We start from the raw sequence: 123594 nt of genomic DNA, 5'->3' as shown, positions 1-123594 counted from the left end.
GCATTGACCTATGAACCAAGAGGTCACGGTTAGATTCCCAGTCAGGGCACATTCTTGGGTTGTAGGCTAGATCCCCAGTGGGAGGTGTGCAGAAGGCAGCCTATCAGTGATGCTCTCTCATCGATTTTTCTATCTTCCCTCTCCTCTCTGAAATCAATCCTATATAATAAAAGGGTAATATGCAAATTGACCCAGAGGGATGTCCGAGTGCCAGCTTAGGCCCTATCCCCCCAGGGAGCGGGCCTAAGCCAGCAGGTGGACATCCTCCAAGGGGTCCCAGACTGCGAGAGAACACAGGCCGGGATGAGGGACCCCCCCCCACCCCGAGTGCACAAATTTTTGTGCACCGGGCCTCTATATATATAAAAGCCTAAGCGATCAACCCACTGGCCACTATGACACACACTGACCACCAGGGGGAAGATACTTAATTCAGGAGCTGCCCCCTGGTGGTCAGTGCACTCCCACAGTGGGAGTGCTGCTCAGCTGACCAACAGGCACCAGATGCCAGGCTCACTACCAAGCAGTGGCAGGGGCAGCAGGGCCAGGAGGAGCGGGAGCAGCGCCAGGCTGGGCTCGGACTCCTCCCTGGCTGCCTGCTGCTTTAGGTACTACTACATCCCTTGGGGGATGTCAGCTGGCCTATGGGGATCGGGTTGAAACCAGCAGTCCGACATCCCCCCAGAGGTCCAGGATTGTGAGAGGGCGCAGGCCAGGCTGAGGGCCTCTAGTGCAGCCATGGGCAAACTACGGCCCGCGGGCCGGATACGGCCCGTTTGAAATGAATAAAACTAAAAAAAAAAAAAAGACCGTACCCTTTTATGTAATGATGTTTACTTTGAATTTATGTTAGTTCACACAAACACTCCATCCATGCTTTTGTTCCGGCCCTCCGGTCCAGTTTAAGAACCCTTTGTGGCCCTCGAGTCAAAAAGTTTGCCCACCCCTGGCTCTAGTGTGTGTGTGCGTGTGCGTGTGTGTGTGAAGAGTAAAGGGGGAGGAGCACTTGTTCTCTCTATGGGGAGGCTTTAAAGGACATACCCTCTTAGCCCTCGGGCCCGTGAAGGCTTTTGCAACCCAGTTTTCAATGGTTCCTATTAGTTGGGTGTTGTCTCACTGGACTGGACAGAGCTGGTGTGAGTCCATCCTCCCAGATCAGCAAAACCTGGTTGAAAGAGGAAATAACGACTGGCTTAGGAGTCGGGACAAACTCTGCAACGTCTGGGTGACCCTGGGCAGGCTGCTAATCCAGATCTTTCTCTAGCACCTGGAAGTCGGTGGGGACGCCTGGTGCCTTGGCCAGTCCAGCTTCAGGTCAAGCTGCCAGCTCTCTCAGGCGGTGAGGGTAGTGGTACAGACCAGAATGGAAGCCCTGACCCTGACTGAAATACCCACCCTGACGGGTCCCCAGGGTGAAAGGGCTCCCGGTGGCATGCCCATCTTCAGTCTCAGGCGTCCTTCCCAATGACCCGCTGCCGCTCGCTGGTCCCGGGCCACCGGCGCCCCTGCGGATTTCCATTTCCCAGGTGCCAGGGCTCTTGTCACCGCGTGTCATTGCATTTGCTGCAGACCCCAGTGGCGCTCAGAGCAAGGTGCAGCAAGCTGCCGACCTCGGGCACTCGGAGCTCCAGGGTTACGGTAAGCCTGACCCTAGCATGCAGGACGGGTGGGGTGGGGGGTGTGCGTAGGCCTCCAGCCTTCTTCCCCATGTCATTAGCGCTTGGGCTTGGCGGTTGCTAATGCCCAGTGGAAAAGCAGGTTTGGATTCTTCGGGAAGGAGCAGGTGTGTGAGTGGGCCTCCCACCCAGGCTGCCTCCGCCTCCCTCCTGAGGCCGGGCCACTCCAGTCCTCCGGGGCCACCGAGCTTGAGCTCATGGACAGCTGGGAAGCCTCCCGGAGGACTGCCGTCTCGTGGCTATGGCTGTGGTAACGTTCTCTTAAAAAGTCGGTGTGGCCCGGCAGGTGTGGTTCAGTGGTGAGCGTCCACCCAGGAACCAGGAGGTTACCGTTGGATTCCCAGCTGGGGCACATGCTGGGTTGCAGGCTCGATCCCCAGAGGGGGGAGCGTGTAGGAGGCAGTCTATCGATGTTTCTCTCTCATCAATGTTTCTCTCCCTTTCCTGTCTCTCTAAACTCAAAACGTATTTTTAAAAAAATAAATAAAAAGAAAGCTGCTTACAAACCTTTAAAAAAAAAGTCTGTGTTACTAGATCCAATACTGTCATATTTGTGTTTTCTGTGACTGTGACTTCAGTGCTTGCGGGGTAGACCATCCTGTTGAGTCTGCTCTGCTAAGGGGAGGAGCACTTGCTGGGGCCGCTCAGGCCCCTGGGGCTGGCAGATGGGTTTCCCAGTCTGACCTGAGCAGCAGGAGTCAAGGGAGTAGAGTTGCATTTCTTTAATATGCGTTGAACACATAATGTGTTACGTGTTTTGGAGGGGGAGGCAAGATTTGAGAGCCTTCCTTGTGGGGTGTGATTAAAGCCACCCACGTCTGCATGTGAAATAGCCTAGGGACAGAGAACTGAGAGCCCTGCCCGCACAGGCATGGACCAGGCATGGGCGCAGGTGCCATGCCAGGAGAGGCAGCCTGGCAGCACTGTCGGGCGGAGGCAGAGTGGTTGAGAGGGTGGGTAGAGGGGAAGTTTGGCTGTGAAGGAGGAAAGGATGACAGCGGGCGGGGAGCGGGGGTGAGGGAGGGGATTCACTGTTAATGAAGGACAAGCAGATCAGGCTGGAGAGGGAAGCTTCCCCGGGGATGAGTTCCAGGAAGGGGAGGGAAGGATTTATTGAGTCTGGGGGAGGAAGTGTTAAGCAAAGTGCTGAGGTCCCAGAAAACGTCAGTGTGTTCATGGATTCCAAATAACCTCAGGACTGGCTGTGAAGACACGGGTGCACCAGGGGCTGCCGGCCGGCCGGTGCTGTTGTTCCGCCACCACCCAGACATTCCCAACACAAGGTTTTATGGAGTACATAACAGAAAAACAGGCGTGCAGGGGGAGTAGTGCTTGCATGAGGTCAAAACACCAGCTGTTTACAAGCCAGGCGCACATCTAGAAGTTTCTGTTTGACCTTAGACTGAGTTGCTGGCCAGGTTCCCAAGGTCTCACCGTCCCCTTACTGCTGGCTTTCCATATATTTCCCACGGGGGGGCGGGGGGGAGGTGGGGGGGGCGCGTTGGAGCCTTGGAAGGGGCCCATTTACCATATAGGAGGGATGGTCTTGCGAGTCCAGATCCAGCTTCCTCGGTACCTAGAGGAGGAGAGGTGGGGGCAGCCCCAGCAGGAGGGTGTCTGTCCTGCAGAGCAGGAGGAGGGCATTGGGAGTGAGGAGGAGAGGGGGGCCCTGACGCTTGAGCATGAAGGAGGCTTGAAATTGAGGAAGGGACAGCAAGCGGACTAGAAACCTAGTGTCATTCATGGCGGAGGTCTTTCCCGGGCACCGCCTTCTAGGCACCAGTGGGCGTCCGGCAGGAGCAGACGCAGGGCTGAGGATGAAGGGTCAGGTGGGCAGGAGAGCCCCGGAGTGCAGGCAGGTCAGGGAAGGGCCGGGAAATAGAGGTGCTGGAGGCCTGGAGGCGCTCCTGTGGGCGGTGAACATCGAGCAGGGAGAAGGCAAGCACGGGGAGGACAGGAGGCGGAGGCCAGAGGGTTGTACGGGCAGGCTTTGCAGTGATGAAGAGGTCCTGGGAAGGTCCGGGGAGAGAGAGTGTCCTGGTTCAGAGAGGCCAAGCCGTTGGACAGAACTGAGGGCACCCACGTTGACAGCAGACAGACAGCCTTCACCATGAGTCCTGGGAACCCAGGAACCATGCCCGCAGGCCAGAGACGCCCTACCCAGGAGCTGGGGAGCTGGGAGGTGAGTACTAGTAAAAGCTCTGCAACTCAGTGAATGATTGAGTCAGCCTGCCTGCGGCCACGCAGCTGGTGGTGAGTGTCAGACAGATGTCAGCCGCCATCAACCCCAGATCTGGCTCCTCACGGGTCATAGAGTCCAGGGTCACTGGGGCCAGCCCAAGTCATAGTCACGAGGCCTCACCTTTGCCAGGTAATTATCTTGGGTGACAAATAGCAATCACTGCCTTTCGCCCTCATTTCCAAACTCTGTCCAAAGGTTAATTGTGCAGGTAAGTGGGGTGCCCCACCCCCACTAGTCAAATAGCCAGGGAGCTTGAAAAGTGGGCCAGGGGCCACGCGTGGCCACCGAGGGCTCTTGTCTGTATCTGAAAATGTGAGTCAAACACGAGGATGCCTCGAGACATCGAGAGTTCAAGGTCTCCTCCAGCCTGGCCCGCCGCTGGCTGCCGCTGTTTCAACAGTGACCTTACACAGACATCATTAACGCTCAAAGGAGGGGCCCACTCTGACTAGGGGGTTCCTTGTGTTACCCCTAAAATATGGCTGTGGTCAACATCAGGTCTGTCTCAGGCCCGTTTTGGGAAGGGGTGTATTGACAGAAAGTTGGTGTACGTCTCAGAGGCACACCTGGGAAGCCAGCTACACTTCCCGCTATCAGTGTGTTGAAGTGCAGCCTTATTGGGGCTGGCGAGTCAATGCTGACGGGAAGGGCCTGGGAGCAAGCCAGCAGCTCTCTTCTCTCCCGGCCTGTGGCGCTTAGAAGAGACCCTTCCCAGGCTCACCCCCCTCTAAACCAAACAGAACAGTATTTACTTCCTCCTCTTGCCAGTCAAACCACATTTTTCCTCTTGGGGTAAGAAGGTGAGTGAAGGACTGAGCCTTGCCAGCCTCCAAGGGGGCAAGCTGACCCAGGAAAGGGCTCTGTCTGGGTCACGGCGGGCAGTGGGCGCCTGACCTGACCCCCCGGCCCAGGCTGCCCGGAGCTGGCGGCCCACGCTGCTGACACTGGCTCAGGCATGGCCTTGGATCTTTCTGCCCTTTCTTAACTGTGAGCATAGCCACAAACTGCCCTTCTCTGGCCTCCGTTTGCTCACCTGTGAAATGGGCTAATGCTAGCACTTAAGTTTGGAATTGTTGAGGATAGAGCGTTCCAGTGGCACCCAAGTCAGCGGTTAGTGTTGGCTGCATCAGTATGTGCTCCCTCCACGGGCTGTGCATGCACCCTGACTCTTACAGGCCTCTTCTCTCTGCCTCTGCCCTCTCAGCTGACACCTGCCCACTGGGCTGTAATCACAACCTCCTCCATCCCAACTTCCAAACGCCGGGCTGCTGGAGCTGGTCTCTACTGTTGACATGGACACAGAGTGGTTCCAGTTCTTCCTGCCTCCAGCTGGTGCCCCCTTGGCAGCCAAGTCACGCTCACTGCTCACCGGAGGACACTGCTCCATCCCTGTTCCCCTCCCTCCCAGGGGTCTTTCTGGATTCATCTGCTCCCTCGACACTCAAAAGGCACAGGGCTGCACCTGATTCCAACCCAGCCCTCCCCTCACAGACAGCAGAGACACAAATAGCAGGAAAGTGTGGTGAACGCTTGACCAGACGTCCTCATCCACCTCACTGAGGACTAAATAAGACAGCGAGTGCCGCGTGGACAGCAACTGGCGCACGGCCAGCGGTCAGTCCCTCTCAGCTGCTTTGATTTCCTGGAGTCTAATCGCAAAGGCTTCAGCACGGGCAGCGCCTCCCCAAACTCCTCCACCTTTTCCCCAGCTGGACCCAGCCATCCCAGAAGGCCAGAGGAGAGAGGGAAACGGACCCCCCCCCCAGCAAGGGACAGTGCCTGACCTGGGGTCACACAGCCAGCAGGAGACAGAGGTGGGTGGGACTTGAGCCCAGGCAGTCCTGGCAGCCTCAGCCCATGCGGGCAGTGGCAGGCAGTGCCCAGGCAGGGCTGCTGGTGCCTGAGTCAGTGCCTGGCAGCTACTGTTGACATGTGATAACGGGTGTTTGTTTAGCTGGGGCCACTCATCAAAGGGGTTAATGTTCAACTCCCTCCAGTCCCTGGGGCTGCAATGGGAGCTGAGTAGTCAGACTTCTCGGGCGGGAGTCCCACAGCCTATCCGCCCTGGACGCCCTGGACGATGACCTGAGGCCTCAGGCGAAGGCCCAGGTCTGTGGGGGGGTCTTTGGGAACACAGGGCCGCCGGCTGGACTCCTTGCTGGGAGGAGAAGCGTCAGGCTCCGAACAGTCACACAGCCTGTAGGGACCCACCACATTGGACTGGGCTGGGGGGCTGGAGACCCCTGGGAGGACCCAGTGGCTTGTGGCTCATAGCATGGAGATGGGGCTGGTCAGTGGCCCTGAGCTCACTTGGGTTTGGGAGTCTTTGCTCGTCTTTCTCTCAGCCTCACTCTTGATGGAGTGGCTCCTCTAACCCTTTAGCTGTCCACCCAGGTCCCTCCCAGATCCTCTCAGACCCTCCACCCCACTCTTCTCTCTGCTCAGCCCTCATCCCTCCAGCCTGTGGGGTCCTTCGGGCCGGATGGGTCTTGGCACAGAGAGGCCTGGGCAAGCCGCAGGCTGATGGGGAAGGGGGTTCCTTCCTGGAGGAAATGACCCCGGGCACTCAGCCTCCCTCCTCACCGGCCAGCTGGGCAGGGTGCAGGTCACCCCAAAAAGCCACAGCCTCCGGTTGTCTCCAGCCATGGGAGCCCCAGGCCAGTCTCTGCTCCTCGCTCCCAGGGAGGCCGGGAGGCTGGGAGCCATTGCAGGGCAACGAGGCTGTGCCCAACCTGTGCTGGGGCCAGGCCACCCTGCCCCAAGGAGAAAGGGCCTAGAACAGGGCAGAGCTGCTGACTCCGTGTTGGGCTGGAGACAGAGCCCGAGGTGTGGGATGGGGCGGGAGGGCTGAGGGCCCAGGGGGACATGGGGTGGGGGGCAGCAGCCTCTCTCCCACCTGCCACAGCTGCAGCCTTCATGTCAGGTGAGCACTGGCCGGCCCTCTGGCCCACCTCTGGGCACAGAAGCTGCCGCTCCCTGGGGGTTCCCACGCAGCCCCGAGGGCCCCATGAGCACTGAGCTCAAAAACTGGGCCTCATCCAGCCTCAAAGAACCTTCCAGATCCATCTCTGTACAGCCAGGGAGTCAGAGAGGGAAGCAGAGGCGCAGGTGTGAGGGGCAGAGCAGGCACGAGAAGGACGGGAGAAGGACCTCCCGTCTCGCTCCAGGCTGGCTGCTGTCCTTGAGGGCGAGTAGGGGAGGGGTGTTCTGAAGAGCAAGCAAATCTGGAGGCACGAGAGAGAACAGGGCACCCTCGGCACCACAAGGAGGGGGTAAAGTTGAGGGATGCCCAGTGGAGATGAGAAGCGGGGGGCAGCTCTGGCCCCACCGCCAACCTGCCTACGCAAGTGGTGCTTGAGCCCAGCGCCACCCAATGGAAACGTAAGCTGCCCCCTCCGAGCCCCAGTGCCCCGTGGACAGGGCGCACCCTGAGGGTGCAGTGGCAGCCAGGCTGGCCTCCGGCCCTGGGTGGGAGAATCCACGCACTGGGCTGACCTGTGGGTGAGCCAGGGTATGACTGCCCTCCCCCTGTGCCAGGCTATATTCAGGGCACTGGGTCAGACAAACAGGCTGCAGCCAGGGTGGCAATGTGTGGTTGCCACATGGCTTCCAAAGGCCTCGGTGTCAGCCGGGTTGAGAGTGGCCTGTGAAGATGGCTGAGTTTGGACTTCGACCATCGGGAGCTTCAGAGAACTGGACCCGTCCCTTCCCCAGCGTTAGCCCAGCTCCTGCTGCCAGCACCTTGTCACTGCACCCAGTTACTCACTCACTCACTCATCTCAGCTTCTTCCCTGGGCTGAGAACTGAGGGCTCAGATAGGGTCCTTGACCTGACAACACCTCATTTTACAACTAAAGCAGCCCTGCTGTGACAGCATATCGATGACAATTCAAAAAGGAAATAGAGGGGTGTGACATTTGGCTCCTGAGCCTCAGTCTCTTCGCCCGTGAAATGGGTGTTCATGGAGCTTTGGTGAGGATTAAACACGATGTCTGCTTCAATGGCTCAGCATTGCGCCTGGCACTTGATGCGCTTTTGATAAGCCCCAGACCTCGGCTGTTGGTGGAAGCCCCTGAGACGGTGGCCCCCGAGACAGAGGTTGGCCTGGGCGCGGTATTTGTGTGAAGGGGAGACTGGATACTCTCCTTCCCCAAGAGAATATCCCTTCCTCCAACGCGTGTCCCTCCAGCATGTCCCTGCTGCCACCTCTGAAGTCCATCTGTGGCCAAGGAGGTGAAGAAAGGACAGCCACTGTCAGCAGAGCGGGAGCCAGGGGCAGGCGTGGGCCGCGGTTCCCTTGTCGTGGTCACTCGCTGGGTCCACCTCCAGGAGGAGGCCACTTCTCTGTTCCCAGTGCATGTGGCTCAGGGCGGACCAGCCTCCCCAGTCACCCCAGCCTGACTGTAGGGCTGGCCAATCAGAGGGCAGGTCCCCGGGCACCGCGCTGGTCCAGGGATGGGCATACGGTCAAGCTGTGCCAAGGAAATGCAACTTTAGGGCCTGAGGCCAAGGACGCTCTCTCCATCGGGGTTGACAAAAGCCTGGAGCTGTCATCCACCTCCTTGCCAACCCAGGGCGAGGCCACCCAGGGAGGAGGTTAGGTTGGACCAGCGTTTACAACCCAGGTGCCTTAGCCCGCAGCCCAGATACATCCTTCAGGCCTTTAACACCGGCTACTGCTGGGGTTCGGAGGCAGGTCAGGCCAGAGGCCAGTCTGCTCACTGAGTTGCTGTGTGACCCACACCCAGGGATTGCCCCGCTCCAAGCTTCTGTCCACAGCAGGCTCTGAGCCCTGCCTTGTGAAGTGCGCAGGGCTGGCAAGGCCCTGCTCAGTCCACGGGGCCACAGGCCTGGGCCTCGGCAGGAAGCCCCAGGAGAGAGCGGAGGCAGGCGGGCGGCCATCCCTGCCTTCACGCAGCCGCCTTTCCCGGACCCTGACTCACTCAGGCTTGCTGGGTGCGGTGAGGCTGGCGGCAGAGCCGGAGAGACGAGGAGCCGGAGGTCTCGTGCTCCTGGGTTTGAATCCACACCTCGCCATCGCCTGGCTGTGTGATTTGAGGCAAATGAAGGCTTTGAGCCTCCCTTTTCTCATCTGCTAAATGGCAATAATAATAACAACTGTCACCTCCATGTTGGTGGGGGCTTCAAAGTTCTGGGTGTCATCGTGGTTTCTCCCCGTAGCCCCGAGAGGTAGGCCTCACCTCTGCGTGTTCCAAATGAAGAAACTGAAAGAAAATGACATTGAGCCCTGGCTGGGCGGCTCAGTCGGTGAGTGTCGTCCTGATACGCCAAGGTCGCGGGTTCGATCCCTGGTCAGGGCACACACAGGAATCAACCAATGAGTGCGTAAATAACAGGATGACAAATTGATGCTTCTCTCTCTCTCTCTCTCTCTCTCTCTCTCTCTCTCTCTCTCAAAATCAATCAATAAAATTAATATTAAAAAAAAAGAAAAGGGCAGTAAAAACCATAGACCCACAGAACCGACAGAGCTGGGTCTTGAATCCCTGTTTTTCTGTAAGAAAGTCAGCTTCCCCAGTGACTTACCAGGCCCTGTTCAGGCAAAGTTCAGCCAGGAAAAACAGGGTTTCCAGCAGAGGGACAGAGCCCAGGCGCGGACAGGCTTGCAAAACCATTGGAGGAGCTGGGGGAGCGAAAGGCAGGCAGCCCCCGCCGGGGATTGGAAATCGGAAAGCACAGGAATTGCAGAATTGTGTTCCTGGTACTCACGATGGGCATCTGTGTGTGTCCCATGGGGGGCGTTGTGAAGAAGGGTGTTGCTGGGTATCGTTCACGCGTGCCTGTTGCAGGTTCCTAAGAGAGGCGAGTTCACAACCCACTGTTTCCCCACACTTTGTTATGAAACATTTCAGACCTACAGGAAACCGGGAAGAATTGTTCAGCGAATCCCATGTCTGCTCTGCCTGGTGCCCCACTCTGCCTTGGGGCTCTCTTTCCACCTGCCCATCCTACTCTCTCCTTTTCTTTTTTTCTTTTTATTAATCCTCATTGCTTTTTAGAAAGAGTAGAGGGAATGAAGGAGAGAGAGAGAGAGAGAGAGAGAGAAACATCGATGTGAGAGAGACGCATCAATTGGTTGCCTCCCCAACTTGCTCGGAACAGGGCTGGGGATTGAACCTGCAACTCAGGGACAGTACGTTCTCTTGACCAAGTATCAAACCGGAAACCCTTCAGTGCACAGGCCGACGCTGTAACCGCTAAGCATACTGGCCAGGGCACTCTATCTACTTTTGTTGATGCAACAATATAATCTTTTTAAAGAGAATTTTTAGAAGAGTTTATTTGAGCCAAACGGAAGACACATGCCAGGGAGCAACATCCCAAATGCTCCCAACAATTTAATTTTCAGCGGGGGTGGGGAAAGCAAGATACAAAATTATCCAAAGCCATTGACCCAGAGTCTGGGAGGAAGTGTAGCAAACATCCTGTGTCCACATGATCTCTGCCTGATAGGATGTCCCAACTTTTCTGGTCAACATTTTTGATGAAGGGGAAAAAAAAAATCTGTTTTAAGTTAAAAGGAGCTTTGTCTTTTTTAGGATTGGAATGTCTCTCTTTGGGGGAGAGGTGAATGGAGAGGGGGTTGCCCCCACTTCAACGAAGAAGGAGCCCGAGAGAAGCTGTGGAGGGACCGGACCTTCCGAGAAGGCTCCAGAATGTTGCAACATTTCGGCTTGTTCAGCCCCAACGGAGATTTAGAAGAGGATGCTTCCCCAGCCTGAAGTACCTGGTGGCGCCTGCATTCCAGGGAGCGCTCGCCAGGAAGCAAGCCAACCCCGGTGTCCGGCTCGCTCGCGGGGCTCGAGAACACGCTTGAAGCTGCTTGACTCAGTGCCAGTACCGTCATGTGGTCCCGTCTGAGTTGCCCAAACTAAGAACAGCTCAGCTGAAAATAACACTGAGCTAGCTCCCCCATGGCCCATCCTAGCCCCGTGACTATGGCGGTGGCATCTCAGAGATGGGCCGGCCGGAGACCTGCAGGCAGGAGGAGGAGGTGGAGCGGGGGTCGTCTGCACTGCAGTCCCCTGTGGAAAGTGGCCGAGCAGGCGATGAGCGTGCCCGTGACTCTGGCCTCCCTCACCTTTGCCGTTGGATTGGTATCAGCTCAGAAGATGGGCAACACTGACGGGGAGATAAAGATCTGGAGAGAAAAGCACTCCTCAGGAAGAACATCAGCTTCTCCCTCATCCCCCAGGACAGGCCTCCAGGGAAACGCTTCGCTCTCTCCAAAGCCGAAGCACTGGGGCTGGTTACCCAAAACTGGCACCTACGACGGCGAGTGACGCCACCGGCATGGGAAACTGGGAGCTTTATCCGATCGAGGAACAGCCAGGACAACACCAGAGGTCAAAGGAGCCGCTCAGCTGAAACGAATACAGGGTAATATTGAATGTAAACTGTAGCGGAAAAAAAACAAGGAACAGCTCAACAACAGGAAGATCAGGAACAAAAGAAGGAAGAGGATGATGGGCAAACATTGCACCAAGCTCGGGAGTGGGATGACGCATCCAAGGGCTGACAACTGAGAGAACCTGGGTGAGCCTTCCCACAGCAAGACAGGCCTGCGGGAGGCGGGGCGGGGGGGGGGGGCGGCGGGGGGGGGGGCGCACATTTTCCCACCCCTGGGCTCCTGCCTCCATTCTGGACCACGAAGGCAAAGGTGCTTAATCATGCTTTGTGTTCAATAAAGTGTCAAGCAATTAAGTATTTCTTTGTGTCCTAGATGACGAGCCAGCGACCTTGTTTTGGCGTTATCGTCCCTATCAGAGGGTAACCAATTTCTTAAGTGAAAGACAAGAGGACTGAGAAATGGCTCTGTATAGGCAATGGCGGTATGAATTCTCCTTAAAAACTGACGAAACGCCCTGGCCAGTGTGGGTCAGTGGTGGGAGCGTGGGTCCGTGCACCGAAGGGTCTTCAGTTTGGCTCCCCCTCAGGCGCAAGTATCTGTGTTGCAGGTTCCATCCCTGCCCCTGTCGGGCTCTCGGGAGGCAGCCAATCAATGTGTCTCTCTCACATTGATGTTTCCCTCCCTCTCTCCCGGCTTTCCTGAAAAATCAATGGAAAAAATATCCCCGGGTGAGGGTATATTTCATGAGCCTGTGCAGGAAAAACAAAGAAAAGAAAGAAAGAAAAGAAAGGAGAGGGGAGGGGAGGAGAGGAAGGGAGAGGAGAGGAGAGGAGAGGAGAGGAGAGGAGAGGAAAGGAAAGGAAAGGAAAGGAAAGGAAAGGAAAGGGAAACAAAGAAAGAATTTATTTGAGCCAAATTTTTGAGGACATGCCCAAAGCAAAATCTCAACAGACTGAGAAAATGCTCTGGAGAATGGCAGTCTTGCAGCTCATTTTATTTTATTTTATTTTATTATTATTTTTAAAAAATATTTTTATTGATTTCAGAGAGGAAGGGAGAGGGAAAGAGAGAGAAACATCCATGATGAGAGAGAATCATTGATCGGCTGCCTCCTGCACGCCCCCTACTGGGGATTGAGCCCGCAACCCAGGCATGTGCCCTTGTCTGGAATCGAACCCGGGAACCTTCAGTTCACAGGCTGATGCCCTATCCATTGAGCCAAACCGGTCAGGGCAATTGCAGCTCATTTCATCCAAGGAGAAAACATGAGGAGGGTCGCCCGAAACCCACTTGTGGTAGATTGACGGGCAGGAGAAAGCAAAGAGGGGACATGCCTGCAATTAGATAAAAGATAAAGGGAGAGAGACATACTTCTTCGCCATCGGGGAGTGCGAGATGGCTAACATTTCACATCCACAGCGTGTGGAGACGGCTGTGGGCACAGAGTTCGTGGTCTGTGCTCCGTGGCCTGTGCTCGGGCGCAGGAGGTGGCGCCCTGAGGCATCTGGAGAAGAAAACGCTGACAAGTCGGAGGTGTGTTGTCCCCAGGCCTGAGAACAGAGGACGGGGCTCACAGCAGAGCTCGAGCTTCACATGACGACCTGCCGCGACCCGCCCAGTTCGGAATGTGTGGTCAGACCCTCCTGTGGGGTTGCGTTCGGTCAGTGAGCTTGTCGGTCCTGCCACGCGGCCCCCTGAGCTTGTGGGGTCTACCGTGTTGCCCCCTCCCATTCACAGGCTTATATACCTGCAAGCATTGCCGCACAACTAAAAAGATCAAGTCCTCAGGTCCTCGTGTTTCTGCCCACTCTGATTTTTGTAGCTTGACTGTCGTTACTCCATTTCGTTTCTTCACACTTTCCTCAAATCTTTTAATAAAGCCTGTTAGAGCTACAAATGTACTCAGTTGAAATCTGTGGTTTTTTTAAATTTTATTTTATTTTTTAACATTTAAGGAACCATATTTTTTTCTTTAAATATATTTTTTTCATTGATTTCAGAGAGGAAGGAAGAGAGATAGAAACATTAATGATGAGAGAGAATCATTGATTGGCTGCCTCCTGCACGCCCATACTGGGGTGGGGGGAAGAGGATCGAGCCGGCAACCCGGCATGTTCCCTTGGCTGGAATCGAACCTGGGATCCTTCAGTCCGAAGGCCAACGCTCTATCCACTGATCCAAACCGGATAGGACTGAGTTCTGGTTTTTAACAAATATTAACAACCATCTGAAGGAATAGAGGCACAGAGAGGACAATCAATCGCCTCTCTGGCGCTAAACAGGGAATGAGTAGTGGACCTGGGATTGGAACTCCGGCCGCAGGGTGCCATGACCTCAGTCCACTCACGCATTCAAACATCCACTGCCCAGCCACGATGGGCAGGACCTGGAGGCGGAAGAGAGACGGGGTAAGTAGATGCAGGCAGCCAGGACAGCAGAGGCTGGGGGCTCGCAGCCTTTGGGGGAGGGCTGGGCAGGTGCTGGCCTCGTGGGAGGCCTGGCTTCCGGGAGAATGTGCCGACCAGCTTGGCTAGCGGCTCACAGCTCCGGGCAGTTCCTTGTTTGCCCCACTGTGGATAGAAGCTCTAATTGCAGATCCGGTAAAGCTGTTGGCTGCTCCCAACAGAACATTTGGGGGTGACTCCCAGCAGGTCCCCAGCAGTGGGTGGGGGTTTGGGGCAGACTTGTAGGTTAGGGAGGCCCCGCAGTTGACTGGAATCTCCCCACAGGTCCTGGTGCGGAGGGAGGTCTGGGGCCCCCGGCCCCCTCCTGGAGCAGGCCCTGCTCACATCCCCTGATCTCCTGACTCCCCCACCTGCGGCGGCCCTTGTGCCCACTCCAGCTCTCACAGTCAGGGAGAGGCACAGGAATCCTGTCGGGCCAGATTCCTTCTCCCTGGGACAGCGGACCTGGGGGAGAAAGTTGGCCACAGTCTCCCAGGATGTGGCAGATCTTCCAAAGTCGCCTCCCCTCTTCTCTTCCATTTCCCCTTCCCCCTCACTGCCTCCACATCCTCCCCTCTGCCTGGTTAGATGGCATTCTGAGAAGCTCTGGGCAGGCCATGGTCACAGAGGGTCACCAGTGCGGCCCCTCTGACCTGGGTGGCTTCGCCAGGCCCTGGTAGGGTAGGGAGCTAAAGGGGGTGGGGACAGGGCTGGGGCATCACTCTAGGGATGGACAAAGTGCCCCTGAGGAGTGAGTGAGAGAGACCCTCACAGGAGGTAGGGACCCTGGCTTGAAGGAATGGGGAGCAGGGAGGGCCCGGTGGCAGCCAGGCATCCTGGGTAAGCAGAACCCCCCGACTCCAGCCTGGGCCTCAGCTTACCCATCTGTAGGGGGTCCTCAGGTCCTGCTGTTCCTTCTGCACAGAAAGGTGAGCCTGCAGGACCCAGGGCTGCCTGAGGAGAGAGGAGCTCAGAGTGGGCAGAGCCTGAACCAAGGTTTCCGGACTCCCAGTCTCATCCCCAAGGCCTGAGTGACTTCCCTCATAACTGGGATCTTTGTTTATTTATTATTTTTAAATCCTCACAGGAGGATATGTTTTTATTAATCATGAGAGGAGAGAGAGAGAGAGAGAGATCAATTGGTTGCTTCCCTCATGCACCCTGCCCGGGGATCAGGCTTGCGACTCAGGTATGTGCCGTGACTGGGAATCAGACCCACAACCTTTTGGTGTAGAGAACAAAGCCACCCGCCAGGGCATAACGGAGATCTTTAGAGAGACACTGTCACAAAGGTGAGGCATGTAGGGCACAAACAACAGGTTCTCACCACGTTTGGAAAGTGAATTCGGAAGGTCTGCTTTCAAACAGGCTGGGGGCACAGGAAATGCACGCCTGGGGGCCCTGGGAGTCGCTTCTGGTAGATGGACAGCCATTGCCCAGGGACAACCACGGGGGACCCAGCAGGGCCGTATGTGGTGTCGTCTCTAAATAAGGGTAACCAGGCTGCCACAGAGATACATGATCAGGCTCAGAGATGCTCATGCCATACCCACCCCCCCACTGTTAGCTTGTGAACAGGAAGATTAGCTTGTTTGGGATCTTTTCATGTGTGTTAAAATCATCGGTTTGTTCAATTTAAGTGTTTCAAATCTGCCCCCGTTTGGATAATCCTGTTGAGGAATTTGTTCAGGAGCCTGCAAGAATAGGAAAGGGCCCAGGCCCCGACAGGCCTCTGGGAGGCCGGGGGATGAGCCGCTGCAATCCACCCTTCCTCACAGCAGGCGACACTTGCTCTCTTTCTGCCTCCGAGAAGTCAGTCAGCTAACAACCCACAGGGCACAGCGACCCTTGGAAGGGCCTTGCCGATGCCCAGCACTTTCCCCACTGGTTTCAGTGACCCCCCAACCACCCTGTGGTGTAGGAACAATGATCTCCGCTGGGCTAAGAGTCAGGCAACTTGTCCATGGTGTTGGGAGCATAAGTGAATCAGGAAGTTTTGCTAAAATTAAAAATGGCAACGGTTTATTCAAGGGTCTTAGCATTTGCAAATTGAAAACACAACTAAGTATTCAGAGTGTTCTGAAGAAGAAAGAAAAACTGAATTCCTATAGTAAAAATGAGAATGTCAACGTACGAAACGTTCAAATCCGTGGAGAATTTTTATGAGCTTATATTTATGAGTCAGACTGATGACAATTGCCGGGAAGCAAGATTTCAACGGATTGAGAAACTGCTCTGGAAAACAGCAGTTTTGCCAGCTATTTCATACATCAGAACCAAAAGTGAAGGTGCAAGGGGTTGCATGAAATTCCCTGGGGGTAGGTGAGGGAGGCGGGAGAAAGCAAAGCGGGGACATGTCGAGGACTGGATAAAAAGTAAAGGACGAGGCACATACGTCTTGTGCATTTGGGGATACAGGATAGTTAACAGTCAACAATTAACTCAGTGACAATGAGGGGATTTGTGATCTCCACTCTGGTGCTGTGGTTGTGCCCGGAGAAAAAGGAAATTGCCCTGACATTCCAAAGGTATGTTATCTGAGATGCAAAAAGACAATAGACAGGCTCAGTTAAGATAAAGGTTGACCTTTGTCAGGGAAGATACTGGCCAACGACAAGACTGCCTGCCAGGACCTGCTTAGTTAGAAAGTTTTCATTTCGGACCATCCAGTGTGGTCACTTTCGGCCTCTGAGCTTGAAGGCTGCCACGTGGGCCTCCCCTGAGCTTGTCGGGTTTAGTGTGTGGCCCCTTTCTCATCCACAAGCAGAATCAGTCCTGCATTCTTAACCTCTGGATTGGTTGGAGATGGTGATCCCCTAGATCCGTGGTCGGCAAACTGCGGCTGGCGAGCCACATGCGGCTCTTGGGCCCCTTGAGTGTGGCTCTTCCTAAGCCTTAGAAGGACCCGAATTAAGTTCATAACAATGTACCTATCTGTATAGTTTAAGTTTAAAAAATTTGGCTCTCAAAAGAAATTTCAGTCGTTGTACTGTTGATATTTGGCTCTGTTGACTAATGAGTTTGCCGACCACTGCCCTAGCTGACCAGGGGTCCAGCTACTAGATGCCAGGTGGTCTGGACACGTGAACATTCTTTCACAAGTTCTTCCCAGGGTTATCTCTAGGATTCATATACACATCTCTAGGCACTGATGCACAACGGAAAAATTCAAGTTCAATTTCCCAGGCCAGTTAAAGCAAGAATGGAATCATTTCCTCATATTTCAGTATACCTGATTTTAGTAATATAGTAATATAGTGACTCCATGTTAGTTCCTGAACGGTCACACAGGGGGTGGAGGCACAAGCTCCAAACACAGGTGTTTCCCCTTGATGCTATACTCAGGATCCCTGCAAGTGGGGTGGGGGTGGGGGGCAGGGGAAGGACCTGTCCCATCCACCTACCAGACGATATGTGGGCATTCACGTCACCTGCTTTCATGCTCTACCTGTGACCCCCTAGACAGCGAGCCACCAACTAAGATCACACTTGGGCTCAGAGACATCCAGAAAGCTGCTGGGCCTGCTCAGCCTCTAGCTAGATCTTGGGGTGGGGCCAAACCCGGGCTCGGTAAAGGGGCCCAGAACCCTGTTGCTCTGCTGGCAGGACTGTAACCCAATCCTTAGCATGTAGGATTTCAGCCCGTTGGCCTCTCTGTGCTCACATGAATATTTTAAGGCTCAGAACTGAAGTAGGGCACGGGCCCTGGGTGCAGCCTGGAAGGGATGGTGAGCACTTCCCTGCCAGGCTCTGCTTCTCCAGCTCCCTAGTGAACCTCCCTGGGGCCAAGCACCTAGTGCTTCCTGGGCCAAAGGTGCTTTTGGTGCAGAAGGAAGGACGAGGCTCCCTGCATCCAGAGGGAGGAGCCCTGGTGGGTCCCGGGTTCTGCCCTTACTAGCTGCCTGCTTTGGACAAATGGCTTCAGCCCTCTCGCCTGAGAGATGCATGCTGATTACACTTGGCTCACTGCCGGTCATGAACGTTCAAAGATGCTGGATATGGGTAAAGGGCTGGCACCGTGCTAGATAAGTGGTCCCTCCATTTGGGGGTTGGCAGATTCACAAAGCCCTTCTTCAGAACAGGCCTTGTGATTGGAGTTGGTGGCAGGGCTGGGGCCCATGGGTGGACCCCTCTCTACCCTGGTAGAGGCCCCTGGTCTGCCCTTTGGCCCTGAGGATACCCAAACCTGAGGCCCTCCTGAGGCCCATCACCCATACTCTGTGTCTGCTCTCAGAATTTAGCATCAATCAAAGAGCTTTTGGAAATTTTTTGTCCTAGAAGAAAAGCTTTGTTATGGAACACCCTCTCGCCCGCACCGGTACCTGCCATAACAAATTTCTCTCCGAGTCTTGTCCACTTCCTCCCAATGTCAACATTCTGCTGATCAGAATGTACCTTCCAGTTTGAGTTACTTTCTTACACAACACTGCCTTCCCAAGCTGAGTTGCTACAAGTGTGTGCATTATTCATTACCAAATGCCAGCCACTGGCAGATGCTGTGCCATGCAGCACACCACGTAACAGCAATACGGGGTGCTTCCTTCTTGCTGCGGGCACTGCACACATCCTCTCGTGCACCCCTCACTACAACCCTGTGCCCTGGGGATTGTAATTTTACAGTTCAGGAAACTGAGGCTCAGCCCAAAGTCATCCATTCGGCAAATACTTCCTGAGTGTCTACAAATATCAGGGCCTCCGGGGCACTGTGGTAGAGAACAAGATACATATGCAGAATCCCCAGTCTCCTGGAGGTTCCAGTCTCTGGGAAGGAGACAGACAATACACAATAAACAAAACGGCCAGCGCCTGCTCCAATCTAGGAGGAATGCACGAGGCCAGAATGGTGAGGGATTCGATCATCCGCACACCAGGTGGCTGAGCCTGGATGGCTCCAGCACCCAGTGACGGGAGTCAGCGGCTTTTAAAGGTCTTTTCCTGGGCAGAGACTTCTTTACGCATACCCGGAGGGGAGAAGATGGAATGTGGTCACATCAAGTGAAATGTGGTCTCAGCAAAGGGAATGTCCATTGTGAAATGACCGGAGAAGCCAGTTCCCGGGAGAGGGATATCGATACAATTGCTTGATCCAACCGAACAGTCACAAATTCCTAACTGGGCAGGTGGTGGCGGGTAGCCACATGCAGGCCTATAGCTTCCTTAGCAAAGGTTAATCTTTAAGTGAGCCCTATCCACTGTTCTCGTGCATCTAGGATAACACACCTTTGAACTGTCGGAGTAATTTTCTTTTCCAGATCCCGCAGGGCACCACCACCAACACTAGAGCACAGACTACCGGTTTCCTCATTCTTATCTTGCTGCCTGCATATTGTCTCTATGCTGTAAATGTTAAGTATCCTTTAACTATCAGTGTAAAAGGTGTGTCTCTCCACTTTGCCTTATATCCAATCCTAGAGATATCCTAGCTTTGCTTTCTCCCACCCCCTCAACCTACCACCAATGGATTTCTTGTGACCCTCAAGTTTTCTTGGATTCTAATGTATAAAAGGAGCTGCAAAACTGCCCTTCTCTGGAGCATTTTTTTCAATCCAGTTCATTGAGATCTTGTTTTGGGCATAACAAATTGGCTCAAATAAATTATTAGTTTTTAATTAGAGAGGACAAGAGCAAGAGAAACATCAATTTTGTTGTTCCTCTTATTTATGCATTCATTGGTTGATTCTTGCATGTGCCGGGCCGGTGATTGAACCTACAACCTTGGCTTAGGCAGGACCACGCTCTAACCAACTGACATACCCGGCCAGGGCAAAATTCTTAGTTTTCCATTGGTTTGGATGTTCTTTTGTGGACACAGTGCTGCCAAGTTCTATGGCTTGGCACTCGAGAAATATGCGGAAAATGAGTCCTTCCTACCAACTTCAGCCTGGCCACGCTGAGGTTCTGGCTGATACACCGACACGTGGGCTCCGTATTGAAGTTGCTTCCAGTTTCTCCAACTGGAGCTCACGTGGGATGGGCGGTTTTCTGCATGGGGCTTCTTGCTTCCGACGACTTATTTTCTTGGGAGAAAGTCTTGAGAATGGGGTTGCTAGCTTGAGTCCTATGCATATGTATCACTGCGGGTTTCTCCTTTTGGAAAAACAGTGCATGTCTGGCACTTTTCCTGAGACCTGTGTCCCAGGCCTGGCCCTCATTATACCTCCTCACAGATGGTGCAGCTGTGAACAGCAGGGACTCCTGACTGCCCGGCAGATTCCTCCTCAGCCTTTCAAACCCTGCTCAACCACCCGCCACGTCCACAGGCAGAATGACTCCTTTTTCATGTAAAACCTGTTATGTTAGCATTCCCAGATGCCCAGCTTCCTCAGGCTCAGTATTGGGGGTTTTGCCCCAGCACCATGGGTGGGCACTGACTATATAGAAGGAAGTTTTGTATCCCTATGGAGGCAAAGCACTTCGCACACACAGCCAGGACACCTGCCTCGCCCCTCCCTTAGCCTAGGACTTTGGCCAAGGCTCTCTCAGCCTCCGGCTCTCAGCATCTATCACATGGAATGGGAGCAATAGCAGATAAAACTTTCCCAACATCTTTAACGAGGTAACCTCTTACTCCCATAGGGAATTGCAGCCCATAAAGGCGCCGGGAGGTTCTAACAGCCCAACCAGCAGACACCAGATCAAGTTATTTCAAATGAGAGCGGTCCAACCCTTACTTCTGGTGTCCCTTCCTCCTGCCCAGATTTCTAGCATTCCTCTGGGATGACCAGGCCCGTGCCAGGGTACAATGGAAGGGCAGCAATGCAAGGCCCCACCTCCCTGCAGGCTGGTATTTTTAGACAAAGTCCTTGGCTACCTTATCTAAATGGCCAGACTGGAGACCTTGATTTCTCAGCTTTCCAAACATCCAACGGGGCTCCCACCGCACCTCCCTCCTAAACCGCTCCCCCCTACCCTCGCCCCCAGGCCCCCCCCCCCCCCTGCTCCTGGCTCCATATAGTGCAACCTCCAAGTCTACCTCCACAGCTGTCCAGTTAAAAGCCCCCCTTCATGATAATCCTTTCTTTCAGTAAGACCGTTTTTCTTGTACCAAGCGCAGCCAAGTAAACACTATTTAAAAAGAGATCTTTGCTGGAGCAGACTGGGAAATTCCTACAAAGCAGCCATTTCCTGTGCGTCAGGAGCTGCATTTCCCAAGCAGCCAGGGAAACATCTTGTCCCAGTTCATACCCCGTTAACACAGAATCCGTAATTTTTATATTTATCTGTACCCCAAAGAGGTAGTGAGGGCCGGATTGCGGCCGATGGGGGGCAGGGGCCCTCGTTCCCCACCGCGGGCAAAGGTGCGTTAGTCACGGTCACGCGGAGACCTTCTGCGCAGGGGTGGGCGGGGCGGCATCCACAAAGCCGGCAGCCCCGGTGGCACTCACCTTTGGCCAGAGTTCCGGGCAGCGGAGACGGCCCCGCTGCGGGATGCCACCCCGCCCGCGCCCGCCCGCCCAGAGCATCTCGGCCCCGGCGTCCTCAGCACCACGGATAGGGAAACTGAGGCTGCAGGAGGCCTCCCGAGGGCTGGGCCGGCTGTGCGGCCTGGAACCAGTCCCCTCGCCCCCCTCTCGGGCCTCGGTTTCCGATCTCGGGACAATCATTCCTCCGGCTCCGGCTCGGAAGGGGCGTGGCCGCGCCCCGAGAACAGTCGTCGGGAAATATTTTAAAAGAACACACCCGCGGAGCTGCAGACCTAGGTGCCTCGTGCCAAGGTCACGCGGAGACAGAAGCCAGCCTCCGGGCAGGAGCTTCCAGCCGGCCCCCGCCAGGCCCCGGCCTCTAATGTCCTGGGGGTCCGAGGGGGCCCCAGGAAAATTTCGGCCCCCAAATCCAAGCCCAGAGTCCGAACCCCAAGTTCAGGGGCCAGCCCCGCCTCCCACCCCGCCCCAGCCCTCCCTCCGGGTACCGAGCGCCTCGCTCGCCCCTCTCCATCCCCACGAACCCCGCCGCCGTCTCCACGCCCCGCCCCGCCCCTCGCGCCGGGCCCGCCCCCTGCGGTCGCAGCGCCCCGGGCGGGGCCGGGGCCGCAGCCAATGGGGAGGCGGCGTATCCAGGGCGTTGGCGGTTGTGACGCGCCGAGCCGACGGGCGGCGGCCAATCAGCGACGAGCTCGCGGGCGGGCCCTGACGCGGGCGGTGCTCCTCGTGCGGCGGCGGCGGTATAGGAGTGAGCGCCGCGGACAGCAGGGCCAGCCGAACGCAGCCGCCGCCGCCGCCGCCACACGCCTCCCGCAGTCTCCGCGCCGCCGCCGCCGCCGCCGCCTAGCGAACCCAGCCCGGCGCGCCCCCAACCGCCGCTGCCTCCTGGCCGGCCCGTCTGCGAGCGGGCGAGCGGCCGCGACGCCCGGCCGGACCCTGAACCTCGCCTTCTCGCGCGTCGGCCGCCCGCGCCTCCTCGGCTGCCTGCCTGGCATGAAGACCAAGTTCTGCAACGGGGGCGAGGCGGAGCCCTCGCCGCTCGGGCTGCTGCTGAGCTGTGGCAGCAGCAGCGCGACCCCGGCGCCCGGCGTGGGGCAGCAGCGCGACGCCGCCAGCGACCTCGAGTCCAAGCAGCTGGGCGGCCGGCAGCCCCCGCTGGCGCTGCCCCCGCCGCCGCCGCCGCCGCCGCCAGCCGACGAGCAGCCGGAGCCGCGGACGCGGCGCAGGGCCTATCTGTGGTGCAGGGAGTTCCTGCCCGGCGCCTGGCGGGGCCTTCGCGAGGACCAGTTTCACATCAGTGTCATCAGGTCGGTGGCGGGCGGGCGGGCGGGCGGGCGGGGGGGCCGTGGCCGCCGCTAGCCGGTCAGGTGACGCCGGGCGGGCGGGGGCGCGGGGCCGGCGAGAGCCACCTTTCTCGGACGCTTGTGAAGTCCAGGCCAAATCTCGCGAAACAGGCCCCGCGGCCGCCCAAGACCTTCCAAGAGGCAGGCTTTTGAAAAAAAATAAAATAAAGTATTTTTTCCTCCGGTTGCGTGGGAAAGCCGGTCTCTTCGGAGGAGAACAATACCGTTCGGTCACAGAGTAGTACATTTCGTTCAGAAGCTTAAAACGCGCCTAGAAAGTTCCTTTGCGGCTGAGGATCTTAAATGGAGGAGGGGTGTGATGGCTGGCTTTACAAAAATCACTCGGTAACTTCTTCCAGTGCCTGGCCAGGTCTACGGTTGGATTTTTTTTTTTTTTTTCTCTTCTTTGGAAGAGTCATCTGTGAGCGGTGAAGGGGTAACATATGCCCATTCCCCCCAACGCTGTTCAAACCCGGTAGGTGTGTTACTAAGCAGAGTTAGGAGGTGTGGCTCCAAAAATCACTGGGGGTAAAGTAGAAGGAATTCCCGCCTCCCCACCCCGTTATTTTAAGGTTAAACGTTTTAAAATTTAAGTTTAATCATAAACGTATGGGTGTGCATGTTCATCCATAAAGACCCCCTTGATTTTTGCCTCCACTCTGTTCCCATGGGGGCAACCATTTAACATTTCCGTGCGCATCCTTCCATTTAGACCTTTAAACTGAGGTCTTTTTTTTTTTTTTTTTTTCCTGCGAATTTTCTCTGACGTGGCTGATCAGGGTGAGGGCAGTATCTAGCAACTGGCTGGCTGCCACCCAGAATCCCCAAATCCAATTTTAGTCATTCGATGCCTTTTCTGTGCCCAGTCTTTCACCGGAGCTGCATATGCAGCAAACTTAACTGAGCTTCACTTCCTTTTTGTGCCTCTGGCCCCTCTCACAGAGATGCTTTTGAGTACTGAGTCAAAAGGCAGAGAAAAGAAAACCAAAAGGTGTTTAGATAATCCCCGAATTGTGTTTTTCATTTCACTTTCCACTTGTTCATTGCTGGTGTGTATGTAGGAAAGCGATTGCCTTTTGTATATTAAACCTTGTATCTTATAACCTTGCTATAGTTGCTTATCTGTTCCAGGAGGGTGGTTTTTTTTTTTTTCAGTCTAGTCCCTTGGATTGTCCAGCTCTGACTGCTGCCCATGTTCTCCTTCCTGGTTCCTCCACAGCTGGCAACACAGGACAGCCCCCCCCTCTTCCCCTAAGAAAGAATTATTGGGCCCCAATGTCAACAGCGCTGAGGTTGAACAACCTTGGAATAGAGGACTGAAGATTGAGCTTTCCTCTTTCATCCATCTGGCCATACTCTTAAAGATTAACCTTTGCTTTGTGGTTGGTGCTAATATGAGCAGCTGACATTATCTCATGTAATCTTCACATAAACCCCTATTAGATACATCATATTATGCTGAGAAAACAGGGTTAGAGTCACTGAGTAACTTGCCCAAAGCCAGCAAAGGCCTGTTTTTTCTTTTGTTTGTTTAATTTTTTAAAAATATATTTTTATTGATTTCAGAGAGGAAGGAAGAGGGACAGATAGAAACATCAGTGATGAAAGAGAATCATTGATCGCTGCCTCCTGCAAGCCTCCCACTGGGGATTGAGCCCACAACCTGGGCATGTGCCCTTGACCAGAATCGAACCTGGGACCTTTCAGTTTGCAGGCCAACAACACTCTATCCACTGAGCGGAAGTGGCCAGGGCATGTTTGTTTGTTTTTTAAATTATGTGTTTTTTTAAAAAATATACATTTTATTCCTTTTCTACAGAGAGGAAGGGAGAGGGATAGCGAGTTAGAAGCATAGATGAGAGAGGAACATCGATCAGCTGCCTCCTGCACACCCCCCACTGGGGATGTGCCCGCAACCAGGATACATGCCCCTGACCGGAATCAAACCTGGGACCCTTCAGTCTGCAGGCCGACGCTCTATCCATTAAGCCAAACTGGTTAGGGCTTAAATTATGTTTTTAATTGATTTCAGAGAGAGGGAGACAGAGATAGAAACATCAATGATGAGAGAGAATCACCCATCATCTGCCTTCTGCACATTCCCCCCCCCCCCCCCCCCCAGGGATGGAGCTGCAACCTGGGCATGTGCCCTGACTGGGAATTGAACCTTGACCTCCTGGTTCATAAGTCAACACTCAACCACTGAGCCACACCGGCCAGGCTCTTTAGTCATTTTGGCTTTTCGATGATGCTCTTGAAACTCCTGGGTCCAGGCCCTAAGCTCTAGTGAGACTTAGGATGTGTGCTGGACTTGATGCCTGTGACTTGCGGACAGTTTGCAGTGTTTTCAATGCCATTTTTGTTTTTCAGCAAAATACAGTTGGTTAGGTGCAAACCAGATAACTTAGCAGAAGAAAATCTTTGTGTTAAAGGTTTCTCTGGAGCAGGTGGTTTCTTGGGTTCATCATTGAGCATTGAGCTGCCTCACCTAGATATGAATTCTTTCCCAGATGATTGGAATATGTATAGATTTGTTTTTTAAAATATATTTTTATTGATTTCAGATGGAAGAGAGGGAGGGAGAGAGAAACATCAATGATGAGAGAATCATTGATTGGCTGCCTCCTGTAGGCCCCCTACTGGGGATCAAGCCTGCAATCCAGGCATGTGCCCTAACCGGAATCAAACCAGGAATTGAACTGTGACCTCTTGGTTCATAGGTCAGTGCTCAATCACTGAGCCACAGTGGTGAGGCAAAATATACCTAGATATTTTTTGATGGATGAATGGATAAGCAGAGGTGACATTTACATACAGTGGAATATTATTCAGCCTTAAAAGAGGATATTCTGATACCTGCTACAACAAACCTTAAGGACATTATGCTAAGTAAAATAAGCCAGACACAGAAGGACAAATATTGTATTGGCTTCTGTGAGGTCACCAGAGTAATCAGATAAATGGAAACAAAGTAGACTGTTGATTTCCAAGGGCTGGGGGAAGGGAGAAAAGGGAATTAGTCTTTAGTAGATACAGCCTTTTAGTTTTACAAGAAGAAAAAAAAGCATTATGGAGATGGATGGTGATGATAGTTGTACAAAAATGTGAATATATAACGGTACACTTAAACATGGTTAAGAGGGTAAATTGTATGTTACTTGTATACTTGGAAACATTTTTTGTGAGATTAAGTTGCAAACGTTAAAGCCTCTCCTAGATATAAATACATCCACGAGCTCCAAGACTCGCCCCTGTACATTGCCTGGTAACTGTAGTCCACGCTTGTTCTACAGCGGAGTTACCACCTGCTTCCTACTGCAGGCTGGGTGCTTGAAGCCCAGGATGTGACATTCACAAGTGCTGATGGGTGCAAGTGGGTTACATGATACAGCTGGAATACATCACGTCTACAAGAATATTCCTCTTTTTTCTTGGGACTGAACAGGTTAATAGCCTATACTATAATAGACTCTATAGGGACTTGTGAAGTGACCTTTGCTTCCTTTATATGTGCTATAGAACCAAAATGACATCTTGCCCCTATAGCATCGTGGCTGGTGAGGGTACGATGCGTTTCAGGGCTGTGCTGTGGTGGTCCATCCTGAGGAACTGAACATTAATTAGAAAGCAGGGAGGTGGCAGGACCGTATTTACAGTCACAGCCACCTTGCTTTGCTTCCTCACATTACACTTGGGTTTTTCTTATTATCTATCTGTTCAAGGGGGAGCACAGCTGCGCCTTTTGGTGAACTGATAGGCCACTGAAATGAAGGGTATTTCCTCAGTTGCCTCATAGGGGGAAATGTCTGTTTTACTTCTCCTTGAAAAATCTACAAATTGCCATTAAGTTTTGAAATCAGTTGTACTGTATGCTGATGTTATAGTAAACTGTTTGACTTGCAGTGACCTAGTAGCAAATTAAGAGGAACTTGATTAAACTTTAACCTTGCCTTATTTTGGGGTTTGCTGGGTTTGACCTGGGTGTCGGTAACATCAGTTTCCCCAGAGGCTTTTCTAAGATAGTCACTAAGATAGTGGGCTTGGGAAGGATTATGCCATAGACTCTGGATCAATGGGGCTAATGTAGAGAAAGACGAGTCGGGGAAGAAAAAAATAAAAGTTTGCTAAATCCAGAACTTTCGCTGAAGTAGGAGGATGGAAAAGTCACCAAGAAACAAATTTGTTTTTTTGTTTTTTTCAAATTTGATTTTCTTATAAATTGGTATGAATGAAAAACATTTTGGCTTTTTAAAGGGCTAGATCAGGAAATTCAGGGCAGATGAGGCCCAGACATAAACAGTACACAGAATGTCGCCTGTTATGTGACCAGAAGAAGGAATTTTGTAGGTAGGTTTCAATTCACTGGAGCGCAATTTACTGAAAATTTTCCTTATTTTTATTTCTTTTTTAAAATCCTCATCCCAGGACATGTTCATTGATATTTAGAGAGAGAGGAAGTGGGAGGGGAAGAGGGGAAGGAAGGAGATGGGGGAGGGAGGGGGGGGAGAAGAGAGAGAGAGACAGAGAACGGGGATTGAACCTGCAACCTTTTAGTGTACGGGACGATGCTCCAACTGAGCCACCCAGCCAGGGTGTAAGTTGATTCTTGATTAGCTGTATATAAAGAGAAATTGAAATGTTTATTTTTACATCTGATTAATAATCTATAAAAGAAGCTAGGTGGGGGTTGGTGAAGCACACTCAGCTAGGTCCAGAGGATGCTGGTTAGAATTGGCAGCAGTGACTCTGCTCTTCATTTTCCAACGTGTCACTTACACGTGTTGAATGTGACATGAATGTGTTATTTTCATTTTATTTGCTTCATGAGTATGTTGTGCCTCCTAAGTTTAATTATGATGTGTATATTTATTATAAAGCTGTCCCTGCCAGATGATAAAGTTTGTAGTTTCAATTCAAAGTTTCTAGTTTGAATTCATAATTCTTTGAAATCCTTCAGAGTTCCAGGGATAAAATAAAATATCAACTTGGCCTGATATTTTTTTTCCTTGTAATTGATTTTAGAGAGAGGAAGAGGGAGGGAGAGAGAGAAACATTGATTTGTTGTTGCATTTATTTATGCATTTATTGGTTGATTCCTGTATGTGTTCTGACCAGGGATTGAACCCACAACCTTGGATTGGGACAACACTCTAACCGACTGAGCTACCCCGCCAGGGCCTTGGGCAGATAATCTTGACAAATTGTGCCATATATTGGGCTGTTGGATTTTTGCTATCATTTCTGTTTGACTTGCAGTGACCTAGTAGCACATTAAGAGGAACTTGATTAAACTTTAACTCAATAAATAGTTATTGAGCATATTTTCCTAATGTATCTCCTTGTTCCTAGTCATTTTATTTGGCTCTTTGGTAACTGGCTTATTTCTGGATGGTTTTCACAGTTTGCATCATCCATAATGGTGACCTTTTATTTTGATTGTCATTAAAACATAATCAATGGTTTACTTCCTCCTACTAAGGCCTATTGAGCAACAGAGGCTACAGATAATATAAGAGATGAAGGATTTCCAGGTTGTGCGCCTGTTTCTGGCCAAGCTTGGCCTGCCTGCCTTCCTTCTTTAGGAGTATGGGGATAAACTTTGAATGGAGTTACACAACTTAGAACAGTAGTTCATCTGTTTGCTCTCCCTGTTGACTGAGCTTTCAAGAGGATGTGACAGGAAGGAGAACTAGGTCTTTTAACTAATGCTTGTCCTGTTGCTTGGGAGCCAGAAGCCCTTGTTGGCTGTGACTGGAGCAGCAGGGCAATTCTGATAGCTGTGCACATGAGGCCCTGCCCCCCAATTGAAAAGAAAGGTGAAGGGTCCTTGTATCCTCTGTCTCCGCACCTTCCATCTGCTTTTCCACTTGCTTGCTGGGTGGGGGATGGGGATACTAGAACCTTGAGTTCCCTTATCTTTCTGTTCCTCCTCAATTGGGGTAGACAACTAACTGGCCTTGGGGAAGATAGATCCTTAACTCTTGTGAAGGCACCCTGGTACTAGTGATTGCTTTCTCTTCAGCTACTGGAAAAAAAAAATCTTAAATATGACTTTTATTTACATCCGGACACATTGTTTCTGTGGAAGCACATTCAGGTTTTTTAGTAGCTTAAGAAAACTCATTACATAGAAAAAAGTCAATTTTCTTCTTTTTAAAAAACTTGATTGAAATATAATTCACATACCACAATTCACCCATTTAAAGTGTACGATTTAGTGGTTTTTAGAATACCCACATATATGCAACCATCACAGTCAGTTTTAGAACATTTTCATCATCTCAAAGAGAAACTCTGTTCCCTTTAGCCTCCGGCCTCCCTAGCCCTAAGCACTCACTAATCTGACTTCTGTCTTATTGACTTCCTAGTTTTGGACAGTTCTTATGAATGGAGTGCATGTGATTTTTTGTGACTTAAGCATTATGTTTTTAAGGATCATCCATGTTATAGCATATCAGTGATTCATTCCTTTTTTTACAACTGTGGTAAAATACACAAAATAAAATTTATTACAGTTTTAAGTGTGCAAGTCAGTGGCATTAAGTACACTCACATTGTTGTGTCACTGTGTCCACCATCCATCTCAAGAATGTTTCTGTCCTTCCAAACTGCTGAACCTCTGTGCCCATTAAGCATTAACTTTGCATTCCCCTTAATGGCCCCTATCCTTTGAAATTGATAGCTCAGAGTCTGTTTTTAGTTTCATGTGTGTTTCCTGAAATGTGGTATATACTTTTGATGTGCAGCTCTGCTGACACCTTGATTTTAGCCCCAGAAGACCTTTTTTCAGGCATTTGAACTCCAGAACTAAAAGATAGTAAATTTGCTGTTTTAAGCCACAAGTTTTCGGTCATATGTTACAGCAGCTGTAGGAAATGAAGACATTTGTTTTGTGCAGGTTTGTACAGACTAGTCTTAATGTAAGACTCTTGGTGTCCACTTGCACCTGTTACCATGCTTAACTTTGTTTCTTGGATCTTGTGGCATCAGAGTTAAAAGCAAGGACCCTGGTGCCATACACCTGTGTTTGAATCCTGTCTTAGTCACTTCCTTCCTTGCTGTGTTCCTCAATTTCCTTATCTCTAAAATGGGGTGATACCAGTGGCCACCTGTAGGATTGTTGGGAGGATGAAACAAGTTAATCCTTGTCAAATACTTCATGACTCTGAGCCCTTATAGTGACTAATGAAGTCCTCGTTTATAAAGGAGTGAATCTGAGGGTCGGAGGTTTACTAGTAGTGATGTGCCCAAGATTGCACAGCTAGTAAGTGGCAGAAGTGGGATTTGAATGCCAGGCTCCCTGGCTCTGAAGCCTGAGGTCTTTCTCTTAGCACGATGCCATCCACAGGAAGATGGGAGCTAAGACTAATTTCCCAATCATTAGAGAGCAGTATAAGCAGTTTTCAAACATAATGGAGGAATTTGGAGAAGAGAGACTTGGTGGGACAAGAGTGCTGCTGTTTGTTGTCATTTTGGGGAAATAGTTATTGAACATCCACAATTTGAAGGCCATTGGGCCTTAAGAATTGAAGGTAGACATTACCCTGGCCTTCAAGGAGCTAGCAGGGAAGATGACAAAAGCTGCTTGTGGAGGTTGAACTTTGAACTTGGTCTTAAATGGTAAGTAGTTTTTAGATAGCAAAGAAGGAGGAGTTTCCAGATTGGAAGAACTCAAGCGAGTGGATGTGGTGATAGGCTTTATCAGTTAGTACTTATAACAGAAAACTCCAGAGTAACAGTAGCTTAAACCACATAGAAATGTATTTTCCTCTGTTAGAGCTCCAGAAGTCACCAGGCCAAGCCAGTCTGGAAGCTCCACAGGCTAGACGGGGATGCAGGCTCCTTCCAGCTAACTGCTCTGCCATTCCTAGGATGTGGCCCTTATTCTCATAATCTAAGAAGCTGCGAAAGCTCTGGCCATATGTGCCAGTCAGGCTCTTGCAAAAAAACTGGAATAATACTAGGTACTTTGACATAGAGAACTTAACATAGGGAATTGGACAGGTGTGGAGGGAACCGAAAGGCAGAAGTGATTAAAATAATTAATTGTATGAAGCAGCCCTACCCCGGGCCTTGGAAAATCCAAAGGGAAGAGGTCAGAGTTATCAGAACCTGTAAGTTCTGAGGAGGGCCCCACAGAATTAGGATACAGCCTCTGAGGAGAGGGCACTGCTTGGCTATTGCTGGTATCTCAACTTGAGAAGTGTCCCTGTGGAGCCAGAGCCCAGATCTCTGAGCTGGTACCTCTGAGAGGGTGTTCTGGGGCTGGTGGTGGAACAGCTGCCATGGCTGGAACAGGAAGCAACACACCTTCTCCCTCTTGCCTTCCAGGCCCCTCCAGTGCCACAGGGCCCCACTGCCCATACCCAGTGGGGAGCATCTGATCACAGAGATCTGGAACTGGTATAGTCCCAATCCGGCATCATAGCAGAAAACAGATGGGTTTGGAGCTCAGAAACAATAGCTCAGCAATTGACACACCATCATTTTCTTGTTTATTAGGGTGGAAGGTGGGGAAGAGAGAAGGGCAAAGTGGGAACTTACCTTATGTTGATTTCCCAGAAGTCACACAAATACGGCTTTTTACGTTTTATTTGCCAACACTTGGTAGCATGGGCCCACTTAGCTGTAAAAGTATCTGCTAAGTATAGTTTTAATACAGGGCACTTTCCGTCTGAATAAACCTGGGTTCTAGCAAGGAAAGGGAGGTGAATATCTGCCACAGGAGCAGAACTGTCAGAGTTGTTAGACTGATGTCGATGTAGCAACATTAATAACCTCCAGGCAAAAAAAATTCCTGTTATCTTTCCTGCCTACACAAGTTGAAGTGTTCTCTCTTGCTTTGTATTTCTTTTATTTTTTATTGATTTCAGAGAGGAAGGGAGAAGGAGAGAGATATGGAAACATCATTGATGAGAGAGAATCATTGATTGGCTGCCTCCCGCACGCCTCGCACTGGGGATTGAGCCCCCAACCCGGGCATGTGCCCTTGACTGGAATCGAACCCGAGACCTTGTTTGCAGGCCACTGCTCTATTCACTGAGCCAAATCGGCTAGGACTGCTTTGTATTCCTTGACAGTGCTTGTCATCGTATGCTCACAAATCCCTACATAATTGGGCATGTGGTGATGTAGATTAGCTTTGTATTTTAGCCTTTTGGCATCATATTTTGACTAGGCTGGACTGTTCATGGATGGAACAAGGAATAGTGGCTCCCTGACTGGGGATGTTATTTTAGAAAGCTGTGGTTCGATTTGCTGGCAACTTTTGATCCAATATGGATGCATCTGACAGGCTCAGGATGTGCTGAAGCACATAGTTGCAAACACTGTCCCCCGATTTTGAACTCTGTCTTATAGTTTTATGTCTGCTTTCTTCATCAGAGTGGACATTTTTTGAGGGCAGGGACCAGATCCTATTTTGGTTTTCTATTACCCTAGCTTCTAGCAGAGTGCTGTGCTTATGTAATAACTAGAGCCTGGTGCACATATTTGTGCACTGGGGGGGGGGGTGTCCCTCAGCCTGGCTTGTGATCAAGGCCTATCAGGGGGCCGGCCAACCCGGGGGGAGGGAGGGGCTGTGGGAGTTTGGCTGTGGGAGTGCACTGACCACCAGGGGGCAGCTCCTGTGTTGAGTGTCATAGCAACTGGTTGACTGGTTGTTCTGGTTGTTTGGTCATGTAATGGTCACTTAGGCTTTTATATATATAGATTACTCAAGATTTATTGACTAATTAGGATTTAGTGGCTCTGAAGTTAGTAGAGGTGAGGTGCCTCTTGCCTGTAATTCCTGATTGTACATTATTTTTTATTCTGCAGTTTAACTCCAATCTCTGCATTAACTAGCCTTCTTCTATACCCAGTCATTTCTAACCCAGGCAGGTGATTTGTCCTCAAGGCTATTCCTTCCTGTTTGAATGACCTCTGTAACTTGTTTCTTGTCTTCACTAGTCAAAATGGATGGGTTAGGTAATGAGATCTTGCATTTCTTCTGAATGCTCCAAGAATCACTTAATGTTGCAGGTTTTTTGAAAAGGCTTGTTAGTCAAAATTGGTTGAGAGCCCTGACTGGTTTGGCTCAGTGGATGGAGCGTCAGCCTGCGGACTGAAGGATCCCGCGTTTGGTTCCCGTCAGGGGCATGTGCCTTGGTTGCGGGTGCATCCCCAGTGGGGGGTTTGCGGGGGACAGCTGGTCGATGTTTCTCTCTCATTGATGTTTCTGGCTCTCTGTCCTCTCCCTTCCTCTCTGTGAAAAATTAATGAAATATATTTTTTAAAAATTTGGTTGAGAAATTTTTACTGATATGGGCATGGAAGAGGTAGATCTTGGAATTGTACTTCAAATGGAAAGTTCTGGAGGAAATGGAATCTGCTATAATGGAGGTTTGGGATCATAAAAGAATGTAGGGTTGAAGGACTGCATCTGGGATTCCCCCATTGCCAGTGCTGGAGAGAGTACTCCTGGTCCTTGTCATTCTCCAGAGGCCAGTGCCATGTGTGCGGCACACGTGTGATTAAAAAAAACCTCTCCCCCAGTGCTAATCTAGAAGGACAGATTGGGGGATTTACCTGTTTTTTGTTGTTGTTTTTTGTTGTTGTTTTTTGTTGTTGTTTTTTGTTTTTGTTTTTCCAGAGAAGAAGGGAGAGAGAGAAAAATCAGTGATGAGAGAAAAATCATCAATGGACTACCCCTGTACTGGGAATCTAGCCCATAGCCCAGTCATGTGCTCTGACTGGGAATTGAACCATGACCTCCTGGTTCATAGGTCGACACTCAACCAGTGAGCCCCATTGGCTGGGAAGGGTTTGCCTATCCTATATAATAAAAGCCTAATTTTGTCCGTTCAACCAAAGTGTAATATGCTAATGATACGCTAAGGCCACTCAACCGCTTGCTATGACGTGCACTGACCACCAAGGGGCAGACGCTCTGACCGGAAGGTTAGCTTGCTGCTGGGGTCTGGCCAATTAGGACTGGGCAAGACGGGCCCTTCACGTCCTGGAGCCCTCTTGTGGTCCCTTGCCATCTGGCCAACCTCCCACGTCCCTCCCTGGCCCCCATTGTGTGGCTGTGGGGTCCCTCAGCCTGGCCTGTGCCCTGTTGCAATCTGGGACCTCTCGGGATGTCAGAGAGCCAGTTTCAGCCTGATCCCGCAGGCTGAGCCAAGGGACCCCACTGGTGCACAAATTCGTTTACCGGGCCTCTAGTTTTGAATCATGGAATTGATCTGAAAATTGTGGAGTTAATCATTTATGTTGCAAGTATTGTGAGAGAATGAATGAAGACTTAGAACAATGCTTGTGGGGTCCTCACTTCCCATCCATCATAGTTATCCAAGGAGAGTGACTTAGTTGACCTTCAGAATACAGGTATTTACCACCCTCTTATTTCTCACAGAGGTGGCCTCAGTAACATGCTGTTCCTGTGCTCCTTACCCGACACTGTGGCCACTGTTGGTGACGAGCCTCGGAAAGTGCTCCTACGGCTGTATGGTGCGATTTTAAAGATGGTGAGTTCCTGGGCTACTTAGGGATGGGAGGGACCTGTTAACAGTTTTAATTGTCTTTCCTAAACTACCTGGGAAGAGATTTTAAATGTTTTAGTGGTGTTACTAAAGCTATTTAAATATATTACTTTCATTTTAATTGGGCTGTACAACTTGGCTTTTGTTTCTATTCTAAGTGAATTCTTGTTTTTACTTATTATTTATTAGGAAACTAGTGCAAACATTCCTAGCTTTATGGCCACAGGAAGTATAATGTTGGTTACATCTTAAAGAGTGCCTGATGATGCTGCAGTTTTCAGCTCAGACTTAGGTTGTGACCTTCTGATGTGGAGAAGGTGTTTTTATAGCATGATCACAGGCCTTACAGGGGGGTCCCAGGGGCAGAGTTGACCTCAGGGAAGTAGAATTTATTAACTGGCTCCTTGGAGATTTCTTTAAAACTTTAAATTTGTTAGATTTACAATCTTTCCTAATTTTTATGTTACTTAAATAATTGAACCTAATTTTAATTAAAGTATCTTATTTGTTGAATTGTCTTAATCTATTATAGGATATCCCAAATGTCTGGGTTTGTAAAACTATTTTTAATACCGTGAGTTTACCATTTTACTGACCACATATACAAATGTTTGGTGGATATATTTCTGTGGTAGAATTTTGATACTCACTTAAATCCTCTTTGGAAGGGCCCATTTTTTATCTTTATAAAATGGAGAATAGTTTTCTGACTTAATTTTTAAAACACTAGTCTCAGCTCAATCTAAAAAGCAGGTTATGTCCATGTCTATGATAATTTGATTATGTTTAGAAATATTAATACTTAAGATTGGCACTCTATATGTTAATTCATTAAAAATTTGTCATAATTTGACTGAATCTTTTCACTGGATAATTTTTCCTTGACCCTGACAAGCTGTGAAAGTGGTTAGGATCTGAAAGAGTTGGAAACAAGTTAGTCTGCTGTGAGATTGTGTGCACTTTGCTGAGGAAATCTGAGGCCATTTACAGTTAGGTTTATACAGCTGCATTGCAGCTGACCTTGACCCTGACAATGCACAAGCAGAAAAGATGTTTGTGTTTGCCATGCAGTTTGTTTTTTTAATCTAATCAAGTTGCAGTTTCAAATCATAGTTTTTGAAATACCCAATTGATGTCCTTTCGGCCCTTTTAATAAAGTCAGTCCTTAGCCACTTTATTTGAGGACTTTTTCATTCTGTAACAAACCCCATATCTGTTTGTCTTTGTGTGCTTTGATTTAAGCAATAGTTTTAAAACACTTTAATAACCAGCTATTCGAATTGCATGTGATAGAAGACTATTGTTTAAATCTGATTTATGAGGCTTTCATCTATATTTATAATTTAAATAGGAATGTCTTAAATGTGTACTCCTAGACCGTGGCAGGCTAGCTCAGTTGGTTGGAGCATCATCCTGAAACAACAAGGTATGGGTTTGATCGCTGGTCAGGGCACATACAAGAAGCAACCAATGAATGCATAAGTAAGTGGAACAACAAAGTGCTGTTTTTCTCCCAAACCAATAAAAAGAATTATTAAATCCCTGACCGGTTTGGCTCAGTGGATAGAGCGTTGGCCTGCGGACTCACGGGTCCCGGGTTTGATTCTGGTCAGGGGCATGTACCTTGGTTGCGGGCACATCCCCAGTGGGAGATGTGCAGGAGGCAGCTGATCGATGTTTCTCTCTCATCGATGTTTCTGGCTCTCTATCCCTCTCCCTTCCTCTCTGTAAAAAATCAATTAAAAATATATTTTTTAAAAAAAGAATAATTAAAATAAATAAATATGCATTCCGCACTCCTCTAGATGCTAGCTAGACTAAGTGAGGTGGCAGGCCCTGTGCTCTGTCTAGAGCAGAGATGTGATGACGGAGGTGAGGCAGATGCTCTGGATCTGTGTTGTCCAGGATGCTGGTCACCAGCTGCATGTGGCTAATTTAATGCTTAAAATGTGGCAAGTACAGCCAAGAAATGAACTTTTAAATTGTATTTAATGTTAATTAACTTAAATGGAAGTAGTCACATGCAGCTGGTTGCTACTGCATCAGACAGCACAGCTCTAGAACAGGCTGCCTTACTGGGAGGTCGCTTAGTAAGAGCCAGCTACAACACAGCCTGTGACTTTCCCTAACAGAGATTCACTCTCCGTAGTTAGTATGTTGTCCTTTTAAATTTTTTAGCAGTCTAGAATTGTTATCTTATAGTAAGTACTTAAGTACAATAGAAATGTCTGGAAATAGAATTTGTTTTAACAGAATTCTATGTTCCTATTTGTTTTTAAGGGGAAAAATAGACTGTTGGGTAACTCTGAAAATAAATAGCAGAATAATTGAAGCCACTTAACATGGAATTAACTCTTACCAAACTAATAGAATGGAATATATTTTACATACAGTTCTAATTGGTAGGGGGATACTCTACATTTAGTTTCTTTTTTTTTATAATATATTTTTATTGATTTTTTACAGAGAGGAAGGGAGAGGGATAGAGAGTTAGAAACATCAATGAGAGAGAAACATCGATCAGCTGCCTCCTTCACACCCTCTACTGGGGATGTGCCCCCAACCAAGGTACATGCCCTTGACTGCATTCGAACCTGGGATCCTTCAGTCCACAGGCCGATGCTCTATCCACTGAGCCAAACCAGTTAGGGCTAGTTTCTTGATTATATTTTTATTAGACAAGTTTAGTTTCCATTTCTGAAACTACATCTACTGATGACAGCTGGAAACTATGGCTGGAGCATGTTGGATACAAAAGGAAACGAGTAGCTGACAGGGTGGGTAATAAGCCAGTGTTGACTGTCTCATGATTGACTTACTTACTAGACAATAAACACATTTTTCTTGCGGGGGGGTGGGGGGGGGGACTGTTTCTTTGCCTCATAGGTGGGAACCTATTTTCAGCATAATTACTCGATTGAGTCCTTAGTTCAAGTATCCTTTTTTTTTTTTTTTTAGAAATTGAAGTTTGAACCTAGAAAACTATGAAACCTACAGCTTCAAATTTAAATATTTTTGGTCCCCAGGTTCTTCAGGATTTATCAGGGGCACCTCTTGCCAGTTAGACTTTTAGACATTAAGACTACTTTTGACAACACTAGGAGGGGAAATGCAGGGACTCCCAGACAAGACCACGGTAAGAGAGGAAGAAAGGAGAGGTAGACAGGACCAGAAAGAGGTGGGCCAGGCAGCAGTTATCATGTGCTTTAAAAGCTGAGCTTTCACAACACTGTCAGGGTTTTTACCATGAAAGTAAATTCTTTTCCAAATATTTTCAACTCAGTTAAAAATTTTCTGATATCTTATCAACTCTTTGAATCTGGCCTATAAGGGAAGGAGAGATGTTTACAATCTACAATGACACTTTTGTTTCCAAAACAACAAAATTGCCAAAATTGCCAGTAATTTGTCAGGATTGGCATTAAGATATATAGCTGAAGGCAGAGTTAAATGTAGTACAGTGCAAATATTATACTTGCCTTTTTTACTTTATGTTAGATGAAAGCACACACATCTCTACACATGATTGTGCATTTATTGAAATATAATTGGTATAACCTAAATCGGCTATATAAATGCAGTTGTAGCATCCTTTTGAGGTGGGTTAAAATAAGCTCCTTCCTTTAAATATCTTAATTGATGACTACATAATATGTATTTTCTCATAATACTTTGCTGTTTTGCTTAATTATATGATAGACTAGTTTAGTTTAGTGTGTTCCTTTTCCCCCTTTCTTGTTTTAAGCTTTTGACATTTTTAATCTCTGTGAGAATAAAATATTAAATAGAAATAATTCTTTGATTTACATTTATAGTCATTTACAAATGACTTGGTTTGAAATAATGAGATATTTCTCAACTTTTTTGTTTTTCCTTACCTTGGTGTTGTGAGATGTCTAACTTCCTTTATTTCCATAGTGGCAGGGAAATGGCTCCTGTTTGGTGCAGTTCACTAAGGGTTAAGTAGCAGAAAGCCAAGGTAAAACCTTCCAATTGGTCTAAGGCCCAGTTTTTGTCCCTTAATTTTATATAAGATGAGCTATAAGCAGACTTCCTAATTGTGTCCTGGAGGCCTTATTTAGGATTTGTGTCCCTTAAAAGGGGCTTATTAAAAGTCCTGTGTTAGACAAGGGAAAGAATGTGTCCATTCGAGAATATAAATAAAAAAAACACAGCTTTGAAAAACAGCTGTACAATATAATTTGTAGGGAATTATTAAACAAAAATATTGGTGTAATCTTAAAATATAACACATGTCAATATAATTTAGTGTCTATTTCACAGACTAGCTCTAATTTTAATTTTAATGCGGAGGCGGTTATTTACATTTGCTATGTAGTCGATGAAAACTGAATTCAACTATAAAATTGCCCCTACCTTAAAGTAGGATGGTTTAATAGGAGTTTTTTGTTTTGTTTTGGGTTTAATAGGAGTTCTGAGAAGAAGTACTAGTTTAACTTTTGCCATTGTGGTAAGAAATGTCATTGCTAGAAAAGAGCTTGACATGATAAAATTAGCTATAAATGTAACTTGATTTTTTTCCTTTCTGATACTGGGAAGGAACATGAGCTCTGCAGCGTCCAGTAGCAGCCTTTTCAAAGAAGCAAGTTTGGCTGATTACAAATAACCAGTTTGCTTATTTATCATGACTTGTGGAAGACACAAATGTCAGTACGTATTGTTCATTCAGTGTAACCTGTGCCAGTTGGCGGAAGTCTCAGAGGATTGCTTTGTCCCTTCCTCTGTCAGAACAGTGACTGTGTTGAGCCAATCCCTCCTGTGCATGAATAGAGAGATTTGGCCTCACCGTTTTTGTACGGTCTCACAGGCATGGATGTTTATAATATACATCAAAGATCTCTCGAGTGTTGTCTGGGAAATGTTTTGTTTTTTTGAGTAATAGAAGGCTAATATTAGTGCTTGTTTGAGTACTAACCATAATACAATTAAAGGTATCAAGGCACAACGCAGATATGTGTTAGTGATTCAGAAGATTAAAATTTGGTACATGGTCTTTTTTGAATGCAGAAAACAAAATGTGCTCTTCCCGGTTTCCTCTTAACCCCAGTTTAATTAAAAATTAACTCACAATAAAATATAGAACAGCCCATAGATAGTTATTAGTAAACTATTGGCTCCTGAGAAATGGACATTTCTCTTTGCAACTAAGGTCACCTTTACTGTGCAGACAGTATGACTGAGGCCCCTTCATAAAGAGCCCCACTTTGTCCCAAGTGACTGAAAGTCATGTCCCTAGTAACTGAATACTCTGAATTCTATATATTTTTCTCATTATATTAGGTTATCATGAGTTTAAATTGTGTTATTTATTCTGCTTTAAAATAACAAATTCCACTGTACTTTGAGTATGCTGTAATTATATCTGTATCTAAGGTAGTCAGACTTCCCTCTCAGAAATCAAACTTTTCTACTTTTGTATTCCCATTTGGTCCACCTAGTATTTCTTTTAGCTACAACTCGACAAAGATAGTCACCAAATTACGATCTGTAGTCCTTCCATACCTGCTTTGGTGCCTTCTTTTGATAACTAAATAAACCACACACAACTGTGTCTAATTTTGACATATACAAAGTGTCTTTGTCTTGTTGGTCTTAAATTGTGTTTGAGATTTATAGCATGAAACCAATACAGATTTCTGGCCCCTGGAACGATGATGTGACCGCAGCCCACCCCTCTTGGGAAGGAATGTCTTTGTGTTGGGTGGCATGAGGGCATTGGGGGTAATGTACCACTTTAGCTGTATGTGCATGTGTTCTCTGCTGCAGGCTTGTCCATGCGATCGTGCCTGGAGCACTCTGGTTTCCAGGTGACAGACACGATTCACGGTATAGTATGAGTCCTCTGAAGTCGGAGCATTCTCTACAGCTTTAATTTCCTTCTTTTAGTTCTTGGTTTCAAGAAATGCTTTTTAAAAAGAAAGTTGTAATGCTTTTTTGTTAAGTAGCACCAGCTACAGTTTGTGCTGTGTTTAAAGAGGTTCAGTGATTAAGATGTCAGAATATTATATATTGAATATTCCACTTTTTGTTTTTTGAGGGGTTTTGCTTTGTTTTTGTCATAGGTGGATCAGATCCCCTTCTTCTGTTTCCTCAGTAGAAAATGACAGACATTCAGTTATTTTAGAAATTTATGGGCCTCAACCTGAGAAATCAATTGAAGTGTTAACCTTCTTCCTTCATATCACTTCCAGCATTGTATTGAGGTTTTGGTCAGAGTTGGAAACAAACTTTCTTCCTTGTCTGATCAGCTAGTATCCTTTTTCCTGCCTTTGGTGGGTCCCTGGTAGCTTTATCAAGCTCAGCAATGCTGATCCGGTGTGGAAGCATACACAGGCCTGAGGAGCCAGGGCACTCTCTCTCCCTGGAAACAGGTTGCTTCCAAGTCAATCCTTGGACTGTTTATGCCAAAGGTACTTTCACCTCCGATGCCTCAGGAGTCCTGGGGCAGCTGATTACCCTGGGTCAGACATACATTTTAGGAAGGTCCTGAAAGGAGCCTTCTTTACCAAGAGCTGCTCACCTGTCTTTATTGGCTTAGTCTGTAGAAGTTCTAGTCTCCTGTGATGTTCATCAAGTCACCCAATTTTACAAAATTCCAAAGAATGCTCCTTGGGATAATTGAAGATACTCTAGAGACTACCGCAAAATATTAGAACTTACTTGTCTGTCTAAATTCTCATAATTCATATGTGCTCATTAAATAGTCACATAGGCTCTATTTTAAATCATTGCATTGTCATCTAACATTTAAATATGTTCTGTAAAATATTTTCAGGAAAGCTGTAAGAAACCATAAAAGCAATAATTTACATCAAAAATATAATTACAGTGAAAAACTCCTAGAAATCCTGGAGAAGTAAGGTTAGGGTCCATGGTAACATTAAGAAAGCGTGCTGCAGAATTGTAATAGAAACAGCCACATGACTGCTGTACCTTCTGAGGAGTTAAGATTCTCAAGCTTTTTCCACCCCAGCTCAGCAGAGAGGAATCCAGTCCCATCATTAATAGGCATGGTGACAGGTGCCATCCCTGTGCTGAGAATCTGTTCTCTCCTGGAGAATTGAGTGTGGTCAGAAACCAGGGTGAATCTTAGAAGTCTTCAGAGCTGCAGGCTGCACAGTAAAGAAGCCCATGTCATTCCAGGTCCAGTGTTACTGAGCATTCAGAAGAGGACGAACAGCTGTTCCTGCCAGGGTGAATAGGAGAGACTGGGTGTGGGTCAGGACTCAGCTCTCAAGTGTAATCCCAGGTCAACGGGGAGAGAGAGGATTTTCCTGGACCACACCTTAGATGCCCTAGAGGTTGAGTCTAGCTAACATTTGGATTATTCTTTCTTATTCACTCATTTCTGGATTCCAAAGCACTTTTTAAAAAATATATTTTTATTGATTTCAGAGAGGAGAGGGGGAGAGAGAGAAACATCAGAGAGAATCATTGATCGGCTGCCTCCTGCAAGCCCCCCTACTGGGAATCGAGCCCACAACCTGGGCATGTGCCCTTGACTGAAATTAAACCTGGGACCTTTTAGTCCGCAGGCCGATGCTCTATCCACCACTGAGCCAAACCGGCTAGGGGTCCAAAGCATTTTTAAAGGCCCCAACCAACTACTTTATCATATTGCGACAGTCTTTGAAAGAGACAGTCCATTTAGTTATTTTTTGATGAGGAAGAGCCGTTGGGAAGAAGAGAATGTCCTCCAAGTTTCTATAAAACACTTTTATTTGTATCTAAAAAAATCTCTGTAGCCACCATTGTATTTAACATAGTGGCTACCTCCTTATGACATTATCTATAATTGATGATTTGATTTCTTAGGTAGCATTTTGGGTTTATTACACTATTGATGACATGTCCTTCTTTGTAGCTGACTCATCACTTCTCCCAGCCTGCCCCGCCAGCCGCTCAGCAGTATTGGATCTTTAAAGATATTTTGAAGATAAATGTTTCAGGTAGTACAAATGACATTTGGATAGCTGTATGCCACTTCATGCCACTGGGACTAATTTATTTATAGACACACATACACAAACTCTGGGGAAAAGCAAGTGCTGCTTGGTTTAGTCTCACAAATGTTGTGGATGTATTAAACTAGTCTAGTCATAAAGCTGATTCCCTCATCATTAGAGGAACCTTTTATTAAGAACTGGCCCCTGATAAGAGCTAGTCTTGCTCAATGGCTTAAACAAATTTAAAGAAATAAACTGATTAGATTGTAAAATATTAAGTAACTTAAAGTAGGACATTTTTGGACACTAAAATTATATATGACAATTCAATCAAGTGGTATTTTCTTATCCCAGCTCCTAAAGATGTTTTATTACCCATGGATTTTTATCTCCGCAAATCACTAAATAGAACATTTTGAAAACTAATAACCTGTAATATGAACATTTACTTTTTTCATGGTCGTCTTTAAAATTCAAAAGCCTTTTAAATGTGATTTTGTCAGAAAAAGCAACATTGGAAACCTTGAACCAAATATATTTATTATAAAAGTAACGTATACTTTTAAACACTTTTTGAGGTATGGAAGTATGTAAAGTAAAAAATGGAAGTCCTGCCCTAGCTGATTTGGCTCAGTGGATAGAGTATCAGCCTGTGGATTGAAGGGTCCTGGGTTCGATTTCTGGTCAAAGGCACATACCTCAGTTGCAGGTTTGATCCCCAGCCCTGCATGTGCGGGAGGCAATAATCAATGTGTCTACCTCATATTGATGTTTTTTTCTCTCTCTGTCTCTGCCCCTCACTTCCACTCTCTCTAAAAATCAATGGAAAAATACCCTCGAGTGAGGCTTAACAAAACAACCCCCTCCCCCCCCCAAAAGTGAAAGTCCTTTATCCTCTCATCTTAGAATTTAGACTTTTAGGAATTTGGGTTTTAAATTTAAATATTCTTGGCCAATCAAAATCTCTTTCAGCTTTTAAAATCTTCTGTAACATTAAAGCAAAATGTAAACCATACCTCTTTATTATTATTGCTACCATTTTAGTCTTTTATTTCCTACATCACAGTCTAATGAATACATGGATTATAATGAATAGATTCTCTGAAAACAAAAATAGGAAGAAAAGAATGAGGAAGATGGAAGGAAGCCAGTGGCAGTATATTTTTAATTATTGCTGGGTGTCTTCTTTTTTTGTAGTAACATCTTTATCCCATTTAAAGTGTACAATTCAGTGGTTTTTAGTATATTCATAGAATTAGGTGTCTATTTGATGCATTATGACTTCTTAAGTCTTAAAATTTCATTGTTTCTTTTATAAACTTTTTATTATGGAAAATTTCAGAAATAGCAAAAATAGACCAGAAGAATATAATGAAACCCAAGTGCCCAACATATATCTTTCCTTCTGACCAGTCTTCTTTCCTCTTTGCCCACATTCATTCTCCAGGGTTATTTTGAAGGAAATTCCAGACACCATACTATTTCTTCCATGAATGTTTCAGTCTGTATCTAAGGTGATTTTTAAAAAGATCAGAATAATGTTCACATTAAAAAAATCTTCGTAATTATTTGATATTAAATAACCAGTCAGTGTTCAAATTTTTAATAAATATAAAAATTTTCAGCTTTTTTTTTCATAGCTGTGAAAGCTAATTTTTATGAATGTGCAGATTGGCAAAAAATTTGAAGTCATGTTAAATTTTTTACAATATATTTGATATCTTCTTCAGATAAATTTATTCCTCGGAAGTAAAATCCTTCAGATTCCAAGATATATTTTACTTGCTGTCTTCTGGGACAGAAGTGTCTCTGACCTTTTGGCAGTGTGAATCTCTCTTCTTGGCTTAACTCAGGAGGAGGCCTCTTCTCTCACCTTTTCATGAATATCTTCTTGTTTTGAGGTTTCCTGGATTCATTCCCAGGTTTGAGGGAACCTGAGCATTCTGTACTGAGGAAACAGAACTGAAGGTTGACTATAGCAGAAGTCCATCTTACCTTCATGATGGTGCTCTTATGGCAGAAGTAATGCATGCATTTGGGGTGGACTGGGGTGGGCAGGGTGGGGAAGTTATTTTCACTTAATGGTTGCTAATATGTTCAAAAGTCATGGCCTTGGGAACTAAACTAATTCTAACTTTGGATGAAGTCACTTGCTTCTGAGAGCACCATTAGACAAGGAAAAGGGACTTCTGTTGACTTAATAACCTATTAACTGTATCTCTCTAAGAAGATACAGTTTGAGTAATAACAGCCTAGGAATAACCATAGTCATTTAGAACTCTGTACAGGTCAAATCCAGTTATAACAAATTTCAGTAAGATATCCAAGTTCCTTATTTGTCTTGAAGCTTTCCCTACAAAGTATCAGCTATATCAGATAATAGAACTTCTTTTATGCTTAACTTCCCTTGGGGAGAAAAAGCAAAAGAATATAATGTTTTGGGGACATTTCCGCCCCATTCAATGTTCCAATTAACACTGTAGCCAGTGTTCCCACTGCTGGAATCATGGATGTGAGTTTGCCATAACTGTCAGCTCATCGCCCTAGGTTGCACCTTGAGCTAGCCACCTTGAACTTCATGGTGCCAGAGTAAACTTCATTTATTCATGCCATCCAAAAAGTGTTTAAGCACCCAAGATTTACTTGGTGCTTTTGGGAAAGATGTAAATCAAAGATGGAGTCCATATTCATAAGTACCTTGTAGGCCGCTGGGGAGAGGAGACCAAGTCTAAGGTAACAGCATAATCATGAGAGTATTTTAGATTAAAGCTTTCATGATTACTAATTACTAATTACCTAATTACTCCCTCCTAAGATTTATCACATCGTACACCTAGCCATCAGCAGAGGTCTAAAAGTATTTCTGAAATAGTATTTTCATTGTAACGGGATTTAACCTGTACCACCTTTTCATCAGAGAGATGCAAATTACACAAAACGTTTTATATCCCATTTGTATTTTCTGTACTTTGTACAAATGTGCTTAACTGTATGGTAAATACACTATCGAGTATATGTAAGTGCAGGTCTTTGCCGATAGCTTCATGCACATGAATATTTATTTTGTTTAGTTTTATGTTCAGTAAGCTAGAACATATACTGTTTATACAAAACATGTTAAAACGTCTGTGGAATGTTGCTTCTGTGTATGATGGATGGGATTGTTGCTTTAAATCACTAGGTTTTTTGAATGGTGCTAGAGTAGCTGGTGTTGCTTAACGTGGCATTTTTTTCCTGTCCACACTTTCTACCCTTGGTACAGGTATTTTTGATAAAGCTGTGGAATGGAAAGGTATGTTTTTCATGGGGTGTTCAAGAATCTTTTACCTTAACTTTTTAAAGAGCTTCCTTTATGGGCTTCCTTCTGTGTCTGACATAAGCAGACTTTAGTTTAATTTTAACAATATATTTTTAGAGGCAATATTTGAGTATAGACTTTTGACGTGACACTTAAGTTTCTGACTTGCTTCCCCAGCCCTGGCTAGAAGATAGTAGGAAGGTTTTAAAGCACTTGGGGTGGGGGTTGCTTTGAGAAGAAGTGGTCCGGGCCATGAAGAAAGAATGTAGCCAGAGTGGAAGATGGTGGTTCATGATCTAGTTGTTGTTATTGCTAGAATCCTGGTTACCAGTCATTTGCAATTTCATTGCGGAAAGTGATGTGAAAATATCCCTTTAGATGTTAATATGTGAAATAAGTTTAGAGACTTTATTTGCACAAACCTCTTCTTGGTGGAGGACAAATTTATAATGAGAGGAACAAGCAGAGTTAGTCCGAAAGTACCAAGTTGGCAGGCTCATCTGCACAGTTTCTGTGCCAGGTCACCTGCCTGCACAGGGCTTTCTTCTGAACTGTGAGTTCTGTGCTGACCACACTTGCACAGGCATGTGTGTGCTCCCTGTTCTTGCCGAAAGAAGGCCTCTCTCCAGGTAAAGAGCCACCTGGCTACATAGGGCAGACTCAGCTGGACCATGTGTCTATGGAAGGCCTCGTTGGAAGAGCGCCCTCTGTTGCCTTTCCTCCAGCAATGAAATTGTGAAGTGGTAACCAGAGTGATTGAGAATCACAGCTGCTTGGTCTCAACGGCACATCCCTTTCCTGTAAAGAAATGAAGCGCTTCTTCGGGTGTTGGTACTAGTGCTGGACACTGGTGGTGCAGTTTAGACATCAGTGGACTGAGAAACACTCTTTAAAAATCTGTGATGTTTTGTTACCCATGGCTGTTCTGGTGGTTGCAAAGTTAGTGTCTGCTGATTGTTCCCCATCTCACCGGAAGTGTTTACTTTTTCTCATTCATAGAGGTCCTGTAATAAGGAGGGATCCGAACAAGCTCAGAATGAAAATGAATTTCAAGTAAGTAATGAAATCCATTCTGCATCTGTGTGAGGTGTAACCATGTTAGCCGACTGTGGCCACTCTGGTGGGGCAGTGTCTGAAGGACCCTAGTTGTCTGTCTGTCATAGAGGACGGGCTCTTGGTGTGTGGGAGCCACCTCAGTAAGCCTGAGAGGACAGTGGGTGTTTCCAGTTCCTCCTGAGGCAGTGCATGTTTGGTGTCTTTTGGGTGACCTGAAGAGCATTTTGGGGCCTAAGAGATGGTAGTTTGAGGTAACACTTGTGCATGATACTCTGGTGGAGGCCTCCTGGATTTCACTGCTGTGTCGCGTCATCACTGCCCAGTTGTGTTTCAGTGGCCTCTCTTCCCCGGGCAGGTAGGAGTGTTTTTACTTATGCAAGGTACCCAGGTAGAAAGGTGTCTCCCTCAATTACAAGATTTGAGTTAGAATGACCCCACGTTCTGAAATGTATAAATTCAAAAGAGCTTAAGGTCAAGAGCACTGATGTCATCCTGTCTTTCTCTGGGGCTCAGAAGTGGGGAGACTGGAGCAGTTACCTCCACACTCCAGGGAGGAAACAACTTTTGAGCATACTCTCCCAAGTTTGTATATAAGGAGTGTGTGTTCACATACAGCACACATGTATGTATGTATGTATGTATCTGTACACATATAAATACACGTTTTTCTAATTACTAAATTGTGTACTAGTTATTAAAATAAGACAGACATCAAAAAGAGGTGAGATAATAAAGGGATAAAAGTGCTGCTAGTCCTCGTGTTCTGGTGGGTTGGTTTACCTGCACCCTGCTTTGGAGACCCTGATCTCAGGATCTAGAACTGACTGGGAAGTCACCAGGTGGGAAGTGATCGACGTTCTGTTTTCACCCATTCTGAGCCCTTTATATGTAGACCTTAGTGCCTGCTGGTAGTTGAACATGTCGGAGCACTAGGACCTCCATGAAGCTAAGTCCAAAGTATATTTTCAGTTCTATTACTTTGACTTCTCAGCAGCATTTAACAGGGCCCTCACCTATTTTGAAATGTGTCCTTCCCTAAGGCAGCTGGGACACAAAGTAAAAATCTGTCTCTTCTACTTTTCCTTCTCTCCTTCCTTCTAGGCTCATGTCCTATTGCATTAACTGCCAGGACGCTCCACAGTTTGGTCCACAGCCTCTTCCCATGCTGCGCTCTCTTCTCAGGCCACCTGATCCAAACCTTGTCCTTGTATTTCTCGTACAGGCCAAGGGTTCACAGCTCCTATCCTCCACCCAGGCCCCTGCTAGGAATTCACACCGTCTGCTACCATTTTCTCCTTGGGTGGTCACTTGAGTAGCAAGCAGCAGGGTGCCTAGAGACCTTGTGGTTACAAAAAGACCACCTGTAGTCCATGCACTCATTGTAAGATTACTTGTGAGCCTTATGAACTACGCATTTGTCTTGTTTGTGACTGTTTTCTTTCATTTTCTTTCCAGATTCTTCCCTCCACACACCATTCCCCTGTCTCCCTACTGTGAATAAATACTGAGCTGTAACATCACATAAGAACAAAGATGTTTCTTGTTTACAGTGTTCAGAGCAATGCTACAGAGGTTGGAACATTCTTAAGTCTCGTTCCGTCTTCACCATTTCTGGCAATGGGTTGACTCAACTCTCGAGGGTTCTGGACCGTATGTGTTCTGTTGCAGTCAGCTCCCTGAAGCCTTTGCACTGAGTGGACACAATGTGCAAAAATAATTACTGAAATAATAGTGGGGTTTAAATCTATGAAATTTGAAACTTTAAACTGTAAGGGACATTTAGATTAGAAACGTGGGGTTTTTTTGTTGTTTGTTTCAGTTTTTTTATTGATTTTTTTACAGACAGGAAGGGAGAGGGATAGAGTGTTAGAAACATCGATCAGCTGCCTCCTGCACACCTCCCACTGGGGATGTGCCCGCAACCCAGGTACATGCCCTTGACCGGAATCGAACCCGGGACCCTTCAGTCCGCAGGCCTATGCTCTATCCACTAAGCCAAACTGGTTAGGTAGAAACGTGTTTTATTCAGTGTCAACCTTAATGACCTTTAACTTAGTTATTCTAAACAGAGGACACTTAAAAACAAATTTTAATTCCAACAAAATTCAGAGTCCCTAGACAGAAGAAATCTTAGTCGTAATCTTTGGAAATGACTGGGGAATGGGCTGAAGTTTTGGACTGGGAGCTGTATAGATGGCGAAGAGCCACTAATGGTAGGCCAGCTGGTCTGGATGCTGAGGTCAGCTTCCTTGTCCTGCACTCACTTTTTTTTTTATTAAATATATTTTGTTGATTTTTTTTATACAGAGTTAGAAACATTGATGAGAGAGAAACATCGATCAGCTGCCTCCTGCACACCCCGTAACCAAGGTATATGCCCTTGACCGGAATCGAACCTGGGACCCTTCAGTCCGCAAGGCCATCGCTCTATCCACTGAGCCAAACCGGTTAGGGTCTGCACTCACTTTTATTCCTTCCTGCATGGGTGGGGCGCTGGGCTGCTGCTCCCTGGGGGCAGTGGAGCCCAGGTTCAGGTGGAGAGCTTGAGAGATGCTCTATAGACCATGGTACACTCTCCTGTGGGTGTTTCTGGTGCTGTGCCCGTACACACAGGTTTGCTGTCCAGTCAGATGAGTGAGTGAAGGCATTTTGCCAGCTAAATAGAGATGTCAGGAATTTGTTGTCAGTCATTAAGAGTTTAATGATTGCAGTCAAATCCTGCTTTAAAATCCATTGACTTTTGATAGGTCAACCCTATGGACCTATTGTCATTGTCTTAGTAACAAATTCCCCGGGGGCATAAACAGCTGGACACTGATTTCTTGAAGTTTTGGAGGCTGGAGGTGGGAGGACAGGGTGCCTGCCTGCATGCCGGGTTCTGGTGAGAGCCCTCTTCCTGCCTTGCCAGATACCAGCTTCTCGCTGTGTCCTCACTTGGTGGAGGGAGAGAGAGTAGTGAGAGTTCTCTGGTGTCTCTTCTTATAAGAACACGGTCCCGCCCTAGCCGGTTTGGCTCAGTGGATAGAACGTTGGCCTGTGGACTGAAGGGTCCCAGGTTCAACTCCGGTCAAGGGCGTGTACCTTGGTTGCGGGCACATCCCCAGTAGGGAGTGTGCAGGAGGCAGCTGATCGATGTTTCTCTCTCATCAATGTTTCTAACTCTCTATCCCTCTCCCTTCCTCTCTGTAAAAAATCAATAAAATATATTTAAAAGAAAAAAATAAAAAAGAACACTGGTCCCATTAGGGCTCCACCCTCATGACCTCAGTTAAACCCAGTCACCTTCCAAAGGCCCCACCCAAATACCATTGGATTGGGGGTTGGTTATGGCTGCAATGTATGAATTTGGAGGAGGGTGTAGTTTGGTTTATAGCAGTCATTTATATAAAACCTCAAGTAGATGGCCCCACAAGGTGATGGTTAGACCATAGTTTAACCTTTTGTATTTTAATTATGATGTGTCTTGGTGTAGGCCTCTTTAGGTTTATCTTGTATAGGACTCTGTGCTTCCTGGACTTGTATGTCTGTTTCCTTCACCTGGTTAGGGAAGTTAACTAGTTCTTCAAATAGGTTTTCAAGTTCTTGCTCTTCTCCTTCTAGCACCTCCTTAATGCAAATTGGCAAATTGGCAAATTGTGGGGATTACACAAGGTGGTGGTGCCTGAACTAGAACTGTGGGGTATTACCAGCAAATCCACTTCCCCCACTAAATGTACAAGTGACTGAATTACTGTTTTCTTTATTTTGACACCATATCTTTGCAAGTACCATTTTTTTCTTTTTTGTTTCCTTCTACTAATTTTAGTTTGCATCATTGCCTATGTGTTTGTCTTCATTTTTGTAATGAGTGATTTAAAGAACTTTCTTTTAAAATCCTCACCCAAGGATATGTGTGTTTTTGTTTGTTTTATCTTACTGATCTTGGAGGGAGAAAATGAGAGAGAGACAGACAGACAGACTGACATTGGTGTGAGAGAGAAATGATGGAACCTGAAACAGGGGTATGTGCCCTGACCAGGAATCGGATTCATGACCCTTCAGTGTAAGGGACAACTCTACAACTAATTGAGCAACCTAGTCAGAGCTTGTTTTCTTCTTAAAGAAGACTCTGCCCTGGCCAGGTAGCTCAGTTGGTTAGATCATCATCCCAATATGCCAAGGTTGTAGGTTCAATCCCTAGTCAGGGCACATGTAAAAATCAATGAATGCATCAATAAGTGGAACAACAAATTGATGTTTCGATGTTTCTCTTTCTCTTCCTCCCTTCCTCTAAAATTAATAAATTAAGCCGAAACCGGTTTGGCTCAGTGGATAGGGCGTCGGCCTGCGGACTGAAGGGTCCCGGGTTCGATTCCGGTCAAGGGCATGTACCTGGGTTGTGGGCACATCCCCAGTGGGGGATGTGCAGGAGGCAGCTGATCGATGTTTCTCTCTCACCGATGTTTCTAACTCTCTATCTCTCTCCCTTCCTCTCTGTAAAAAATCAATAAAATATATTTTAAAAAATAAATAAATAAATAAATAAAAATTTAAAAAAAAATTTTTTTAAAAGAAGACCCTGTAACATTTCATGTAATACTGGTTTGGTGGTGATGAACTAACTCCTTTAGGTTTTTCTGTTCTGGGAAGCTCTTTATTTGTCCTACCATTCTAAATGATAGCTTTGCTGTGTAGAGTAATCTTGGTTGTAAGTCCTTTCCTTTCATAACATTGAGTCTTTCTTGCTAGTCCCTTCTGGCCTGCAAACTTTTTGATGTGAAATCAACTAACAGTCCTATGGGAGCTCCCTTATAGGTAACTAACTGCTTTTCTCTTGCTGCTTTTAAGATTCTTTCTCTGTCTTTAACCTTTTGTATTTTAATTATGATGTGTCTTGGTGTAGGCCTCTTTAGGTTTATCTTATATAGGACTCTGTGCTTCCTGGACTTGTATGTCTGTTTCCTTTACCAGGTTAGGGAAGTTAACCAGTTCTTCAAATAGGTTTTCAAGTTCTTGCTCTTCTCCTTCTAGCACCTCCATAATGCGAAGTTGGCAAATTTGAAGTTGTGCCAGGGCTCCTTTACACTATCCACATTTTTTTTTTTTTTTGGATTCTTTTTTCCCTTTGCTATTCTGATTGGGTGTTTTTTGCTTTTTTTATATTCCAAGTTGCTATTTTTATTCTTGGCTTCATTTATCCTACTGTTGATTCCCTGTAAATTATTCTTCATTTTAGTTAGTGTATCCTTCATTTCTGACTGGTTCTCTTTTATGGTTTCCATGTCCTTTTTTATGCTGTTGAAGTTCTCTCTAAGTTTGTTTACTTTTGCCTTAAGTCATTGAACATCCTTATAACCAGTGTTTTGAACTCTGTATTAGTATTGCTTGTCTGCGTTTTGTTTAGTTCTTTTTCTAGAGTTTTGGTCTGTCCTTTCACATGTTTCTTACTCTCCTCCCTGTGTTTGTTTCTATGTATTAGGTACAGCTGTTATGTCTCCCAGGCTTGGTAGAGTTGTCTTGTACTAGTATAGTAGGTGTCCTGTAGGGTCCAGTGGCACAGCCTCCCTGTTCACCCGACTTGGGTACTCTAGGTATGCTCTACCCACCCCTCTCCCACCCCGACCCCGTGTGGGATGTGTACACACACCCTCCTGTTGTAGTTGAGCCTTACTTGCTCTTGGCATATCAATGGGAGAGATTTACCCTGAGGCCAATTGGCTGCAAGGATAGGCTGTGACAGTTCAGCTGTGCAGGGCCCCCACAGAACAAGACTTACTTCAGCGGGGCTGTGGTACCCACTGAGCCTGTCCTTGTGTCTGTGGAGGTGGTTGGATGGTGCTTCAACATGGTCTGAAGCTGTCCACCTGGTGCGCCGGTCCTGGGGCATCCCAGAAGCACAGCAGCATGTTTTTTAATAAGGAGTGAAGTAGAACCCCTCCCCCCAAAGAATTTTCAGAGCACACCTGCTGGCGTCTCCTCAGACACACTGTTTGAAAAGCCTTAAGAGATTCGGGTGCACCACTGGTTAAGTTCCCATTCCTTCACCCCGACAGATGGAAACTCTTAGGCTATAATTTGCTGTCTGAGAGAAGAGAACTAAGGAATGAGTTTGAATTGAATCCATAACATGAATTTTGAAGGCAAAATGATTATAGATCCACATTCATTTTTAGGACAGAATCATATGAGCATCATAGATGTTTTGGCAAGAAAATGGAATATTAAATGACAGAGAAAATTGGGGTTAATAGCAGAAAATAGAAACCTTGAATGCTCCAGGTTCAGGTGCTCTTTGGGCCAGAAAACAGACCCCTGATCTGAATGAGCAATTAGGAAGCTCACTGTAACAGCCAGGTCAGCCAGCAGGCCTTTGGCCCCTGCACTTACATCTGGCACTGTCCACCCTCACCAGCATGGTGGTCCTGTGACCTTGGACAAGATGCCCAGGGTGGGACTCACACACGGGCTTTAAAATTAACAGGAGCAATAAAGGATTTACAGATATTGTTCCATTTTTGGAGTCAGCGACCTTAATTAAAGTTAATTTTAAGTCTCATCTGTATAGTGCTTTGGACATGGATCCTACAAATTTCTGGATGTTAACCTGTTTCTTCATATTTAAATATGGGTGATGATAATGCCTGATCTTAAGAGTTGGTGCGGGATCCGGTGACACTGCTCGTGGGAAAGCACTCTGATGCCTGGCCCAAGCCAGCCCTCGCTAATGTCTGCTGTGTTGGTATGTTTCAGGGCACTGAGGCCATGGTTCTGGAGAGCGTCATGTTTGCCATTCTTGCAGAGAGGTCGCTTGGGCCGAAGCTCTACGGCATCTTTCCGCAAGGCCGCCTGGAGCAGTTTATCCCGGTAAGATGTGTTTGCGACTGGTCTGAAATAGTAAATGTGACTTAAATTCTTTTTCTTTCTTTTTAAATTTTAATTTTTAAAATTGATTTTGAGAGAGAGAGAGAAACATTGATATGAGAGCAGAACGTCATTCGGCTGCCTCCTGCACACGCCTCCCAGGGATTGAGCCCATAAATAGGCATGTGCTCTGACTGGAATCAACCAGCAACCTTTCGGGACAAGGGACGACGCACCTTGAGCCACACCTGCCAGGGCTACCAGCACTTTTTAGCAGCTCAGAAAGCTGAGTGAGCTTCCTTAATTAGTCCACTGTGTCCTGCCACTAAAAGCTGAGTGCCCTGTTCCTACCACAGCATGGTCATTTGTGGAGAATTCAGAGTTGAAGAGAAACTGAGTTTGATGGGCCTCGGCCTGAATCATAGGGCACCTGCAGCTTGTTGAAACTGTCTGGTTAGGTGCCGGCTGGAGACTCGCCCGCATTGTCTGAGCTAGTTCAGAGCAGCTTTGTCAGGAACTTCACAGCATGTTGGCATTTCACAGACACTGGAGAACGAGGCACAGAGGTATAAGTAATGTGCCCTTGGCCGTGTAGTTTTGCAATGAGTGTATTTCTCTAGCTTGGGGACACTCACGCTTTATCCTGTGCTATCCCACTTTGGACTTTCTTCCTTTTCTTTTCAATATATTTTTACTGATTTCAGAGAGGAAGGGAGAGGGAGAGAGAAATAGAAACATCATTGATGAAAGAGAATCATTGATCAGCTGCTTCCTGCACACCCCGTAAGAGATTGAGCCCACAGCCCAGGCATGTTCCCTGACGGGGAATTGAATCTTGTTTCATAGGTTGACACTCAACCACTGAGTCATGCCAGCCGTGCCTCACTTTGGACTTTCAGAGAAATGTCTCTGGGTTTCTATAGGGGAGCAGTTCTTGTGGGAAAGATAGACAAGTCTTAGGTTACTGAGCTCCTGTGAGTAGCTGTGGAAAAACAGCCACACACGCTTGTCCTCAGGCTGTGGTTAGAAAGCTGGGGATAGGCCCACTTGCTGGGCGCATGTTTTCTTGAGAGCCTTCTCTGTACCAGTCTAAGCAGGTGCTGGGGACCCCACTGTGAATAGTGGGATGGGACTCAGCTGAGCTTACAGCACTGCTGAACACCACACCTCACCTGCATGTGTCAGAGTGGACTGTTCCAGCTGATGGAGCTGGAGGCGGGTCACCTGATAAACTGCTGAAAGCCTGGGTTTTTTTGCCTAGAGAAGGGAGTCAGCAGAGGGCAGTCACAAATTATGTGGGAGAATAAACTTTCAGTTTAAAAATTTCAAAACGAAATCGACCTTTGAAGGTGGCCTGCCCCTCATCAAGAAGTGCCCTGGCACCTGGCCCATGTCGCTCAGTGGTTGAGCGTTGACCTATGAACCAGGAGGTCACAATTCGATTCTAGGTCAGGGCACATGGCTGGGTTGCAGGCTGGATTCCAAGGAAGGGGCATGCAAGAGTCAGGTCGTCAATGATTCTCTCTCATCATTGATGCTTCTGTCTCCCTCTCCTTTCCTCTCTTTGAAATCAATACAAATATATTTAACAAAAAATAGAAAAGAAGAAGAAATGTCATGGCAATTGGTGGGTCACCATCTTTGGGCACAGTGCCCATTCTTAAGGGAGTTTTGTGTATTGGCTGAGACTGAGACACCCACAAAACCTGGCTTCTCATCCTTGGAGATTGTGGGAGCTCACACTTCCTAGGTTACCTGGATAAATGCCATTTTCTAACACCCTTTTTTGTTTCAGAGCCGGCGATTAGAGACTGAAGAGTTAAGTTTGCCAGATATTTCTGCAGAAGTAGCTGAGAAAATGGCCACATTTCATGGTATGAAGATGCCATTCAATAAGGAACCGAAATGGCTTTTTGGAACAATGGAAAAGTAAGTGGTCAGATCATTTTTCTCTAACTTTAGTTTTACATTGGCAGCTCCCGGTGGTACCAGAGGTGTGCAGCTGTTAGCTGGTGGTGCATGCCTCACGAGTAGATTTTTCTTCCATGTCAGAATCAGTTCCTGAACCAGGAAACGCCACTGAACAGTGGATGGGCAGGAAGTCTGCTTCCAGAGTGCCTGGACCCCATGCCCTTTCCTTTCCCCTGTCATGGAGATCCGGTGCCCCTGGCGTTGCTGGTTACATTGAACTGGAGCCCAAGGACAAGCGTGGTGGTTGAGCAATGTGTTTCTGATCTCTCTCTTTTTGCAAGGTATCTAAATCAAGTGCTGAGAATTAAATTTACCGAGGGAGCCAAGGTGAAGCAGCTCCACAGATTCCTCAGTTACAACCTGCCTTTGGAACTGGAGAACCTGAGGTCAGTATGTGCATCCATTTCCTGACCTAGGAAATGGCATCCAGAAATGTAAATTTTCTTAGTCACCAACACAGCTGTCAATAATCGCTAAGTAAGCATTGCCTCAGGTCCGGCATTTACATCTGTTTTGCAGGATGGCTTTAAACATTGGGTTTGTCACCTGGCATTAGTTTACAGGAGTGATGTCATTTCCTGGTGTTCACAAAAGGTTTCATGGTGGGAGTGCAATGCCACGGGGATGGTTGCTGGCTATGGCAGCAGTGCACCCAGGGTAGTAGTTTTTTTCTGAAACAAAACAACCAATCGTGGGGGCCGGCTGGGAGTGTCAGCCAATGAGGGGAACAGTGCACCCCAAGCTGTGGGGAAATACAGGAAGAAGCTTGACATCGCTGTCGAAGTAGATGCCACCATGGAGTCTTCAGAGGCCGGGGATGCAGACTCCTAGCACACATGCCCCAAGTGGGAGTATCTACACCTTTAATACTCAGTATTTGAGAGTCTGTTGAGCTGGGCCTTGTGATTGGTGCTGAGGAAACGGTAACCAAGACATTCTTCAAGACACTTCTGTTCTATCAAGAGAGACAGAATACAAGTAAATAAAGAAAATAATGTGAAGTTGTGATAAGTGTTCTCAAGGAAACCAGAGGCCAAAACAGACTGGCCTGAAGGGATGTGCTCTGGTCAGGGGTCAGTCGGGCTCAGAGGAGGGACTGCAGTAGGAGAGGAAAGTTGAGGTGAGGAGAGGAGAGAGAGGAGGGTGGGGAGAGGAGGGAAGGAGAGGGAGAGACTGAGCACAGGCTGTCCTGGGGCCTGGCCCACATAGGACAGAGTTTTCACAAGTGACAGACATTACCCAGAGGCCATGTTGTTTGAAGCACTAATACAATGCAGGGTTTGCTGAGACAGCAGGACTGTTTGCATTGGGCTTCTTAAAAGTTTGGTAAGTAATAGCAAAACCTTCCTTTTCCAGATCATTGCTTGAATCCACTCCATCTCCAGTTGTATTTTGTCATAATGACTGTCAAGAAGGTAAGACTTGCCCTCAGTGTGTGTGTGTGTGTGTGTGTGTACACACACTAAAAGATAGCCTCCAGGGTGTATAGCAAACGCCAGGTGTTCAGGCAGAGAGAGGATTTGAGGCACAGCCAGACTTGAAGTGTTGCATAACTATTAAAAAGAAAGAGGGAGCATTAGAGATCTTGCTTCTCAGCATGTCATGAATTTGGCTCAAATAAATTCATAAAAATTCTCAAAAAAAAAAAAAGAGGTTGAATTTTATACAAGCCAATAGAAAAATCTCCAGGATATAGTAAGAGAGAAAAGCAAGCCGAAGCCGGTTTGGCTCAGTGGATGGAGCGTCGGCCTGCGGACTGGGGGGTCCCGGGTTCGATTCCGGTCGGGGGCATGTGCCTGGGTTGCGGGCATATCCCCAGTGGGAGATGTGCAGGATGCAGCTGATCGATGTTTCTCTCTCATCGATGTTTCTGGCTCTCTATCTCTCTCCCTTCCTCTCTGTAAAAAATCAATAAAATATATTTTTTTTAAAAAAAGAGAGAAAAGCAAGTTTTAGAAAAACGTAGAGTATCATTTCATTTCTGAAAAAAATATATATATATTCAGAAAAAATCAGAATATTCACTTAAACTGGGAGCTGGGATAAAGGCCTTCAACTTCCTAAGTCTCAGTGTTTGATGCCTGTCGGTGGACCTGACTGTTAACCTAGATGAGCAGAACCAGGGCAGGTCCGCTGCTTCGGTCTGTCCTGGGCCAAGCCCATCAGAGCAGCACCTTGCAGCGTATCAAAGCCACCTCCTTGCGGAACATTAGTTCACACCTTGTAATGACTCTGGCTGTGGTGTGGCTTTGCCCTGTGGTCCACCTTTGGGCCCTTGGCCAGGCTGAGCAGTTTGTTTTAATTTTAAGAACAGCCTCTATTGAAGACAAGTCATCAGTAAGACCTTAATGTAAGCCAAAGTACCTTTTAGTAATTAGCTGATCGTTGCCAGCCAAGTCTGATCAAGCAACATGTAGACACATCAGCCAGTGTTGTGTGTGAGGGAGGTCAGCTGGCCTGTGATGGCAGCGTGTGAGAGGATGGCGTGCACGGTGTTCATTTACTTTGTTCTGCTTTGTGGGCATCTGCCTCTACTTCTCCATGGCCACTGGAAACAGGTGCTGCTGAAAAGTCTAGAAATTGTGCCACCTGCAGAATCCTTGCAGAGGGAGTGGCCAGTAGATGAGCCAGGCCCTCCTTGCCCACCGCCCATGGGTACTGAGATGCTGGGCATTGTGGAGAGTGTGGGGGTCTCAGAATGTAGGCCTGAGGGTCAGTGTGGTGGCCAACTCACTTCTGGCCCAGAATCTAGCCCTAAAGGAAATGTACGGATGTTGTCTGTGGTCTTGGTTAGAAAGCCTGGAGGGCCACATGGTGGGGCCAGGTGTGGTCCCTGGAGCCCTGTATGTCTGACCTCACCTCTGGTATTCCCATTGGGTGGGAGGGCACCGGAACACAGCTTCCCAGCGTCCCCATCTCAGGGCGGGGGGTTGTCGGGGTAGCTAGAGTTCCAGCGTGCCAAAAAGACATTTCCCTTTGTGCCCCATGTCCACAGAACCCAGGGAGAGCCCAGGGCCGCACTCCTGTGGCTACTGTGAACAGACAGGGACCCCGGCCTCCCCCCACAGGCCAGGCCTCCCAGGAGAGTGCTGCTCCAGGAGCCACCCAGGACTCGGCCACCTTCACTCCGTGTGTGGTTAGCATCCCTGAAAGGGTCAGAGACTCGCCCTGCTGTTCAGGACTTACACCTTCGAATGTGAAACCTGCCCAGAGTAAAAGTCATGTCATGCATACCTTTCTGCAGGTAACATCTTATTGCTGGAAGGGAGAGAGAATTTGGAAAACCAGAAACTGATGCTCATCGACTTTGAATACAGCAGTTATAATTACAGGTAAGTAACAGGGGGAGGAATGGGAGACGTCTATAATACTATCAATAAAATATATATATTTTTTTAAAGAAAGAAAATAATTACAGGTAATGTGTTGGTGTTTTACTTCCATACTCTTTTTTTTATATGTTTTTATTGATTTCCGAGAGGACAGGAGAGGGAAAGAAAGAGAGAAATATCAATAATGAGAGAGAATCATTGATCGGTTGCCTCCTGCACGCCCCCTACTGGGGATTGAGCCCACAACCCAGGCATGTGCCCTAGACTGGAATTGAACCCGGGACCCTTCAATCACCAGCCAGGGCATTTCCATACTATTTTATTTGAATATGTGTATGAAACACCTATAGGGGAAAATAGGTAACAATATTGTACGTTACAGAGTTTCTTCTGGAAGCAATGCTTTCTGTCCCCAGGCGGGATGGCCTCACCGCTGCTGTGCAGCCCGTCCTTAGGTCCTTAGCTCCTTAGCTCCTTAGCTCCTGTTGGGAGAGCAGGGCTGTGCGTGATCAGAATCCAGAGTCTGGTACTTCCTTTTGCTCAGAGATTATTTCCTCTCATAAGAGGGCTGATGGCAGGAAAATGCTCTCGAGCAATTGCTCCGAGCGGCAGGTCAGGAGGCGCTTTGTTGCTTCCTTGGTTCTGGTAGTGGCCCCGTTGGCTGTCCCTGACCCTGAAGCAGGTGCACTTCTGGGACCTCAGGAAGTCCAGTGCGTGGCCAGGAGGGATGCTCATGACTCAGCCTCTCTCTGTACATGGAGCTTGGTGTGGGCAGTTGCCTCATTCTCTGCATTTCTGATCTCTTTTTCAGGGGATTCGACATTGCGAACCATTTCTGTGAGTGGATGTATGATTATAACTATGAGAAGTACCCCTTTTTCAGAGCAAACTTGGGGAAGTTCCCCACCAGGAAGCAGCAGGTAAGGCTGGGGTGTGTACATTGGAGTCGGTGAATTACCCAGGGCAGCCTTATGCAGTTAGTGTTGCTTACATCACAACTTGGAAAGATACCTTTTTTAAACTGTAATACTTAGGCAAACCCTCTTGCTTTAAATGTTTCTTTTTTTCGCCAAAACCGGTTTGGCTCAGTGGATAGAGCGTCAGCCTGCGGACTGAAAGGTCCCAGGTTCGATTCCGGTCAAGGGCATGTACTTGGTTGCGGGCACATCCCCAGTAGGAGGTGTGCTGGAGGCAGCTGATCCTTGTTTCTCTATCACTGATGTTTCTAACTCTCTATCCCTCTCCCTTCCTCTGTAAAAAATCAATAAAATATATTTTTAAATGTTTCTTTTTTTCATTAAATGTAGACACAAACTTGACAGTTGCGTTCGGTGTGCCAGAGATACCGGTATTCAGTCAGAGAGGATCACAGCCCCCTTTGTAGTTCTTTTTAGTTTTTTCTAAAAAGTGCAGCCTCTCTTTTGCTTTCTGGCTGCCTTTTGGGGATCACTGATCTGTTTCCTGTTGTGCAGAGAGGGGTCGTCTCGGTGTCGTAGCTGCTGCCATGTTAACAGTTCTCTGTCCTGTTCTGAGTTACGGGAGTCCAGTGACTGGGGATTGCCTCCTGGGACCCTTCTCTCGCATTCCTCAGCCCAACACTGAAGCCTGGGTTGAGCATAAGCAGGCAGGGCTGGGGGCAGTACACCAAGCCCGCCTCGCCCAGCTTACACAGGTGGCAGCTCCACACCTGCCCTCCTGGAGCATCCTGCCTGCTCAGAAGCATTCACAGAGGTCAGGGGAGCGGACAGGGATGCAGTTGCTTCCGTAGCTCACTGAGCAGGTGTTTGTTAGGCACCCACCCCCCTAAGTTAGGCACAGTGATAGCCTTCAGTAGGTAGCGCAGACTCTATGGGCAGCCTTTCAACTTCAGGCCTGTTGATGAATATAGCTCCTGCCCAAAAGTCTGTTGCTGTCTTCTGGCCATAGGTATTATTTTTAAATACATTTTATTGATTTCAGAGAAGAAAGGAGAGGGAAGGAGAGATAGAAACATCAACGATGAGAGAGAATCATTGATTGGCTGCCTCTTGCAGGCCCCACACTGGGGATCAACCCATAACCTAGACATGTGCCTTGATGGAGAATTGAACTGCGACCTCCTGGTTCATAGGTCGATTCTCAACCACTGGGCCATGCCAGCTGGACTCTTCTGGTCATATTTGAAGGCTGACTGTGAAGAACTGGAGTATGCCTGAAGTGGCCAGATGGTTGGACCTCAGGGTCGTGCTGTGTGAGAAGGAAGGGTGGGAGAAAGCCTGGGGGAGAGAGCACACAGCATGGTCTCCAGCGCGCTCCTTCTTGCCAGTCAGGGCAGATCGTCAGTACAAAGGCAGTTCATTGCAGCGGGAGGCAGAGCTGTGTGACTGCCAGCCGGCACAGCATGGGAATTGAAGGCGGTCTATTCCTGTTTTCTGGGAGGTTTTGAAACCAACGTGTTGATCTTTATCTGGTTACCTCATAGATGCATCAAGGCTGTCTAATGCTTTTCTCTCTTTAATTCATTAGTGAGATGTTTTTAAACATTAAAACCTCCTGGAATTTCTGCAATAAATGGTGATGCTCTGGTGGGTCCAGTCAGGCAGTATCTTACTTTAGGAGTTCTGCATCTGTGCACATGGGTCTTGAATGTTCATTTTTTAAAGTATTACATATTTTGGAATCAATTATAGTAGTCTTTTAAAGTGAGCTGAGTCTCCCTTTTTATTTTCTGGAATAAGTTTGTTTACAGTGAAGATGACACCTGTTCTTTGGAAGTTTGGTAGACCTTGCTTGCAAAACAGTCTGGGCCTAGGACTTTTTGGAGGGAGGGTCATTAAGGTGTCAATCAATTCAACTCAAGTTTTCTGTCTTCATTTGCCAGTTTCAGCATTTAGTGTCTCCCAGAAATTAATCCTACTAGTGCAGTGGTTCAAGCATGGGTTTTAAAAACTAATTGTCCCGCATGCCCCCTACTGGAAATGAAACCACAACCTGGGCATGTGCCCTGACCAGAAATCAACCAGCAGCCTTTCAGTGCATGGGGGACACCCAACCAACTGAGCCACAGTGGCCAGGGCCTGGCACCTCATCTTTCCTGTGCCAGGTTTCCTTGAGAGTGTCAGGCCCCTCTGTGAGCCCCTGCCTGGGACAGTGCTGAACCTTGAGTGATCCTTTTTGGTGGTGGAATATAAAAGCTGATTTAGGGAAGGAAGGCGGAAGAGGCCATACAGGGAAAGGAGGTGGAGGAAGAAGTGTGGGCACTCCAACTAGGTAACCAGTGAATGAGGGAAGGATGACCGACCGGCCAGTTTCTTGTGCACAAAAGAAAGTGTCGCTGCTTTGCTGTGTTCTGTTGCTTTTTGATAGAGTATGAATAGTCAAGAACCAGGGAGCTCCTGGCCTGGCAGGTGTTATCAGTGGTTAGAGTGTTGCCCAGGCACTGAAGGGTCATGGGTTCAATTCTGTGGCCTCCAAGGGCATGTGTCTGGGTTGCAGGTTTGGTGAGAGGCAACCCATTAATGTGTCTCATCCATCCATCTCTCTCTCTCTCTCTCTCTCTCTCTCTCTCTCTCTCTCTCTCTTTCTCCTTCTTTCCCTCTCACCCTCCTCCTCCTTTCCACTCTCTCTAAAAGCAATGGAAAAATATCCTCAGGTAAGGATTTAAAAAAAAAAAAGAAAAAGGGCCGTAACCGGTGTGGCTCAGTGGATAGAGCGTCGGCCTGCGGACTGAAAGGTCCCAGGTTCGATTCCGGTCAAGGGCATGTACCTGGGTTGCGGGCACTTCCCCAGTAGGAGATGTGCAGGAGGCAGCTGGTCGATGTTTCTCTCTCATCGATGTTTCTCTCTCTCTATCTCTCTCCCTTCCTCTGTAAAAAATCAATAAAATATATTAAAAAAAATAAAGACAGTTTCTCCTTTAAAAAGAAAAGAAAAAGGACCAGGGAGCTCCTAGACTCTGATTGACAGGTGGGGTAAATGCGCAGCCTGCGACACCCGTAGGTAAGCTTAGATGTCACCCCGTGTGAGCGTGAGTGGGGGAATCACCACGGCCTCCTAGAGGGGCCTCACATGCCTGGTCCAGCCCCCGCTCTGGGAGCTTTGGGAACCTAGGCCTCGAGCCTGGCGTGCTTGTGGCTGTGCTTGGGGATAGGCCCACCTGCTGTACGATCAGGCAGTGGGAAGCACGAGTGTGGATTAGAATAAAACGATTCTAGCTAAATTACTGTCTCCAGAAGTAGCCTTCGGTTCCTGTGCCTGTCTCGCTGGCAGTACAACACGGAGCCATTAGACCCTGACTGTACCCGTGACTGCTGCCAGACAGGCGCCTCCAGTCCCCTGGCAGCAGGCAGTGTGGTGGGCATGCCAGGCTTCCGCAGGCTTCTCTGGCGCGACCTAGATGTGTGTGCCTCACCCAAGCCTTGGACAAGCGTCTGTTTTCAGCCTCACTGGTCCTTACTTTTTTTTTTTTTTAGCTCCATTTTATTTCCAGTTACTTGGCTGCATTCCCAAATGAAACTGAAAACCTCAGTAATGAAGAAAAGTTCATTATAGAAGAAGAAATGCTGGTTGAAGTCAATAGGTAAACTTTTTCCCTTGCTGATTTGTGAAGATAGCTTGCCTCTTTGTAGAATGTGGTTGGGATGCCTCCTGGCCATGGAGTACTTTAAGAGCCTTTGACGCACATCCCTAGGACTTGTACTTTGTCAGAAAGAGAACATTGGTACTTCTCTCGGCTGAGTTCAGGTGTCAGCAGGTGAGGGGAACAGGGTCTGCTCCCAGGAGGGCAGGACGTGCGTAAGACTCAGCCGGGCTAAGCTGCTGCCAGTCAGGCCGTGCACTCTCGCCTCTGAGGCTCATGGACTGGATGGTTCCATCTAATAATACATCTCCTAGGAAATGATTAAATCTGCGTGTATTAGTTCTGAGTCTTGCTTTTAACTGTTTTTCATCAGCTCTCAAAGCAAAGCTCAGAAACTTTCAAAGTAACTTTGCCCACTTTGTACTGTCCGCCCCACTTCACGGGTCACCTCTTTGTGGTTCAGGCATGTCCACACCCTTAACCGAGCACGCCACCCCCTGGGTGCCACCTGCAGCATAGGCTGCCCTTGCTGGTTCTTGACCAGGTGGAAATAGAAGAGAGTGAAGAGACCCACACAGAAGGGGTGGTACCAGGGGCGGCGAGTGGGGACTGCCCGGAGGACAGGGCTGGGTTTAGTGAGGGAGCCAGAGCACTGGTCCTGGGACTAGCACTTTTGTTCATTTGCACAAGGCCCAGAGGTATGAATGTGAGAATTTGGACTCCTGTAACAGGCATGGCGCAGCCTGGAGGGGCACTGCCTCAAACTCTCCTGTGCTTGGTTTTGCTTCCGTGAGGGAGGAGGGGGTGAGGGCATCGTCCTGCCTCCTGGGACAGGCCGTGAGCTCTCAAAGGCCCGCAGTTTCTCCTCTTGCTGGTGATGTGCAGATGCTGATGCTGTGTCCTCACACACGGCAGCACAGTGTCTTAAATGTCACCCAGGCTTCACCGGCATGGCCACCAAGGCCTCCAGGGGAGCCCTGTGAGTGCCGTTAACATGTGCCAGGGACAGGCAGTTGGCGTGTTCACACCTGTCAGAGGCTGTGGTGCTCCCTCTGGCCATGGGAGATAACCCCACTGAGTTTGCCCAGACGGTTCACGTCCAGATGAATGGACATGAGCTAGAGTGCCCATCTAGCAGAAAGACCTCCCTGGCCCTCTGACGGGTGCCACATATTTACTCACGTGTGTTTCCTGCTTCTGTAATGACAGGTTTGCCCTTGCCTCCCATTTCTTCTGGGCACTGTGGTCCATCGTGCAGGCCAAGATTTCATCCATCGAATTCGGCTACATGGTATGTCTGGGAGGTGCCTTTGCTCTTCTCCCGGGGAGAAAAAGCTACATTACTGTGAATGCCGGTGGAAGTGGTGGCACCCAGAGTCACCCGTTCCCTGTGAGTGCCTGGGCCAGGCACTGGCACCCGGACAGCAGGCTCAGCCGGAAGGTAGCAGAAAGGCTGTCACTGAAGCCCCTCTGATGGAGGCTCCGTGCCTATGGAGGCTGCCTCACTTCCGGGGCAGCAGGCCCTCCTTCCCTGCATCAGAAAAGTGCTGTATGGGCCTCTGGTTCTGACGGGAGCTGTAGAGATGCAGACGTGAGAGGTCTAGCCCCCAACCTTGGTCTCTCATGACACAGGGACAGAGTAGGAGTATGTCACCACTCCATCTGTCACCACTCCATTTTCTGGCCTCCAGCCTCACCTTAGGTGGGAGCTGTGCTGAGTTAGACATCCTACTCATAGGCAAGCTAGGCTATCATTTTATTCCAACCTTCAGAGCTGTCTCGGTCATAGACACTGTAGTTACCCTCCATGAGTGTGGGTGGGTGTCCTGGGGCGGGGCACACAGAAGTCTGGAGTGAGCACCTTGCTTTGGGACAGGTGGTATTTTCCTCCTTGATCCTCTATCGGGGTAATTTCTGCTTCAAGACAGAAGTTAGTGAATGCACAGGTGCTGAGGGGCAGAGGGTAGGGGATGCACAGGTGCTGAGGCCGAAGGGGAAGTTTAGATTTTTAAAGCAAATATGAGTCATGGTCAAATGACACAGACAAAGTAGACTTTATTTTGTGCTTGCGAGCACCTGGGAACTTTCTGCTTTAAAGGGGGAGCCTTTGTCCGTCAATGACTTCTTGAACACTTGGGGTAAATGAGTTGGGGAACCAGGAAAGGTCCTGTCTGGGTGTCAGGGCCAGGTGGGCCATGCAACCAAACTGGGTACCTTTAAGATGAAGGTGTGGGGTGAACACTGCCAGCAGCGTGAGAAGATGTCTCTAGAACAGGAGGGCTCCTGGGCAGGATCCCGGGTTGAGCTGTGTCCTCCTGTCTCCTAGGAGTATGCCCAAGCGAGGTTGGATGCCTATTTCCACCAGAAGAGGAAGCTGGGGGTGTGACCGTGGGAGGACTTCTTACCCTCCGTCCCTGGACTGCGTGGGGCGGCCGAGCCATGGAGCCCTCTGCTCCGACTGCTGTTCCTGCGGCAAGAAGCTGGGATGGCTCGCTGCCGCACACAGATGTGTATGATACGAAAGACTGTATTAAAATTGAGTAACATTTATTTCATATCTTGTTTACGATTTCACTAGGCCTCTGACAAGCTCGGGCAGCAGAAACACAGTTCAGTAGTGCAATAGTGCGATAGCTCAGATTCCTCTAGTCCAGAGAGGCCCCGCCTGCGCAGACATGCAGCCAGCCAGCATGCCACCACGGGCGCTTCTGGTCACTGTTGACTCTTTACAGGACTTTACCCTGCTGGTGAGCACTGTCCCGGCTCTCTGTAGGTAACGTGTGTAGACCCTGCTCACTCCTGAGGGTGACGAGGGACAGGCAGACCGTGACGCTGCTCGTGGCCTGCCAGTCGTCTCCAGAAGCTGTTCCTTCACCCTCTGGTCCAAAAGGCTGAAGCTCAAGGAAGCAGAATGCACACGGCGGGCGCCAGCTGCTGTCTCCATGCGATGAATGTAGCTCCTGGTACCTGTCGTGTGGTCAGTTGTACGGACAGATCTCTCCCTAAGTGGGTGTAGCCTCTGCCTCGCCCTCCTCACTGAATGTTGCTTTATTAACTCTGCCTCGAAGGGCCACGGCGGGCAAGGGCAGCGTGGGGATGTGCAGGGCCCTGCCTCCCAGCTGCCTCCCGCGGGGACCAGGGGCTTTGTCCCCTCCCTGCCGCCTTTTCTCCTCCACGACTGCAGCCTGGAGCTGACCGTTCTGTGACAGGGCTGTCTGCCCCAGGGCCCCTCAGGAGCAGAAACCCTGGCTGGGGCTCTCGGTGGCCAACCCTCACTGCTCTGACGCCCCAGTGTCCTTCCGGTGGGACCAGCAGCCTGTGTGTGACATGTGGGGCGTGGGTAGACTATAGCTGTGAAATTTGTATATGTTAAATATCCTTTGGGATACATTTTTTAAACCTGAACTCTTATTGAATTATTTCTGTGCATACAGTTCTGCTACCACAGAGATTGTACTATACAAACAATAAAAAAATAAAACCCCATCTTCAGCTGTCACCTTTGAGTCATGCGACGGCGGCCCAGTACGTGCACCGGCGTCTGCTCCTGGCGTGCAGGCTGCACGGGCAGAGGGGACACAGCAGCGCAGTCACTGGGAGGTTGGGCCAGGGCAGGGGGAGACTTCCCACTGTTCACCTTGTAGACATTTAAAACTTAACCAGGGAAATGTGTTTTGATGTTCAAGCAATAAGTGATACTGAGCTGCGTGAGAGCTCACTTAAAACCTAGGTTCCAACTCCTTCCTGGGCCCACAAGGCCAGGCGGTCACCTGGGCCGGCCTCGTCCCACTCCCCTCCAGCCTTCCTCCTCACCATGCCAGGCTTCTTGCCGCCTCTCCCGCTGCGATGCTAGGGGGCCAGGTTTTCAGATGATGGGCTTCTTCACATCAGCTCAAAACAGTCACCACGCGAAGAACGCAGTGCCATCCTGGAGACCACCCTCACTCGCATCCTCCCTGGCTCATCCCCCTTATTCACCACACGCGTCTTCCTGAAATTGACGTCTTCACTCAGGTGTCTCCTGCTTGAGACCGAGCAGGGATCAGGCCTGTCCCTGTGTCTCCTGATGACCTCCTTGCCCCAGGAGTGCCCAGTGCAGTCCTCTTCATATGCTGGTCCATGGCAACCAGGCTCCCAGCCATCCATGTCAGCCAGCGAGCGTCTCCCTAGGCCACACCTGCCTCCTCACAAAATACCACACACTAGCTCCGAGCATGTCAGGGTCCCTCTCACCACCCCCACCCTGCAGGTCTGCCCAGCTCTGCTCCCCAGGGAGGTGTAAGGCTTGGGGCCTGGGCTTACACTCACAGCCTGAGTCCCCCACACCAGCTTCCTCTGTTCCTCACCAGACATGGCCATCATCGTTTCTCAGCCACATCTGCCAGGCACGTGGGATTGCCACACAGCCCCTGAGGGACACTCCTGGACCCAAGGGACAGGCTCCTGGCAGCTGGCCGGATAAGAGGCACAGTGATGGGGCCAGGCCCCCGGGCTCGCTGCACCCAGGGCATCTAGCCTCAAAGCGGCCTTTGTTCCAGGCCGTCCAGCTGGAGAGAGAGGCCTCTGAGAAGCATTGGCTTGGCCTCCCAGTGGTGGGATCCAGGCCAGGAAGCTACAGGGGCCCCCGCCCCACCAGCTAAAGGACAGCCTCCAGGGAGCAGGTCTGGCTGCTGAGGAAGCTAGGCAAGGCAGAAGCTCCCGGGATGGGGAGACAGGGCCTAGAGTCTGGCTATGCCCCCTTACGCTTGGCGCTGTCCTGGCCAGCCTCTGCCCTTCCCTGCAGGATGGTGGTCTCTGGTGTACGACACCCCTGCTCGCCCTGTATGGAGTGCCCGGGTCCAGTCCCAACACGAGGGATGGGAACATTGGCCAATTCATGCCAGGCACCCTCTCCACACCCAACATTTCTCACAGCCAGTTTGTACACCCTCAAGGATGGGAAGCTCACTCCCCCGGCCCAGCATGGGAAGACACTCATTCTGAGCTAGAATGTGCAGGGAGCATCCCTCCTTGGTCCACCGAGTCTGGGCTTATTACAGATGGGCTCATGGGCCCTCTCCCCAACTTCTCAAGGCCCTTGGTCATGGGCCGGTGCCTCCCACCACCTCAGCTGCAAAGGAGGATGTAAGAGACAGGCGAAGAGGCTGCCATGGGGTCCACGAACCCAAGAGGCTCATGGCAGGACCAGCCCAAGCCCACAGCCCAGAGTCCTGCCGTTCTGGCGCGGCCCAGGCTCTGCCACACCAGCCTCCCCAGCCCCTACTTTGCAGACAGGACCCAGACACAGTCCTGAGACTTCCTCCTCTTTATTCCTTTCCTGCTTCACTCAGCAAGCTGGCGGGGGGGGGGGGGGGGGGGGGGGCGCTGGCATGGCCACAGGTGGGCGCTATTGGTCCTCCATGGAGAAGGTGAAGGGGTTCAGCTTGTAGCCAGTGCCCGAGTAGAACTTGTTCTGGAACTCCACCCTGGAGTGAGAAGGGAGAGCTGGTGAAGGGAAGGCCTTGCCCTTCCCCCGAGCCGCCCAGCAGTCGGGTGGGCCGCTCACCAGTGCAGCCTCAGGGCGTGCAGGAAGGCGGAGAGCCCCTCCATCACTAGCAGGATGGCCACGGTCAGCACAGCGAAGGCGGCAAAGACAGGGACCAGCACCAGGGCCACCACACCCATCTCTCGTCCCATGCCCAGGCCTATGCGCATCACCATGGCCCACAGGACCTCTGACAGCTCTGTGGGTGAAGAGGGGGCAGTGGAGACCGGGGGCCAGGGGTGCCCACCCCGCGTCCTCGGCAGCCTGAAGCCCACTTTACAGAGGGGACCCTGAGGCCCAGAGAAGTGACCCGCCCAGGCCACCCAGCCAGCAGCTGTGTGTGCAAGCTGGAGCCAGGACTTAACCGTGGCCGGGCCACCCGCCACACTGCTCACTCACGGGCATGGGCCAGGCTCAGGGCCCAGAGGCGCAGGTAGGAGGCCGTGTTGGAGATGCAGCCCAGGCAGAACTCGATGGTGTGGATGGCCTGGTGCATGAACACCTCAGAGAGCACAAACTGAGGGGGCGGGAGGGGGGGCAGTAAGGGGCGGGCCAGGCCAGCGGTTACCCCCCACTCAGGAAGGCACCACACCCACCTTGGCTTCCTCTTGGTCCCCTGGGTGCTCCGCCTTCTCCTCGTCAGAGCCCCTAGCGTTGGGCGAGTCCAGAAGCCCAGTCTTGACCTCATCCTTGGGACGGGGTGTAGGCAGCGTCAGCGGACCCACCCAGACAGGCCCACACTGCCCCTACTGCCTGCACACAGCCACTCAGAGGAGCAAGGTGGGTCTCGGGCTGGCAGCGGCCCCACCTCCCTACAGCACCCCCCTACCTGCAGTTGGCCAGCACGCCTCAAGCGACGGTGGTGATTCCAGCGAAGGAACAAGGGTGTGCCAAGCAGCAGGACGGGCACTGTGGCCAGGGCCAGGACCACCAATGCAGACTGCACTACCTCCTGCAGGGGAGGGGGCCAAGTCAGGCTGCCCCTGCAAGCCACACACCCAGGGAGCCTACAGTCTGCTCCTCCCCCGGGTCCCCTCCCTAAGCAGGGACATCACTGCGTAAGGAATCCTCGGCGAGAAGGGGACAGGCTTCCGGGACCCACTGTGTGCCACCTCGCTGGGAGCCTCCCACTGTCCCTGGACCTCCGCATCTCACAGCTCGGGCCAGCATCCCTGTTTCCCAGATGAGGACTGGACCATCCTGAGTGGCCCAGTGACGGGCCGCTGAGGGGTGTGAGCCCACTCGCCGCCCCAGCCCACCTGCCCGGGGAAGAGTGGCCGGTTGGTGGGGCTGCGAGAGAAGAGGAACATGTTGATGAAGTGGATGAGGATGCTGGGGGCGGAGGCGGCGCCGGCAGCCGAGACGCGCAGCCACTTGTAGATGACCATGAAGACCAGGTAGCCGAACAGGCCCAGCAGGAAGACCAGCTCCGGCAGGGTCTCCAGCACCAGCCGGTGCCACTGGCCAAAGTGTCTGGGGTGGGACAAGGGCCAAGTCACTGACCACCCTGGCCCCGCAGTCCCCACTTCCCCCACCAGAGACTCGGCCTCACATGTGGTTAAAGACTCCTAGGACCACCCCGAAGGCCATGTGGGTGACCCCCAGGATGACGGACATCTTCATCTTGAAGGAGTTGAGGAAGGTCAGGTGGTTGACAGCCAGGCTCCAGATCTGGGGTGGCAGGAGAGACAGGTGTCATCTCACCAGCCTGTTTGTCCCCTTTAGGGCCTCAGCACAATCTGTCATCTGCCCCCCAAGAGGCAGCAGGGCGCACTGGTTAAGGCACAGACACGGCCAGACAACCTGGGCCAACCCCAGCTCTTCCTAACGGGTGACCTTGGGTCCTCTCCTGGGCCTCAGCTGCCTCCTCTGTAAAATGGGAAGGACGCTAAGGGACGCCTCGTGGAGTTGTCACAGAAATGAAGCATGGTCATTGCACACACAGGGCTCAGAGCAGCGCCCGCCACAGTGACCCACGGCCGCCATCACTCTGACAGCCTCTCTGCTTCGTGGCTGCAGGAAGCGCCCGGCAAGGAGGCCCCTCGTCTGTGTGGGGCCCCGAGCATCCGGCACGAGAACTGGGCTGCCCTCCTGCTGGCCTGCAGCCAGGACTCACGGGGTCGATGCCGAAGGGGTAGGGTCCCAGGAAGACGCCGGTGATGTTGGGGTCCAGAGAGAGCAGGGGGTGGTTGGCCAGGAACTTGTCACTGTGGCAACAGCAGGCAGGGTGGTCAAGGCGGTGGGGATGGGGCAGGGCGGCGGGGACCCGGGGACAGTGGGGACGACGGCGGGCCTCACCTCCAGCCGGACTGGTTGGCCATGGCGGCCACGCTCCAGCCCGAAGGGAAGATGACGGTGGCGCGGCTGAAGCACTCGTTGTAGATGAAGCCGGTGTAGACAGAGAACAGGCCCATGAGCAGGAGCAGGTAGCGGCCACCAAAGAAGGTCTGCCAGATCTGGGGGGGCGGGGGAGGGCTGTGAGACAAGGCCCGGACCCCCCTCCCCCCGCCAGCCTTTCCCCCCACTCCCGCTGCCCTTACTTACCTCATTCTTTGCTGTCTTGATGGCCGGCCGGTCCTCAGCCAGCACCATGGCCAGGGCGAAGAGGAACATGAGCAGCCCGTGGCCCACGTCCCCAAACATGACGGCGAAGAGGAAGGGGAAGGTGATGATGGTGTAGGGCGCTGCAGGAGAGGAGCCATGCGCTCAGCGGACCCCACAGCCGAATGTGCATCTTGTACAAGATGCCATGGAGGCCTGGACCCAGACTCTGGGACAGCAGCTGATTCAAACTTCTTTAGCAACACAGGGCGGCCAAACAGGACACACCTGCAGGCTCGCTGTGGGCCCTGGCCTGCTGGTTTGCAACCCCTGACGATTGCACACCTTCCCAAAGCCGCTCTGATTCCCATTTTACAGGTGAGACAACTGAGGCTCAGAGAAGCTAGGACACTTACTGAGGTGAGCGACTCAGACCCCAAACCCAGGCCACTCGTGCTGCAGGGCCTCGGCTCCATGCCCAACCCCTCAACCCCGTGCTGGCTCCTTGGTGAGCTTCACCAGGGGATGCTGGGATAAACACACCCCCACACACCACCGTGCCCGTGTGACGGGGCATCACAGGGAGTGTGCCCCTCTCGTCTGCAGAGGGTGGGACAGGCCCAATGTGTACGCCACCCTCCCAAGCTTCCACCAAAGCGGTGGGGTGCCGTGGCTCTCACCGGGGTTGACCTCCTGGTAGCGGCCCACACCGTAGGCATCCACGATGGCCTGGAAGCTGGCCGTGAAGCGAGTGGTACGGATGAGTGTGGGGGGCATGTCCCGGCAGGGGATTCGGTGAACCACGGCACTCACACCCGCCTCGCTCTGGGCACCCGGCAGGCAGGCAGGCAAGCAGACAGACGGACAGATGAGACTGGGCCTTCAGGGACCCTTGACCCCCCCCCCCCCGCACCCCCGCCAGGCCCTGATGGAGACATGGAGCACCGAGGGTGCTGGCCGGGCGAGTGCTAGGGATCCTGGGGCAGCCCCTCCCTTCTCTGTGCAGGAAGCTGACCAGCCCCACCAGCCCCGATCCAGGACGGAGAGAGAGCCAGACACCAGCTGGGCCAGAGTCGTTTGGAAAACCGAAACCGGCTGTTGCTCATCTAGGTGGCCCGGGAGAGGGAGCCCCATTGCTACCTGTGAGCACTGACTAGGTACTAGGTCCGGGCAACCTGTGGTGTGTTCACTCCACAGCGACCCCTGGAGGCAGGGTCATTGCCACCTCCGGTCTGAGAGGTCACAGGGCCTGTGAGCCTGGATTTGAACCTGGTTTCTGATTTAACGCCCACCCCAGCCCAGCCGACAAGGTGCCATGGCCCAGCCCAAGGGCTCTGGGACGTCAGGGGGGTTGGGCCAGGGCCATCCAGGTGGACTCCTCGGGGAGGGGGAGCCCTGGCAAAGGCACAGCCTGGGAAGGGGAAGTGTGTTGTGAGGCAGACACAGGCGGCGGCCGGGAGCAGGGGAGGCGGGAGACCCCGCCAGGCTCACCGAGCTGTCATGCAGTGCCTGCTGCACGGCGGGCAGGTCGCGCGTGGCACACCAGGCCTCGGCGATGAGGCACTTGTAGGTGGCGCTCACGCTGCACTGGTTGAGGGCCAGGTACACAGCCTTCATCTTGCGGATCTGCACCTGCCAGGGCGGCAGCAGCCGCTGCACCCGGCCCAGCACCTGGTTCAGGAAGCGCTCTGTCTCCCCCAGGACCTGAGGCCAGAACGGGCAGTGAGGAGGAGCAGGGCAGGCCCCTGGGGGGTCGGCAGGGAGGGGGGGGCGGGGGGAGAGGGAGGGGATAGGGAGGGGGCACAGGGTGGGACCAGGCCCCGGGCGCCCACCTCCCGCAGCTCCTGGCTCTGCTGCTGGAGCTGCTGCAGGGCTCCCCGGCGGGCCTCCTCCTGCTCCTCGAACGGGAAGACGTGACAGTGGAAGCTGGCAGGGAGGACAGGTGACATGATTCTCGGCTGTGCAGGGGCTGGAGGCAGGGGGAGCTCACAGGGCAGTGCAGGGGCAGCAGGGGTCTGTCCCTGTGAGCACGGGCCAGGCACCGGCAGCCTGTGGTGTGTTCACTCTACAGTGCCCCCTGGAGGCAGGGCCATGGCACAAGGGCATCGGGTGGCCAGCCCCCGGGAGGGCTCACCAGTCAGTGATCTTCCGGATCTTCTGCCCGATCTGCTCGCCCCAGTAGGAGATGAGGAAGGTCATCCACGTGGCAGGCTCGCCCTGCGGGAGCGGGGCCCAGTTTACCCTGAAGTCCTGGCTCTGCCAAACACCTGGCCCCAGCCCTGTGTCCCCCCCTTGCTCACCGTCACCGGGTCCTCCAGCTGCTGCTCTGTCTCCCTGAAGCTGGCGATGAGGAAGCCACGGCAGGCCCTCCAGAGCAGGCGCTCCAGGGCGGCGGCCTTGTGGGGTTCCACGGCGCCTGCCACAAAGCTGCCGGCCAGGCAGGGCTGAGTGGAGCGGCTCCTACCTCCCCCTGCATCGCCCCGGCTAGGCCACCCTGAGGCCAGGCCCTGCCCATGGGGGCCAACCAGGCACACTGGCCCTGCCTCAGGGAGAAGGCAAGATCCCATCAGGCAAGGGCAGAACAGGAGAAATCCCCAGAGCAAGAAAAATCCCAGGCCTGAGGGAGGAGGGTGAGGGAGAGACCTGGACAAGGGGTCCTGGCCCAGCCCCATCTCTCAGGGCCTCCGTGGTGGCAGGAAAGAGCGTGAAGCTGCCCCTCACTTACTTGACCCTCAGGTCCTGGTGGGGCCCCTTGGGGGGCTGGAGCAGGGGGGTCCTTTCCGAGGATCCATCCGTGTGGGTGGCTGCCAACTAGGAGTGGAGAGGCACAGTGAGCCAGGGCCCAAGTGGGGCCCGGCACCCCTCCCCGCCCCGTGCACCTGCCCGAGCTGGAACTGACCGAGGGGCCCTGGCCCTGGCCCTGGCCCAGCACGGCCGCGTGGAGCTGCAGCTTGTGCAGCTGGACCCGCAGGGCCTGCTCGTTGCCCCGCACGTCCCGGAGCTCCTGTGCCAGGCGATCCGACTCCTCCTGGATGCGCAGCAGGTCGCGGGGTGGGGGCGCCGGCAACCCACCCTCTGGTGGGGGCAGGGCCAGCCCAGCCCGCCGCACCTCCTCCTGCAGGAAGGCTGGGTGCAGAGGGATGGGCGTCAGGAGAGACCGGCCACAGAGGAGCCCCACCGGCTAATGGCCTCTATTAGCCAAGGGCTGGTTAATGTCTAGGGCAGCGGTGGGCAAACTTTTTGACTCGAGGGCCACAATGGGTTCTTAAACTGGACCGGAGGGCCGGAACAAAAGCATGGATGGAGTGTTTGTGTGAACTAATATAAACTCAAAGTAAACATCATTACATAAAAGGGTACGGTCTTTTTTTTTTTTTTTTAGTTTTATTCATTTCAAACGGGCCAGATCCGGCCCGTGGGCCGTAGTTTGCCCACGGCTGGACTGATTCATTGAGTCCGAGACCCCCAGGAAAACCCCAGGGCACACCTCCATTGCCACAGGTCTGCTCCGCTCCCCCTAAGCTCGAGACTATGCCCAGCCAGGGTCTGGCTCCCACAGTGGCCTTCTAGGAAGACCGGCCCTGGCATTGCGGGGCCCGGGACATGAGCTTGCCTGGAGGCCGCACAGAACCGGCCTGGGTACTTCTAAGCTATCACCAAGCTGTCACACCAGTACAGTGTGCTCGGCCTCCCCCCACAGGCTCCTCCGGGGGGGAGGGAGGGGGCGGAGAGGCACCAGTGCCGAGGTCCCTCTTGCCCAGGACGAAGAAGGCGCTGCTCCTGGGGCACCTGAGCCCAGATCCTGGCCTCTGCCCACCCCAGTCCATTTACCTCAGAGAAAATTCTGCTCACGCTTAGAAACCACAGTGGCCCCAAAGGACAAATTCCTGGGCTCTCACACAGAATTCAAGGACGTTTCCCCTGGCCTCCGCCCTCTGCTCCCAAGAATGGGGGGTCCGCTCCCAAGATCTGTGGGGACCATTCCTCCAGTGCCGGCTGCCCTCTCCTGGCTCTGCAGGGCCCAGCCTGGACCTCCCTCTTCTCTTTCACCTGGGTGACCCCGACTCTCCCTTTCATACCAAGCTCCTCCTCCAGGAAGCCTGCCTGGGATGTGGGCCTGGGGCCAACTCACTGAAGGTCTTCTCCAGCTCCTCACAGCGCCGAACATCCACCACAAAGCGTCTCTGGAAGGCACTCACCGAGGCGTTAAGCTGTGGTTGTGATGTGGAGTCAGTTTTTCACGGGGGGTGGGGGGGGCAGGGAGAGCTCCACCCCCAGGCCCGGCTCTCCTCAGGCTGTAGCTGGAGCCTCCCCCCAGAAGATGCTATGCACACCGTGAACCTCCAGGTGCCCAGCTGGAGGCAGGCCAGACCCCACATGCCAAGGAGGGCACGGAAGAGCCAAGCAGGTCTGTCTGAACTCGGGCCAGGCCAGGGTGCCTCAGCTGGGAGCACAGCGTCTACGGCCGAGGCCGAGGGGTGCCAGCAGGGCTGTGCCATGCGGAGGGGAGGAGGTCCGCCAGCTGGGTCCTCCCCACACCCTCCAGCCCACTCACATCTCTGAACTCCACGAGGCCCAGTTCGCCCAGCTGGCTCACGCAGGTGTAGGCAGCAGCCGTGGGCAGGAAGAGCTGGGCCAGCGACACCTCCTCACTCCGGAACATGGAGCCCATGGTCCTGTGGGACGGGCAGGGGGTGGGGGGGCTCCGTCAGGGGCAGCCACAGGTCGGCATTCTGCATACCTCAGCTCACATAATCCTAGAAGGTCCTGTTACCACGCCCACCTGACAGATGGGGAAACTGAGGCCCAGGAAGGCTCGATGGGGTGCTGCGGTCACATAGGAAGCAGCCTGGCCCAGATGTAGTAACCCCACATCCTGACCCACAGCCCAACTTCAAGCCCTTTCCTAGCTTGGCTCTGCCTTATCCCAGACCCCTTCCCTCCACCCCTGATGGCTCCTGGTGACACTGGCCTCTGCTCCCACTGTCCCTCGTCTGTGACCTGCCCTCAGCCTGGACCCTACTCATCCTTGGGGTCCCAGGGCCACTGCTCTTGGGACCCAGGGCCACGGACCTCACGGGCCACTAGTCTTTGTCTTTCTACCCCGGGACAGGGAGCATCTATGACAGCCGACAGCCGCTGAGTTCGGGCCTGTCTCCACAGGCAGCTGGCGCCTCCCACCTCCCTGCGACGTCTGTGTGTCGAGGGCTGGGCATCGCCACTAGGTTCCCAGGGGCTCAGTGAGGGCAGAGGGCAGAGGGGGACACTCATGAACGGGGAACCTTCCCGAGGCCTGGGCTGCCTGGCAGCAGCCATTGTGGGTACGGGCGGGAGCAGCCTTCCAGGTGTTGAAACCCTTGAAAGTGAAACTGTGCAAACTTTAAAACGAGCCGGAAGGGTCTGGCGGGGCCTTGCTCAATCGTCCGCAGGGGGAGGGCCTTGGTGGCCTCCAATGGGCCTGCGGATGCGCCCGCCCACAAGCCAGGGCTCCATGGCCACTGCTCTGGGACCCAGGGCCAGCCACTTCCCCTCCTGGGGGACTCAGTTTGCTTAGCTCTCAAACTGGGGGAGACGGGGACAGACGCCGGTGAAGGCCCCGCTGACGGTGAAAGTTGGGTGCCAAAGTGCCTCGCCTGCTCATCTGGGCACTTCCTCCCTCAGGGCCTGGTTTACTTAAGTCTAAATACGGAATGCAACCCGTCCAGCCAGAGAGAGGGGAGAATGCCTGGAGGCAGCCGAAGGCGGCAGAAGCTCTGGGACCTGGGCAGGGAGGGGTGTGTAGAAGGGGCTGGATTCCACTCCCTGGGGGTCAGGACCATCGGAGGAGCCCTGCCCAAGCTGTGATTGGCTGTGTGGCCTTGAGGGAGTTTCTTATCCTCTCTGAGCCTCCACTTCCTCTTTGGGTAAATAGGACTTGGCCACCCCCCAGCAGAGACAGGACCTGGCTGGGGAGATGAGCCCCCACCCCAGGTAATCCCTTCACCCATTCTATCTCATTTAAACGGAACAGCACTTTTGAAGGAAGAGGGCCCTGTAGGAAGCCAGGCCTGGGGACCCATGGGACCAGGCAGCCCTGAGCATCTGCTGTGGCAAATACAGCCTGGTGGCCCTGACTCACGGGGGCCTCAGGCCTGGGCATTTCCCTGGGTGGGACCAGCTGTGGTGGGCATGGGTATGTAGAAACCTGGCTAGACCCTTCCCTGGCCCACAACCTACCCCTCTTCCTTGGCCCCTGCCGGAGCCAGGGGCCACCCCAGTCCGGTTTAAGGAGCAAATGAAGATGCCTCTGTCCTGTGACCTTCAGAGTCCAGGGCACTCCTCACTCTGCACTCCTCTCTTCCTGGTCCCCCGGGAGGCTGGAGGCTGAGGCCAGCTCCTCAGAAACCCGCCAGATCTCTCCTCTGAGCCCCTGGCACACGATGATGAGCTGGGCAGGAGAAGGTCAGCCCCCTCCTCCATTCCAGAATGCTGGGCTCTGGAGTCAGAATGACCCCACTTGCCTCTAGCTCTGTTTCTTCCTACTTGGGTGGGTCTCAGTTTCCTCGTCTGTAAAATGGGTCGCTCCCTCGGAGGAAGATGCAGCCGAGAAAAACTCTGCGTGCCACCAGGCCTGGCAGAGTTGGGCTCAGTCCTTAGCAGCTGTTAACACCCCATCCTCTTCCTCCTCCTCCTCCTCGTCGCCCCTGTGGCCCCCAGCAAGGCCTCACCCGGCGGAGCACGCACCCCCAGCACTCACCCCGGCTCTGCTCGGCGCACCAGCGCCGCTCTGGCTCTGATCCTTCTGTGTTCCCGGCTCTGCGATACCGGCCTCGGCGCCAACGCGACTCACTTTCCTGGGCGGGACGGAACCGAGGGGGGCGGGGCCAGTGAATTCCCGCCCCCTGTCCCCACCCCAGGCTCCGGGCTGGGGCGCGCTCGGCTCCGGTTTCTCGCCAGAGGCTGGAAAACAGTTGTCGGCGTGGGGCGTGGAGGCCCTGAGACCCGAGCGGAGACGCTGACCGCCGCCGACCAGGCCTGTCTACGCGGCCGGACGGGGGAGGTGCTGAGCCAGGCCCAGATTGGGGGCTAGAGAATGAGCTCCCCACCACCCAGAGGGCTCGCGGGGCCTATGGCTGGTGGGACCCCAACACCCTCAGGCCTGGGGTCCAAGATCCGCGGAGGGTCCAAGCCCAGCACACTCCCCTCCCTCTTAGTGAGGCCTCCGTTACGCCTGGTCCTTACCCCTTCCTGCCTGTGCCACGCAGAGAAGCGCCCTGTGCCCCAGGGCGGAGGGCTGCCCTCTGGGCCTCTCTCCTCCGTGAGGGCAGGACCCGGAGGGCCAGGCAAGGTTGTATCCCACTCGGCCCGCACCCAGCACGTGCTGGGCAGTGCTCCCTGGGCTGCTGGGGTGCCCCAGGGACCTGGCTGACTCAACTCCAGGGGGTTCATCGTGTCCCAGCACTGAACTGGGGCTCACAGCTACCCAGCTGCCTGCACTTTGGACAAACCAGGACCATATCCACTGGGGCCCAGGGGCCCTCAGCTATGGTGATCCTTGAAAGTCACACTGCGGGGTAGGAGTGAGCAAATGGAACCCCAGAACCAGGGCTGGAAACTGAGTCACGGCCAAGGTCAGCGCCCAAGGAAAGTGGGGGATGTTTGGAGCATCATAGGGTTGTTCCCAGAGGGAACCCTCAACACAACCAAACAGCCCCAGTGTGTGTGGGAGGGGTCTCAGGTCCACCCTGCCCGGTGCAGGGGAAACGGGAACTCTATCGAGTTACAAAAGGGCGTCAGAGCTGCAGTCCTGACCCAGGAAAATGTGTTACTAAGGGAAAGACCACAGTGACCCATTACTAAGAGTTTCTAGCTATCTGTGTGCCCACACAGGCTCCATGCCCATTCTCTAATGCTGGTTGCCTGGGGAAAGTGATTTGGGACTTTTAAGCCCCTTTTGCGATGGCCCCTTTGCAAGCGCTTTGCCACCAGGACCAGTGGGGTGGACTCCCAGGCACTTCCTGGGCTCCCTTTGGAGCCTACACTTACTTCTCATTCCTGTGCTGTTCCTTGGGCTGTGGGGGCCCAAAAGCCTTGGCCAGTGTTGGGGTCCAGCCTGGCCCAGGGGTCAGCAGTGATCTGGGAAAAGGGGATCCCTGGGCATGAGCTGGAGAAAGGCTGGGTTTCTTTGCTGCAGGCCTTCTCAGAGCCTTGGCTGTGTTAACATGCAGTGCTTGTCCGAGTGAAGGGGAGACTTGGTGACCGATGGAACCCCCTCCCACTTCTCTCCAAGAAGCATCTTGGGAAGTGAGTGTTTATAACCTGGAAGTGATGGACAAGGGGGACCGAGTCAGACCGAGTTAGTTTGTTCATTGGATATAGGCCGTGTGATTCTGAGCAATCACTGCGTCTCTCTGCGCCAGCTTCCCCACTAGGAACACAGAAATCCTTTCAGTGCTCAGCACCAACTCCTAGGGAGCTCATTCTGACTCTTCCACGGGCGCTGGGCTTGCTTCCCAGAGGGAACCACACCACAAGCTGGGGTTGTAAAGCAGGAAGTCCTGAGCAGAAGCCAAGCCAGCAGCCTGGTCTGGGGAACTTGGCAAGAAAAGGGGATGTGGCTGGAGTGAGGCAGGGCCGGCTCAAGGTCAGCAGAGCCTGTGTCACCATCCCATGACCATTACCCCCGAGCAGGCTTCACTCTGCCCAAAAAGAATGATCTGGCATTTCTGAGTTTCTGCCATTGACGTGCTTCTGCCCGAGACCTTGGGAGGCTCTATGTGCCAGGGCCTTAGTTGTGGGGAGCCCTCAGGAGAGGGCAGGCCCAGGACCTAGCCTGTGGACACCCAGGATCATGGAACTGGAGCTGACTGCGGCCTGCTGAGCCCTGGAGAAAGTGCCTGAAAAGATGTGTGGCCAACAGGACTGCTGTGGGCTGGAGCCCCAAGGAGGGCCTGACGGGTCCCAGAGTCCCCCAGGAAGGCTGGGCTGGCTCAGCGGGGCCCACCGGGGGGCCGGGAGAGTCCACAGGCTGCGGCCGTCCCGGCGTGGACAGCGGATACATGACAGAGGCGGTGGGGGTCAGAGCTTCTTTATTGGCAGCAGGGCCGGGGCAGCTGGGCGGCGTCACCGGTAGAGGTAGTCGGCCTGGATGTTGGCGGCGATCTCGGCCTCCCACTTGTCCCCGTTGTTCAGCAGCTTCTCCTTGTTGTACAGCAGCTCCTCGTGCGTCTCCGTGGAGAACTCAAAGTTGGGGCCCTGCGGGTGGGAGTGTAGGCGGCCATGTCGGGGCTCTCCAAGGAGCTTCTGCCCCAGCCTCCCCCACCCCAGGGCCCACTCACCTCGACAATGGCATCCACAGGGCAGGCCTCCTGGCAGAAGCCGCAGTAGATGCACTTGGTCATGTCGATGTCATAGCGAGTGGTCCGGCGGCTGCCATCGGCTCGCGGCTCAGCCTCGATGGTGATGGCCTGGGGAGTGGCTCAGGGTGCTGTCATCTGCCAGTCTCCCCCAGCTCCGAGCACAGGGTCCCCCCTCACTGCTCATTTCCACCCCCAAGTCTGCACAGGCCTGCCCCGTTCTGGACACTCATCCCCTGGGGGCCTATAGAGCATCACTGTCGGCCCAATTCCGCCCTGACTTCTCCCCCCACAGGCCGCCCGTCACATCACCTTCTCCTTAGCATTTCCCCTAGATGGCACTTCCCTTGTTTATTTGTTAACCTGAGGACATGAGTCCAGGAGGGGAGGGCTGTCACCTGCTGTTTCTGCAGCGCGGAGCCGCTCAGTTCTCCGGGTGTACGCTGAACAACCCTCCACTAACATCCAGCTTCCCCACTGATGGACCAGGGAACAGAGGCTCTTCCCTGAGCCACACAGCAAATGAGGGGCAGAGCCCAGACGCGAAGGCCAGTCCTTAACTCTCAGTTCCTGGGCACAGTCTGTGCCAGCTGGGGAAGTGGGTGGCCTGAGGCCCCCACAGCCAGGAGGCTCTTCAAAGCGTTGTGGCAAAAGCCCTCACATGCTCACCACGCACAGTGGGACCTGTGGCTGGTAGCCTCATCTCTCTGTGCCTTAGTTTCCTCGTCTATAAAAATGGGGATAGCCCCGGCCAGTGTGGCTCGGTTGGGCGTTATCCGTGCACCAAGAAGTCACTGGTTTGATTCCTGGTCAGGGCACATGCCTGGGTTACAGGCTCGATCCTCAGTAGGCAGTAGTAGGAGGCAGCCTGTTGATGTTTCTCTCTCTCCTCCTCTCTCTAAAAATCAATAAAAACACGTTTAAAAACAGGGATAATAACTCTACTTCCTAGAGTTGCTATAAAGATAAGAGCCTGGCACAGTGCCTGGCTCGCGGGCGGCTCGCTCCCTGGGGGCATCACTACTGTCATGTTTTGGTGGCTGGACTGAGCCATCAAGGCCACAGCCCGTGGCCCAGAGGGGGGGAGCGGCCCAGAAGACATGCCAGGACTCAGAAAGGAGCCGTCCTGGGTCATGGGCACGTGGTCCTGGAGCTGCCCTGCGAGGAGGTCGCTGTGCCTGCTGGGGCTCCTGCTGGGCATGCCATGGTCTGTCTGCCACGACTGGTCTGTTTCTACACTACCAGGCCCTGACTTTGGGCGGCTCACGAGGGAGCCTCCAATTGAACCGAAACGGGGGTTCAGGGGAGCAGTGACCAGGGACAGTGACAGCCTCGACTGTGGTTTGTGTGTCCTTGGGTCTGGTCCTGTGACAGGCACAGGCAGGGCTCCTGAAACTGCTGCTGTGCCTGGGGGAAATGGAGACCCTCGGGTGCCACCCTGTGGCTCACAGGCCTGGGAGTCACATCCCTGACCAGACCTCCCAGGGCAGCGCCTGGTGTCATGTGGTCTGCTCAGGGCTGGCAGCTTACCCCGCTGACTCAGTGCCTCCCTGGCTGAGCTGGCCCCAGAGACAAGGCCTCCTGGTTCCCATTCACAGTGGGAAGTGGCTCAGAGAGGGACAGGGAGTTTCCCGGCAGCGGCCAGAGTTCTCAGCTTCCCTCTCCCCAGAACAGGGGCCAGGTGGCGGTCAGTGGGGTCAGGGGCTCACCTGGGCCGGGCAGACGGCCTCGCACAGCTTGCAGGCGATGCAGCGCTCCTCCCCGGACGGGTAACGGCGCAGCGCGTGCTCCCCACGGAAGCGTGGGCTCAGCGGCCCCTTCTCAAAGGGGTAGTTGATGGTGGCTGGCTCCCGGAAAAGGTAGCTCAGGGTCATGCCCAGTCCTGTGGGTGGCATGGGCATGGTAGGTGAGGCCCTCGTCCCTGACCACTGGGTCCCACTCTAGCCCGTCTGGCCCTCCCCCAAGGGCCCACCTCGGATGAGTTCAGTCCACAGAAGGGTTTGAGCTGCCCGGTCAGTCACTGACTTCATGTCCATCGCGGGCTCTCGCAAGTTGACGTACTCTGCAGGGGAAACCGGCAGGAGGGCCTGTGGCAGTGGTTCTCACGGCCTCACCTCCCCCACCACCAATGCAGCTCAGGGAGGTGAGGCCCCACCCCTCTGGCAGGTACAACAGCTCCAGGCCCTTGTTCATTCACCAAACCCTCCCAAACCGGGTGTGTGGCCATCTGAGCCCAGGAGTGAGGGCGATGGGAAGGGGCTTAGGTGCTGGGGTCCCGATGAAGAGGCACAGGCACCCAGCCCTCCACAGGGGCGCTCTGAGATCACCCGGGAGCTGAGGGAAGGCCCCCACCCCCTGCCACGAGGCCGTTCCCATGGGTCCTACGCAATCTTGATCTCCTCCTCATTTTACAGAGTGGAAACGGAGGCTCAGAGAGGGGGGGACGCTGCAAAGCCAGGCCTCCTCCCCTGCCTGGCAGGACCACGGTCGGGAAGGCCTGTGGGACTCACTGTAGGTGGCGGCCACTGCGCTGCTGTGGAGGCTCCGGGCACTGGGATGCCCTGCAAGGAAAGGGGCTTTGCTGTGCGGCTGCGACCTCAGGCAGGACGCTGGGCTCCCCGCACCCGGGAAAGGCTCACCTGGTCCTACCTGCACGAACAGCCTGGGCCAGGGCCCGAAGCACCGAGGGTGTCATCAGGCAGTGCATCTGTGGGTGCGAAAAGGGAGGGAGGTGTGGTGCGTCCCAGACCTGGCCCCCCAGGAACTCAGGCTCTGCAGGAGACCTACCCTGGACCTCAGGGCCTCGGTGTCATCTTGTCTCCTACGGAGCCCCACTCCTGTCAGAGGCACAGGTGGCCTTCCTGTCCCCGGGTAGAGCACCTCTCAGCCCAACATGGCAGCTCAGCGTGAGAGAGAGCCCAAGTTCGATCTTCTCACCTGGGAAACCTTGCAAACCCATCTCTCCTCCCTCGCGCACCAGTGCTCCTGCTCATCCTCCCAACGCAGACGCAAACATGGCCAGTGGCCACCAGCCGGACGGCGAGGTCACCGCACCCTCAAGATGGAATTCCTTCCCCGGCGCCAAGGCCCTTCTGGAACTCTCTCAGGCGGTCCAGTGACCCTGGCCAGGTGGGGTCAGCTGGCCCGTTTCCTCATATGAGAAATGGGGGGGGGGGGATCGTAAGAACGGAGGGAGTTCCTACAAGCCAAGGGTCTAGCCCAGAGCAGGGCACTTAGCGGGAGCTCAAGCCTGCCCCTCCCGCGACCTGCGACTTGCAACGGGTCCATTTTTTTTGACACTGACTTCAGGGTAAGGCACCCGACCCATCTCCTCCGACCTTCCCTATGACCTCTGACCCCAAGGACGCCGGCGGCGCATGCGCCCCGAGGATGCCAACTTCCAGGTCCCTCTGCCTCACGATCAAGGGCACGGGGACGGCGGGTCTGTGCGGGCCGAGCTGAGGCCCAGGGACAGAGCCCGCAAGACCAACAGAGGCGCCACACTCGTTCCCGACGTCGCGCTGCCCAAGCCCGGCCTTAGCAGCGGAGCCCCAGACACCCACCTTGAAGCGCTGCCACTCCTTCCCCTACCGAGCGGCCTGCTCGCCGAGAGGCGGAGCCTACCTTCTGGATGCTGCCATTGGACCGGCTGGTTTCACCGTCTCCGCGCCGACTATCCATGCTGTGGTCTGATTGGCCAGCGGCGCAACCGAAGGAGGCGGGATGCAGAAATATCTTTCCTCTGATTGGCTATCGAGGAGCAGGCCCTTGAAGTTACGTTGAGCGCCGCCATGTTGTATCGGAGAGGCCAATAAGCGAGGACTCCCAGACACTGGGGGCGGGACATCCGGGGCGTGGTTTAGGGAGCGGCCCGGGGCTGGCCTCCGCGGCGGGGTGTGGGACGAAGGTGGTGAGGATCGCTGGTGGCGGTGGTTCCGTGCGGGACTTCACCCTGGCGGCGTTACTTCTTACAAAGCCCTGGGACGGTTATGGTCGCTTTACCAATGGGGGCTGAGGCACGGGCTTGTTAAGTTTGCCCACGCCCTAGACCTGCGCAGTGCGGCTCCCTGAACCGAGTCCTCTAATGACTCGGGAGCCCGGCCCCCCCGCCAGCCACCAAACCTGCGTTTCCTTCGGGGACGGGTGTGGCAGGCGACACCGGAGGCTGCGGAGGCGGCCCTGAGGCCTCCGGTGTCTGGGGCGGGGGGCTGGGGGGCTTTGGAGGAGGCGCTGTTGTAGCTGAATGCTGGGGGGAGCTGAGCCGGCCATCGGGGGCAGAGAGCGTCCCGGCGTGTGTCCTCCCGAAAGGACCGGACAGGCCACGGGTGCGGGCCCGGGGCCATGGCGGAGCTTCCAGCCAGGTTTGCGGGCTCCAGGCGCTCTGGGAAGAGCTGTGGGTGAGCTGGGGAGCGGCGGGGCCCGGGGGGAGGCTGGCTTAGGGGCGGCCCTGAGCGCAGTGGTTAATGTGTGGGTCCGGGCAGCTGTGTGGTGCCACAGAATCCTCGGGGCTCGCCGAGAGGTGGGGCTCGGGAGATGAAAGGGGGTGCCGAGCCGGAGGCCGGTGAGTTGGGCTTTGTGGCCGAGTGTGTGGGGGACCATTCCATGGCCTCCGGGCCCAGGAGGATGAGACAGGGAGTAAGATGAGCCGGGGTGGGACATGGTGCGGGTAAGGCGCCCCGGGCTGGCCACTGGGGGGACAGGAGTGTGTTCAGAGCTCCAAGAGCCCGAGCTGGAGGGAGAGGTGGGGAGCGAAGAGGGAGGCAGCTGCACCCCATCTGCACCAGGAGACAGGAGGTCTGGAGCTCGGGGTCAGCCGCTCGTGTTTATTAAGCTCCCAGATGTAATCTCACAGCATCTGAGATGCTGATCATTAGTCCTCTCCACTGTACAGAGGGGGAGCCGCTCGGGGCAGAGACGGCCGGGTCGCCACAGGTCCCCGACGGGGCCTGGACCAGATGTCGGCGCCCCTCCTGCTGCACCCTCCATGGGAAGGGTGTGGCTCACAGGTGCCCACGTCTGCCCTCTCCCGGACGCAGGTGGCCATCCTAGCTTGGGGGCAGCCGAGGAGGAGGCTGAGGGCCAGAAGATGGAAGGCCGAGGAGGAGGGCGAGCCCCGGGCTGGGCTGGGGCCCTGGCAGGTCTTTTCATCCTTGTGCCCTGGACCCGAGGTCACATCTCCACCCACAGGTGACAGGAGGACCCGGGCATTGCCAGGAGGGACTTGGAACCCCGGTGCCCACGGTGGGCTCAGAGCAGGGTGCAGCTGCAGCTCCGGGCCTCCATGGCCACCAGCAGCATCCTCAGGTTGCGCGGCGAGTAGGGTGGGTAGCGGACGGAGTAAATCTTCTCCATCCCAGGGCTGCGCAGCAGGCAGGCGCGGTGGTGGGAGAAGGTGTCGAAGGAGAACTTGCCGTGGTAGCTGCCCATGCCGCTGGCCCCTGCACAGGGGCACAGAACACGGCAGTCAGGCCCTCAGTGGCCAGCTGAGGCGACATAAGATAGGTGTGGGCTCTGCCAATCACGCAGTGCGACCTGGGTGGGCTACTCCCCCCCCCCAGCCTTGGTCTCCCCATCTGTAAAGTGGGCTGGCTCATCATGAGAGACTGGGTGTTTGACCTATGGCATGTTAGGACCTGGCAGAGCCCAGTGTGGCCGGGGCAGCAGGCAGGGGAGCTGGAGAGGAGGCCGGGGCAGGACCTCGGAAGCTGTCAGGCCCTCAGTGGCCAGCAGGGGCCTGGCTAGATCCCGAGGGGCTTGGGAGCTGTGGGAGGTTTTCACTGGGAGTAAGTGGTAGGATCAGATTCACTCCCAGACAGACCCCCACACACATGTCGATGCAGAGGCAGGTCTGGAAGGTTCTGGTGCCATCAGTCCAGTGAGGGAAGAATGCAGGGCGCTGCCAGCACCTACCCACTCCTCCGAAAGGCAGGCTGGCGAGGATCAGGTGCATGAAGCCGTCGTTCCCACAGAAGCCCCCGCTGCTGGTGCGGGCCAGCACCTGCTTGACCACCTGGGAACAAGCAGCAATAAGGCGGAGTGGCTGGGCAGCAGGAGGCCAGCCTGCTGCGCCCCCACCCCCGTCCCAGGGGCTCTGTCCAGCCCATTAGGGCCCCAGGAAGGGTCTGAGGCCACCACGTGAGCCGAAGGGGGTGGTGGGACCAGTGGAGGGCATTGTTTAGCAGCCTGCCACCAAACTCCCAACTCAGGGCATGTTTCCGAGCATCTGCTCTGGTGTGAAGGGTGTGGGGACACGCTCAGGCCCCAGGGGGAGGTGGGAACCCAGCGTTTGCCTGGGGACATGCAGAGTTCAGGGAGGTGCCCCAGGAGAGGGATGTGATGTGCCTGTGGTGTCTCAAGGGGGGCAGAAGTCTTTCAGGCAGAGATGAGAAAGGGGAGAAAGGTCCCCCCACAGGCGTGCTGGGCAGGGGGGAGGCTGAGGGACAGGAAGTGGGGGTTGGGGAGGCTGTGATGTGCGGCACAGGGAGGTCAGACACAATCACGTGATCAGATTGGTATTTTAGGAACATGAACTTGGCCTTTGCTTGACTTTAGGAAGCCCTTTCCTCTTCACTCTGTAGGCTTATTTGAAGAATAAGAGGGAACAGGTTAATAGTCCCTAATTGTCATGATGTTCCGTTCCAGTGTGTGACCCTCAGGTGACAGCTGGGTCAGGCTCGTCAGTGGTGGGCAGAGTGGACCCCCCATCAGTGGGCTCAGGTCAGTTGAGACCAGCAGTCACGACCCAGAGGGTGGAGCCGGGGGACGTCAGTGCTTCGAGAGGAGTAAGAGTAAGTCATCTGGGGGAGTCGAGTGCCTTAAGGGTCCCTGCATCCTGGGACCAGGGCTGGGGAGTCAGAAGCTTGAAAGCCTCTTGCCAGGGGACCCCCATTCCCAAAACCCCGTATGGCTCTTTCTTATGTGAACATAATCCCGATAAACCAGGGCTCCTGGAGGAGCCGCTGACTGTAGGGCTGGTGGGTAAATTAGGAGGTGAGTCGGAGGCGCCTTGTAGACCCGGAAAGGAAGGAGGTGGAGAAAAACAGGATGGGCGGGTCTCCAGGCCAGAGGAGCCTGGACAGCTACACACACCAAGCGCCCGGCTTGGATCCTGGGGCAGAAAGAAAAACTGGCGAATCTGAATCGTGTGGAGTCGAGTTAACGGTGACGCGCCAGTGTCCGCCCGTTAGTTTTGACCAGTATCCGGGCCCTTCACCGGGGAATAGGGCATGTGGTATATGGTCCCTGGGCCATCTTTGTAACTTTTCTGTAAGTCTAGTTATTCCAAAATAAAGAGCTTATTTTAAAAAGCATTGTCGAGTCTGCAAGGGGTCTCATGAGAGCTGGTTGAGGAGGGAGGTGTGCTCTGAACTGGGGGTGCTACCCTTGAGGCGCTGGGGCGGCCCCAGGGGCTTGAGCAAAGCTGTGGTGAGAGGTGAGGGGCCAGGAGTGGGCCAGGGCCCATCCTTGGCCTATGTGTTCGGGTCCTTCATCCTGCCCATGTGTGTGCCTTCCATGAGCTGGGCACTGAGAGGGACACCAGCCACCAGGCCGAGATGGAGGCAGGGCTGACCGAGGGGGGCCCAGGACGCTGTAGGGCGTGGCCTAGAAGCAGGGGAGGGATGTGGCTGCTCCTGAGGGAAAGGGCAGAGACAGAACCAAGATTGCCGCCAACCAGGAACTCCTGTGACTGCCAGAGGGGCCAGAACTCCAGCCTCCCTCCAGGTCCCTTGGTCCACTGTTGGCACCGGCCCCACCTGTCTAGCCCTGCCCGGCCCACCTGGCTGCTGTTGGAGAAGGCGTACAGGGCCAGGGGCTTCTCCCGGCGGTTGATGAAGTCGATGGCCTCGTCCAGGCTCCTCACGGTCACGATGGGCAGGATGGGCCCGAAGATCTCCTCCTGCATCACCGCCTCCGTCTCCTGCACGTCCACCAGCACCGTGGGGGCTGCCCGGGCACAGGGGACGGCTCAGCCCCGGGCGTGGGGCCTCGGGCAGAGCCCAGGGACCGGGCTCCAGGCTCGGGGATGTTCTAGGGAAGAGTCTCCCCACGGCCCTGAGAAGTGACCGGGAACCCCGGGCCCCAGCCTTGGTCTGACCGTCTCAGGGTGACCGGATCTCAGACCCCTGGAGCCCAAGGTCCCAGGTCCCAGCCTGTGGGAGCAGCAGCGCCACCGAGTCGTGGGGCCCAGAGGCCGGGGCTGCTTTGTGAGGACAGCCCAGCGGGTGCACAGGCCGGGAATCGAGGGCCCGCAGGACCTGGGGTCACGGCTGTGGAGCAGCAGATGCTGGGGCTGAAGCTGGGATCTGCGTGTTCGGGAGCCTGGACACTGGGCCCAGCTCCGAGAAGCAGGGTCACGGGGTCACAGGCTCGGACCATGGCGACCTGTGGCGTTAGTGTCTGGGAATCGTGGCAGCAGAGCCCTGGACCCGGCTGGGCTCCATCAGTGGGGCCCTGGGAACCTCGGGGCCCAGACTGGCCCAGCTGTGGCCTCCAGCGATGGAGGGCCTTAGCCGGGGTCCCGGGGCCGGCAGAGCGGGACTCACCGATGTAGCGGTCGCTCTCCTCACTCTGGCCCCCGATGGCCACGCGGCCACAGCCCAGCAGGCCCCGGAGCCGCTGGAAGTGCTTCTCACTGATGATGCGGCCCAGGTCTGGGGAGGCCCTGGGGTCCTCGCCATAGAAGCGGGTGATGGCACTCTGCAGGGCGGGCACCAGCCGCTCTTGCATTTCGGGGCTGCACAGGACGTAGTCGGGGGCCACGCAGGTCTGGCCAGCGTTGAAGTAGCGAAACAAGGCCACTCGGTTGGCCACGGTCTGGGCGTCACAGTTGTCATCCACGTAGCAGGGGTTCTTGCCCCCCAGCTCCAGCGTGACGGGCGTCAGGTGCTTGGCAGCTGCGGCCATGACAATCTTGCCCACTCGAGGGCTCCCTGTGCATGAAAAGAACCCCGAGTGACCTTCATTCACCTGGACCCGGTGGGATGGCCTCGGTTTGGGGACTGGGATCCCTAAAGGGGGGTTCACTTCCTGCCCTGTCTCCCTGGACAGGGGGTTGAGTCCAGGGGCTGCCAGGCCTCATTTGGCCTTCCCTTGCCAATCACTGCACAGCAGGACCTTCTGCATGCCCCCTCCCCCCTCCCTGCTTCTGATTCCTGATCCCCCTGCAGGTGTCTCTTTCACACACTGCCCTGCACTCCTCACCACTTCTCCATGCTCCTCTAGAACCCTCAACCCGCCTTAGCTGGTTTGGCCCAGTGGATAGAGCGTCGGCCTCTGGACTGAAGGGTCCTGGGTTCAATTCCAATCAGGGGCACATGCCCGGGTTGTGGGATGTGCAGGAGGCAGCCGATCAATGATTCTCATCATTGATGTTTCTATCTCTCCCTCTCCCCTCCTCTCTGAAATCAATAAAAGTATATATAAAACAACAACAACAACAAAACACCCCTCAGCCCTGGCCGGTTTGGCTCAGTGGATGGAGCGTCAGCCTGTGGACTCAAGGGTCCCAGGTTTGATTCCAGTCAAGGGCATGTACCTTGGTTTCGGGCACATCCCCAGTGGGGGGTATGCAGGAGGCAGCTGATAGACGTTTCTCTCTCATCGATGTTTCTAACACTCTATCCCTCTCCCTTCCTCTCCGTAAAAATCAATAAAAAACATTAAAAATAAACAAAAAAAAACCCTCAACCCTCGGTGACTCCTATCGGCCGAGGCCGAAGCCCAGCTGCAGTTGCGGACATTTGGGTCTCCTCTCTCTGAGTTGACCTGGCAGCCTTGCCGCCTTCAGCACCCACTCCTCCCTCCACTCCTGGCTTCTCCCGACCTCTCTGGGGTGATCTCCTGGGTCTCACAGTGTCCTCCTCCTCTCAGCCTCCCCTGACCTGATGCACGCCCACCCCAGCCTGGCCCAGGGCCCCTGCTGCCTTTCTGTGGGGCTGGCCCTGGCCCCACTGCCTAAACCTCAGCCACTGCTCTGCTCTTGGCTCCTGCTCCCTCCCCAGGCTTCTCCCTCAGCTCCTCTGTCTTTGCAAACATCTCCTTGTCTCTGAGGACTCCTGACCCCCCAACCTCCCCTTGTTGAATTCCACTAAGGCCTCCCCACCCGTGGCCTCGGGGTGTGTGTGTCCTCTAGACAGGCCGGTGACTTGGGGATGGTTCCAGTCTACACGTAGGAACACCCAAGGCCTGGCAGAGTGGGCTTGGCTGGTCTGTAGGCCTCTGTGCCGGCTGCCCTGGGGACCTGGCCTGGAGCCAGCCTCGGGCCTGCCTGCCTCTGTACCCTCCGTCCTGGGGGCCAACGCCCGAAGCCCATCGAGCTGTGTGGCATGATGGTGGAGGTTGGGTTGGCACCCTTCCGGCTGCCTCTTTCTATTCCTCCCACTCCCCAAAATCGGCAGGAACAGCTGAGGACCCTGGCCCCTCTGCTTCCATAGTCCAATCCTGGCCAGAGGGTGATGCAGGCTGGGCACCGAATCTAGAGGTCTGTGCCCATGGGTGGGGTCCCAGTCCTCCCAAGGGTCCCCGGGTCCAGGGCTGCTCCCAGCCTCCTCCAGGAGAGAGGAGCAAGCTTGTCCTGCAGGCCAAGGGCACCGCTGGGCACTTGACCCTCCGAGTTCTGGCTGTCCATCTGGCTTGGTACTTGTGGCCTCTCTCAGGGTTGGGGGCAAGACCCCTCAAGGTGGGGCTAGGTGCAGGCCCCCACCCTCCACCCTGCCCCCGCCGCCTGCAGCAGGCTCCTCACCCGTGAAGAAGATGTAGTCGAACTTGTGCTCCAGCAGCTGCCCTGTCTCCTCGGGCCCGCCCAGCACCACGGCAAAGCAGCTCTGCAAGAGGGACAGGCAGAAGGCTCCCCCTGGGCCCCAGCCCGGGGCTGCTCCCTCCGGGCCTGACCTGACCAGGACTGCCAAGGCTCTAGGTGGGCTTCACGGGGGTGAGGTGAGGTGGGGAGAGGGGCCTGGCAGGGCTGGTGGGAAGGCTGAGGCCACGGTTGGGGGCGTAGGGACCCCCAGGAGACAGGCTACTCGGAGCACCGCCGTGGTTGCCACCCCTCTGTGTCACTAGGAGGGAAACTCAGGCTGAGAGGGGTGGTGACTTGGCCATGGCCACTCGACCCACAGGCGGCAGGAGTGAGGTTGGAACTGGGTCCTGCCCAGCCGGTGGGGCCCGCCTGCTCTGCTCACCCGGTCCAGGTATCGGGGCAGCACCTCGGCCAGGGCCCTCTCGGTGTTCTTGCTGATCTCCGAGGGCTTCAGCACCACGCAGTTCCCTGCAGGGCAGGACAGGGCAGGGCCAGAGGTGGGCGAGGGGGAGCCATGCCAGGTCTCCATTCACTCCTCACACCTGCAGGACAGGCGTCGGCCTCCCTCTACCTTCAGGTGAAGAATCTGGCTCAGAGGGGTGACATGGCAGGCGCAAGGCCCGGCAGCCTGGGGATGGTGAGCCGCATGCCAGCCAGACTTTCTTAGCCACCTGGTGCCACTGCTCCTCCCTAGCTCTGTGGGCCCCGGGAGGCCATGAGGGAGGGGCTGGGTGGAAGGTGGAGGCTGGGCTCTCACCTGCAGCGAGGGCGCCCACCAGGGGCACCAGGGTCAGGTTCAGGGGGTAGTTCCAGGGGGCGATGATGAGCACCAGGCCGAAGGGCTCCTTCCGGATGAAGGCGGAGTCCAGCTGGGTGGCCTGTGCCGGGGCCAGCGTGGCGGTGAGGGGTGAAGGCCTGAGACTCCAGCCCCTCAGCACCACCCTCCTCCCCAGGGGCTGCCCAGAGAGAAGCCCCCCACCCAGAAGTCCCCCGTGCCTGCCCTACCCCTGGCCCGCTCACCAGGTTCTTGGGCACGGTCTCATCCTTCATCCAGGCCCGCAGGTTCCTGAGGGCCAAGTTAATCTCGCCCTGGCTGATGCTGATCTCAGACACCTCCGACTCAAAGGCTGACTGCGGGGGAGGGGCCGGGTCAGCCGGTGGCCAGAGCCCTGGAGAGGGCACAGCCTCCTCGAAGCAAAGCCTGCTATTGTTTACTCATCCACTCATTCTCTCCATGGTCAGCGAGTGCCTACAGTGTGCAGGGGCCATTCTTGAGCCAGGGATGCGGCCGTGGCCGAGACAGACAGAAAACCTGCCCCTGGAGCTGCCATCGCAGGACAGTCAGCAAGACAATGACAACACAGGCAACTACAGTATCAGGAGTTGGTGCAATGGAAAGATGAACAGGGTAAGGGGGATAGAGACTGCTGGTGTGTGTGTGTGTGTGTATGCACGAGTGTGAACAAGCATGCATGTGTGTGCAAGTGCATGCGTGAGTGATGTGTGTAAGAGCGAGTGTGTGAATGTGTGCATGTAGGTATGTGTTTGCTCTGTTTAATACAGATGGTTGGTGCCGGGCTCTGGGATGAGGTTACATTTGAGCAGTGAAGAAAGGGAGTCAGGGAGCCCATGAATATATGGAGGCAGAATATTCTAGGCCAGTGGTCGGCAAACTGAGGCTCGCGAGCCACATGCGGCTCTTTGGCCCCTTGAGTGTGGCTCTTCCACAAAATACCACATGTGGACGTGCATGAACAGTACGATTGAAACTTCGTGGCCCATGCGCAGAAGTCGGTATTTTGTGGAAGAGCCACACTCAAGGGGCCAAAGAGCCGCATGTGGCTCGCGAGCCGCAGTTTGCCGACCTCTGTTCTAGGCAGAGGTCACAGCACGTGCAAAGGCCCTGAGGTGGGGACAGACCTGCTATGTTCTTGATTGGCCAGGAGCAGAGTGGGTGAGGCGAGGGGGCCAAGCAGCCGGGTGAGGACTGTCAAGCAGAGTAGGGACAGGATCTAGCTTAAGTTTTAACAGGATGGTCTGTGTGTCCCACAGTGGCCTGCTGTGTGCATATCAGTCTGCAGGGGACACTGGGACAAGCATCCCGGGGTAAATGCCATCAGTTCCCACAACCTAGGGGCCAGGCATCACTGTCAGATTTCCAGGGCAAAAGGGAAGAGAGACATCTATAGGGACATTGCCCTGGCCTCGGTCTCCATGTGCCTGTCCAGCCCCTACCAGGGAGGAGAGACCCCGTCCACGGGCTGCAGGCTGCATGAGGCCCATTGTCAGGGACACCAGAGCCAGGCTGTCCTGATGCCTGAGACTTGGTCATCACAGCACAAGCTCCCCCCTGCTAGAAGGCAGGGCAATGGTCCAAGGGGTGCCAGGCTGGTGTGAGGATGAACTGAAGGCCAGAGATGGGGATGCCCTGCTCAGGGTCACTCAGCAAGCAGGTGGCAAGGCCAGGGCCAGGGCCGGAGCTGAGCCGGCTAGGGCTGTAATTCTTTATTGTTTAAAGTATTACATACGTCTCCTTTCCCCACCATTGACCTCTCCTGAGAGTAGGCTGTTTTGAGCCAGGGCTGTGTGTCCTCTCTGTGCCTCCTCTAGGGTGTCGCCACCCTGCCTGGAAGGCCCTTTGGGGTTAACTGAGAGGATTCATGCAGAATAGGGCAGGGCAGGTTTGGGGACAGAACTTGCCAGACGAGAGGGAGGGACCAGGTGAATTTTCTGGGCTGCTGCTCCCTTTGTGGGGCCGGGCTCCTGGGGCCTTGAGGAGCTGGGATGGGAGGCGGGAATGCAACCTGAGCCAGAGGGAGAAAGGGACCAGACAGACAGTCAGCTCAGGTCTCCGTGGAGGGGCAGCCGGGCCAGCAGGTGGGTGGAGGCAGGGGCTCAGTGGCGGTACCAGGGAACCGGACACGCCCAGGGAACCGGACACTCCCCACAGGGCGGCGAAGCACTCCCCACAGGGAGGAGCGTATGGACGGGAGCCCCGGCTTCATGAATGGGAAACAAATAATTCCAGAACGGGCGATGAGGGTGCTGGGGATCACCTGGCTACAGCACTGGTAAAGAGAAGGTTTGGCGACACCGAGAAAAGGAGCAGGTCTTAGCAGGAGCCCACATTCTCAGACAAGTCTTTGTGGCCAGTGTCTGCTGTCCCTGTGGGACGGGGACACCTCATCCATGACTCCAGGTGATCCGAGGCGCTAGTCCTGAAGCCTGTGACTGCTCCAGGGACAGGGCAGGCACCTGGCTGGGTGTCTGGGAAGAGGGCGAGTCCCAAGGAGGCTGCTGAGGGACCCCTGCCCTCCGGCATCTGGCATCCGTGCCTCTGTGTGGCCTGAGTGGAGCGGCTGTGCACTGGGCAAGTGGGGGAGGGAGGAAGGGCAGGGTATGGGCTGGTTGACCCTGAGGGTCTGAAGCAGGCCCAGAGCAGCAAGGGGTGGACCCCAGGGGTCAATGCAGAGTCCCGTGTGTGGCTCAGGAGGTCCCAGGCCCTTCCTTGGACATACTTGGGCTTAGGACTAAGACAAGCTCAGGACAAGCCAACGTGGGACTGTTGTTGTCCCCTGGGGACAGGAGGTGACCACCAGGGCGGGTGGGCAGCCAACAAGCACCAAGCACTGAGGTCCCCTCCCAGGTGTTAAGTATCCAAACACCACTTCACCTCGGCTAGTTGACAAGGAGCCTCAGGCCTGGCTCTGGGGGCTCCAGGTGGTGAGGGGCTGGTGGGACGAAAGGGGTGGGTCTGGACACCGTGGCCTTTGCAACATGCACAGGAGTCATTTTTCTAAAGGACCCGCTGGACAGCTGTCCCAGGGCAGCTAAGCAGTGGGCCTGTCAGCTGAGGAGGAGGGGGCTGCCTACAGGAAAGTGCATTTCTTGGAGTCCAGCCATGGCTGCTGCTGGCATTGGGAGGGGCCGCGCCCCCAGGCCTCCAGGGTTTGGACACGGTACCAAGTGAAGCTGAAGTCCTCCAGCCCATGAGGTCCTGCATGGTGTGGCCCGCGTCCCTGGACCCCATCTTTTGTGTATCTCTGCTGGCCTCCTTGCTGCTCCTCAAGCATAAACACACTGTGGACAAAAGGGGCCACATGCTGACCTGACAAGCTCAGGGGAGGCCTGCCTGGCGGTCTTGCAAACTCGGAGACCTAAAGTCACCACAAAGGATGGTCTGAAATTAAACCTTAAAAGCAGTTATGGTGGACAGTTACATCCTAGGCCGGTATCTTCACTGACAAGGTCAACCTTTATCTTAACTGAGCCTGTCTGTCTTTTTGCATCTATGATAACACACCCTTGAAATATCTGGGTAACTTGTAACTTCCCTTTTTCTGGACTTCCTGGGGCACAACCAAATGTGCTGGGCGCCAGGACAGATACCACAAATTCCTTTATTATCATGTTAATTGTTCCTGTACCCACCTAAGTATGCGTCCATCATTTTACTTTTTATCCAATCCCAGGGGTTTCCCCCCTCCCACTTTGCTTTATCCCACCTCCTTAATCTAACACCAATGAATTTCATGTAACCCACCTATGTCCCTCCTTTGATTGCAACGTATAAATACAAATGTAACCCCGCCATTCTCCAGAGCATTATCTCAATTCGTTGAGGTTCTGCTTCCTGGCATATGTGGACAGTTTGGCTCAAATAAACTCACAAAAATTCTTTACAGGTTTCACTGTGGTTTTTTTTTTTTATGTTAACAACACCAAGCACCTCTGGCCTTAGGGCCTTTGCACATGCTGTGCCTGCTGCCATTCTCCCCTATATCCCCATGGATCTTTCCCCCTCCTCCTTTTTGTCTCTGCTCAGATACCATCTTCTCAGAGAAATCGTTCCTGACTCCCAGTATAAAGCAGCGCCCTGATCCTGGCCCTCTCGCTCCCTTTCAGTGGTTCTCAGCCTTCTGGCCCTTTAAATACAGCTCCTCATGTTGTGACCCAACCATAAAATTATTTTCGTTGCTACTTCATAACTGTAATGTTGCTACTGTTATGAATCGTCATGTAAGTATCTGATATGCAGGATGGTCTTAGGCGACCCCTGTGAAAGGGTCATTCGACCGCCAAAGGGGTCGCGACCCACAGGTTGAGAACCGCCGCAGTAGATAGTCTCTCCATGCTGTCACCATACTATGTGATTATCTATTTGCTGTCATGTTTGGTCAGAAGGCCAGTTTGCTGGGCACAGGGACTTTGTTTTATTCTCTGTTGCATCTCTAGATCCCAGAATAGTACCTGGCACATAATAGGTGCTCAGTAAATAGTCAAGTGATGCTGGAAGCTAATTCCAGCCTGTCATAATAAATGCAAAAAGTTCCTCAAAAGGTTGATGCCCCCACGCCCCCAGGATAATACCCGGCAGAGTGAAAGATGATGTGAATGAATGGATGAATGGAGAGGACCAGGTTATGGCACAGGCAGAGGGTGGAGTTGGATGGGCTTTTAGTTCCACTCCATAGAGGGTGAAGCTGTCAACAGGCCCCTGGTCCCAGCGTCCCCTCCCCTGCCTGCCTCCCGCCTCCCCTCACCTTGCGCAGGTCCTGCGCCAGCGCCTCCTGCAGCAGCTGCTTGTTGTCCTGCAGGAAGCGGCCCAGGCCCTCGAGCTGCGCAGCCCGGAACTCCGCCGGCCGCGTCCGCCCCGAGCTGAAGGCCTCCCGCAGCCGCTGCAGCGTGTCCTCGAAGGGGTCCATCCTGTGAGGGCAACGGGGAGCATGGGCAGGGATCCCACCTTCTCAGGCGCCGGCTTCAACCCCTCCTGCACCCATGTGGGCTCACAGACACCCTCACTGGACTCAGGTGTAGCCCCAGAGGGCCAGGGCTGGCCATGTTCACACACACGCACACACACACACACACACAGCACATACACACACAGCACACACAGCACATACACACACACACAGCACACACAGCACGTACACACACACAGCACACACACACAGCACATGCACACACACAGCACACACACACACACAGCGCGCACGCACAGCGCGCACGCACAGCACGCACGCACAACACACACGCACACAGCACACACACACAGCACACACACACAGCACACAGAGCACACACACACACACAGCACACAGAGCACACACACACACACAGCACACACACAGCACACACACACACAGCACACACACAGCACACACACAGCACACACACAGCACACACACAGCACACACAGCACACACAGCACGTACACACACACAGCACACACACACAGCACACGCACACACACAGCACACACACACAGCACACACACACAGCGCGCACGCACAGCACGCACGCACAGCACACGCGCACACAGCACACACACACAGCACACAGAGCACACACACACAGCGCGCGCACACAGCGTGCACACACAGCGCACACACACAGCACACACACACACAGCACACACACAGCACACACACAGCACACACACACAGCACATGCACACACACACACAGCGCACACACACAGCACACACACACACAGCACACACCAAATGCACAGACAGCTCCCCTTGGTCAGTGGACCGGGGAGCCCTGGACCCTGAGGACTGGTGTGGGCTTGGGGACAGCTACTCCACAGCCCCTAAGGGTGGGCAGGCAGCCAGGGACCAAACAGAAATTAGCCCCAAGCCAGGACCCTACCCCTTTCCAGTGCCCCTCCTGGGGATGGGGCTGCCCTCACCCTGCCAAGCCTGGAGTGGCCAGGAGGAGTTTGATAAGGAGAGGGGCAGTCCACCAACCGCCACCACAGCCACACACGTGGGGACGTTCCAGACACAGAATGCTCTGTTCCCCACCCCCATCCCCAGCGGGGCGGCGGGGGGGGCATTGCCAAGGGTGACAGTGGCTCAGAGGGTGACAGAGAGCAGGGGCCTCCTCTCCCTGTTCCCGAAAAAGACAGGGAGAGAACAGCCTCCCAGAGGCTCTGCTGCCCACCCCAGTGGGGGCAGCCGCTGTGTCGGAGGAGCAGGGAACAGTGGGGACGAGGGGTTGAGGGGCAGTCATCAGCCAGGGCTGGCAGGTGGAGTAGAGACCCGACATTCCCCCGGGGCCCCACCTGTTTACTCGACAGAGGAGCGCTCTGCCGCATTCGTTCCGTGGCCTGGTGCCAAGGACCCGGGGGACCCTTTCCTCCTGCCCTTCTGACTTCCTCCTTTCAGGTCTCAGCTTGCCTGATGCCTCCTTCAGGCAGCCCACCCTGGTTACTCCCTCCCACACCTCACAAGGCCCCTTGGCTCTGCTCCCGCTGTACCGGGTCACATGTGTAATAAATACCCAGTTTCATCCTGTCCTCCCCCCTGGATCTCCCCCTCCTTCCCACCCCCTCCCCCCATTAGACTTAACTCATCGTTGGGGGTCCTAGCACCCACTCTCCTGCTCGTTAGGGGGCAGTGAGAGCACCCACCAGCTGGCACGGTGTTTATCAAGAGCGAGTCCAGTCTGAGCCCAGGGCCGTAGTCAGTGCCTCCACGGCTGCCGCTGTTGTGCAATGGCTGCTGTCACAGTGGGTTCAGCTTTCTAGAATCTCCATGGCCCGAGGGCAGAGCCTACTGCAGCCAACTGGATGGCAGCCCAATGGGTCTCTGTGCTGAGAGCCTGGCTGGAGCCCTCCCCGGCCCACTGGGTGTGACTGGGGCCAAGCTGACCCCACAGGCCCCTGGCTCTGGTTGGGGGAAACGGGGCAGTTACCTCGGGCACCATGGCCTTAGAGGGTGGCGGTGTGGCAGAAGTGGATGTGCTCAGAGCCCCTCTCGGCCCCAGGCTCCACCCTTTTTCTGGGACGAAGGCGCCCTGTCCCTGCGGAGACCCAGGTGCAAGAGCCTGCGGCCTCTGGATCCGCATCTGGGCTGGTGTCCCCGGCTCTGCCTCTTAGTGGCCTGACCTTGGGCAAGACACTCACCCTCTCTCTGCCTCAGTTTCCTTGTCACAAGGTGGGGATGAGAGAGCGCCGGCTGTCCTCCTGGGGATTAACGACCGACCGTTTTCCTGTGAGCAGGGAGCGCCCAGTGAAGCCACAATGCTCCTCCCGCCCCCTCGGTCCTGCTGTCACTCACAGACTTCTGATGGGGGCTGGGGCACAGCACCCCACCCTCTCCTGCCTCCCAGGGTTGTTTGCACTTTCGTTAGAGCCTTGGCCGAACCCACAAAAATGTAAGGCGCGGCACCAGGCACTGGGCACTGGAGTGGTGCACTTCAAGGTGAGGGCGGGAGCTCTGCGGGGGTGCGGTAGGTGGAGGGGGCAGTGGAAATCAGGATGGAACCTTCCAGCAGCCTCTCTTGGCAACACTGAGGCAAACTCACCCAATATTGCCCCCTGCTGGTTGGCCCCCAGGAGCTGCCCGCTGGGGAATGAGGAGCTGGGCACAGCCAGGCACGCATGGAAGCCAAGGCTGCCTTCCACCAGGGTCTGGGGGGACCCTGGGCCTGTGACCTAGCAAAGGACCCAGAAATGACAGGGTTCCCCAAGTCCACCGCCATCCTGGGCACATCTGAGCAGCCTAAGTTCATAAGGAAGTCAGATTCCACCCTGGCCGTTTGGCTCAATGGATAGAGTGTCGGCCTATGGACGGTCCAGGTTCGATTCCGGTCAAGGGCACATACCTCGGTTGCAGACTCAATCCCTGGCCCTGGTCCAGGCCTGTGCGGGAGGCAACCAATCAATGTGTCTCTCTCACATTGATGTTTCTGTCTGTCTCTCTCCCTCCTACTTTCTCTAAAAATCAAGGGAAAAATATCCTCAGGTGAGGATTAAAAAGTCAGGTGCCATCACCTGCGGCCCAGTGACTCACTTAACCAGGACAGCTGGGAGGGGTCCCCGTTGCTCCTCCCCATTGGAGGAGATGGAGATCAGGCACAGACAGCAAGGAGCCTGCCTGCGGCCCCATCCCCCACCGAGGCTGGGCGGGGAGCAGGGGAGCAGGGCAGCCTGACCCTGGGGAGATGGAGCACCTTGGCCGGCCTCAGCTGCAGACCCCGGGCCAGGTAGGCAGTGGCGTGTGGTACCCAGCTGGGTGGGGAGGTGTGTTGTCCGTATCCTGCTCCCTTGGCCGCTGGCCGCTCACTGTTCCTGCCGATCCCCTCTCTGCTTCCCCATCTTGCCTCACTCGAGGTCCCGGGGCTGGCAGGCCAGGGCTCCCGGGGGCACGGACCCTCACAGCAGGCTGCGGGGCACCCACTCAGCCGTTTCTGTCCTGGACCTGCTGCTTCTGGGTGTGTGTGTTGGGGGGGGGGGGGCAGGAGTTGCTAAATCGCTGGATGGTGATAAGGGACAGACCTGTTTCCCTGGCCTGGGACCTGGGAGGACGAAGCAGGTCCCCTTAAGGCCACAGGCCTGGGATTCCTCTGATAAGAATAACCAGGTACTCACCATGCCAAGCTCTGTGCCAGCCTGGGTGTGGCTAGAGCCCGGTGCCCCTCAAGAAAGCTGAGGCCCAGGAAAGTCACAGAGGCTCGAGGAGGGGGATGGATGGGGTGGGCACCCAGGTCTGCTGGCTCCAAGGCACCACCGCCAATCTCCTGCTAGGAGACGTCGGGTAGGTGGCACGGCCTTTCTGGGGCTCGCTTTCCCTGTCTGTGAAGTGGGGGTGGCACCTGCAGCTGCCCCGTGTGCTGCTGGGAGGTCCTGTGTGCCAGGCCGAGCCCTGAATGCCCAGTGACGATGTCTCTGAGAGGCTGTATTCAGACTGCGAAGGGCAGCTGCCCAGGGGCTGTGGGGAGGAGACGCTGGAGCGGGAGCCCGAGGAGAACTGAAGGCAGTGTGAGCGCCAGGGCGGCCAGGACTTCCACCTGAGACCCAGGGCGGGGCGGGGCGGGGAGGCAGCGCTGGGGAAGATGACCGAGGGAACCATGGTGGCTGGGGGCCCTCTCAGCTGCCAGAGGTGGCAGTCACCGACCAGCCTGGAAGCTCCTGATTCCAATCTGATCTTACCCTGGATTTCCACGGGCCCTGAAGCTCTGGGCAGCTGCCCCTCCCTTCCTTGAGGGCCATCGGGTGCTGGGACCAACCCCAGCCCTGCCCACGGAGAGGCTGCGCTGAGCTCCAAATGCATGCTTGACCGCGCCCCCCCTCCCCCGCCCAGGATGGGGTGCTCTCCCTCCTGGGAACGCCAGGTCCAGAGCTGGGTCCCTGGGCTCCCTTACAGGATGTGTAACCCCAGAGAGAGGAAGGGTGGTGGCCCAGCTCAGACAAAATGAGGGTGCTGTCGGCCTCAGGCTCCCCCCCACACTCGGATCTCTCCTCAGCCCTTTCCACTCCCCTTTAGATCTCAGCAAAGGGACGTCCCTCCCCACTTCCCCTTTCTCCCCAGGCTGGCCGAGGCCTTCTGAGGACAAAGCCGGTCTGTGCTTATGGCCGGGAGTGGCCTGCCTGCCTGGGCTGCCAGCACCGGGAGTCCTGAGCCAGCCCACCAGCCGGATCCCTGGCCCCGACTGCTCGCGGCTCTCTCTCGGCCTCCCCAGGACACGGTACCTGAGGCTCTGCCAAGCTGTCCTTCCTCCTGGCGTCCTGCTGTGTGGCCAGCCTGCCTTATGAAATGTCCAGGGCTGGGCCTGCCCTGGGGCGGGGCCGCCCTGGCCTGGAGCCTGGGCTGAGATTCGCGGCCACCTCCCTCCCTGAGCCCGAGAGTGTGACCCCTGCTGGACCCCGAGCTAGATCCGGGCCAGAACGGAGACTTCCTCCCCTAAATCCCCACAGAGACTCTTATCAACCCGCCAGGCGATGGTTCCAGACAGGCCCCTGCCCTTCCCCGGGTGGGCATGCACGGCTTCCCCTCACGTGTCTGGGGCGGTCCCACCCCGCGTCCCCATCCATCCTGGCCCGTCTTATGTAACTCCTTGGCGCCGTCCACGAATCCACATCCCCTTGCCACTGCCCAAGGCGCACTTCACCGGTAAGTCTCCTTAATGAACCCCTGAGGTAATGAGGGGGTTGCCAGCCTCCTGTGGTCTCTCAGCCCCAGGAGCTCTGAGCTGAGGGGCCACCCAAGGCCCGGTGGCAGGGACCCAGGCCCAGCTGGAGCAGGAAGGAGAGACCAGGCGGTGGCTGTGAGAATTATGCTGTGGGGTGGGGCCCAGTGGCTCGGAAGAGGAAGGAAAACCCTGCCCCCCCCCCCAGCTCACCCGAGTCTCAGTTCCAATCTGCAAAATGAGGAGGCAGATCCAGAGATGGCTGGCGTCCAGAAACACAATCTCAGGGCCACACCCTCTGTGTGTCTGTGTCAACACCATCAACACCTCGTCTAGCGCCCCTCACGGAGCCTGGCCCCGCAGCCGGGCATTTTACACGGAGGAAACGGGGTCCCAGAGCGGGGACAGGACTTGATCACAAAGGGTATGAGTGGCAGGGCCGGGACCCACTCGGGAAGCGTCCATTCCTAGGTGTCCCCTCCCACCCCGGGGAAGAGCGCGCCCTCTGCCCCCAGGGCAGCTGTGTGATGACAAGTGTCACCATGGTGGTTCCTGTGTTCCTGCTCCTCAGGTGCCTCAGCGCTGCCGGGCACCTATCCTCTGCCCTGCCCTGGCCTCCACCCCCTCACACCTGTGGGAGCCAACACAAAGCGGGTGATTCCCTGGCAGCTGCTGGTGTCAGACAGGCAGGGGTTAGGTAACAGGTGTGGAGGCAGGGACATCCTGTGCCATCGCCCTGTGTGTGCCAGCTACCCTGGACCTGCAGCCACTGTCCCCGCTGCCCTTTTGCCTTGGTGCCCTGGATCTGCCTCTGATCCTGGCCTGGGGCCTGTGGGCCGCCCCACCCCTGGGAAAAGCTCCTCATCACCCCCACCCTCCCTGCCTACCTGGGAGGGCAGGAGAGGTCTGGCCCACACCTGCTCTGGCGACCTCCGGAGTTGTCAGCCACTTGGGACAGGGGTCAGGGCCTGCAGAGGCCCCCGTCCTCTGTGAGTGATGGAGCCCCCAGCCGCTGCCTGTCACGTGGCTCAGCATGTGACAGCCCAGCCCTGCTGTCTGGAGCCGAGCCAGGCAGAGGCAGAGGCAGAGGCAGAGGCAGAGGCAGAGCTGGCTCTAGGTGGGGCTGGGCTAGGGCTGAGCCTGGCAGCCTTTGGCTAGGAATCAGGCTCAGAGAGGGACAGCCACTGGACTAAGGCCACACAGCAAATCAGGGACCCAGCTGGGGAAGTACTGGTGAGTAGGAGGGGTGTTGCAGGATCTCAAGGGGTCCCTCCCTAGCCAGGGATCTCCCCCTACAGGGGCTACTCCTGAACTTGTCATGAATTCAGGGACACCCTGGAAGGTCCCCAAAGAGGCCTGACCTCCTGGCACCGGGGTCCTGACTGGGGCTGGCAGTGAAGCCCCCAGTCTGAGGGGCACTGTTTCTTGGGGAGGAATAGGGGCCAGTCCTCTCTCTTCTCTCGGTTGGATGCCTCTGTTACAGATGCAACAACAGGCTCAGGGAGGAGCAGAGACCAGGCCAGGGCCATAGCGAGAGGGGCCGCCGGGGATTCTAGCCCAGCCAGGCCAGACTTGCCGACCCTTGTTCAGGAGCTGGGTGGGGAGGTCACCCCTACTGCTGGGAGCCCCTGAGCTGGACATCTGGGTGCCAGGCCCTGGGCAGGGTCCGTGGCACATCTCAGCTTAGGGACCGTCCCCCAGCCTGTGACGATCATCGTCCCCACGGCATTTCGTTTTAAAAAGTGGTGAGCCCTGACCGGTTTGGCTCAGTGGATAGAGCATTGGCCTGAGGACTGAAGGGTCCCAGGTTCGGTTCCGGTCAAAGGCATGTACCTTGGTTGTGGGGACATCCCCGGTAGGGGGTGTGCAGAAGGCAGCTGATCGATGTTTCTCTCTCATCGATGTTTCTGGCTCTCTATCCCTCTCCCTTCCTCTCTTTAAAAAAAAAAATCAATAAAATATATTTAAAAAGTGGTGATACCCACCTCAGTGCAGAGAAGTGGTGTTGGGCGAGCATGCAGTGGGCCCAGCAGACCACAGGAATGCACATGTAACAAGGTCCAATGCTCAGCCGTAGAGTAACCTCTTTTTCAGGCAGGGCCTGTGGGGCAGAGAGAGAAACCATGCAGCATCAGGGAAATCAGAGCATAAGAAGCAGCTGCTACCCGCTGAGCGCACTGAGCGTGTGCCGTCTTGCTGCTGGGGCGGGAATGGGAGACGTTTGGGACACGTCGGCGCTGGTGGGCCTTTCACGAGGCAAACCACCGCTCCCCTCCTACCTTTGCTTTCTGGTTGTTTCTTTTTTTTCTTTTTTTAAAATATATTTTATTGCCAAAACCGGTTTGGCTCAGTGGATAGAGCGTCGGCCTGCGGACTGAAGGGTCCCGGGTTCGATTCCGGACAAGGGCATGTACCTGGGTTGCGCACATATCCCCAGTAGGGGATGTGCAGGAGGCGGCTGATCGATGTTTCTCTCTCATCGATGTTTCTAACTCTCTATCTCTCTCCCTTCTTCTCTGTAAAAAATCAATAAAATATATTTAAAAAAAAATAAAATAAAATAAAATATATTTTATTGATTTTTTACAGAGAGGAAGGGAGAGAGATAGAGAGTTAGAAACATCGATGAGAGAGAAACATCGATCAGCTGCCTCCTGCACATCTCCCACTGGGGATGTGCCCGCAACCCAGGTACATGCCCCCGACCGGAATCAAACCCAGGACCTTTCAGTCCGCAGGCCGACGCTCTATCCACTGAGCCAAACCGGTTTCGGCTTCTGGTTGTTTCTTAAAACACCGATCCATCTCCTCTTGGGAGGAAGACACCAAACCTTCCTTCTGGTGGGAGCTACAAAACCAATGAACTCAACAAGCCCTGTCCCTTCTCCCCCTGAGCAGGCACGCCCCCCGGAGACCTTTACCCTTCCTTGTACAGCACTCAGCCACTCAGGGTGACCCACAATTGGCAGCTCGAAGCCCACCCACTGGGCCTGTGACTCCTCCCGCCCCGCCCCGCCCGGGGGTGTGCCCGACCCCGCCGTGCCCCCATGCCATGGCTCTCAGGCGCAACCTCTAGGGCAGCTCGGGGAGCTTGCTGGCCTCGTTCCAGCCGCCTGTCTCTCCCTCCCCCTCTAGGACTTCTGTGGGCTTGACCTCTTTCCGACGTGGTGACAACTAATAGTGTCCCCTGTCCGTCTCCCTCCACGAGAGCCACCCCCAGGTCTGCTCTGCCTCTAAGTGCTTCCCGTCCTCCGCCGCCTGCCTGTGCCCCTCCATCCTGGACAGCGTGCTTCTCCGCTTGCTCTGATGCTGCAGGTGCGGAAGAGTGTGGGGTGCGCCCAATACTTGAGGTGAAGGGGCTTCCCACACTCAAGCCCAGAGGAGACCAGGCTCCCAGCTGGGAGGATGCCCCGGGATCCTGCTTCATGGTGAGGGCCCTTCCCAGGCCTGTCCCTCCCTGGCTCGTCCTGGGTTCTCTGTTGGAGGAGGCAGAGACGTGGCTGCCAATCCAATGCACTTGGCTGAATCATTTCTTCCCTAGGGGCATCAGGCGGCGAAGTGGGCAGAGAGGGAAGGGTCCTTTACAGATCAGAGATGCTAGTCTGTACCCAGGCCCCAGGGCCCCTTTCCAATATGGGTTTAGAGGGGTGCCCTCCAGGGAGGAGCAAGGGGTCATTCTTCGTGTGTGTCTTCCTCACTCTCGTGCAGAGCCTATGGACCCGGCCTCCCAGCCTCTGCTCCATTAAGCCCACGCCCTGAGGACACACCACCCTCTCCCAGCCATCTTCCCTCCTGGATGCAACTCATGCGCCGGATGAATTCTACAGGACCGCATCCTCCAGGGCATCAAAGTCCGCTGCCCCCACATCAGCCCGTGGCCTCCTGTATCTCCTCACCCCTCCCCACCCGGCGCCACGGCCACGCCCTGGACTTTGTCATCACAGGTGTCCATTCTCTGACCATGCCGCCAGCCGCCTGGCCTCCCAGCACCCACTGCATCCCTGATCCCCGCCTCCTCCCTGCCCCGGACCTCGGGTCCTGCCCTCTCGCCCGCTCTTCCACGTGCCCCACCTCTAGGCGCCACTGGCATGAGTCCACCTGTGTTGCTTACCTATACCTGCACGTGGGCGTGGTCTGGGAAGGTTCCACCAGCTCTCAGCCTGAAGCCCCTGCAAACGCAGGCTCTCCACACCCCCAGCTCTCCGCCCTCCCAGCAAGGCTTCTGGGATAGGGACCTGCCAGCACTTCACTCGCCCATCCGTCCACCCACACTTACTGAGCACCTCCTAAGTGCCTGACACAAGCCTCTGCATGGGGGGCACAGGGTGAGCAGTCGCCTGGCGGACAGACAAACCACAGAAAAGCGGAAGAAAAGTCGTCTAAGCTCTTCTCCGAAATGGCTGGGCCAGTTTACAGCCCCAGGAGGTGCACAACAGTCCCCTTTCTTCTACCCCCAGGCCAGCCCTTGTTACCTCTTGTCTACTTGATGACGGCCATTCTGACAGGCGTGGGTCTATCTCACTGTGGTTTGATTTGCATTTCTCTGATGATTAGTGATGTTGAGGAGCACCTTTTCATTATCTGTTGGCCATTTGGATGTCTTCTTTGGAAAAAATGTCTGGTTAGTTCCTCTGCCCATTTTTTAATTGAATTGTTTGGGTGATTTTTTTTTTTTATTGAGTTGTTTGAGTTACTTATAAATTTTGGATATTAGCCTCTCATCTGACACATGGTTTGCAAATATTCTCTCCTACTCTGTGAGTTGCCTTTTTTATTTTATTTTTTAAGAGAGAGAGAGAGAGTGGAAGGGAGGAGGTGAGACAGAGAGAGAGAGAAACATGGATGTGAGAGACTTGATTGGTTTCCTCCAGGACACACAGGCCAGTACTGTGAGTGGAGCCCACAACCAAGGTTGCCACCGAGGTATGTGCCCTTGACCAGAATCGAACCCGCGACCCTTCCATCCACAGGCTGATGCTCTCTCCACTGAGCCAAGCCAGGTGGGCATCTTTGTATTTTTTAAAAATATTTTTTTGTTGATTTCAGAGAGGAAGGGAGAGGGAAAGATAGAGGCATCATTGATGAGAAAGAATCATTGATTGACTGCCTCCTGTACGCCCCCTACTGGGGGGTCAAGCCCAGAACCCAGGCATGTGCTCAGACCGGGAATGGAACCAAGATCTCCTGGTTCATAGGTTGACGCTGAACCACTGAGCCACACTGGCTGGGCTTGCCTTTGTGTTTCTATTGCTTCTTTTGCAGGGCAGAAGCTTTTACATTTGATGTGATTCCACTTGTTGGTTTTTTTTCTTCTGTTATTTGTGCTTTGGTGTCATATCAAAAATATCATTGCCAAGGCCAATGTGAAAAGGAATAAAGGAAATCTCATTTATTTTATTTTAAAATATATTTTATTGATTTTTTACAGAAAGGAAGGAAGAGGGAGAGAGAGTTAGAAACATCGATGAGAGAGAAGCATCGATCAGCTGCCTCCTGCACACCCCCAACTGGGGATGTGCCCAAGGTACATGCCCTTGACTGGAATCGAACCTGGGACCCTTCAGTCCGCAGGCTGACGCTCTATCCACTGAGCCAAACCGGTTAGGACTAAAGGAAACATTTAAAAGGGAGCTGGGTCCTGACTGGTTTGGCTCAGTGGATAGAGCGTCAGCCTGCGGACTGAAGGGTCCCAGGTTCGATTCCAGTCAAGGGCATGTACCTTGGTTGTGGGCACATCCCCAGTTGGGGGTGTGCAGGAGGCAGCTGATTGATGTGTCTACCTCTCTATCCCTCTCCCTTCCTCTCTGAAAAAATTTTAAAAAATAAAATAAAACAAAGAATTCTGCTCTATTTACAAAAAAATAAAAATAAAACGGAATTGGAAGCCCTGCTCTCATGCACTACCACTCACCACATCTTTCAGACTCCAACAGAAAGAAGCCTACCTTGCTACTCTAGTAGGAGGAGGGAAGGTTTTCTCCTTGCTTAGCAACAGACCTAGCCAATGAGAAACATCCATGAATCAGCCAATGGAAAGCTACTACACTTTAGAACTCCCAGTTTCTTCCAATGGACAGCCTATATAATAAAGAGGTAATATGCAAATTGACCCTCATGCCCTTGTGTTACAAGATGGCCACCCCTTGTCGTCACAAGATGGCCAGCAGGGGAGGGCAGTTGGGGGGGACCAGGCCTGCAGGGGAGGGCAATTGGGGGCGAATGGGTAGGCAGGAGAGCAGTTAGGTGTCAATCAGGCCAGCAGGGGAGCGGTTATGGGGTGATCAGGCTGGCAGGCAGAAGTGTTTAGGAGCCAGCAGTCCTGGATTGTGAGAGGGATGTCCTACTGCTGGTTTAGGCCCAATACCGCAGGGATTGGGGAAAAACCGACAGTCAGACATCCCCCGAGTGATCCCAGATTGGAGAGGACACAGGCTGGGCTGAGGGATAACCCACCCCAAGTGCACGAATTTCGTGCACTGGGCCTCTAGTCCTGTATAATAAAAGGCTAATATGCAAATAGACCGAACAGCAGAACAACCAGAACAACTGAACAATCGGTCACTATGATTGCACTGACCACCAGGGGGCGTGCGTGGAACATGGTGGGCGTCAGCTGCGGCAGGATGGTGGAGCAGGTAAGTGGGGGCACCAGACCAAGGTGGGGCGCCAGTTGCTGTCATCAGGGTGAGCCTCTGGTGGTAACTGAAAATTCTTTGCTCCTACGTGCCACGGCGCCACCTGGCGCTCACACCTGCTGCTGGCACCCAGCGCCGGCCCTGATCACTCAGCACTGTCAGTGGGTGTGAGCAGCAGCTGCCGGCCCCAATCGTCCCTCAGGGCTTCTCCACCTCCTCCTGCTCCTGAGAGGTGATTGGGGCAGCAGCCGCCACTCGCACCCACTGACGGTGCCAGCCCTGCTTGCACCTGCTACTGGCACCAACGCCAATCACTCCACATCATCAGCAGATGTGAGCGGGGCCAGCGCCATCAGCGTGTGGGAGCAGCAGTGGCGGGAACGGGGCTGCTGGCAGACAGGGGACCAGGGGCTGTTGCAGCAGGGGCTGAGACCCACCCCTGTGCCCACTGCAGCCTTGTGGCCCACAGTTCCTTCCAAGGTGCACAAATTCATGCACTGGGCCCCTACTTGTTTATAACAGCCCCTCCCAACTGACCCTTTTTCTCTACAAGTAACATTCCTCCTTTTTTCTCCAGACTTACCTACGGTTTGCCATGGCTAACATGTCCCGAACTGCAATTCCTCAGCCATTCCAAGTCCTCTGAATAAACCGTTACATATTTTGCTGGTAAAATAACTAGCTGTTTTATTTTTGAGATTGACACCAGTGTCAAAGAGCTTCTTCCCTACATTTTCTTCTAGGAATTTCGTGGTCTCGGGTCTTACATTTAAATCTACTCTATTTAGATTTAATTTTTGTAAGCGGTGTAAGACAGAGGTCCAATCTCATTTGCCTACGTGTGGTTATCCAGTTTTTCTAACACCATTTGTTGAAGAGACTACCCTGGGAAATGCATGGTTTAAAGATCTCCCCAAGTGTTTCTAACCAGGGAAACAGCCAGTGCGATGGAGGGTCCCCTCGGGTAAGGCTGCAGCCCTGGACCCAGTGGGGTGGATGTGGGGGCTCTGACCCCTCCTGCAGGGTGGTGATGGGGTCACCCCACTGTAGCCCAGCAGCCACCGCAATCACGGCCTCCGAGTGGCCCTGCCAGAGCTTCCACTTGCAGGTGCCCAAACGGAAGCTGGAGGTGCCCGGGGGGTGGCACAGGCTGCCCTGTCCTGTGGTAGGAGCCCTCTGGGGGGGGGGGGGGGCTGCGATGGGGGCTCTTTGCTGACCTGCAAACACACACTTTGGGGCCTGGAGGTGGGGCTAGGGATGACGTAGTAACATGGAGGGGAGCTTATCATGGGCCTCGCACTCTTCTAAAGCTTTGCTTTAACTCAATCCAGCAATAGCCCTAGGAAGTAGTGCCCAGCACCCCGTTTTACAGGTGAGGAAACTGAGGCACAGAGAAGTGGAGTTAATTCCCAAAGACACCAAGCCAGGAGGTGGCTGAGTGGGGATTTGAACCAGTATCTCACATGCTGAGACTGGGTCCTGGTCGCACATAGACACTCCCCTCTAACACACACACACACACACACACACACACACACACACACACACACACGCCTCCGCAGCTGTGCCGGGGCCACGCCTCCGCGGGTAGGAAGCGGGCGGGACGGGGGCAGGTCCCCGCCTCCGGGAGGAAGTGCCGGGCGCTGCTGGGACGCGGGGGCCGCCACCACCGGTCCTCGGGCGGGGACAGGCCATGGCCGAGCCGCCACTCTACCCGGTGGCGGGGGCCGCGGGGCCGCAGGGCGATGAGGACCGACTCGGGCTGCCCGACGGGTCCGGGGCCCCGGTGAGCGGGGACGGGACCGCGGCGGGGCGCGGGGCCCCGGGCGGGCCGGGTTCTCCGGGATGGGGCTGGGATGCAGCCCCGGGGCGGGCCGCGGTGGGGTGGGAGCCCGGGCGCCGTCCGTGCCAGCGCCGTGCCTGCCCCGCAGCTGGACGAGCTGGTGGGCGCGTACCCCAACTACAACGAGGAGGAGGAGGAGCGCCGCTACTACCGCCGCAAGCGCCTCGGGGTGCTCAAGAACGTGCTGGCGGCCAGCGCGGGCGGCATGCTCACCTACGCAGTCTACCTGGGTGTGTACCTGCCCTGCCCTGCCCCTGCCCTGCCCCTGCCCTGCCCCTGCCCTGCCCCTGCCCCGCCCCTGCCCCTGCCCCTGCCCCTGCCCCTGCCCTGCCCCTGCCGGCCGGGGACCGCCTCCGGGCACTGGCGCCGGACCCCAGGGCTCCGCGACCCCCACCTCCCTGCCCTCCCGCCCGGACCCGGTCTGGGAAAGAGAAACCTTAGGGGCTTCGGTCTCCCTTCCTCTTTTCACTTCCCAGTCCGCTGCCTCGCAGCTGCAGTGGCCTCCCCTCCCCACGTGGGGGCGGGGCGAGACGGGGCGGTGTCTCCGGGCCCCATGGAGCCTAGGGGAACATGGGGACAAGGAGGGGGATCCAAGAGACCTGGGAGCGGGGGTAAGGGGGTTGGGGGGGTGGGAATAAAGTCGCTGACGCTGCAGGGCTGGTAGGACGCGTGGCCCAGCCTGGCTCCCGCTCTGTCCTCCATCCAGGCCCCGCCGGGTCGCAGGATGAGGGGACCCTTTGGTGAAAGTGTTCCAGCCTCTGCTTGCTCGGCGCGGCTGCCCCCAGCCAGGCCGCCCCTGCAGCCCCCTGTCTCTAGGTCTCCTGCAGATGCAGCTGATCCTGCACTACGACGAGACCTACCGAGAGGTGAAGTATGGCAACATGGGGCTGCCCGACATCGACAGCAAGATGCTCATCGGCATCAACGTGACGCCCATCGCGGCCCTCCTCTACACACCTGTGCTCATCAGGTGCGCACTGCTGGCCCCAGAGGGCTGGGCTGTTACCCTGATCTTGCAGGGGCTGCCCTGGTGGACTTGGGAGTCAGGGAGTTGGGAGACTCCTTGCCTCCCTGGAGGGGCGGGAGAGAAGGGGTGAAGCCTGGATTTGGGGGAGGAAACAAGAGCTTTGCCCAGGACACACTGGGTTTCAAGCAACTGAAAGTCACTCAGCTCCTTCCCTCAGCTTGCCTGCGACCCATGTGGCATTGGCCGCATGCCCTTCCTCTGTGGCACCCACCCCTGGCCCAATCAGCTGTGGCTGGTGTGGAGGGACCTTTCTCACGGAAAGGGGGAAAGGGCGTGGCTGGGCAGGTGCCCCAGAAGGCCTGCTTTAGACTGAGCTTGGCGGCATCTGGCCCAGCCTCCGGCCACTACAAAAATCCCTCCACAAACACGTTACCCAACGGGCGGTAGGCCTGTGCTCAGACAGGCCAGAGATGTGGACAAATTAGATGGGTTTCAGTTCCCTTATCCTTAAAAAAGAATCTTTGTCACAATTGCACAAACAGCGTTAGAGTCATAATTGAAACCAGAAAAGGGAAAATCCACCCCCAAGCCCTCCAGGAAGCCGGCTGCCTTTGTTGTCCCCCTGTGTGGTGTGTGGATGGCATCCATGGCCTTGTCGCCAGAGCATCAGGGAGCCACGTTCACTTTCCTGCTTTTTTTCTTCTTCATTCCTCATTATTTTATTTTTAAATTTATCTTTATTGTTGAAAGTATTACAGACGTTCCTTCCTTTTTAAGTTGCTGTTTTTCCCCCATTGACTCCCTTCTCCCCATCCGCCCCTCCACGGCCTTCACCACACTGTGGTCTGTGTCCATGGGCTATGCATATAGGCATGTAAGTTCCCTGTTACTGTCCCTCCCCCACCCTCCACTCTGCTACCCCCACCCCACCTTCCCTCTGAAATTCATCAGCTTTGCTTTCTTTCTTTTCACTGCACACATCTTGGCCTGCCCCCTGCTTCCCAGGGGGCACTTTGCCATGATAGCATTGTCTGCAGAGTTGTGGACATCCAGCTTGGCTTAGAGTTGTACCTTGCAGCACCCTCTCCTTTAAAAAAAATAATATATATATATATATATATATATATATATATATATATATATATCGATGTTTCTAACTCTCTATCCCTCTCCTTTCCTCTCTGTAAAAAATCAATAAAATACATTTTTAAAAAAAGAAAAGAAACATTGATGAGAGAAACATCGATCAGCTGCCTCCTGCACACCCCCAATTGGTGATGTGCCCGCAACCAAGGTACATGCCCTTGTCTGGAATCTAACCTGGGACCCTTCAGTCTGCAGGCCAATGCTCTATCCACTAAGCCAAACCAGTTAGGGCTAATATATATATATTGATCTCAGAGTGGAAGGGAAAGGGAGAGAGAGATAGAAACATCAATGATGAGAATCATTGCTTGGCTGTTACTTGTATGCCCCCTACTGGGGACCAAGCCCATAACCCAGACATGTGCCCTGGCCAGGAATTGAACCATGACCTCCTGGATCATAGGTTGATGCTCAACCATTGAGCCACGCCGGTAGGGTACCCTCTCCTTTTTTGCACATTCACTTTGTGCTTTGTAGCTGTTTTCTGCATAAGATGAAAAAAGAAAGTTTCCAGGATAAATTCCCAGTAGGGCCCTTACTTAAGGTCACCAGCTTATGAAAGGCTATATGGCTCTGGAAACCCATCACTATTAAGAACAGCTGCCAGCTCATCTCATTTCCCATGTGCTGGGCGCTTTTATAAATGTTACCTCATTCCTTACCATTTGAGGTAGATGCTCTAAGCTTAGACACGGAGAAGCCAAGAGATTGGACAGCTTGCCCAAGTCCCACAGGCAGCCCGTGGCAGACGGAAGGTTTGCTCCTTGCCCAAACTACCAGGCTGATTTCCCACTGGCTGTGTGAACCAGGGCCCTGTACTAGAAGAGAAAGTAATTGTATCGGAAAAACAGGGTCTCTTCACTTTGAGCTGCCTGGAAACCAAAGGGAACTAGTGAGCACACACACTCAACAAACAAAGATCTCAGGGGCGGTTTTCAGCCTGGGCAGCCTCCATGCCCTGAATAGGCCCTTAGCTGTTGCTTGTCAAGCCCCTTCGAACCCGTGTGACATTGTCTCAGAGCCACTGAGGAGGAGCCTTCCTGATGACCGCACGGCCGGCCGGAGCAGCGGCCGGGAGGAAGGGATACGAAGGTGCTGGCCGGCACTGGAGCCTCCCCCTGTCTCTGCTCCTCCGTTTCCTTGAGCCAGGCTGGGTCCAGGCCCTTGGCCATGTGCCTGGGCCCTGCAGTCCCAGCACATGAGTGAGGAAAAGGGGGTTGGTGAGTCAGCCCAGGACTCACACGAGGGAGTCCTTGATTCCAAGGCCAGGGGTGTCTCCCCACCTCACACAGCCTCATGAACGGAGAGTTGTGGGCACTCCGGTATCGGCCCTGGCAGTCCCCATCAGCCCGTGATACCAGCATCTCTCTCAATGCCCGTAGGTTTTTTGGCACCAAGTGGATGATGTTCCTGGGCGTGGGCATCTATGCCCTCTTCGTCTCCACCAACTACTGGGAACGCTACTACACACTTGTGCCCTCCGCCGTGGCCCTGGGCATGGCCATCGTGCCTCTTTGGGCCTCCATGGGCAACTACATCACCAGGTGAGCCTGGTGGACAACAGGGTGGGAAGCTGGGGACCTGGCTGACCTCTGCTGCATTGCCAACCGTGGCCAGAGGACCTGGGATTGGCCCTTCCGCCCCCTGGGCCTCAGTTCCCCCATCCATAAGATGCGGGGGCTGGCCAGCCCACAGCTCTGGGTGCAGGAAGCAGAGGTGTCTGGCAGAGGTTGGGCTGGGGAAAGCCTTCTCCTTTGTGGTCCAGGATGGCCCAGAAGTACTACGAGTACTCCCACTACAAGGAGCGGGACGAGCAGGGCCCGCAGCAGCGCCCGCCGCGGGGCTCCCACGCGCCCTACCTCCTAGTCTTCCAAACCATCTTCTATAGCTTCTTCCATGTGAGTGCCACACACGGGGCCCTGGGGGGTATTCTAGCCCGAGAGCCCACACACTGGAACCCATTCCAGGCTTGTCAGCCTTCTAGTCCCCCTGCTTGCTTACCCCAAGTGATTAAAACCTCATTCCCTGGCTGTCCACAGTGTTGACCAGGGGGAAGGCCTCTGGCATTGGACTATCTCCCTCTACCCAGAGGTGGGAGGGCTCCTGTCCCCCCAAGACCCCTCCCAGATCATGCCTGTGCCTCCTGCCCACAGCTGAGCTTCGCCTGCGCCCAACTGCCCATGATCTACTTCCTGAATCACTACCTGTATGACCTGAACCACACTCTGAGCAATGTGCACAGCTGCGGTTAGTCCTCGTGGGGATGGGGCCCCCAAGCCCTGCTCACCTCCCCCATTGAGTTATCCTGCAGACACTGGGCCCTCCAGGGCAGAGGATGCTCTCTCTCACAGGGTTCAGGGCTGTAATTCCGGGGTCCAAGGCCCTGTTAAAATATGTATTTAATCTGACCCAGCAAGGGGGGAGTGGGTGGGGGAGGGGGATGTATCAGGGAAGGCTGCCTGGGGGAGGTGCCATCTGGGATCAAGCTGCCTATGGGATCTCTCTTGGGGTCAAGTCCTATCCTCAGAGCTCAATCAGTGCAAGGTGAATGTATAGATGTGGGGATGCACTGGCGCCGGACCCCCAACCCTAGCCTCTGTGCAATAGGATGGGAAGGGGGATGGGGTGGGAAGGGGAATGGAGGAAGGTGTTCCTTTCCTTGGAGTGTGTTCAGCCCTAGTGACCCTCACATCCAAACTGCCCTCCAAGGAACCCTGCCTTTGCATGCGTTGCCCTGGCCCGTCCCCTTTAACCCCCCGCTCCCGCCCACCCGCCCGTCCCCTTAGCTCCCCTCCCGCCCACCGGCCTGGCTGCATTTCTCTGTGATTGAGTTGAGAGGATACCCTACTTCCTGCCTCACAGTGCTCGCACCATCGCTTCGCAGGTACCAACAGCCAGGGCATCCTCAGCGGCTTCAACAAGACGGTCCTCAAGTCGCTGCCGCGGAGCCGAAACCTCATTGTGGTGGAGAGCGTGCTCATGGCCGTGGCCTTCGTGGCCATGCTGCTGGTGCGGCCCAGGACGGCGGGGGGGGGGGGGGGGGGGGGATGGGGCGGAGTCACTGACGTCTGGGCGCATAAGGGTGCCGTCTGGGCGGGGGCTGGCTCCTGGGCAGGCTGCGGCCTGGAGGCGTGGTCTGCGTGGGGAGCCAGGGCTGAGTCCGGGGGAGTCGCCTCGCTGAGCCTTGGGGCAGTCGGGCAGGAAGATGCCTGTGGACTGAGACTGGAGTTGGAGGGGTACAGACTTGGTCTGGGGTTGAGGTGGAGACTGGGTTGGAGGGGACTGGCCTGGGCTGGGCTGGGGGTGGAAGGTGTGGCTGCAACCCGGGGGCTGCACTGGGGGCAGAATTGAGGCGTTGGGGGCGTGGCTCGGTGTGAGCTGGGCGGGGACGCGACGGGAGGCCTGTGGGTGTGTCTAGGGGCGGGGCCTTGTGCTGAGGGGCGGGGCGTGTGTCTGGGGGCGGGGCCTTTCCTGGCTGCCCGCCCCCTCACGGCGCGGGTCGGGTCCGCAGGTGCTGGGCTTGTGCGGGGCCGCCTACCGGCCCACGGAGGAGATCGACCTGCGCAGCGTGGGCTGGGGCAACATCTTCCAGCTGCCCTTCAAGCACGTGCGCGACTTCCGCTTGCGCCACCTCGTGCCCTTCTTCATCTACAGCGGCTTCGAGGTGCTCTTTGCCTGCACGGGCCTCGCGCTGGTAGGTACAGCCCGCGTAGATGGCGGTGGAATACAGTCTGTGTGGTTCCGTTCGAACCTCGGATAAACAGCGACTAAGTTTTGAATATAGGTCTAAGTATGTACAAATATGTCCCAATATTCCCCTCCCTCTTCCCTTCCTTTACTTCCCCTCAATCTTGGACAAATTATTTTAACCTCTCTGCGCCTGTCTCCTCCTCTGAGAAGTAAGTCTAGTAATGACCTTCGCTCCTGCTCCCGGAGGGGTTACATGATTGCGATAGGATAACACCCATAAAGTGTTTGGTTCCTTGTGGGGTGCAGCCTTGGTGCCTGGGAACAATGCCCAAGCATTTTCTCTGCTCCCCGCCCCCCCACCTTCCTAAGAGCCTCGAGCCTTGGAGGGAGTTAGCCCCAGGGTGGCCCAGAGAGGGCAGGGTGGACACCTCATGTGGGGAGGGTGAGAGCCTTGACCAGTTGACCTCACACGTTCACCGCCCCCGCCCCTCCCTCCCCCCCAGGGCTATGGCGTGTGCTCCGTGGGGCTGGAACGCCTGGCCTACCTCCTCGTGGCTTATAGCCTGGGCGCCTCCGCCTCCTCACTCCTGGGCCTGCTGGGGCTGTGGCTGCCGCGCCAGGTGCCTCTGCTGTCTGGGGCCGGACTGCACCTGCTGCTCACCATCAGCCTCTTTTTCTGGGCCCCCAAACCTCGGGTCCTGCAACACATCTGGATCCTCTATGTGGCAGCCATCCTCTGGGGTGTGGGCAGTGGCCTCAACAAGACCGGGCTCTCCAGTGAGTATAGCCATGGGCACTGGGATGGCTGGGTAACCCCTGCGGCTACCTTGGGGCAGTTGGGGGTAGCACATACATCCCAGGGCCAGACATGGGGTCCCATAGACACACGGGAGGTCTGTCATGGGGTCCTGTATACATGGCAGAGGTAACGGTGAATCCCTGTGGCCATTACAGGGGTGGAAAGAAGTTCTGTGGACATCGTAGGGACGGGTGGGGAGAATTGTGGGCACCCCGGGGGCTGGTGTGGGCGTCCTATGCCATGGACATCCAGTGGCTACCCCAGGGTGGGCATGGGGCCCTGTGGACATGAGGGGTAGTGTGACATCTATGGCTACTTGGGGTAGGATGGGCTCTGTGGAAACCTCTGAAGGGCAGTGTGAAAAACATCGTGGGTACACTCAGCTTTCATACCAGGGACAGCGCCCATTGGTCAGCGTTTTCATGACACTGGGAGCAGGTTCCGTGTCTGTGCCCTAGGAGCAGGGGAAGTGTGGGCGGCCCTGCCACACCCCAGGTGTAGATGTAGGCATGGCCTTTACAGAGAGGACCTGGGAGCCCGATGGCGCCCAGTGCTGGTCTGCAGAGTCCAGGCCCCAAGTCTGGGCTGCAGGGGTCGAGGCACCGGGAAGCGGGGCCCTGTTTGCAGAAAGGAGGCAGTGGACAGAGTTCAGCTCTGTGATGATCTCTGCCCTCAGGTGGGCATATGCCATGACATGCAGTGGGCACACACAGCTCAGCCGCTGAGGCCCTCCACATTGGCATCTGTTCCAATGGGCCGTGCTGTTAACTGTTTTGAACGTTGCCCCTGGGGGTGTGGCATTGTGGAGGTCATGCGTTCTGCTCAGGTGACCCCAGCACTTACCATCAGAGAGAGAGAGAGAGAGAGAGAGGAGAGAGAGAGAGAGAGAGAGAGAGAGAGAGAGAGAGAGAGTGTGAGAGTGTCAGGGGGTGGAGCCCCACGCCCTGGACCACGCTCTCTTGGCTGTTTTGCTCAGGGGCAGCCAGCTTTGGGCAGCATCCAGCCTGGGTACCTTGGACCCATGTTATGGCTGGACTTGGGCCTGGTACCGACAGCTCTGCTTCCTGTCCCCTCTTTGTGGACCCTGGGACTCCACGTTCCTTCACAGCAGCCCCATGGGGTACAGTCACCCTGCAGGGCTTACAGTGGGGGTGTTCATGTCCAAGTGGCAGGTGAGAGTACGATTTGCCAGGTGCTGCGTGAGCTTCCTCACATCAAAGTCTCCCAGCATAAGTATAACATAGATGCCTGGTCTCATTTTCCAGATGGGAAAAGTGGCCCTGGAGAGCTGACTTCTCTAAGTCACCCATAGAGCCAGCGTCTGAATCCACATCTCTGTACAACTCTCTCACTTTACCGGCCTGAGCATAGAATCTGAGTCCCTGACTCCCTGTCCAGTTCTCCTGCCCACCCCGGGAGGATTCTTACGGAAATAGGTTCAAATCCCCCAGCTTCAGGTTTAATTTATAGAAAGCTGATTGCTGCAAGCAGGTTGCCTTCTCTGAGCCAGGGGTGAGGAGGAGAAGCAGTCCTGGCAGGCCTGGCTTTGAACGGCTGGGGTCTGAAAGGGGATGGGATGTGATTGCGCACAAACGTTTCCACTTTTCAAGTGCCGAGTGCCCCACCTGCATCCCATCTCATCTCCTTACGCGGCTCAGCTGCCCGGGAAGTGTAGTAACCAGCATATCCACTAGGGGGCAGGCCAGGACCGGTCTACAGCTTTCTAGGCTTTCCAGGCCTCGGGCTTGGACCCCGCACCGCCTAGGAGGGTCTCTGGTGGGTGACCAGGGCCCTGGGCCCTGGGTGACACTGCTCCCCTCCCTGCCCTGCCCTGTCGGCCACAGCACTGCTGGGCATCCTGTACGAGGACAAAGAGAGGCAGGACTTCATCTTCACCATCTACCACTGGTGGCAGGCAGTGGCCATCTTCGTTGTGTACCTGGGCTCCAGCCTGCCCATGAAGGTGAGGCTGAGTGGGCTGGGGGAGGGCCTCTGGGGCATTCGGCACCCACCATCCCCCAGCTCAGGCAACAGATCCCTTCCGAGTGCCCACCCTGGCCTCGTAGCCCCGGAAGGGCACCACTCACCAAGGGTTGGCCCCAAACCCAGCCTTCACGTGCTGCCTCACCTCCTGAGGGCCTCACTTTACCCCTGGCAGAGGGGTTCACAGTTTGCTCTTTGCCTGTGGGGCATCCCCGCTGCCTTGTGTGTCTCTGAGTAACCTGTTCACCAGGTGTCGGGCTCTGAGAGGGATGCTGAAGGTGCGTCTCCCTTTCTGGCCATGAGAACCCTGCTCCCACTCACCGGATGGGTCGGTTTAGCAGGTCCTTCCTGACCAGTATTTTTTTGTTTGTTTGTTTAATATTTTTATTGGTTTCAGAGAGGAAGGGAGAGGGAGAGAGAGATAGGAACATCCATGATGAGAGAGAATCATTGATTGGCGGCCTCCTGCACGCCGCACACTGGAGATGGAGCTGGCAACCGGGCATGTGCCCTTGACCGAAATTGAACCTGGGACCCTTCTGTCCGCAGGCTGAGGCTCTATCCATTGAGCCAAACCGGCTAGGGCCTGACCAGTATTTTAAAACATGAAACAGAATAGAAAGTGGCGGGGAGTATGTATGCAAGCCTGTAGGTACTGAGTTATGATGCAGAATTCTTTCTGACTGTGGCTTACAGTCAAAACCGTCTGACAAGCGTTACTTGTGGTCCCGGCGTGCAAGGGACAGAGTGACCTAAGCCCTGGCAAAGGGGGGCCAGGCCTGTAAAGAGCAGCTGGGATCTGAGTCCTGCTGGCAGGAGGGTGGGTGCTCAGGAAAGCGGTGGGCATGTGCCTATCCGGGCGGGCGAGGGACTGGGCAGGGAGGCGGGGCGCCGCCCGGGAGTCCCCAGCACCCCCCAGCACCCCTTCCCCTCCCCTGTGCGCCCAGGCTAAGCTGGCGGTGCTGCTGCTGACGCTGGTGGTGGCCACGCTCTCCTACTTGGCGATGGAGCAGAAGCTGCGGCGGGGCGTGGCCCCGCGCCAGCCCCGCATCCCGCGGCCCCAGCACAAGGTGCGCGGCTACCGCTACCTGGAGGAGGACAATTCCGATGAGAGCGACGCGGAGGGCGAGCGCGGCGGCGGCGGTGGCGGCGGCGGCGGCGGAGGCCGGGGGGACGGCGCGGAGGAGGAGCCGCTGCCCGCGGGGCCCGGCCCCGAACCAGCCGGCTTCTGCCGCCGGCCCTGCCCCTACGAACAGGCGCAGGGAGGCGACGGGCCAGAGGAGCAGTGAGGGGCACAGCCTCCCCCCGGCCTCGGTTGATCGCGTTTTTTTTGGGGGGGGGGAGGGGCTCTGATTCCTGCGCTATCTTCAGGAAGGACTCCAGCCCCCCTCCCAATGTTGGAAATACCCCCTCCCAGAACCGGGACCACTTGAGCTTGGGCTCGGCTCCTCAGCCTCCTCCTGGGTGGGGTGGGGCCAGCCGACCGCACCCCTTGAGGGGCCGCTCGCCATGACCCACTCCCCAGGCCGGCCGCCTCCCAGCACGTGCCCCAGCCCCAGCCCCAGAGCAGGGCCGGGGTCCCCTCGCCGCTCCCCTTCTCCCCTGTCCTACCCCAGTTCTCAGCTACAGGCCTGGGTGGAGCCTGTCTGCGCTTTGCTCATCCTATCCCCGTGGCCCACCAAGAGGCACGACTTTTTCTACAACATGAGCAATAAAGAGATTTTGTATTGTCCTGACCGGAAGTCTCAGGCCGTGGGGGAGTGTAGAGCTCCCAGGGTGTGAGTGGCTGACCCAGCTTCTGGGGCACTGTGGTCCGAGGGTTTGACTTCCCCCAGGTGGGGAAGGTCTCCTAGGCCCCGCCCACCAGGTTGGCCCCTCTAGGCCCCGCCCACCAGGTTGGCCCCTCCAGGCCCCGCCCACCAGGTTGGCCCCTCCAGGCCCCGCCCACCAGGTTGGCCCCTCCAGGCCCCCCCCCAGGTTGGCCCTCTAGGCCCCGCCCACCAGGTTGGCCCCTCTAGGCCCCGCCCACCAGGTTGGCCCCTCTAGGCCCCGCCCGCCAGGTTGGCCCCTCTAGGCCCCGCCCGCCAGGTTGACCCCTCCAGGCCCCGCCCACCAGGTTGGCCCCTCCAGGCCCCCCCCACCAGGTTGGCCCTCTAGGCCCCGCCCACCAGGTTGGCCCCTCTAGGCCCCGCCCACCAGGTTGGCCCCTCTAGGCCCCGCCCACCAGGTTGACCCCTCCAGGCCCCGCCCACCAGGTTGGCCCCTCCAGGGAGTCCCGCCCTCCGGGAAGCCGCGGGGTTTTGCCAGGCTCACCCCCACCGCCCAGGAGAAAGCAGCGGGGACCTGGGCAGAGACTGGCGGCTAGAGGATGGGACAGATTCCAGAGACACAGGTCCCACTGCCCCCTCCGGTAGTCTTCTCAGCACCCCCCCACCCCATCCTTTTTTCATCTTTTGGGGCATTGCTGCCCACAGCTCCCCAAGAGGCTCCTGGGGGGTAGGGTCCACTACTAAGCCGCGTCAGGGTCACCCTAGGCCCAGTGAGGGCCAGCGGTATGGTTGTCCGAGCCCAGGGACACGTGGCCACTGCCCTCTACCGGCTTCAGCCTCCATGCCCATGAGACATTCAGACCCCCTACAGCCTGAGGGGCCACTTTCTCTACCTGCCCCTTATGGGAGCGGCAACTGAGACCCCACTCTGCAGGCTTTAAACGCCTGGTGAGGACTGGCAAGGGGGCCACAGTGGGGTCATGGAGTCCCCAACTGCACCCCAACCGTTCCTCTGCTGGGGCCGCACCATTCCTCCTGCGCCACGTCCCCCTCCACCCTCCGAAGGCCAGGCCCTGTCCACACCCACTCTAGCAGCCTCAGGCCGCCTAGTCCTACCCTCCTCGCCTCCACTGCCCTCGCTTGAGTTTTGTTCTCTCGGCCTCCAGGGGGCGCTGGAGCCAGGCTTGTGACTGCAGGCCAGGGGTCTGCCTGTGGCAGCGCAGGTTCCTTCTCTGCAAAGTGTATCTGTGAAAAGCAGGTGTGGAACCCCTGAGCAGGTGGCTCCGAGGTCCCCGCCTGTCGGACACTCACAAGGCGCCCGGGATAGTCTCTATTTTCTACATTTTAGAGGGAAGCAATGGTCCCATACTTTTCTGAGCAAGTTCCGAGGTCCAGGTGGTTCCCAGTTTCAACATTAGGCCACTCCACATGCCTTTCATGCCGTGCCTTTGAGACACTGGATTTCCTGTAGTTTTGAGGATAAAAAGTGAAAATCACCAAGGAACAGGAAATGATGCTGGGGTGAGCGGGCTGATGTTGAGATCTGAGGGGCTGGCCAGGGCTCACGGCCGATCAGTAAGTACTGGTGATTATTAAAAGAATGATATAAAAGCACTATGCTTTCTTTCTAATGATGTGAATTCTACTTTCTACGTGACTAATAAGTTATTAACATGTACATACTTATAAGTTATTTAGACCTAAAGTAGTTCCTAAGTAGAACTGTTGGATATTTCTTTTGGTCTTGGAAGCACCATGAAAAGTGACTGGGACACTAAGGGTGCCAGCAACCAAGAGCGTTTGGGCAGCTGGGGGAAGCTCTCAATGAAGCTCCACTATTGACCTTCCGGACCTACAGGGAGTCCCCCCGCCCTGGCCTAGCCAATTGGCTGCGTCCTTTGGGGCCCAGCTCTACGGAAGGCGATTAAACCTGTAGTCTGTGATGCCGTTGAATGAAGCCCGCGCAGCCCGCCGCCCCCCACGTGCTGCAAACCCACCTAAGCCAGAGACCAAGCTGTCTTTGGCAGATTCCGGGTCCTGCAGTCATAGGGCAGTGGGCGCTGCTGCTGTAGTGAGGGCCACAGGCTCCTCTGTCCAGACGCCCCACCGGGGGGCCTATCCGCTCAGGCAGGCGCAGGTCCAAAAGCTGTCAGCTTCACAGGCAGACTTGCCACGACAGGCAGGCCCGGGAAGGGTCACGTGGTATGACCCACTGGCCGGGTGAGGCGCCAGCGTGCTGTCCCTCCAGGGGGTGCCCCCCGGGAAGACCTCCTTCCCTGTTAGCCTGCTGGTTAACAAAGGAGGGCGGCACCAGATTTCACAATGAGGCGACAGACAGCTTTGCAACAGGCAGCGGCAAGATGCCAGGCTGGCTCTGCTTTTGGATGTGCCCTGGCACCTTTCAATTCCACTTTCCTATCGCGTCAGGACCTGGCCTATGTTCCTGGCAGCAGGTGTAATCGCAGACACCCGCCTACAACCCAGTCACCTGCCTGCAAGGATCTGCCTGAGAATCCTCCCTGGAGGCTCCCATCTAGGCCAGTCTCGCTGGCACAGTTGGATCCTGTCTCGGTGGCAGCTGGGGCTTCGCTATGGCTCCG

The 123594-nt window shown here is 54.0% G+C and overlaps 5 protein-coding genes across 24 annotated transcripts; 2 read left to right on the top strand and 3 right to left on the bottom strand.

Annotated features, from left to right (window-relative positions):
• Window positions 1-21889: 21889 nt before the first annotated feature.
• Window positions 21890-66543, top strand: CHKA (choline kinase alpha). Of its 2 annotated transcripts, XM_081099056.1 has the most exons (12): window positions 21914-22462; window positions 33897-34008; window positions 46288-46341; window positions 53074-53187; window positions 54980-55113; window positions 55437-55541; window positions 56512-56570; window positions 58400-58487; window positions 59299-59407; window positions 62939-63045; window positions 64255-64336; window positions 65372-66543. In XM_081099056.1, the coding sequence occupies exons 1-12, from the start codon at window positions 22149-22151 to the stop codon at window positions 65429-65431; spliced, it is 1338 nt and encodes a 445-aa protein (XP_080955182.1). In that variant the 5' UTR covers window positions 21914-22148; the 3' UTR covers window positions 65432-66543. The 2 variants fall into 2 exon arrangements, with proteins under 2 accessions (XP_080955183.1, XP_080955182.1); XM_081099057.1 differs by lacking the exon at window positions 46288-46341 and having other exon boundaries at window positions 21890-22462.
• Window positions 66544-66858: 315 nt separating this feature from the next.
• On the bottom strand, window positions 66859-77921 carry TCIRG1 (T cell immune regulator 1, ATPase H+ transporting V0 subunit a3). Of its 3 annotated transcripts, none has more exons than XM_081099053.1 (20): window positions 77847-77921; window positions 75666-75786; window positions 75243-75321; window positions 74010-74236; window positions 73836-73921; window positions 73411-73537; window positions 73245-73327; window positions 72943-73036; window positions 72602-72814; window positions 71791-71935; window positions 71114-71253; window positions 70868-71025; window positions 70686-70776; window positions 70122-70240; window positions 69829-70042; window positions 69399-69521; window positions 69166-69258; window positions 68969-69086; window positions 68591-68768; window positions 66859-68510 (listed from the first exon to the last, which is right to left on the bottom strand). In XM_081099053.1, exons 2-20 carry the CDS (start codon window positions 75780-75782, stop codon window positions 68432-68434), a joined length of 2484 nt encoding a protein of 827 aa, XP_080955179.1. In that variant the 5' UTR covers window positions 75783-75786; window positions 77847-77921; the 3' UTR covers window positions 66859-68431. The 3 variants fall into 3 exon arrangements, with proteins under 3 accessions (XP_080955179.1, XP_080955180.1, XP_080955181.1); XM_081099054.1 differs by having other exon boundaries at window positions 77327-77907; XM_081099055.1 differs by having other exon boundaries at window positions 77611-77884.
• Window positions 77922-80161: 2240 nt separating this feature from the next.
• NDUFS8 (NADH:ubiquinone oxidoreductase core subunit S8) lies at window positions 80162-85773 on the bottom strand. Of its 5 annotated transcripts, none has more exons than XM_081098359.1 (8): window positions 84009-84050; window positions 83383-83596; window positions 83095-83152; window positions 82956-83006; window positions 82418-82507; window positions 82155-82327; window positions 80428-80556; window positions 80162-80344 (listed from the first exon to the last, which is right to left on the bottom strand). In XM_081098359.1, exons 3-8 carry the CDS (start codon window positions 83150-83152, stop codon window positions 80213-80215), a joined length of 633 nt encoding a protein of 210 aa, XP_080954485.1. In that variant the 5' UTR covers window positions 83383-83596; window positions 84009-84050; the 3' UTR covers window positions 80162-80212. The 5 variants fall into 5 exon arrangements, with proteins under 5 accessions (XP_080954485.1, XP_080954484.1, XP_080954481.1 ...); XM_081098358.1 differs by having other exon boundaries at window positions 83233-83596; window positions 84009-84034; XM_081098355.1 differs by lacking the exons at window positions 83383-83596; window positions 84009-84050 and adding an exon at window positions 84070-85773.
• On the bottom strand, window positions 85240-103197 carry ALDH3B1 (aldehyde dehydrogenase 3 family member B1). Of its 13 annotated transcripts, XM_081098341.1 has the most exons (12): window positions 101726-101912; window positions 100625-100773; window positions 99158-99217; window positions 96787-96949; window positions 92264-92374; window positions 92001-92121; window positions 91626-91711; window positions 91187-91268; window positions 88989-89375; window positions 88223-88389; window positions 86356-86455; window positions 85240-85883 (listed from the first exon to the last, which is right to left on the bottom strand). In XM_081098341.1, exons 4-12 carry the CDS (start codon window positions 96946-96948, stop codon window positions 85693-85695), a joined length of 1407 nt encoding a protein of 468 aa, XP_080954467.1. In that variant the 5' UTR covers window position 96949; window positions 99158-99217; window positions 100625-100773; window positions 101726-101912; the 3' UTR covers window positions 85240-85692. The 13 variants fall into 13 exon arrangements, with proteins under 13 accessions (XP_080954467.1, XP_080954476.1, XP_080954472.1 ...); XM_081098350.1 differs by lacking the exon at window positions 100625-100773 and having other exon boundaries at window positions 99158-99243; window positions 101726-101764; XM_081098346.1 differs by lacking the exon at window positions 100625-100773 and having other exon boundaries at window positions 89186-89375; window positions 99158-99243; window positions 101726-101764.
• A 7225-nt stretch (window positions 103198-110422) lies between these two features.
• Window positions 110423-120961, top strand: UNC93B1 (unc-93 homolog B1, TLR signaling regulator). The gene is made up of 11 exons (XM_081099222.1): window positions 110423-110583; window positions 110729-110870; window positions 111457-111610; window positions 114136-114297; window positions 114519-114651; window positions 114907-115000; window positions 115638-115762; window positions 116265-116447; window positions 116947-117220; window positions 119087-119205; window positions 120173-120961. The coding sequence occupies exons 1-11, from the start codon at window positions 110491-110493 to the stop codon at window positions 120512-120514; spliced, it is 1821 nt and encodes a 606-aa protein (XP_080955348.1). The 5' UTR covers window positions 110423-110490; the 3' UTR covers window positions 120515-120961.
• Window positions 120962-123594: the final 2633 nt, after the last annotated feature.

The sequence above is a fragment of the Myotis nattereri genome (genome assembly GCF_964212035.1).
Source record: "Myotis nattereri genome assembly, chromosome: 9".
Classification (NCBI taxonomy): Eukaryota; Metazoa; Chordata; class Mammalia; order Chiroptera; family Vespertilionidae; genus Myotis; species Myotis nattereri.
The sequence above is the reverse complement of the archived record's forward strand: the minus strand, read 5'-3'. Positions and strand labels throughout refer to the sequence as shown.

Bases quoted from the DNA above. Each gene is read 5' to 3' on its own strand.
- ALDH3B1 (XM_081098340.1), bottom strand. From the start codon at position 96,948: ATGGACCCCTTCGAGGACACGCTGCAGCGGCTGCGGGAGGCCTTCAGC. The intron at 92,375-96,786 runs GTGAGGGGAGGC...CCTCCCCCGCAG, and splicing joins TGGCGCAGGACCTGCGCAAG to TCAGCCTTTGAGTCGGAGGT. The intron at 91,712-92,000 runs GTGAGAGCCCAG...CCTGCCCTGCAG, and splicing joins GGTGGGCGCCCTCGCTGCAG to GGAACTGCGTGGTGCTGAAG.
- CHKA (XM_081099056.1), top strand. From the start codon at position 22,149: ATGAAGACCAAGTTCTGCAACGGGGGCGAGGCGGAGCCCTCGCCGCTC. The intron at 53,188-54,979 runs GTAAGATGTGTT...TTTTTGTTTCAG, and splicing joins GCCTGGAGCAGTTTATCCCG to AGCCGGCGATTAGAGACTGA. The intron at 58,488-59,298 runs GTAAGTAACAGG...TCTCTTTTTCAG, and splicing joins TACAGCAGTTATAATTACAG to GGGATTCGACATTGCGAACC.
- NDUFS8 (XM_081098355.1), bottom strand. From the start codon at position 84,126: ATGGATAGTCGGCGCGGAGACGGTGAAACCAGCCGGTCCAATGGCAGC. The intron at 83,007-83,094 runs GTAGGACCAGGT...CTTTCCTTGCAG, and splicing joins GGCCCAGGCTGTTCGTGCAG to GGCATCCCAGTGCCCGGAGC. The intron at 80,557-82,154 runs GTGAGCCCCTGA...GCCACTCCCCAG, and splicing joins AGGCCGTCTGCCCGGCCCAG to GCCATCACCATCGAGGCTGA.
- UNC93B1 (XM_081099222.1), top strand. From the start codon at position 110,491: ATGGCCGAGCCGCCACTCTACCCGGTGGCGGGGGCCGCGGGGCCGCAG. The intron at 110,871-111,456 runs GTGTGTACCTGC...CCCTGTCTCTAG, and splicing joins CACCTACGCAGTCTACCTGG to GTCTCCTGCAGATGCAGCTG. The intron at 115,763-116,264 runs GTGCGGCCCAGG...TCGGGTCCGCAG, and splicing joins CCTTCGTGGCCATGCTGCTG to GTGCTGGGCTTGTGCGGGGC.
- TCIRG1 (XM_081099053.1), bottom strand. From the start codon at position 75,782: ATGGGCTCCATGTTCCGGAGTGAGGAGGTGTCGCTGGCCCAGCTCTTC. The intron at 70,241-70,685 runs GTGAGTCCTGGC...CTGCCACCCCAG, and splicing joins ACCCCTTCGGCATCGACCCC to ATCTGGAGCCTGGCTGTCAA. The intron at 69,259-69,398 runs GTAGGGGGGTGC...CCCCGTCCCAAG, and splicing joins GGCGTGCTGGCCAACTGCAG to GATGAGGTCAAGACTGGGCT.